Here is a 139,913-nt window from a genome sequence, read left to right as displayed (position 1 = left end):
AGGAAACAAAGATCTGATTTTCCTCTCTCTCCCTCTCTCTCCGCAGCCAGGCACCACCCCTTTCTTCACCTCTTCCTTTTCTTCCATATCTCATCTCCTCCGTAACGCCTCCCCCTTCCCCTTTCCTCTGTCTCCTATCCCCCGCCGCTCTGTTTTCATCCTTGTTCTGGACAGCACTCCTGAACCATATCTTCCTCCCTGTCAACGTGCGAGTTATCTTCTCATTGTTGTGCCGTGACTTCAAACACAGAAAGAGGAATACGCGGACTTGACGAGGTACCTTCAATTAGCATAGCCTTCCGTCTTCTCCGCCACCCACTCTGTGATGGTGGAAAACAAGGTTCGTGTGTGACACCGCAACCGAATCTAAACTGGGAAGAGTGCAAGTCACCAGGACTGCAAATTAGTGAGGCCGCACAACTGTCAGGTACAGGCCGACGCTGACAGTTGTAGCCCATTACGGGAACATTGATGTTTTCGCAGTGTGACAAAAAGGATTCCTTTTTTCTCCCTCCTTACAGAGGACCTGTCTGTCAGCCAGCTCTCAAGTCATAACAAATCACTGGCACTCAGCTGAGGCTGAGCATTGGGAGCGTCAGGGGGAAGATAAATGACCTGCAGGCCTTTGAAGTGCTTTGGCAGTTCAGATGGCTCGGCGGCGCTGACAGAGAAATATACACAACAGCATAACCAATAATGAGAACATTAAACATTCCTGCCTCCTGACAGGCTGACAGGAAAGCCCAGCCTGGCATCAATCATCTTCCCAGGCATAACCTTGACAATTAGTCTCTTCTCTGCCTCCAGCTCTCACCCCTTTCTCTCCAGACTCCAATACCCAGGCTGCACTGGCTGCCAGGCTGAAGGCAGGGCGAGGGTGACAGCAGGGGAACACGGGCGGCAATCAGTGGACCGTGGACGGTTCCGTGTCCCCATCGGTAGGTGACGGGATTGGGGAACGCCAACATGTCGGGGGCATCGTGTCAGATTTGTAGAGTCCTCCCAGGCCGGGACAGCGTGAATATTCTGTACTCATTTTCCCTCCCACCTTGACTGTCGTAGAACAATTATAATTTAGCAGATCATTTGGAGCTCTCCGCCACAGCTCCATCAAATTCATCGTAGATTATGAAAATAATCTGCATGGCATTGCTGAGCCGCGAGACGCACGGATACCACCACTGAGAGCAGGAACAGGGCCGCGCCTTTGCTGAGGACAGCACACACTTGTGTTTCCTCCATTAGCCGCGTGCATTTAAATCAGCACAGACAAGCTGACCCCCACCGAAATGTTTATGCTCTCAAGTTTCCAGCGCTGGCACACCGCTCTGCCCGGACATTCTGTTGCCACACCGGTAGGGATGATTTATGGGGCTGAAGATATTTCCCCTTTGACTAGCACATTTGCAAAAAGCTATGTCAAGGATGCAAGCTAGCAGATACAGGCAACCTTTCCCGAAAGTATTTTTTAGCCGGCTTATTGGAAGAGCAATAAATATCTGGGTGACGGGGCCTTCTCATGGTTACAAAGCTTACCTGCAACTAAGCTGGATAATTAGCGGGCCTTGAAGATGATGTATGACTTTCATTACCCTTCGGGACGAGGCAAACTAAATGAGGACACAGTTAATTGCCGCGCGGAGCAGCCTGGCATGATGGGGGGGGGGGAATGCAAACCCTGGCTACTTCTTTCAGTTTTCTGTCTTTTCTCTGCTGGGGGAAAAAAAATTGTGGCGTTGCCGTTGTGAGGCTACGATCCCCCCCCCACTCCTCACGACCTCACTGCCCGCAGGAGTTCACCGACTGTCCATAAATCAAGGGCTGCTTACAGCTGAAACTACCCTGAGTCATCAGCATGCAATAAGCAGACTGACAGATTCCGCCCTGGCTACATTCTACTCTGGGTACAAGTAACCTCGTTCCCAGCTCTGCTTTCTTTCCTCCCTCACCTTAACTGCGTCTCTCTGGCACACATCTTGAACTTTTTAGAAATCCCCCAAAACCCATCCAGGGCACGCTGAGGATGAAAAGAAGAGCGGGTAAAACAGCCCTATCTACCAAGTATCTGAGGGGCGGGGAGGGAGAGGCTTTTGGGAAGGGTGGGGAGAGTGTTTCCAGAGTCAGCCCTCTCAGGAGTTCCAGTGGGTGAAGCCAATAGCTAAAATGATGAGGTTAAGCCCATATTAAGCGTGTTGGCATCTTACAAGCTTCGCTCTCTCAGCGGTGAGCAAGTCTTTCATTCATAATGGAACAGTGAGGGGTTGGGGGGGCATGGATGTGTTTTTACACGGGCAGGGTAGCACTTCCTGTTAGTAATTTAAAGCCTACTTGTGGAACCGGCGATGCTCAGTGTTGTACCGCAGAGAGGTATTAGTTTAAAGTCACCCCAGAAGTATAAGCCCAACTTAAAGACGGGCTGTTGCCGTGAGTTTTTATCCCACACGCCTCATACACTGATGATTCAAGTTGGCGGCCCAACATAATCCACTCTGAGAGGGGAGCCAGTGGGAGGCTGGAACAGGCTCCTTCGCCACAATGACCCCAACATTTGGTTTTCTGCTACCTGTGAAGGCGACACAGTTGTCCCAGTATGACCGTAGATCCTCAAAGTTTACCCCACACGCTTTAATAGATGGGAACACCTTAATTATCTGACCTTGAATCCATCCCTTTATCCATCTTCTACTGCTCACAGCTCATTGCCCCAGTTGATAATAATTACAGTTCTAGCTTCTGCCGGAACCGGTCCGCAGTCGTTATTGTCCTTTTCATCAACAACAGCGAACACACCACCACATGATTCGGTCAAACATCTTTCATATCACTCCAGCCCGTTCTCGCTCTCGTGGAAGCGATTTCTCCTCTTTGTGACGAGCTCCTCTTGCCTCAGACAGACACGAAAAAGCTTTCCAGCTGTCTGGTGGAGTTTTTCTTTGTTTCCATCAATGGCGTTGATGTGGGACTTGAAAGCTCCAAGACCGTTTGTATTGGGATGAAACGGAATCCTGGGGAATCGTTTGGAGCCTGCTCACTGCTCAGCCATCGGGGGTGTCCTACATTTGATTTGATTTTGATATAGCTCAAGCGTAATGTTAATTCCTTCCATTTGGTGAGTTTTTTCATGTTCTTTTGGTCCAAATATCCCTTTTATTTGTCCTGATTCTCAATTTCTCTCCTCTTCAATGCCTGCAGACGTCAAATCCCCCAGTGGGGGACATCAGAACTTCCTGGTTCGGTTTTGTTATTCAAACTGACAATGGGTGAGCCCCACTGTTGATTGAATCCCTCCTCGTCATGGGTGGAACTGCTCGCCGAGCACAGCAGGTACTGAGAGAGGCACTTCTTGTTTATCTCAAGGTGAAAATTGTGTTCGCTCTCGCAATTCGCACAACACATCCACCATCCCGGCCTCTCTGGATGTACCTCTGAGGGGCACATATGAAGTGGAGGTGATTGATTCAGATGATTCTCAGCCGTCTTCTGTTATTCTACGAGCGCTTCTTTCTCTCGAGGTCTTTTAGGGTCTTGCCTGACAGTTCGGATTCAACAGTTTGGCTCAGCGCTTGTCCTGGTTTCCATCTAAACCTTTGAGCTTTTTTATATAAGACAACAGCACAAAACAACACGGACCAACTCTATCAGAAGTTGTAAACTTCCAGGATGCCTCCAGTGAGGGTTTCGATTCGGAGCACAACGGGAGCCCGGATCTTTTTTTAGGGAAGCTGTGTTGATATGCAACAACAGTCAGAGGTCTCATAAATTAAGCAGAATTCTTAGAGTTCAACCCTCCCTTTTAAGGCCGTTAGGACTCGTTAAACTGTATCTGAATTTTGGAGTCATGAGCTTATTCACATGATCATGGAAACAGCATACTGGGATATCTGTGAAAGCTAAAAGCAGGGAAAAACCCACATTTACTGCAATATTAGCCGTTAATCTGATGCTCTCCTTATTTTTCATCTGGAAACATCAGCAGAATAGAACATAACAACATAAGACAACATAAAGGAAGCAGTGTGGCCTGTCGCGCCTCTATAGGCCTCATGTTGGCACAGCTAATGCTAAGACTTTAGGCAACAGCCATCACTGCATATGTACAGAAACCCAATAACTGACGTGAACCCTGGCTTGATCATGATCCATGATCCGACTCCTCCGGGTTATCGGACACTGAACGTCATAAACGGACCCGTTGAATTTCTGAAACGGGCTCAAAACCATTCAGACCTTTTTGACTTCCTTCTGCCCAGTCCCATCAACAAGACCCTGACGAATGGGCCAAGGAAAGGTACGGATGCAGTTTCGCCACGGCAACATGGATGCTAAAAGACATTTTCAAAGTATTCCTTCCAAACTGGAGCTAATGTTGCCAACCTTTCTGTTCTCTGACAGACAGAGACGTCTGACTCGGCGATGTGTCCTGGAGGACCCAAACAGACCCACCGGATTCCCCCGAGTTCACCGTACATGTGTTCCTGATAAATATTTAATAACGTGTTGCTCTCAGCCTGCGATGATGTATAAACACTGTGATTTTGATGGTTTCCCTTCAGCTTTTCCATTTCTTGACTGATGTGGAGTTGAGAACACTTCATTTTATTGCTGCTGGCAACAGGGAAATAGCAGCAACAAATGAATTATAGCGAGGCGCTATGGAGGGGGGAAGGGGGCACAAATGAAAGTATGTCTGTATATGGCCCGACTTTGTTTACATTTTTCATAAATTCTGGGTCTGCTCCTGATGTGAAACTGGTGGATTTTTGAATGAAACCTGACAAGTGCCGATAAATCACCCAAAATCATAAATCGATAACAAATGCACTCTAAATTATGAGTAATGGCCCGGCTCTCGTACGCTAACGCAACCGCAGCTCAGCAGCTCGTTCATTTCATGGCAGCGCAGAATAAACAGACACATTTCTTTCATGGCACTAATAAATTTCCCTGAAACTCAAAGAGCAGTCCATCTGCTTCCAATAATTTTTAATTTCCTTTTCTGTCCGGTCCCCGTTAGGTATTCCACAGAGATATTTGCTAAATTCTTTCATTTACCTCCTCCCATATGCATCCAATTATGCCCCCCTATGCACGGCCCAGTGCCTGCTCTCTCCTGAGGATGGTGCAAAACACCCCCACCTGTACCTTAAGCAAACTTTAGGTGGTTTTATTATCTGCGAGAGGCCGTGCGTCATTGGGGCTGCGCTCTGGTGGATTTGGCGCAGCTCTTTTGGTTTGATGTCTTCTGGCTCTGGTCGGGAACACCTGCAGCTCTCTGCTCCTCCCCAGGCTGATCCATTAGCTGGCTAATGACCCAGCAGATGTTCGCGGCCCGGCCGGGGAGACGGTTCCCCGTTCTCATGGCCGCCGCGCCGAGAGTGTGTGCGCACGGACGGGAAGACAAGGACACGCTGGAGTTCAATTATCACTAAATCATATTCAGGCAAACAGTTCCAGAGGGCGCCATCAGTTTTAACTGCGTTTATAACGACCTCTCCTTCTCCCAGTTATGTGATCGCTCTTTAAATATTTGATCTGGTTTCCGTCGTCGCTGCCACAAGATCACAATGAGGATCTATGAGGCGATAATTTCGTCATTTAATGTTAAAATTTACATACAAAATATTGGGGGTCATAGCTCAGGGACCTTCCACAGGATGTATATTTCATTATGTTTCATTTTAAACGTGTAGACGCTGATTACGAAACACGAGGGAGAGGGTGTATTCCTGATGTAAATATTAGACACAATGTTGAAATACAGCAAATCTATATTTCCAGAATGGTTAAATATCGACGAGCTTTCAGATTCTGAAAAGCTCCGTTTCACAATAATCCGAAGGTGCGCTTTGCATCGCTCAGTCGACAAGATTAGCTAAACACAACCTGACATCTTCATGTTTAGCTGTGGGTGGTCCCTGATATCGTCTCTCTGATGGGCTGCGAGGTCATAAATACAGCGAAACACGCGTGCGTCTTTTCACAGAGTCCTTAGCGGACATTACACATTCCAATAAAACCCGTCCAGAAGTGGATTCACCGAGAGGAAGTTTTCCAGGCAAAGTGATCGGCACTGGAGTTGATTGATAAGCCGATTTGGCGGCTGCTAAGCGCCCTTTCCTTTGATGGAACATGTGGTTTGATTTACGGGGCAGTTCAAGAGGACAAGCCTGACAAGAGGAGGTTGAGATTGAATGACATTTTGGGTGGGAGACCAATAATTTATGTATTCCCCTGCCAACTATTAATACCCAGCTGGCCTCAGCACAGCACCACTTATGTGGGCCTTAAAGGCCAAGGAGGGCGCGTTGTCATTGCTGATTTCGCCCGCAGGAACGCGGCTCCAAACAGCCGAGTGGAAACAGAAACGCTGAGTGATGTGACTACGTTTGTGTGTGCGTGCCGTCAACATGGCTTTCTCGCAGTGAGGGGAGGAATATGCAATTCGGTGTCCACTCAATCTTCCCCTCCACAATTACACGCACTTTTGAATGGAACGCCGCTCCGGTGGGCTTAATTAATTTGTCCGTGAGATTTACAAGAAAAGCTAATGTGTAAAGAGAAAAGAAGGCGGGCTGCGATGGCTGTCAGTGAAGTCGTAAAAGATCACAGTAAAAAACTCTCTGCTCTTTTGGGAATTTACTAGCGCAGCAAGGGATGAAGAGATGGTAAAGGGTACGCATGCCTGTTCCTGGACCTGACAATTTAGTGGTGCTGTGAAACTGAAGAAAGGCCGAGCTGGTTTGTTTTCCAGCTCCGGCATGTTGGTGCTGTTAAATCACCACCATCTGCGATTGCTCATTTCACAACTTGTAAATCTAACGTAAAAGTCTGGGGCCATGTTTGTGCAACATAGCATCTGTTGGACACGCAAGCTAAAGCTTAACCTCAAGCAGAAATAAGCAAAGAAGCATCAGCTAGCTAAATATAAATGATACAAAACCATTCAAAGCTATGTTCACTCACCACCTACTGGACAGAGGCGGATTTACAGTTTACCCTGTTTAATCTGTCAACCTGACCAGCAGCCATCGGAGTTTTTGTTTACTGCTTCAGAACATTCCGTCAACGGCGGAAAACATTCGGCTAACGCGACCTCTGTTCTAATGTATCTTGTGCTTGACGGAGCAGAGAATATCTAATCTGGTGCTAATCTGCAGTCTCGGGATTCCTCTTCCACAGCACAATCATCAGCTCGCACCAGAGATGCTTTCGCGTCAGAGACACATCAAGGCACTGGATCAAAAAAACCAGACCATGCAGTCCTGCAGTGTTAGCTTACAGTGGGAACATGCTACGTCTGCTTATGTCCCTCACTGGGCTGGTTGTCAGGCAAAATCTGTAGCTCTGTGGAGGAAACACACAGATTATCCCTCAACGCCTCCATTTTTGTGGTGATGTCGTGGCGCCAACTAAAGCCCCTAACAGGAACACTTTGTGCCACAGGATGGTTCTCCTCGTTAATCGGCTGCACATGGAAATATTTGCACTTGCTAGCTAAAACAATATGAAAACCCTTCTGTATTCATTGGGTGCGACTGTTTATTGGGGTTTAATTACAGCTCTTGGTAACACCCGGCACTGTTATCTAGAGTATCAGTCAAAATAGCACTTGGTAAGCACCAGTTGACGTGGGACTTCAGAGACTCCGGAGACGCAGCCCCGTCTCTCAGGGTTCCGGTTTCAGCGCCGCATGATTGAGGTTGCCAACATGACAGGCTCACCTGCCCGGCGGCTGCAGCCAGCTGGCCCGGACGATGATTAACGGCTAGTGTAAACTTACTCAGCAGGGTCTCGGACACATTTGCGCATTCACTCACACGTAGGAGTGTTACATGACGCTAAAGGCTACCGCAGAGCAGGGGCCTAAATCAAGGCCGGACTGACGTACATAAATGTTTGGCGGGGCTGCGTTACACAGTCATCAGTTTTTCAGTTGAAGCCGAGACAATGAAAACCTGAGGAAGGAGTCAAAACCGCTCAAAATAACGGATAAGGCTAGGTTAGGCTAGCGTGGACGCAAAATGGGGCTAACCCAGAAGTTCTGAACTTAATTTGAGTCACCGATTCAACCTTTATTCCTCCAATTTGAACGAGGAATGTGTAAAGAACCCTGGATTGGGCTCGTGGTTATACCGGAGCCTTCCACCAGGGGGTGGCTCAATTTAGTGTAGGCCACTGTACGACAACACCAAACGAATCGCTTGATAACTGAGAAAGTTCAGGATGGAATGATTCCGGAAATTAAATGTTTACACTTAATCTGTTGGATTGGAACTGTAATGAGTTCTTCGGAAGAAAAACAGTCTCTCCTCCCAAAGCTGAGCGGGCCGGAAGGCCGGGGCGCTGTAAATTTTGCTGTGGAATTAAGTGATTGCCCCACATTATTCTGGCAGCTTCATTATAGGCAGACAAAATAGCGCGTAAGAATATATGGTTGTGGGGAGCTCTCAGTGCCACCGACATAAACCAGAGGAAGCAGATGAATCTACGCCCGCGGCGAGCGTTATCTCCCAGATTTACGGGGGATATCGCACCACGGCCAACGTTGCGCACGCTGGATAAGAAACGCGGAACACGCAAACATCTTTTAATTTCAGATTACAAACCTTGAGAGTGGGAGGTCGTTTTCTTATTTTATCTTATTTTATCGTTTGTCGGTTATGTAGATTATCTATAAGTAAACTCGTGCGGAGGAGGATTAATATTCTGGGCGGGTCGGTGGAAGTAATGGGCTGCTTTTTATGCCCCCTGTGAAACACTGCAGGCCGCACCATCGCTCCAACTCCAATTAATTTCTACACCCCATTCATATCACTCTTGTACGTAAGTGCAACGCTTTTAATTGCATTTATCACCAAAACCCTCTCTTAAGTTCCCCCAGTATATTTATTATCCCGCTAACTGGGCCTAAATTATTAAACTTTAATGATGTGGCTCGGAAAATATGTTGTTCTTTATTTTCCCAACAGAGAATCAATGTTATACATTAGCAGTATAAATTAAGTAATACTTTACCGCGGCGTGTTGCCGCCTTCGATATTCCTTCTCGTTGAAATGTGTTCCCGCCGTCCTGAGGCACGCGGGTGCGCGTGATGGGGGGGGGGGGGGGCGGCTGATGTAGCTCATTCTAATGAAAGAGCTAGGTGCTGCTAATGGTTTAAATGATGCATTTGTGCGAGAGCGGCGAAGAAAATACATACGGGGAAAAGTCTGGAGAAAACAAGATAATTCACCCTCCCGCGGGGGTATGATGTCATCGCCGCCGATGCACGCCGAGGCTTCTGGGAGGCCCGGAATGCAGCGAGCGGCTGCATATTCCGGGGTGATATATGTGGGTCAGTAATAGGAATGGGCAATATACGAGAAAGTCCATCACACTTAAAGGTTAATTACAATAGCTACAGTAGTCCCAGCACTTTATGACTAAATTGGTATCTATTAATCAACTTTAGAGTAGCTTGTAACATTATAAGGTGTGGAAAGGCATAATGGAGTGACACAGTGTAATCGCTGTCTTTTTAGGATCCTTAAATAAGCTTTTTATTTCAGAATTACTGCGGGTAAAGTGCCAATTAACAAATGCAAGCGCGATTTCAAATACGGCGCAGTAAAAAGATCAGTTTTTGGCCTCCATTCGTGCTAGCTGGAACAATTAAAACAAATTGAATTAACTGGTTGTCTTTTGTCTGTTATTATCTTTTTAACAAATCTAAATGGATTCCTCGGCCCCATCCCCATTTCAAGGTGGGGTGTAGCCTCCAGATAATCGGAGATTAGCCGGCATTGTCTCATTGCCGGAGCGCCATCCATAACGGCTTCCCTTAGAGCGACTCAAATTGCATTAGCAAGTTAAATGCTAGGGCGGCTCAGGTAAAAACGCAGCGTTGCTGGTGGAGCGGCGAAGCCCCTGACTGATGGCGCCCGGGTGAGAAAATGCAGGAGAGAAGAGCACGTCTGCGAGAGGAAGCCCTGATATTCGCCAGACAGAAGAGGACGAAGCTTTTCCTGCTCCCAGGATAAATTCCCACTGATCGCTAATTGTGCGATTCCTCTTTTCTACATCAACTTCAGCCCGACAGGTTATTTCAGCTTGTTATCGGGAAAACATTCATCCACTTGGAATTATTACTGTGCCAGGGCCTCTGGTGAAACACAAACAGTAGTGAATCTTGGAGAGTTATGAGGGGGCCTCTGCTCATTAGATGGCCAATCGACTGGTGGAGCGCAGGGCCCAATCCCGGCCCTTTACAGAGTGTTAAGGAGACACAGAGTGACATTTACATCTCTTGCTTCTTCATGACTGGCTAGAGAGAAAATGGCTGCCATAGATCCTGGCTCTGAGGAGCGGCGCTGTAAGGTCAGGCAGTGCGACGCATCTTCACCTGAGTGATGCTTCATAGGCGAGAGAGCGCAGCCGCTGCTCGAGGAAAATGGGATGTGGGCAGAAAATAGAATACAGTGCTTCCTCGGAACCTAATGTGTCATTTTGATGAGTCCTCAACTTGCTTTCTTGGAACAATCGCGGCCCTCTAAAGGCACCGACGCTAACAAAGACCTAAAAGATGTAAACAAGACAAGTCGCCCAATCTCGCCGTGTCCGCCCTGACTTATAGAGACGTTCACCGGAGGAACGATGAAGAGCTGGGATACCTGCAAGTAACCGCGCCGGCACTCCGCTCCTGAGGTTTTCCTTTCATTCAGTGGCAATTACAGTGCGCACCTGGCAACAGAGAAGACATCTCCACGCCTAACAATGTCGCAGAGGAACTCTCGTCCAAACTACCCTCCCAAATTGGCTCTGCAGCTCCCTCCCAATTAGGGCTGAAATATGGTAACGGCGTCAGCCATTACGGGGCCACGGAGACGGTGCCGGGAGAACTCCTGAAGGTTAGGATGGGGGGCTGATGTGTTGTGGAGGGTTGTGCTTACACAGCAGAAAGAACCACCAAGAGGACGGGACGGCGGGTGGCACGAGGTCGAGGACAGAGTGGTCGGACGGGACGCAGACGCGTCCAATCTGCCTCCTCGCCTCATTTTCAACTGGAATCTGATATTTTGACACGAGCCGCTCAGTGATTAGAGACATTTCTGCCAAGGCCAGGTAAATATTCTTTATCGCTGTTAGCATTTAAGCTAACACGCTCCCCTTTCCCGTGCATGCTCGGGGCTCGTGTGTGCCCCCGACACCCGGGTAACTAATGTCCTCCGTTCCAGTAAAGGATTCTGATTTGATATAAGCATTCAAAGCTGTCTGCTGTGAGATATGGCGTCTGTCACCCTCCGCTACGATTGATTCCCTCTTTACCTTAAATGCAGCGCTTGCAATGCAAGCCAAGGACACTGGCCCGCCTGGTCAGGTAATGACAATCATCTTTAAGGAATAATGGCCCCGACGCCGCGTTTGAAAAGTTACCGGGCGGCGCGCAATAATGAACTCCCGGTCGATGACACATTGATAGATTCCTATTCTTCAAATGGGACAGTGTGGCGGCGCTTTAATTGACAAGAAATGAATCCGGGAGGTCGGGCGGGAACGGCGGCGATGAGAAGCCGGGAGGGAGGAAGGAAGAGGGGGACTAAATTCTGTGTGATCAGCAAGGTTTCAAACAATCATTGGCCAAGCGAAGGCGCCGCCATATCTATAAGTCATCATGTTTTATAGACCATTAGGATCTCTGGAGAAGGGCCGCGTGGAGACCGTGGCTTTTTGTTGGAATTAAAATGTCAGAGAGGAAGAAATAGAACAAAACAAGGAATCTGCAATTAATTACCTGCCCATAAAAATTCAATAATCGGGAGGCGAGGCTGTTTTCTGTACAGCGGCGCTCCCGATCGAGGCCGGCGGGAATAGAACGCATTCATCTGCGCAGATTACATTTCTAATCTCAAAGGGAGGAGAGGGAAATGCCTTCGGAGAGAGCGGAACGCTGTCCTCGGGTCACCGTCCGGGTTTAAGTAGTTTTAGTAGAATACTGGGTTTCTGCCAGTGAATGGAACGTTCCTGCTGTTAATTTGACCTTCTACCTGCATTTTGTGTAATTATATTTCTATTCTATTAAATTAAAAGGGAAATTTGTTATGAACAGGGCAAAAGCTGCTGTAGTGTTTGTTCCAGACCCTGAATTTAAACACAGCACACAATATATTTCACCAACTTAAAGAAATGGCCAGAGGAATATTCACAGAGGTGGTCATATTTATAATTAATATTTCCTTTCTTTGCTGCTCTGTGATGTTACTGACAGGTGATCAAATGAAACAACCAAAATTACACATCTTTCTCGGGTTTTAAACACATCTGGAAACATTGGGGACTGAAGCAGGTGGAACAAGGACGAAAATCAAGCAGCTATTTTCTCGCCCTTTGATGTAGGAAGCAGGAACAGCGTCCCTCTCGTCTCCAACGTCCCCGAGACTTTTGCCTTTGAGCGTAAAGTGATGAACAACGCGTGACACGGTCCCCACAACGTGTCACACCGTGTTTTTGTGTTTTTCTTTTAAATCCAAAAACACGTGCTTCGACAGGGATTTGTTCTTTTGTTCTTGTCTGTTTTACTTCTTTTGAAATAAGGTTCCGGGTCCTGAGTGACACCACTGATAAAATGCACCATCCTGCACATCCAAATGATCTCAAATAGAAACATTTGGTACAAAGTGACCCCAATAATACACAAAGATTGTTAGATCACGTGTCCACAGCTGCATTCCTGCCACGTGGATGCCCGAGTTGAGTAGCAGCTCCTGTTAGCTAGTTAGCTTCACGTGATGTACTGGGGAGGGAGGGGGGGGGCACTGGGTGACGTCTTCAGGCCTCAGAAAGGGTGGTCTGAAGGAGAGGAGGAGTGGTTTTAATTTAAGGAATGTCCCGGCGCCATATTTCACCCTCTGCTGTTGTCTCGCATTATCTTGGTAAACATCGCTGGTTCTAATATGATATATTCTCAAGCAGGCGGCGTTCCATCCTGCTCCCTGCGTGATTGATGAATGACGGAGGGATGAAACAGGGACGGAGATTTATGGCGCTCTGGCACATAGAATATGTATGATTATCAGCTGTGTGGTGAAAGCGGCTGGATGTGAGTGATGGGCACGCGGAGGGGAATCTACTAAATGACTCCATTCCCCCTGAGAAGTTGCAGGAGGAGGGTTTTATCTTCGTCTATCTGATTCAGGCCCCGGCGCAGACGTTTGTGGGCCGAAGATGAATGGAAAGGCTGTGACACGAATCTACAAAGCCCCCCAAAACAAAATTAAAGTTAGGCGAGCGGCATTACGCAACAGGGGCGCGTCGTTGCGCGTCTGACGCGCGTGTTTGATGTCTGGTGACACGGGCGGGAGAGGGGCTTCTCGTCGGCTTGGCTGAGAGCGTCGCAGCAGAGTCTCCTCTCCTGCGCCGCCGTGAAGGCGCTACAGTGATCGGCGAACTGGAACGCTGTAGTTCATCTTCGGCTATACGATAATTCTGTCTAAGCTCTGATTTAGTTATAATACCCATCGGCACCGCTGAGTGCCTGCTACAGTCAGCGGCTAATTGATCGATAGGACGTGGCCATAAATCCAAAATCTCATGCACTTTATTGATCCTTCCGGAGCGCTCGGTGTGGCTCTGCTTACCGCAGCCCACACATTTGCTACAGTATCAGTTGTATTTTATCCTCTGGAAGCATTATGGTGTATAGGCCCGTATATGTTATGCACCCTGACGGGCCCGACATGGAGGAATTTATTTCCTCTTCATCTTAATTTATGTTCACACAATGGTCATAAACACTAGCGCTAATGCACCACTGTGGTTCAGTAAAGAACTATTGATGTTTGAGGTTTCAGATATTCAAATATGGACTCTCTCGAACACAAAACTCTACTCAGGCTTCAAAAGTGTGTTAGATTCAACCGTCAATTGCCAGAGATCATATCTATCTGTAAATTTCCCTGTGTGGGACAATAAAGGATCTGAATCTGAATCAAATATGATATGCAGACGTGCCTCCACGGTGTTTAATGACATTAGCATGCTAGCTGCTGTGTTTTCACCCACTCTAGTACTGTTGCCGTCCACCTCCACTGGTGCTGGAGGTCCCTACAGTTGCCCAGAACAACTGTTGACCTCAACACAGACCAGATTAAACAAAAGACTGACAGTTCTTGTAGATCCAGGGGTCAAAATCTAACTGTACAGACGAATCAACACACAGACGGACACCCGCTCCTTGTATAGGGAGGGTTTACAATGAGGACATCAGGCTCATCAGGAAGACGAGGAGGACAATAAGACAAGGGGAGGAGAGACAGACAGATGTTCTAATTTGATATTTAATTCTAAATAAATCAACAACAACAATCCTCCAGGCTGGAATTACCATCATTCTTCTCCGTCTGTTTGAAGTATAACGAGCATTCCTGCAATTCACATTCTCGACAGTAGATGGCACCAAATCCAACATGACTTGGCCTTTAAGGAATATTCATCACATGCTGGACATCATTAAATTAGTTGTTCTACACACGTCCAAACACAGTCGGTGAGGTGCAAAAAGAGGATTTGTTAGCCAGGGCTGAGCGGCACTCGCCACCACGACCGAGGGACGTTTCCTGTGCTTCACTTTCCACTCTTTCAGTATTTCGCTGAATAAAAAATAAAACCCCTTCGAGACTCGTGTTCAATAAACACAACTCTCCCAGCCTCAACCCTGGTGATTGTAGCAAATGATCAAATCCTTTGCGTGTTTTTCAGGCAGTGACAGTTTGAGGCAAATCATTTTCCAAATGGAGTCTTGGAATTGAACAATGTCCTCCCTGGACCCTGAACCCCCCCCCCCCCCCCCGCTCTGGCAGCCTCTCTCTTTGCTATGACTGATGTGTGACAGAGAAAGCTCCGGCGGAACCGCACGTCCACGCCAAGATACATTTAACAACCGCCGCTCTAATCAGTCTGCAGCCAGGGGATCATAAATTTGCGTCTGGAAGCTGTGGAACAAAAAAAAAAGTCACGGTGACTGGCGAGGGTTATATATATATACAACCAGCTGAGCTCCCTGGCCAGAACCGACCCGTACTGCAGCCAATAGAGGGAGGAACAGCCCACAACATTTATATCACAGCGAATGACAGGCAACAATAATCTAGGTGGCTGTTTAATCAGCTGAGTGCATGTAGGCAAATGTTCGCATCTTGTTGCATGTTTCATGTCAGACGGACGCCCGTGAGCTCGTGTCCAGCGTGGTTCTGAGACGTGGTAAAAGCTGACACCGCATGTGCTCGTGTGATACGATGCCGTCGGTTTTAATCTCAGCTGTGACCTTCAGTGCCCCCTGCTGGCTGGGAATGCAGTTTGTCAGGCGGTGACGTATGCAAGACGGATCAGCGGTTCTGCTCTGGATCCTGTTTTAAACCAACTGGGATCCTTCTGACAGGGAGGTGGGTCAAATACATCTTTGGAATGTCTGTGCACAAAGGCACCTGCCGCCTCCCTCCGCTGCGTGTTTTAGCACCAATAAATCCGTGAAATGTTGGGTTCCTGCTAGCGTGGACGCTCGGAAATCTGCGCTTGCTTTCAGTGTTGCCTTATAAAATCGTGAGACTGTGAGTGATACAGCCAAGGCCAACATGTGTCTGCTGGCTTCAGGCCACCAGCGACTGCGAGGAAAAGATGAGCGCATGGAAGAAGAATGTTTTACCGTAGACACTAGCTACACTACAGTACACATCTGACAGCAGTTGTTGCACATCTGACGTGTGTGTAAAGAATTCTAAAGAATTAATATGGGAAAAACCCAGAAAACAGACGGGCTTGCATGAGTTTTGATGGTTCCCATCGACGCTGTGCCTTTTATTTGGACTTCTAACTCAGGTGGAAAGCAAGCAGAGTTCTAATGCTGCTCACCTTTACCATAAATCCCCTGCAGGAGAGCGAACATGCAGCCTGAGAGTGCAGCCTGGGCCCGTGGACCACAAGACGGCAACTTTTGCTTCAGCAGTCAGTGACGAGACTTCAGGTTTGGCAGCGCTCCGTCTTATTTACAGGACGTTTGTTGCGCTTGACATTTATCGTGGCTCCGGGGGGCCGTGAACTTCATGCAAACGCCATCGAAGCATTCAATGCCAAGGGCCCGGGGCCCCCCTGTCTCGGCGTCATCACAAGTCCATTCACGCTAAGATAAATCACTTCCATTGGACCCCGAGCATGAAGGAGCGAGGGGAGTGAAGGTTGGGGGGTGGGAGACAGTGGCACGAGGAGAGGAGAAGGGAGAAGGGCAGGCTGGGGAGGGGGGTTGGAGGAGATGAGTGTCAACTTCCTCGGAGCGCCAGCCCCATTTCTCCCTCATTAATTGTTGGGTGCGTTCACACAAATATCACTAACCATTATGAAAGCAGCATACGGTCCCCTAGATGCTCTTTAGGTCTCAGGAGGATGGAAATGCCGCCGTCATGTGACCATCGGGGCGCGCTCACCGCCATCGGACCCGGAGGAATCAGTGGCGTGGAGATAAAGCCGCCTTTTAGGGCTAAAACTAAACATAAATGAGCATTTGTTCATCTGTCTTCATTGACAGACGTGGAAGAGCGGCTGATGAACGTGGGGGGAGGTTGTGTTCCTGTTATAGGTGGATCAGAACAAGACCTAATAGCGGTACACACATGAAAATGATGAATGCGCCCACGGAACCCACCGAATCCCCCCAGCAGTTCTCAGAGCCGTATATCCTCGCGCCATCAGCCTCAAATTATAAATCAAAGTTCTCACAAGTCCACATGATTCATTACAATTTATCGACAATAATTTACCAAAGTGGTTTTCAGATGCTTTTAACTTTGAGGCGGCCGTAATTTACAAGCCAAGAGGGGCGGAGAAATAATGAAAACAACACTGCTATGTTTGAATATATGCACTTTTTCTGTTTGCCTGGCAGGGCAGCAGTGAGGCGACGTAGAGAAGTAAAAAATGAGATATCTGGTGAAGGCTCATTCCTTCAAATGCTTGATGTTCTTCGAAAGGGAAAAACTGATGACAGTGAAGAATTCGCTCCAGGCTGCCTTCCGAGCGGCGCTGCCGAGCGACTCTGATGCAGATCTGATGCAGGAATGTAATAATGATTTGAGTAAAAACACACCCAGGGCAACGAGCTTACAGAACGCACAAAGAACAAACAGGATTAAAAAATTACTAATCTGCCTGATTCTCTGCTGACAGATGGTTTTCAGGATGCACAGATCTGCTGCTGGTCTCCATAGAGGTTCACTCAGGTACCTGGAGATGCTGATGTTTCCACCGCATGTCTCAGACGGACAGAAGGACAGTCTCTGCTCCGGGTCCTGGACCTGACCAGGCCCAACAACAGCTCTGGTCAACCGGGGAGGTCGTTTCTCCGACATGAAGGTATGACGAGGGTCAATGAAGAGATGCTTTTTTTCCTCCCACGTCTCTGTGTTCTCACTTAATGCAATTCTTACACACACGTTGGGTGAATTAATTAATTTCAAAGCTGGCTGAGAATCAAAGGTAAATAATTTAATTACATTTCCAGAGTCTTTGTTAAGAAGCCAACTGTCAGGCAGTGGTAAGTAGGGCTGTGGCCCTGTGTGTGTGTGTGTGTGTGTGTGTGTGTGTGTGTGGTCTCTTTGTGTGGTTTGGGTGTGTAATTAATTTTTGGATTAGCCACAGCATTGGCAGTTAGCATAGCTAGCTTCGTAGCAGCCTTAAAGCTGACTGAAACGCGTCCATGTCAGCCGTGTGTCTTCTGGCTCATCTCAAATGGACGCTGCCACCACTTCACTGCTGGAAACCACACCAGGAAGCAGCCAGAGCCTACGGGGACTAGTTTGTGGGGAATGAGCACCTCAGTTATTGACATCCGTGACACATCCAGTTCCAGCGAGTAGAGCAGCTGCTGTTGGAATTGATTTGAAGCTGTCAGCGGTTTAAAATGAACTGGACAGGTGATGCAACTCGACGTAAATTCCAAGGCAGCAGAAGGTGGAGGTCGTACCGGAGTGGAAGGTCACACACGGGAATTTCATCCGGATAAATGTAGTTCCCAGCCTGTCGTTTTATGATCCCATCCATGCTACCCAACGCATGAACCTCAGCCCCTCCAGGACACCCAGAGGTGGCGATCCCGACCAACATCGCCGTCGTGTTTCACTCCACAACGTTACTGAAAAAATAAGTAGCGCAACTTCTACGGCCTCTTTGTCAAAAAGCTGCCACGAGCATTAACAATTTACGCAGCGGCAATTCCAGAAAAGCCTGTAAAATCCTGGCGGGACTGATTAATTTAGTTTTTATCCTCTGTAAATTTCTTTGAATGGTTCTGCTGTTGCCATGGAAGCCCTCCGAGGTCCCCGAAACCTGTTGATTTTCCAGGAATGCTAATGCTGTATATCCTGAAAAAGCCCTGCAGCTGACAACAAGGAGACTACAAATCAAATCACCAACCAGCTCCACTCCACAGACACCCGACAGGGTTCATATTTAGGAACAAAAACAGAGCCCCTAAAGTCTGCCCTTGGTGATTACGACACATGTAAAGATCTTCCTACATTCATGCGGATCACAGCGAACACACGTGAGGGGCCGGCCTTCAAACGATGACTAAAATGACTAAAAAAGGAAAGCCGGCGTTCCAACACTGCGTCCGAGCGCGGGGCCAAACGACAGACGCCGCGGCCTGTTTGGAAGATGAATCGAGCTGCTAGTGAGGTTTTGTCAGCGGCACAAAGGAGCTGTTTATAGCAGAGAGGCCTCAGAAAAACCATTTTCCGACCAAACGAGGTAAATTAAGCATAATTGGAAGCCCATTACCAAATTGAAAAGCGGGTGCCTTTTGTTTTAACCACGTTAGAATCGAACCGAGGGCGCCTCCCCTGCTCCGTAAACCTGCATCAAACTGCAGGGCTCAATAATTATAATGTTCAGGATCCTTCTGAGGGGCAAAGAAAATCAATGGACTAAGGACAAAGAACCTATACACATCACTTAATTCTCTTATCACTGTGATTTAGGGGAAGAGGAGGATGTTAAATAACTGTAAATCTCCAGCTATGACTTTGAGGGTGCTTTATGGCGGTTCTTACAGCGGCTCCCAGACAGAATGTCCATACCTTCCGCAGACCACAGGATTTATAGCTTTATTACCCTTTGTCTTAAAGAGCAGGGAGACATAGCAGGGAGGATGGAGATAACAACCAAGCAAGGATGGGGGGGTGGAGGGGGAGGGGTGGAGAAGAAGTGGAACACCATCATCGACAGAGACGTATCTCCGTGGCAGGTTTACGACTCAGGAGCGGGGACCGGGGGCGGATGACTAAAACGCAGAGGATGTCCTGCTCCGCTCCTCCAGACCCCCCCCCATCCTCAACGCCCACCTGTGCATCATGCCCCCCCACCCACCCCCCACCACACACACACAAACTGCAGTGACAAAATTTAATTTGTGACTTATCTCCCGGGGATCAGATTCGCCGGCGTTCGGCTGCCGTCACGCCCTCCTGGAGGTCACGGGGAGGACTGACGGGGGAGTGGGGGGGTTGCTGGAGGGAAAAGGAGGGTGGGGGGGTGCTAGTTTCACCACCGAGTCATGAGTTCCTCTCGACCGGACAGATGCTTCCTCATATTTTGCCTCTGAACTGACAAGTGGCGTATTGTTTCCCTTGATAAGGGAACAGTGTTCCCACTAATGGGAATTAGAGGGAGGCGTAATTCACTGAAATATGGGCCGAGCGAGTCGATGGCAGAGTCCTCCTGGACGCAACAGCCGGGTTTTTTCTAAGCGGTGAAAAGCTTCTTACTTGGCTCCAGGCTTCGCTTGTGTAGCGTGAAGTCTGGGAACTAGAGTTAGACTCCGTCCTGACCCTTAAACAAGTGTTGGGAACGACAGCGAGTCCTGATCTGTGACTCGGCTCATGACTGACCTTATTATCCATGTGTGAAGTGTGTTAGCATACAGGAGGGATCAGGGAATATTTGTTGATACTTGACAGCCCAGCCTGGAGACGACGCCACCAACAACGACAGCACACACAAGAACCCCCCCCTTCCCCAACGGGCCTCCGGTCCTGCAGAGAATCTGAACAGAACTATTTGCAGGACTCATTTGACTATTTCAGGGTTAGCCTCTAAAACGCTACAATAGGAAACTATGCGACCCTAACGCCATGACCCTGACCCTTAAGGGCTCACAAAGCCAGGAACGGGACCGTCATCTGCAGCTCTGGGAGCCCCAGTTTGACCCGATGAAGGCCGGTACCTCTTTAAAATGTTAGCACTTAGCGCCACAATGTGCTCACAACACACGGTTTATCTCGGGTTATTGTTAAAGTCACGGTACCTCCCTGAGGATCGTATTGGACCGACGACATCATAGCCCATAACTACAGTCAGCAGCGAGGCTTTAGGGGTGTCTTCCAGTCCAGTCATAGACAAGCAGTGGAGCCACCTGTGACTCACTACCTGGGTGTGTTAGCTCAACTCAGTTCAGCGCACGTTGATGTGCGCTCTAAAAGTGCAGTTTCAGTCAGAATAACGCAATAATTTGAATTTTAGCTGTCATGTAATCCTGATGTGTTCCAACCACTATCCAGTTTAATAGCTCCACACGTCCATGTGGACACGGTCGTGTGAGGCAGGATTAAACCCGATAATGGCTAGCATGGCCCGCACACAAGAACCTGCTGCCTTCTGCCCCGTCTGCCCCCAACATCCACCTTCTCCTGCAAACAATGGTGACATCAAAGAGAGAAGCAGCATTCTCCTGCTTGATAAGTTATTACACTACTCGATGTCATCGGCAGACAGGAAGCCGACTAAACAATGAGCGTCTGATAGCTAGCACTTCAAAACCAGCGGCGGGTTTAAAATGACTTCCCCCTCTGAAACAATCAGCTGGAGAAACACTAGTGTATAAAAATACACCAAAAACATGGAAGGGGGGGTTAAAACACACCAAACTGACTTTTGCCGCATGTGTAGAACCTCGACTCATGAACCATCCAACACACTCAGCCAGCAGAGCGGCAGAGAGGGTGTCCTTCTCCTGACAGCTCCCCCTAGGGCTTCGGAATATATTAACCACTGTGGCCCACGCGGGGGTAGAGAATAATTACTCGCTGCTGCCATGTGACACCCCCGATAAATTAAACTCCTCTTTAAGTTTTAAAGGCAAATGCATATTGTGGCCATCACTTAGAGGCCGGCCTGTCCGTGATCGCGCATAATTTACTGCAGCACTGTGTTAGCGCGGCTCGCTAACTCGACCCAGCAGCTGACTACAGATCAGTGAGCAATGAGGAGGGGGGGGGGCAGCGTGGAGGGGGAAACTGCATCAAAGTCTTTGTGTCTTCATAATTAATAAATTCCAGCCCGTCGAGCTGTAATCTAATTATAAAATATTCCTTCATCTGCCATGAATCATTTTCGGACTTTGTTCCAGCGCAGATACACGAATCTGATTTGAATCGGTATTCTCCTCGTCGTGGAGACGAAAACGACTGTTAATTCCCCCCCCCAACAGGGAAAAAGATTTAATAATTGACAAATTGAGCCCAGGTTGCTCACATTTTTTTTGCCAAAATCAGCTTGTCTAACAGCTGTGTGGCTAAAGGAGTAATTACAGTCTCCAGGACAGAGACAGAGCAAACACGCCCAGCAGACGGCTACGGATTAGGGCTAAAATGGAGATGTCATCCTGTCCTCGTGGCACATCTGGATGACAACTGGGAAACACGGCCGCCGATTGGCTCTTTCGATGAAAGTCGGATGGATTTATAGGGAAAAAAGATGTTAATGATCAGAAGACTGGAGGGTAGAGGGTCCTTGGAAATGAAGAAATGATCAACTGCAACCCTGGAATTACCTGGAATCCTGGAAAAAATTGGTGACAGAAAACACGGGATGATGAGTTCAGCTCTTCTGGTCTCATTAGTCTCCTCTGAGACAGAGATCATGCCTGAGGGAACAGCAGACCTCCCCTCTGCCTACGGTCTTTTCAGCAGGCGCCGATGATCTCGACGAGCGGCCCACGGGTTGGGTCGCGACGAGGAGAACGGGCGAGGAGGGAGCAGACGCCGGGCCCGGATGTCAGGTGCGAGGTGCGTAACGCGATTAGCTGGGTCTCTAACGAAGGCCTTCAGTCAAAGGCAGCGAAAGCAAAGATCACAAGACGCATTAAGAGCCTCTCCGTCTCCTCCTGAAAGAACATCTGAGTTCTCAGCTGCCGCCGTTCATTTTCATAATGACAGCGAATGCGGCTGAAAGCGCCGGGATCCCCGAACGGCATTAAGCTTTCAACTCTGATTAAGTGAGTTGCAGCAGATGAAGAGAAATCATTTAGGGGAGGATGAGCGTGTCACCACGCTCAGCCGTTGGCTCTACAGGTTGAGCGCCTTGGAGAAACCGCCGGCTGACGAAACGCGGCGACAAAGCTCGAAAAACCCAGGTGCCGCGGCGCCGATCCGCGCGACTTGTTTACGTTTGCGCCCGGCTCGCCTGTCAAAGATCTTCGCTTCGTTCCCGTTTGAAGTCGGGCTCCTCGGCCCCGGCGATGGCGTGTCACGTGGCGGCGCATCATGGAGGGAAAATAAAGCTGGTTGAGCGTCTCTGTTGGTGGAGGATTCGGCCAGGACTTAATGACTGCTTGTTCAGAGGAAAACTGTCAGCTTTTGAGGTTACGAGTCAAATCAGGGCCGGCGTGAAGCTGCCGGAGCGACCGAGTTCTCCACCTGAATCTTCAAAATGTCTTCTAAAACTTTTTTTTTGTTGTTTTTTAAACCGATGTTCTCTGTGTCCTGACCAAAACAATAAAAAAAACCCGTGACAGGTGCCAGTTTACGACATTCTCCTCTTTATCTCCGCCGCTCCTCCATCTCCCCTGACAGGGGGAGGGGGGGGGAGGCAGCAGGGGACCTGAAGTGTGTTTAGGAGGAAGATGGCTGTCAGTCGCTGTCAATCGCGAGGCTTTTTGATGCCGTCGTCTCGGCGCGGGCCTGTCTGTCTGGCGGCGAGGCAGCTATCAAAGACCGACTGCGAGCGCAGACAGGCGGCGGGCTGGAAGCGCAAGCTAATCCAGACAATCATTTACGCCTGGCACCTAAACTCTGAGAAATCTGGGTCTGTGAATTATGAAGGAGCCTGTTCGTTCTCACCTGAAGAACAAAACAAAACAAAAGGAACACCTGACAGTCCCGATAGCGCCCGTGATTCCAGAAAAGCGTTCTGTGCTATGAAACGCACCTTTCAGGCAGCACGATATTATGCTAAGGCTTTAAAATGGACAAGGCCCCAGGAGAGGCCTCACACTTGCTAATCATAAAGTGTAGCGAGTCTAAAACAACCCAGATAGTTTGTTCCGACTACCTAAATGATGGTGGTAGTCGTCAGGAACACTCTTTTAGCAGCGCGGCTAATAAGTCAAACACAAAGTGGCTGCTCACAGCGATGAACATGATGCTGTTTGTCATCGCTGCCTCTGGAATCATGCGAAACATTTAACACCTCTCATGCTGCGTCATGGCGTGACCCAGTGTGCAGGTCACTATAATCTATAACCCTTAGCCTAAGGCCGACACCCTACACATGCACTGACCAATGGAATTGATATTTAGGGAAGAAAATGTCATTATAACATCAATTATAAAATGAAAGACTGAGGAATGCTACTTTTCTTGATAAGTTCCATGTTTAATTACAAATGAGTCTAAATAACGTCGAGCATGAGCTGGTTTCTGTGACAGCTTCTCCTTCCTTCTCCTTAGCCAACTGTCAAACAGCACTCAAACTAGATTAAACGCTAGAAATCAGCTTGCTTTTTTCACACCTGACACGAGTTTATTGCATGTTAATCATTCATCGTAACTGCAGCTATAAATGTAAGTAAATATTGGTAAAGGCCACTTCCACTCCAGCACGTTTGGTAGGTCGATGCTACCGAGAAATATCTTTAATTACTTCTAAAGAACTGCAGTTACGAGGTCAAACGCTGATGCGTTCCAGAATAAATCGCAGCTACATTGATGTCACAGAAGAAAACCTGGCAGCAGTTATCGAGAAATTAATGGAAAGAAAAAAAGAATACCTACTGCGAAAACATCTGGATTGTTCCCACTCTAAACAACGGTTTAAAGGTCCGCTTTGTTTGCTCTCTTTTGTTCAATTCCAGCAGCTCCGAGTAACAAATCATTCCACAGTCCACGCCTGGCTGCCTGGTCATGCATCCAGGAGAATGTTTCTGCTGGGGCCGACATGTTTGGACTTTTGGAACGATCAGTATTATGACTGAGTGCATCACAGCTGTGCCCCACTCGGACCTCCACCGGCACTTCCTGCAGCGCCACCTGCTGCTGCTACTTTTCTTTTTGATGGCACCGATATTTTCGGTCCGTCCTTGGTCGACCGTCTGCTTTTCATCCAGTTGGGAACCGGATGACTGTGTCCAGATGACCAGATCGTAACTGGACACAGAAGCAGCCGTTGGCTCTTCATGACGGTTTTTTTTGGTTCCATGTTTGGCAGGTATGTACACAGAGCAATGAAGTATGACAGGATCCGTACTCGAGTGTGTAGCTGCCTTTGGGAAGTCCTGTCAGTGCTTACCATTTGGCCTTGAACCTGCACTAAACTATTGAATTCATCATGCATAAAACATTAAAGACGTACATCCACAAGGCTGTGGGTGCCTGTTTATTGGCACTCACAGCTCTATAAACCATTTTCATCCCTCGCAGGATGAGACGCACATGCTCCGCAGTCCCATTGATGGCATTTAACACGGAATATAAACCATAAAACTCAATAATAAACATAAGCGGAGCAAATAAATCAGATTCATAATAACCTCGAGGTGGGATTTATGTAAGCAAAGATAGAGTCTTTGTGCAAATTGATGGTACGATCTCTGTGGAGGCACCAGCGAGGCACTAATATAGTCTTATAAACACACCGGCAACACTATAAAGTAGCATCATCGCTCCTTTTTGGATGGCCCAAGTGCTTAAGTAATGTATTGCTTTCATAAGTGTTCAACTTTGCAGCACTTTCTCTGCTGGAAATACGTTTCTGTGCTTCCAGTAGTGTGATTAAGAATAAAACACAAAGAGGATTACTGCGAAATAAATTCAGAAAGTGACACAAAGGAGGAAAGTGTTCGCTGCAGCAGCAGAGAGGCCTCCGACAACACAAGCTCGCACGAGAACCCCCCCTCCCCTCACACCCCGGCTAATGCATCACCTCTGGATTGGAGTAATAACGAACTGATGGATGTTTTCGGAGCGGAGAGGGGCCGCGCGGACCCCGAGACCGGAGCCAGAGTGGCTGGGAGCGGCGCTCACACAGGAGATTGCACCTCTGCGCCTGGAGGTCTGTTGCACTTCCATCCTCCTGCTCCCCAGAGCCCCCAATCCTGGATCCCACCACTCCTCCCTTTCCATTCATCCCGCATTTGTTCCCATGGCTCCTCCGGTTGCGTGCGTGTGTGTGTGTGTATGCACATGTATGCACGCCTGCTCACACGTGTTAGTCACAGGTGTCCGCCACGCCGCCGACTGCCATCCCGGGGCGATGCCTGGGCTCCTCCAGTCAACTCCGCTGCCTTCATTTGTCCTGATGAATGGCGGGCCGCCTTATCAGTCCCTCTGCCTGCAATCTCAAGTGGTTCCCTGGAGCCCCACAGGTTTGCTCGCCCTCTCCCTCACTCTCTCTCCAGCCTGCTTCCTGTCCACACACACACCGTGTACCCCCCACCAAATGACACCGGACTAGCATACAGCAGCTACAAACACACACTCAAATCGCCGCGTTAACCAGCAAATCCATCATCTTTATTTCCTGGATTTTTCTTGGTGGCTGCACCGAGGCTCTCGGATAATATTTATTCGTGCTCCTTTTGGTCCTTTCTCCGGGAAACACAAAAGAAATCACGCCTCTCTTCCTCCCTGGCTCATGCCAAAATAATCAATGCTTCCCAGAGAGGGACTCGTGGTGCGACACGCGAGGAGAGGAGGCAGGCGGATGCAGACGTGGCTCCGGGGCTCCGGTTGGAGATAATAAGTGGGGAGCAGTCCTTGGGTCTGTTTTACAGCTATCAAGACTCATCATATTTGACATGCATTCTGGTGTTTACACACTCTCCTCCGTGAAATCCTCCGCAGCTATAGGAGGGAGTGGGGCGAAGGGAGCACGCACACATCCCGCACACATCCAGCCTTCGGAAGGCAGCAGCCGGCTGTTGCCTTGCCTTTTCCCTCCTCCTCCCCACCTCTTTTCTCCGCGTCCCCTCTCTTATCCGCGGCACAATTGGCGGCGTTAACACCTGTCAGCTGACTGACTTCTTGTTCCCGGCGGCTTATGAAAAAATCATGGCTGCCGGGCTTCAGAGGCTGCTTCCCCATCAATATGAATTCACCACGGTCTTCATGCAACATTAGGCCAAGCCCTGTTTTCATACAGCCAGCCGCACGCTCGTTCCTCTGCCATACACAAGGGGAAATGAAAAGAGTAAATAGTCCTTTTAAAATGTTGTATTCAGCCATGGGTGGAACCGAGCCGCCTGTGAATGGGACCGGTATACTTGGCTTTTAAAAGCACATTTGCTTCCATCCCCATGTACAGTGTTACAGCGCTGTGGTCTCTGTTACTGTCTCCTATTTAAAAAAAAGAGTAAATAACCACACTTTATTGTCACTCAAAGACCTCGGCGGTTAGATGCATTTATACATTGCAGAGCGTAAAGAAAGTGTTTTTGCGGCAAAGAAAAACACCGTTAAAGCAGTTTACAGCCTTCGAAACTCGCCCGTCTGCGCAGGTTCTTTTTATTATTATTATTTTGGGATTTCATAAACGGGGACAAAGTCATGGGTTGAATTCCCAAATTTGTTTGCATTAGAGAGGCGCCGCCATTCCCAAACAAGTGATTTGAGCACCTAAAAGAAGTGGAACAGATAGAAAGCCCCCCCCCCCTCCACCCTGCAGTGTGTGTGTGTGTGTGTGTGTGTGTGTGTGTGTGTGTCGGTGAGGGGGGGATATGTGCTGTTGTGCTTGGGCACGACACACTCGTGACACTGATGCAGATTTGGCAGATTGTTGCTGATTGTTTTTGTTCCGGGTGACACTTGAGCTAATTGCCTCTTGTTGCAGTCTGGGTCCCCTGCATGTGTGTGTGTGTGTGTGTGTGTGTGTGTGTGTGTGTGTGTGTGATCCCCCCCCCCCCCTAAAAAGCAGCAGAAATAAAACCGAGCTGAATTCAATATCAGGCTACGATCAAATATCGTTCGTGTTTGATAAGAAGATGAAGTTTATCAAAGTTTAATGACAATAACTGGCATTGAGGCGTGACAGATGAAGGAAGGAGGACCAAAGCTGCGGATGTTTGGGGGGAAACGGCAGCAGAATTGATCTGCGGCGGCCGTCTGCTGCTGCAAAATGTGCTGAAAGTCAATTAAGTCCACTTCTCCCTGATCGCCCTCATCACGCTAATACAAACTGCTCTTGACCTTATGTTTGTGTGTCTTCTCTTGATTGGATTAACTTCAGACGTGGTCTGTGTCTCGCTCTATTACAGAGGGGGTGTTGTGAGCACACACTCACACACACACACACCCCTCCAGCCTTCCTTTTTTTTTCACTGTGCCACCCATGTCTTCCTTTGGACCCCTGGAGGTCTGCCCCCCCCCCCCCCCAATGGTTCATCTCCAGTGCGCTGCAGATCATGAATTCTCTCTGTTTCTTACACACACATGCGTGCACACACACACACACACACACACACACACACACACACACCTCGGCTCCAGTCATATTTAATGTAAATCCCACACAGTGACAGAATGCCTGGAGAAACGTGCCCACACCCTCCTCCTCCTCCGTGTGTTCCCTTCCTTCTCCAGTCCAGAGGGGTCATCTCAGACAGAGGGCTCATAATCAACTCAATTAAGCGCGTCTGATTGCTGCAGCTAATTGGTCTGGGTTTAGAACTCCATCATTAGCGCCTCCAGTGCAGTCGGGATGGAACGCAATGGTCAGATGAGAGCGTGACTAATAGAGGGGGGAGGCACTGTGGACAGGAAGTGAAGCTGAGTGTTTATCTCTGGGTCGTGTAAATGTGATGTTTTGAAATGGTCCTCCTCACACACACACACACACACACACACACACACACACACACACACACACACACAGATCTCTATTCTAGCCATCTTAATTAACCCCCAACCCTATTCTAAACCCAATCCTAACGTCAGCCTTGCAAGTCTAAAATGGGCCAAAATCTGTCCTGCCTTTGCTAGTAAAATGAGTATTTTGGTTCTCTGTATGTAGCAAAACAAGGACACACACGCACGCACACGCACGCACACACAAACGCATTGTTATTGCAGTGACTGGCATCCTCTGTGTGTTGCTGTGCTGCGTATGGAAGCAGCCTGGAGACTTCCTGCCTTAAAAACCAGTGGTTCAGCCAGTAATTGTTTTTGAGGATATGACATTTGCCTCTTTCTGTGGCTTGCTCAAGGTGTCAACACCTTTCATAAAGCCAAGGCTTCTTCCCCGTGCCCCGGAGCTGCCTGTTTGATCTTTCTGAAGACTGTCAACTTATTGCGTGACTCCATGGAAATTGAATCCTGCATTTATTTACACGCCAGGTTAATAGTATAGATGCCTGGCTGATTTGAAAGTCAAACAACGGCGCTTGCCATTCATCCCTGGCTCCCTTTCCGAAGCCGATCCTGGGTTTTGTTCTGGCGCACAAAGAGGAGATGAGGAGGAGATGGATGGCTTATCCCCGACATTCACCTGCAAAAATACTACTTTAATGCAGCCACGGTAAATCCAGATTTCCATGATTGAAGAGCACTTTGGGGTGGGATTTTCTCCCCCCTCCCCGCTTTCTTATATCCTCATCTACATTCTGCAACTCCACACTTGGCCTACATAAACTGATGCTGCGTGGCTCGGGTCCTGCCGTGTGTGCGCGTCGCTGCATGCGCTGCCGTTCCTGCCTCCGCCGCAAGCTTCAAAACTGACTTGTCGCGTCGGGAGACGCTGCTGTCAAACACTAGACAAATCTGAGAATGTCAATAGAATGCGGAGAAACGTCTGTCAGCGGCTCTGACGTCGACCCCTCCATTGTGATTATCATCACTTAATATTCATGCGCGCTTATCTGCCTGAGACGCGCCGAGCTGACTGCCGCTATTACGGCGCCGTGAAGCAGTCTGACGGTGATGGAAGCACAAATGATGTAACCGCTGTGTGGTATTACAAGCGTGTCAATATGTGTACTCCATGATGGGGCCAGGGGTCAATTCAACAAGAGGAAAGCGATATTGGTTGCCAGATGCGAGCTTGGAGGCCCGGCTGTCTTTCTGTCGTCGTGGATTATCTAGACAACACTGACACCCCGCGGTCATATGTGGGTACTACAAGTTTGAATGGCATAAGAATGCAGAGCTCACAGCAGCGCTGTTCCTCTCTAAACTTCTCAAAAGAGGAACCATCAAAACAGGATCCTCTTGAATTATTTTGTGTCTTATTAGCAGTCGCGGGCGTGAGATTTGTTTTCTTGTTTCTCAGTGTGCCGCAGCCGGGAGGGCGGGGGAGCAGTGGTGCAGATGGCAGCACATCTTTTTGTTTTGCGTTTTTTTTTTAAACTCTGGTTTCTTAAACAGACACAAAAAGCAGCCAAGGGACCAGGGCCTGTCTGCAGAACGTGCTGGGGAAGAGTAGGTACTTGGCATGAGTAGCAAAAACAATTAGCGTCACACAAGCTGAGGCCTGGAGCAGCAGCGGAGAGGGTTTGTGGAGAGACATCTCATTTTCACTGAGAAGACCTCAGCAGAGATGCACACTCACACACACTCACACGCACCGAGACGTCCCCTTCCTGTCCTCATCACAACTCAAACATGTCCACAGACAGCTCCCGTCAGGGCTCATTTCATTGACGCGTTCTCGTCGGCGACGTGTTCCGTGTTTGTATCTGTGCATCCTTAATTAGGGAGCAGACAGAGGAAGCTCTGTGTCCTTGGAGAGACCTCACATCCCCCTAAAAAAAAAACCCCATTCCTTTTCAACCATTCCTGGCTACCGTCGAAGCTGTTCCTGTTTTTGAAGTAGCAGGATGAGGAGATCTAAGGTGGAGAAGACTCCAGCAGTCTCCAACGACAAAATACCGCTCATTAAACATCACAGAAGAGCTCAAAGGTAAAGGATGACGTTAAAAAGGGAGACTCATAAAGCCTGTGCAGCAGTTCAAAGGACAATTGTGTAAGAGTTTGAATCACTATCAAAAATTAAGAAATATATGAAAGACCTACATCATGTCTGCCAAAACAAACAGAAGCCACCTCAGGGAACAAGACGTTCCAGAAAAGGGAGACGGCTGGATTCATTCTCCTCACCTGCAGCGTGGCCTCAAAGATGTTTAACATGGAGCCTACATGAGAAATGCGACTATAAATCAGGAAAGAATCGCGTGAAATAATTGTGCTGCTCCGCTCACTGAGGGAAATGATCTGGTTTTGTAGCTGAGCCTCAGTAAGAGCAACAGAGCTGTTCTGGGGAGACAAGGGAAGAATAAAACAAGTGATTTTACACCAGGGAGAGATGTTGCCTGAGAATGCTGCAAATTTGGAAATCGTTCCAAGCTGAAATGGTTCGTCATTCAGCTTTCCTGACATCAGTGTGTTCTTAAAACAGCTTTTATGAACACGTACCAGGAGACGTTCGAACCGGGGGAATGTAATGTTGATATAAGCTGAATCACACTGATACACAGCATCATGTCTGAACACACGTTCGGGAAGACTGAGAGGACGGCAAACACAGATAAAAGTGTTCAAAGTGCTTGTTTGGATTGCAAAATAAAAGAAATAACCGTCTGGTGTCGGCGAGAGAGACAGAGACAAAATGTCATAAAGCTCTAAAAGTTCTGTTTTTTCCTGGAAACTTTACAGCCAGGAAAATTTCCTCTCGAAAAGTCAATTCTCTATTCGTGTTTGAAGCCTTCATGGAAACAAATCCACATTCATTGTTAATATCAACTGGTATAAACTTTGAAATCAAGGTTTCCAGTGGACTCAAAGGTCGATCAAAGCAAACACCGCCTGCACTGTATAAAAGCACGGTCATCCCGATTCAAGATTTCAGTCCAGAACACCATGGAGCCGGACAAGAGAGTGATCATTCTCCTCGGAGTCATGTTTATAGCAGGTAAGTCTGCTGGACGGTGGATTCCTGCTTACGACAGACGCCTGTAAAACAACGGCTGCTCTGGTTTCTCGCCTTTCAGGTTTGGGACAAGCCGCCTTTTTTTCATACCCCCACGGCGGCGATAAGAACGATCCTGTGCTGCAGTATGTTCTTAACAACTCGCTGAGAGAGCACCCAGTCCTGACCAAGCTCAAACTGGTGAGAAACCTGCTTTAACTGGAAGAACGATCCGATTCCAATCGGAGCCCAGTAGCTTCAGAAATTGCGCAATACACAATTCGACCACTGGAGGGCGCCGTCGCCCAAGAAACCTGCGCCCGACGCTCGAAGAGCCACAAAAAGCAGCATTAAATGTAAATTTGAACAATTCTTCAAATTTGTTCATTCTAGAGAACCCTCGAGGACCGTTGGAGCAGAATGATGGTTGCCAGTGAACAGGCCCAGTTCATGGCACTTCTCATTAAGCTGATAAATGCAACCAAAGCTATTGAGATCGGTATGTCCTGCTTTGCATTCCATAAAGCCACTCAAACTACTTTGCTATTATATTTCAATAAAGCGGGACCAGCAGAATGGTGCCCTGGGACACGGCTGACCTTCCATGTCTGTCTGCCCCCGCAGGGATGTACACTGGCTACAATGCCCTGAGCATGGCCCTGGCGATGCCCCCTAACGGTCGGGTGGTGGCCTGCGAGATAGAGGAGGAGTACATCAACATCTCCAAACCGTTTTTCAAAGAGGTGAGAGGACTTTCTTCACAAGCAGAAGGTTCGGGACGTCTACCCGAACCATAAATACTACCTTCAAAATAGAAACCATTAAGAAAAGTTGTTTTTTTTCTGCCCTCCACAGGCTGGAGTTGAGAATAAGATCGAGATCAGGCAGCAGTCGGCGGTGCAGACGCTGGGTAAGCGCGTTTATTTCTCGCGTTAAAGGGGGCTTGTTGGTCGAATTTGTCTCTGTGGCCCCTCAGATGACATGATAGAGGCGGGCGAGGCCGGAACCTATGACTTTGTGTTCATCGACGCCGATAAATCCAACTATGATTACTACTACGAGGCGTCCCTGCGGCTGGTGAGAAGAGGCGGCATCATCGCCATCGATAACGTGAGTGGACCCCGCAGAGGCAGATGTGCGCAGATGTTCAAAGGGAGTTTAAAGACCTTCTCTTTCTCCTTTCAAAAAGGTGCTTTGGGGTGGAAAAGTAGTCAAACCCGCACTGGGTGACGTCACTTCCTGGGTCCTATACTCCCTCAATAAGAAGGTGCACGCGGACGAGCGGGTGGACCTGAGCATGCTCACCATGGGGGACGGGCTGACCCTCGCCGTCAGGCGCTGAAAACGAGCCCGCTTACATCCACAGGGGGGTCAGTTCGTATGTTCTGGAGGAAATTCTGTTCTGCAACCTTGAAAAATAAATTGAGCGGCGCAGTCAGATTCTTTACGAGTGTGGTGCAGATTTTTCTAAATAAAAGTCATGATTAACCGTGTTTTGAGACAAAATACATAAGCAGCTAAAATGCAAATCCTCAAACAAGTGACAACAGTTAACCCCCCCCCATATTACTGTATAGTGCATTTCATTTTAAATGCAATATAAAGTACCAAAAAGGTGAAATAAAGTGTTAAATAAAGCATCACTAGATTCACGTTAGACATTTGGTCAAGTTCAAAGACTTTATTGAAAATTCATACATACATGAGGACCTTCCACCTTTCACACTGGTTCTGTTCTGCCCTGAACAGAAGGAACTGTCAGAGTTTACGGGGACGCCTTCTGAGAGGGATGGGGAGGGTTCGACGTGGGTGAATTGGTTGTGCAAACAAAATAAAAATTTAGTTCTGTTTGGTCGGCCGAGTTCAGAGAAAATTTCAATAAGCAACCCAAAAACTGCCCAGTTCAAAGGAAGCTTCAACAGGTCGTCTCTGATCTCGACAGCCAACGCAAAACGGCAGCGCTAATCTGTGCGTCAACGTTAAATATTAGCCGGAAAACGTAGTGTGAGTGGATGCAAATAAGTGCTGTAAGACAGAATGAAAGAAGAAAATCCTCAAAGGTGTCCATGATTACAATAAAGCCACACACGATGACAGCAGAGGGATTATACCGGAGTTTAATTATGGCATTTTACCAAACAATGACCATTTATAAATAATGTGCCCTCAACGTAATCTTGAGTAGACTCTACTACAAAGTAAAAAGCAATGTAGTTAAAATATACCATGACCTTGGTGAGAGGCTCAAAGTCAGCGGTGGTCTTTGAGCCCATCTCTTCAGTGACTATCCCCTCGCTGGTTGGAGTTGGTTCTACATTTAAGGCCAGATTCCTGATTTTCCCCAAGTCCCTTTCCATCATGGAGTTTAGGCTTCCAGTTCCAGGCCAAGGCCCAGCTTGTGGCCGCCGGCGTTGATGTTCTTGCCATCGACGAGGCCGGACAGGGTGAGTTTCACACCTTGATGAGAGACAAGCGTGAGCGACTGAAAATGGCTGCTGCCAAAATGATGACCGACGGGAATCCTCACCTGGTCTAAGTGTCTGGGTGTAACCAACACCAACAAGGCTGTTGTTATTAACTTTAGCCTGGGGGGGAGGGGGACAAACAAACATCTAGTCAGTTAAAACAGCTCTCAGCGTCCCTGAGCAGCTCTGCTGCTACTCACGCTGACGGAGGCGTCCTTGTCCAGCTGGTACTTGGCGGCGATGCCGAAGCGTGTGCTGTTGCTGCCGGCGGTCCAGGCCAGGTTGACGGCCGTCTCCAGCTTGTCACTCACCTTCTGGTAGATGGAGCCTCCGAATTCAGCACCATCGTTGCTTAAAACGGAGAAGAAATCTAACGTCACAGGCATCAAAATAGAAACCACCCACATATGCTGGAGCTCATGTGGTCAGCTCAGATTTAGGATTAGCAGATACAGCATAAATAATAGCGCAGATCATAACTACATGATCATAATTGTAACAGGCGTTCAACTTACACATTGGTGTGCAACTGAAAGTCTCCCGTTTTGTAGCCAATAGCGAAGTTACTCTGGGACATCTTGGATTTGGCGGTGTCGAAGGTCATCTGGTAACCGGCGAGCCAACCCTCGTAGCCAACAACAGCAGCTCCGTGAATGGTGGGACCGGCAAAGTCAAAGTCAACATCGCAGCCCAGGTTGACGTACTCGCGCTTGTAGGCGGTTTTGACCTTGCCGCTCTTTTTCCTGTTGAGGTGAAACAATCGGTTAGCCGACAACATTTCTGGGAGGGCGACGCTTCCACCTGGGATCCCACTTTCCTTGGTGAAGGCGCTTTTCTACCTGGTAGGACAGAAAACCCGGCTGGATTGCGGGCCTTGAGGACTGGGTCCGGAGACCCCTGGATTAGGCATTTCAAAGACTGCTTTGTTTCCTGCAGCATTAAGGGGTTTCAAATCTATTACAATGCATTAAGATTTTACCCGATTCAAATTCATACCAGCAACTTCATTAAAAAAAAAAAATCTATCCATCTATCTGTATAAATGAATTAAAAAAAGCACACTTTGATGCATTAGGAATGTCACTCCAGTGAATACAATTAAAACTACTGAGTAACTCATGGCAACCAATCATACCCATGGTTAAACACACTGGTTCCATATTGGGACTGGGGTCACTTCGCCCATAAATCACTTGTCACAAGCAAGTGCAGCGCAGATCAGGTTTCAAAAGGGGGCACAGACATTTGCAGCACTGAAGCAGTGCAACCAATCGATGTGTCAGTTTTCGGTAATTGCTCCTTTAATTATGATCTTACCCGGTGTTTGGTGAAAAGGTTGTGTCAAAAGTCAGCTTAAGTCCCTTGGCAATCTGGAAAAAAAAAAAACAACCCAGATGACATTATGAAAAATAAACCGTTATTTTACCAAATGGCGGACTGGTTTACTAACCTGATCTTCAACGGTGATTTCAGTTCCCAGGGTGTTGTCAGTGTTCCATTTCTCAGTGAAGGTCAGGCCATACTCTGGTCTTTTGTATTTAGTTTCCAGGCTGCCTGCAACTTTGCTGGTATCAGTGTTGGAGGAACCTGATGTTTTGAATTCCTGCAAAGGGTCAATTTTAGAAAAAAAGCAACTCATTAACAGCTAAAATACAATAAGGTTAAGAGTCAAAGTTCAGGCTTTGTTTATTAAATCTTTAAAGTATGGCGAGGCCTTACCACTCCACTGGCTGACTTTGTCTTGACATCCAGCTTCACTGTGCCAAATCCTGAAAATAATGATTAAAGTCATGAAACTCATTTAGGCTCGAAGAGAATGGATGTCAGAGTACTACAACATTGAAATGTAAGCATCCATACCATAGCCTTTGTTGAAGATGTCCTTGGCAGACTTGCCCAGGTCAGCGTAGCAGGGAGGCACAGCCATCGTTACTGGAAGAAAACAGCAACGCATGAGCCGCACCGCGTTTTACATATATACTGCATAAGCTAGAGACAGCAAATGCATAGATCATTTTCCATTTCACCAACTTATAAAGTGGCACATAAATGAAGCAGGAAGAGATGCATCACTGGAACTCAACCTGCAAACCACCAGCAAAGTAGGCATCCATAAAAGAATATTCAAGTGACCTTACATCACACCAAAATCCTAGAAATTACTAGAAATTGATTTAATTGGCATACATAAGAGCACTATGTATTTATCATTCTCCTCACGACGTAAAATAGACATTTTCTTTCATACTGTCAAAAAGCTTTAAGACAATTGAACACATGTTACATATTAGCCGGTAGCGAAGCATCTCAGCACACAAGGTTATGAGAGTGAGAGTGAGCCCACTTTACCGGATTGGAGCAGCAACATAAGGTCGGGGTTTTATTGAAACTACCACCCTGCGGGAAGTGGCAAACCCTGGCAGGCGAGCCTGGCCTCATGCCACCGCCTATTAGCGCAACGCGTTAACTAAGTACTTCCATTCCCATCCGGCCAGTTCACCTCGAAGCTGCGAGCAGGCCACCGTCATTTTAAGAAACCGGCAGCACATGTTTTCAACAGTGGCTCTTATTATTCTTGTGGAGAGCGGGTTCAGCCGCCTTCGCAAAGCCGTGAGACGTTTAACCAAAGCTCAGATGACAGTTGCTGCATGGTCAGTAGGTCTAGCTCGGCTAACTTTGCTAATCTGTGGAGCACCAGTGTTGGCAGAGGTTACAAGGAATTGCCGAACCTTTGGATAACATTTGCAATTTCGACTTAAATAAGCGTCTCTCTTACCAGTAGGATTTAACAAAAGCAGGTGACTACGGCGACTTTATTCGGATATTCCTCACACCGCACGGTCGAGGCAGGCGTCACCGGTTGGAGGGCGAGCTGAAGGAGACTGCACTGTAATGAATCCAGACCTATCACACCACGGCTCAGGACCTGGGAGGACCGACTGTGTGCCTGATTAAAAATGTTTTCATCCGAATTAAAAATTATTATATTCCAATGTACTGCAGACAGTTGGCTATGAACAAAACAGTAGTGTTTTGGCTTTCGAAATTATTTAGCAGTAAAAAAACAGACTCTACACACACTAATATTGTACAGTAGGTGGTGCTAAAGAGACGTCTTCTAGGTCGCGCTATAGAAAAAGAAGAAATAAAGCAGCAGAAGCGGAAGAATCAGGAGGAAGAAGATGATGAGGAAGAGGAAGAGGAGGAAGTGAAGTGAAGTCAATTTTTCTTTTAAAATATCCTTTTTTAACAAAAAGAAAGAATAAAGTTGGAACCCAAAGAAGAAAATAAAGCTACCAATTGAGATTTAATCTCCAGCTGTCACTGACATTTCACTGACTGTAGTGATGCTGGTTCATGATCTAAAAGTTTTGGAAAGGTGCAGCCAACCAACATTTCATAATTTCAGGTTTTTAGTTTGGGTTTGTACTAATATTCTTTCTTTTTTCTTTTTCTTTTGGAATCCCCTACACACATAAAAGCTACTTTGAGCAAAACAAAACTGGATGATTCTGCTTTTTAGGTTCCTCATGTTATGGTTCCCATCCGACGTGTATGATTATTAAATTATTAATATACTACAAATGTGTCCATTACATAAGAATCCATGCGTGGAAAGTCACTGTTCTTACATTAGTATGTTTATTTTATATGTGATACATATGATGACAAACATCTGCATTTCGCAGCCTAACCTGCAACTTGTCCACATGCAATGAAACCGTCTGCAGGACTTAGACAATAAGTTAAAAACACACAAAACAACATTTTATATTTTCAGTGAATGTTTTAGGGTTTGGTTAGAAGGTTTCAATTTTAAGTCTTAGCAAATCATTTCAAATGTCGTTGTGAGGTACAGGTGTTGCAGGTTTATGTGATTTCCTTTAGAAAGTGAGGAGTTATGCAGGAAACCACCAATTCAAGCTTTGAGGAACTGACGAGTAAAAGAAAAGGATGTTGCGTAATTTTAAAATGTTTCAAAATTTAAAATTCTTTTATTGCTATCTGTATTGCTTAGTAGTTTGTTAATGTTCATCAGCATCATTATTATTGTCACTAATGTGTTATTACCTCACCCTGTCATTGCAAAAAACACCATTCTGGACTTGTTAACTCACTAATTTGACAAGTTTTAGACTGTCAAAGGCAACACAGTGAAAAAAGTTTGCTTCAAACCATTGTGACATTGCATCCTGAAATAACCAACGACAACCTCTACAGTTTGCGGCTATTAGCCAATTTGCTGTATATGTCAGTAGTCTCCTGTTAAAAGACACACACACAAGCACACACATGCACACAAAATCATTTTTGGCACTTAAGTATTCAAGAAAGTGAAAAGAAATCAGTAATAAGTGGAAGTGTTGGTGTTTACCTTGGGTCTCCTTTCTCGTCCTGGAATCTTCACAGAACTATAGGTGACTTCATTCTCAGAACACATTGGCTGAAGATGGAAGCAGGAAGAGTCGTGAGCCGTGTCACTGTTGCAATATTTCATTGATGCTACTTGATTTTCAGAATATTAAAACCAGACGTTTAAACCCGTTAGGTTATTATCAGAAGAAGATTGACCTGGATATTAACTGTATAATAACCCACAGCCCTGTCTCCTTTACACTGCCCTCTCTCTAACCGCCCGACATGAGGAGATGAGATTTTAGATCTTTTTTGCTATTTGAAGCAGAGGAATGATTGCAGATCTGCCCCATGCTCAGAATTGTTTGGTGTATGTTGAAGGGGGCTAAGACAGATTCTGTCCTCTCTCATTCTTTTCATGTTTTGTTGACTTGATGAGTGGAAGTGGTGGTGTTTACCTTGGGTCTCTGCTCTGGAATTCTCACGGAACTATAGGTGACTTCATTTTCAGAACACAATGGCTGAGAGAGAAAGCAGAAAAAAAAATCTTGATTTTTATAATTACAATAAAATTATGCATTTTTATAAATGCAGCAGATGCAGTTACCCGATGCGAAGATTCTGGTTTTGTCTTCATCTTACTGTAAATCACTTCATCTTCAGGACAAGCCATGTCCTGTTTTACATTTGAAAAATGAAATCTTTTATCTTATCACTTTAATTTTCAAAACAAGTCAACATTTACACATGTTCCATCTGTAAACTCTGTCCTGGGTCTAACTGCTGCACACTAGTTTAATCTTACCAACATCTCAGCTGATGGTTCCTCCTGGATCTGCTCTACAAGTCAGATTAGAAAGTCTGGTTATTTTGAATGAACATTTATTTAATAAAATTTGTGATGACTTTGATTAATAAAGACTTACTTTGTCTTTTTATGCAGAACCAGATCAATGAGGACAAAATTACAAAGAAGATCAACAAGGATAATGAGATGATGACATTCATGAAGGAACCTGAAAGACTGCAGCAGAAATACACATGAAACATAGACATTAACAGGACAATCTAAAATTCTTTTATATCTCTTGGTTCTATTCAGCAGCAGCTGCAGGACCTGTTGTTGGACCTAAAGGTGACAGTTTCTAGTATAAATGTAGGCTGCAGTCTAATGCAGAGCTGCTGACCTGTTGGGAGCATCTTCATCTGTGGTCGACGGAGAGACAAGTTCAGGACTAGTAAAAGTCTCTGGCTGAGCAGCTACATTTAGGACAAAACAGTAAGACAGAGTAAAAGAGACAATATGTTGAATATCTGTTGGATTTAGGATGACATCATTCATCAAATTGTGGTAATAACTGACAGACAGAACTTACTGGTGGACGGTTTCTCTCTGACAATTATCTGCACCGGCATCTGTAGATCTCCTCTGCTGCACCAGTACCAACCACTGTCCTCCATCTTCAGTCCGCTCATAGTCACTGTGAAGACTCTGGGAAGTGTCTCATTAATGAATACTGTGGTTCCATCTATTGATCGCTGTGACTGTGTCACACAGGGGCCACCCACCCGGCACCATTTAGCTTGTCCAGAGTTCTGATAGTAACATTGGATGGTTGTTTGTCCTCCAATAAATCCAGTTACCTCCTGATGATCCACATAGAGACTGGAAACATCTTAGAGAGAAGCAATTTCACCAGTAAACAGTATCCAACCTAAAGCTGGTTGACTAAGATGATAATGACGTTTGGTTCTTACCTCTTGTGACTGACATTTGGAAATATGTTCCATCATCTTTTCCTCCATTAATCTCCACAATACACCAGAAATCTTTGTCTCCCTCTCTCACATCTTTTATGGTCACAGTAAAGACTTTTTTCTCTCTGTCATCAGAGATCAAAAACCTTCCTGAACTCTGCTGGTTTGTCTTAACTGCACATGAGCAGGAGATGAAAGAATATCCTTGACACAAGTATTTCACATGGCTGGTGTATTTTGGGTGGTACAGACATGGAATTGAGACGGAATCTCCAGCTTTCACTGACACTTTAGTGACTGTAGTGATGCTGTAAACTCCTGCAACGAGACCAAATGCATGAGTTGGACATCTTGTAGTAAAGATTCAAACAAGTGTAAATAGAAAGCCACCCAGTGACTGACCTGTGAGTCCAGTGAGGAGGAGAGAAATGCTGAGGTGAAGAGCCATGTCGCTGCAGCAACCAGAATAAGACCAACAGAAGACACGGCCGTCTATTTAATGAGTTTCCACTTCCTGATTTTGTGAAAATACATGTGTTAAAGAAATAGCAGCACCATTGTTTGGAGAATTGTTTTGTAAAAACCCATGAATATATTATCTGACTTGTACAACAATTTTGTGTTGTTTTTTTGTATCTTGCAGATGAAATGTTATTTGCAAAGGTTTAATTTAATGTAAAGATGTTTTACATCAAAATCAATTTTCAGGCCATTAGTTCTTTAATGTGCATATTTCTATTAATATCAGTCTCACCTCTGTGACAAAACTCCATCCTTTATTCAGGGTAAATATCAACCAAGGGACGAACCTCCAGGCTCAAATAAATCCATCTTCTGCCGCCCTGCTTCAACAACAAGCTGCAACATGACAATATGTCCTCACCTGTGACGTGGCTGCAGTCACAGATGAGGATCTGCAACCTGAGAAGGAAAAGGCAAACCAAACTTACCAAGTGAGCCTGCTAAAATATTGAAAGTGATGTCATGTACCTCTCTTGTTGCTGCCAGACGACCCTCATGTCAGCTTCCCAGTTTCTGGGAACTTTTTTTTGCAGGGTTTCTCCTGCGGGGGGCGTGGTGGAGCCATGGCTTCAGGTGGTGCCGGGGACTGGTGCACCTGCAGACTATCAGTAATCAAGCCACCTATTTATGGACTGTTCTCAGGGTTGGCCAGCGTTGGCGTGTTTTGTCTGATTCGGAATACCCCGGCTATACCCTCCTGGACTATGGTGAAACTTTTTCCTTCGTGGATTCCTTTTGAACCCGTTTATCGGATTATCGTTTGTCTTTTTCCTTCGCGGACTGCTTTTGACTAGTGATGTCCAAATGAGGCTTTGAACCCTTTTGGACCATTGTGTTGAAAATTGGTTCATTACTCGAAGCTTCAATCATTCCGAACGCGGGGGTCATCTGCTGGCGCATTGGTTGTACTGCAGCCATGCAAAGTGCACGCTTGCTGGGTATTATTATTATTATTATTATTATTATTATATTTTAGGAACAGGTGGGGGGTATGGGCCTATGGTGCTTGGGTGAACTGGTGTGCTTATGCATTTTTATTTAAAAACAACAGTTTCTCCACAGTCGAGGGTTTGAGGCGGTTTCTCTTTTTTGAAACTATTTCCCCAGCTTTAGAAAACACCCTCTCGCAGGGCACAGAGGATGCTGGTGTTGCGAGGTACTGGTTTGCCAGGTGGTACAGGTTTAGGTATAGGGCTTTGTTTGTCGTCCAGTACACCAGAGGGTCCTGTGATCGTTCAAGTGGAGGGGCTGACAGATGGAACGCTGCACCTCCACTATGGCATCAGCGGTGGCATTCCTGGACGCTCTTGCTTCTTCAGCATCCCTGTCCAACAGCTTCTACAGATCAATGACTTAAAATAAAACATTAAAGTTTAGTCCGTACATGAATCAATGCAAATAAATCTATTGATCCAAATTCTATAATTTTTGTACCTTGGGAAGAAGCAGCTGGTTCTGGCTGTGCTGTTGAAGTGGACGGCGGGTCCTCTTCGGTGGGTGCGTTCCGCAACAATGCCGCACACTCCGATTTTAACCGGTGCATAGCTGACTCGGCATTTGAAGGGCTTTGGAATCCGAGTATTTAAAATCTTGGGTCAAGTAATGATGATAAAGAGAAGATGCTTGTGGTTTCTATTCCACTGAGTTTATCATTCATAATTCTATTGAGGTTTATGCCAAGGTCTTTTGCCATTTTGTTTGAGTTCTGTGCCATCAGCTCACTCAAAGCATGCTTCAGCATTTTTATCAGGGGTGTTATTTTTGATCCCAACACCCTCTTTTCATGTGAGAGCTCTACGGTGGCAGCATGAAAAGGTGACAGTATCTTCCTACACTCAGATGCACACTCAAAGTCATTTGCAGTCAATAGGTCCAAATCTGTGGGCAGAGTGGTCAGAGCAGCGGCAGCTGCATCCCTCTGCTCATAAAGACGCTGCAGCATCTCATAGGTGCTATTCCATCTTGTGTCTACTTCAATTATTAGTTTTGTGACAGGACGGCCCATTTGCACCTGGATCTGCTGCAGCTTCTCTTTAGTGGTGTTGCTTGATTTAAAATAGGTGATCATCTGCCTCGTTTTTGATCTTATATTATCTAGCCCAGCAGTAGCATCCATGGCCTTTTTGACAATTACATTTAGTGCGTGAGCCAGGCAGACAGTATGCCGCACCCGCAGAATAGTTGCGGCAGCATCATATTTGCTGCTGCGTCAGCCACCAAGCACCTCACCTTCTCTTCAAGAGCCCATTCCCTTAAAATCTCTCGAGCAGTTCCAGCAATGTTCTCTGCTGTGTGACTGATAGGAAAAGGCCGAACTCCCAACAGGGTGGTGGAGAGTTCACCTGCATGAATAGCATGATAGGTGACAGCGAGATACGCATCCATGTTGATGGAGGTCCACATATCTGCGGTCAAGCTGACACTGTCAACATTCTGCAGGGCTGCCTTGGCCTTCTCCTTTTCTTCCACATACCTCCTCTCCACCATGGCTTTAACTGTCTGCCTTGATGGAAGGGTGTATGTGGGATCCAGTTTAGCCACCAGAGCACGGAAGACAGGATCAGACACCACAGTGAAAGGCTGGGAATCTTTCACTATGAAATCCACTAGAGCTTCATCAAACTCCTGCTTCCTGCTACATAAAATATGGACGTTAGCAGAACAAGATTAATTTAGTTAATTAACTAATTATATACACCCTGCGCAGTAAAGTTTAAAAGTTACTCTTAATATTGCCTGGAACAGCACCCACTCACCTGGTGGAAACGTCATCACAGCAGCACCACCAGCTTCATTCTCATGTTTGGCTCGGTAATGCCTCATCATTGATGACGTGTTATTATTATACGCCAGATGTCGGGAACAAAGCAAACACTTCACCTGCAAATTAAAAATGTGATGTGTGTGTGGTTTATTATTTGTTACTGTGTGAATAAGAGTTGAAAAATACGTTTGTAACACCTACCTTGTTCGGCGGCACCATTTCAAAGTGGTCCCAGACTTGAGATCTCTTCCTGGTTGGTTCCATTGCAAAGCAATAAGAAAGCAAACCGAAAGCAATACGAACGCTAATCAAATCAATCCAAAAAGGTATTGACCAGATCGGCAACGTATTGCGCTGTTTCATCCATTTTTAAACACAACTGAGACCCGCCCATTGAACCGAACCAGTCAGCTGATTCAGGCCGAATGAAGCAGTGAAGAGGTTCAAACGTCATCAGTCACGTGATTTGAAGCGCGCTCCCGAGCAGTGCTTCAGAAAAAACTCTACCGAGTTTTGGGGCGTGGTTCGAAGCCCCGTGTCAGAGGGAACATTACTACTTTTGACCCCGCTCGGGATTTTTTGTCGTAAGTTTTCATTTCCTGTTTGGGTTAAGAACTGAGTCGTGGTCTCCACGCCTTTTGAGTTGCATAACTTTCTGTGAACTTAAATAAAGCTTCTCGGAAGACGAAACGCCACTGTGTCCTGCCTGCTTTCGGGTCCTGATACAACCGCTCGTAACACCTCATGCCCGAAGAAATTGAGAGAAAAAGCAAAACTGCTTTTAAAACTTGGATTTCTGTGATGAAAACTGTCAGGTGGAACTAGAAGAATTTTGTTGGGCCAAACATGTGGGACCTTTCTCATTTACAGTGATACCAATTGTCCTCTAGACGGCGCCAGACACCTTCCAGAAGCGGACGGCCACAGTTCTCCAGACAGGCGACGCCTTCAATAATGTGCTGATCGTAATGAAAACGTGGGAAGAACATTTTCAGGATCAAATATTCCTATATGGGAAAACATGGTCTGATCATCAAATAGGAGATTCTATGGCAAGTGTTTGTTATACTGTGAGACTGAGGTAGAAACAGCCAAGAGCCCTGATCTGGAACGAAGATGAATCAGGTTCATGTCTCATGTATATGTTAATATGAAATGAATGGCTGCAGGTAAATAAATCAATAAAAACATACATTTTGTGTATTGTGACACCTGATGGAAGGGGTGAAATGGTTTAGACTTCTCACACCCCGTTTCACACCTTTACTTACACAGTCATCCGGAAGGGGAAAGGTTGCGAAGTTATTGTTTTCTGTTCGTCGTTTCCATGACGGTAGCTGTATATATATTTTTTAAAGCTTTCAGGTTTTCTTCCGCTTCCATGATGTTGACTCCACCACCCTGCATCCTCTGATTGAGAGCTGCGAATATATCAGCCATGTATGCTAAAATGAGAATGAACTCAGAATTATTGAAGCAATCTGCATGACAATATTGGTGTTCTTGCAAAAACAGGGCTAATTCCACACGCATGGCTACAACACGATTCAGCACCTGTCCCTGAGATAACCACCGAACATTAGAACGGTGCAGAAGTACCTCAGATTCACAGCCCATTTCTTTACACAGCTCACTGAAGATGCGGCGCCACAATTTCGCACGTAGTTCACACATTCAACGACAATTTTGAACACTTCTGTCAGTTTTGGAGGCGAGGTTTTTGTGGCCAACGCATGCCTGTGCAGAATACAATGCGTGACAATGATGTGTGGTGCATCGACTTTTACTCACACACCAAAACCACACTTTCATTCCCAGCATGACTGGAGCTCTGTCAGTATAACCTGCAGAAACCATATCCCATAAAAGATTGTGATCTCTGAAGAAGTTATCTACAAGCTTCTTCACATTGGCTGCCTTAGTTATTGTTGTAAGAGGATTACAACATAAAAAATCTTCTTTTATCATGTCGTCTTTCACATAGCGCACAAAAACAGCAAGCTAGCTTAGAATAGAAACGTCTGTGGTCTCATCAAGTTGAAGCCTGAATTTTGCCGGGTTTGAAATCAGATCTGCGACTACTTCGAGCCAAGATGTCTTTACTCGTGCCCTCTATTCTCTCGCTGATGGTGTCATTTGAAAGAGGAATTTGGGATAATTTACCTTCGGCCGCTGTTCCGAGTATCAGATTCGGCATCTTTAAGGCAGCTGGTTTCATGAGTGTTTCACCGGTGGTGTGTGGCTTGCCCTGCTTTGTGATCAGGTAAGCACCTTCGTACGATGCTGTGAGGATCGGTTTGTCAATGGGTACAAATCCAAAAGAAGACAGAGTGGCCTTTTTATCAAATCTGGCTCTCTTCACCTTGAATTCAGCAAGTGTTGTGTTCCTGTCTTCCCCATCTGCATGCAGCTTCAAGAAATGCTCCTTTAGTTTTGCCGGTGCAAGACTAGAGTTCGATCAAACCCAGGTTAAGAACCACTGGTTTAGAGCTTCAGGAGGCCCATGAAGTTGTGACTCAGTCACAGAGGTTAATCCAGCACCTGTGGAAACCATCTTCGTATTATCATCATTATTGTAACAGCTGTTACGTAGTTGGAGTGCACGGGTGACGAGTTCTGCACGTTGGAAGGGAAGGAGGACGTGAAGGAAGCAGGTGTGTGAGGAGCTGGAGGGGGATGATTGGGGAGAAGTGAGAATAAAGCATGTTCAGGCTGCTGAATAATCACCTGCCCCTCCATCCATCCATCCATCCATCCATCCATCCATCCATCCATCCATCCATCCATCCATCCATCCGCTTATCTGGAGTCAGGCCATGGGGGCCGTAGCCTATGCAGAGGCCCCCATGTTCTGTTCCATGGGCTACCTCACACATCTTCAGTGGTAGGATCTCTCGCTCCTCCCAGGCCAGCTGGGAGTGACCCTCCAGCTTTTCTGGTTCTTCCCTGAGTCTCGAGCTAGTGGGACGTAGCAGGAAAACCTCACCAGGGAGGGGCCCAGGAGGCATCCTAACCAGATGCCAGAGTCACCTCATCTGGGTCCTCTTGATCTGATGGGCAGTGGCTCTATAGCGACCTCTCCCTGATGACCGAGCTCTCACCCTGTGAAAGGATCTCACCCCGCCCCAGACGAGACACTCCAGCCTTATGGCTGAGGGCCATGGTCTCAGATTTAGAGGTGCTGATTCTCATTCCTGCTGCTTCACACTTGGCCATGAAACCGCTCCACTGAGAGCTGAAATCCACAGCCTGGTGACGCCAGCAGAACCACATCATCTGCAAAATACAGAGACCCCATCCTGAGGCCACCAAAGTGGACCCCCTTAACACCCTCAGGACCACCAAAGCTGTCTGGCCTGTCACCCAGAAGGGCCACGTCACCAAGAGAGCAACAATAAATGAAAAAGAGATTCATAAAAATGGAACTTTGCGGTCTAGCCTATTCCTGTATTCTCAAGTCCATCAATTTCATCAACGTCAGGATCCCAACTTTCAATTCATAACATTACCTTCTGGCTTAGATGATCTTGTAAAATCACTATTTAACTCTAAATCGCTTATCTCGAGAATTAGCAATCATATAACCTCTTTTAAACAAATCATTATCAAAAATCAGAGCAGACTGGGTGGATGAACTAGGGGAAAATTTGGAGGAGGATCTGTGGGAGAGGGCACTCCTTGCAGCGGTGGGCATCGAGTTCCGGATCCAAGCCAGACTTTCTGTCCTACAGGTAAACACTTTCACCTGGGGTTTCATTTACTTGGTGAAAGCATTTCCTGCCTGGTAGGATGCAAATCCCAGCTTGAATTCAACCCTCGAGGAATGGATTTGACCTCCTCTGATGGGCAAGTCCAATCCATGAAGGCTGGAATCCAGAAACCGCTTTCACCAAGGTAAATGGAACCCCAGGTGAAAGTATTTTCCTGTAGGACAGAAAGTCTGGCTTGAATCCGGCCCTCGAGGACTGGATTTGCCGACCCCGCCTGAGAGTAAATGATAGCACCTCCTGTGCCAAACTAAGCATTATACAATTCAAGAGTCTTCATCACATCCACTATTCTAAAGCAAGATTGGCTAGAATATTTCAGATGCAAACTGCAGCACGTGTAGAAACACTCTTGCTGATTTAACACATATGTTTTGGCTTTGGCAACCTATTGGTCGAGCATTTTTAATATTTTATCAGAAGCATTGAGTATTGATCTTCAGCCCAGTCCAACTGTGGCCATATTTGGTATTGTAGACAAAAGACATGAGACATTAAGGAAAAGTTCTAAGACCATTATAGCTTTTATGATGCTGCTTGCACGTAGAAGATTGTTATTGCATTGGAAATAAAAAATCCACCCAAAGTGTCTATGTGGTTCAGCAACCTTGCACAATTCATACAATTAGAGAAAATAGGATGTACTCGCAGGGACTGCAGGGACAAATTGTTTTCTGTCTGGGATCCAGTGTTGACATACTTAGGAACCCTTGAAACTTTGCTCACTTAGGTATCATTTGGGAGTCATCTTACATATGTCTTTGTGATGGTTATTAAATCTATGTGAACGATGTCTTCTTTAGTGAACAGATTCATTCTGGTGTGCCATTGGGTATATCGTCTGCTATTAAAATTTTATAAAAAAATTATATGTTAAGTTCTGAAAAAACTCAAGTGGGACCCAAGAAGACAGACAAAAAGGCCACTTTGGTGATCTACAGGTTATTTAGAAAATATTTACACAGTGTGCTCTATAAATGGTGACTGCAGTGAAGGAAGTGTTGAGCCAAACCCAAGGAAGTGCTCATTGGAACAGTAGTGACCTAAAACAAAAGGAATGACACAGTAAAATGCAAAAAACCCCAATAGTCCATCAAAGAAACACTCAGTTTAATACCAGTACAGACGAAATGATCTGACGCCGGGCAGCTGTGCTGGTTGCTGAAAAGGCCAAATGACCAGATTAGCTGCAGGTGTGGAGGCAGCCAGCACAACAGATGGGTCACTTACTGCCCCCCCCCCCCCCCCCCCCCCCCCAGTGGACAAACAGAGCACAAAAACCCCAAACCACAGACCAAACACAGGATCATAACTTGTCTACCTGAATTAATCTTCCCCCTCTTTCTTATCTTTGAGTTTGCCCTTTAATTATTATGTGGGGGGCTTAAATACAAAAATGTGCATAGTGACCTTTCGGTATATGTTCCATGTTGTTGATGCTCAATAAAAAAATAAAATAAAAAAAAGAAACTCTGCTTCTTCTTCTACTTCTCTTGGGCTTTTTTTTAGACTTCCACATTTCTTAGAGCTTCTTCAAAGCTTGTGACTAAAGATAAAAGATGATGTTGAATTTTATCTTCACCTCCAACATGTGTAACGTTATTTAATATGGCAGAAACATGTCAACAATATATGAGTCCACTCCTGGAAAATCAGTGTTCTCCATGAAAAATGGGTTTATTTGAGTTGATATTTCTGTGGTAATAAACATATAAAATAACATGGAAATAGAAATATAACCAGGAACTCTGCAGAAGTTATAATTATAATTCTCCTGAAATAAGCAAGAACCCAGCAGAGGTGACAAATTCTAGGATGTGTGATGATGAGAAATATTGGTGTATAAGTTAGTGGGATCCCGTGAAAACAAAACACACATGACGGCAGATTTAGGATGAAAGGTTAAATAACAGTGTTATTACCTCACCCTGTCATTGCAAAAAACACCATTCTGGACTTGTTAACTCACTAATTTGACAAGTTTTAGACTGTCAAAGGCAACACAGTGAAAAAAGTTTGCTTCAAACCATTGTGACATTGCATCCTGAAATAACCAACGACAACCTCTACAGTTTGCGGCTATTAGCCAATTTGCTGTATATGTCAGTAGTCTCCTGTTAAAAGACACACACACAAGCACACACACGCACACAAAATCATTTTTGGCACTTAAGTATTCAAGAAAGTGAAAGAAAATCAGTAATAAGTGGAAGTGTTGGTGTTTACCTTGGTCTTTACCTTGGGTCTCCTTTCTCGTCCTGGAATCTTCACAGAACTATAGGTGACTTCATTCTCAGAACACATTGGCTGAAGATGGAAGCAGGAAGAGTCGTGAGCCGTGTCACTGTTGCAATATTTCATTGATGTTACTTGATTTTCAGAATATTAAAACCAGACGTTTAAACCCGTTAGGTTATTATCAGAAGAAGATTGACCTGGATATTAACTGTATAATAACCCACAGCCCTGTCTCCTTTACACTGCCCTCTCTCTAACCGCCCGACATGAGGAGATGAGATTTTAGATCTTTTTTGCTATTTGAAGCAGAGGAATGATTGCAGATCTGCCCCATGCTCAGAATTGTTTGGTGTATGTTGAAGGGGGCTAAGACAGATTCTGTCCTCTCTCATTCTTTTCATGTTTTGTTGACTTGATGAGTGGAAGTGGTGGTGTTTACCTTGGGTCTCTGCTCTGGAATTCTCACGGAACTATAGGTGACTTCATTTTCAGAACACAATGGCTGAGAGAGAAAGCAGAAAAAAAAATCTTGATTTTTATAATTACAATAAAATTATGCATTTTTATAAATGCAGCAGATGCAGTTACCCGATGCGAAGATTCTGGTTTTGTCTTCATCTTACTGTAAATCACTTCATCTTCAGGACAAGCCATGTCCTGTTTTACATTTGAAAAATGAAATCTTTTATCTTATCACTTTAATTTTCAAAACAAGTCAACATTTACACATGTTCCATCTGTAAACTCTGTCCTGGGTCTAACTGCTGCACACTAGTTTAATCTTACCAACATCTCAGCTGATGGTTCCTCCTGGATCTGCTCTACAAGTCAGATTAGAAAGTCTGGTTATTTTGAATGAACATTTATTTAATAAAATTTGTGATGACTTTGATTAATAAAGACTTACTTTGTCTTTTTATGCAGAACCAGATCAATGAGGACAAAATTACAAAGAAGATCAACAAGGATAATGAGATGATGACATTCATGAAGGAACCTGAAAGACTGCAGCAGAAATACACATGAAACATAGACATTAACAGGACAATCTAAAATTCTTTTATATCTCTTGGTTATATTCAGCAGCAGCTGCAGGACCTGTTGTTGGACCTAAAGGTGACAGTTTCTAGTATAAATGTAGGCTGCAGTCTAATACAGAGCTGCTGACCTGTTGGGAGCATCTTCATCTGTGGTCGACGGAGAGACAAGTTCAGGACTAGTAAAAGTCTCTGGCTGAGCAGCTACATTTAGGACAAAACAGTAAGACAGAGTAAAAGAGACAATATGTTGAATATCTGTTGGATTTAGGATGACATCATTCATCAAATTGTGGTAATAACTGACAGACAGAACTTACTGGTGGACGGTTTCTCTCTGACAATTATCTGCACCGGCATCTGTAGATCTCCTCTGCTGCACCAGTACCAACCACTGTCCTCCATCTTCAGTCCGCTCATAGTCACTGTGAAGACTCTGGGAGGTGTCTCATTAATGAATACTGTGGTTCCATCTATTGATCCCTGTGACGGTGTCACACAGGGGCCACCCACCCGGCACCATTTAGCTTGTCCAGAGTTCTGACAGTAACATTTGATGGTTGTTTGTCCTCCAATAAATCCAGTTACCTCCTGATGATCCACATAGAGACTGGAAACATCTTAGAGAGAAGCAAATTCACCAGTAAACAGTATCCAACCTAAAGCTGGTTGACTAAGATGATAATGACGTTTGGTTCTTACCTCTTGTGACTGACACTTGGAAATATGTTCCAACATCTCTTCCTCTATTAATCTCCACAATACACCAGAAATCTGTGTCTCCCTCTCTCACATCTTTTATGGTCACAGTAAAGACTTTTTTCTCTCTGTCATCAGAGATCAAAAACCTTCCTGAACTCTGCTGGTTTGTCTTAACTGCACATGAGCAGGAGATGAAAGAATATCCTTGACACAAGTATTTCACATGGCTGGTGTATTTTGGGTGGTACAGACATGGAATTGAGACGGAATCTCCAGCTTTCACTGACACTCTAGTGACTGTAGTGATGCTGTAAACTCCTGCAACGAGACCAAATGCATGAGTTGGACATCTTGTAGTAAAGATTCAAACAAGTGTAAATAGAAAGCCACCCAGTGACTGACCTGTGAGTCCAGTGAGGAGGAGAGAAATGCTGAGGTGAAGAGCCATGTCGCTGCAGCAACCAGAATAAGACCAACAGAAGGCACGGCCGTCTATTTAATGAGTTTCCACTTCCTGATTTTGTGAAAATACATGTGTTAAAGAAATAGCAGCACCATTGTTTGGAGAATTGTTTTGTAAAAACCCATGAATATATTATCTGACTTGTACAACAATTTTGTGTTGTTTTTTTGTATCTTGCAGATGAAATGTTATTTGCAAAGGTTTAATTTAATGTAAAGATGTTTTACATCAAAATCAATTTTCAGGCCATTAGTTCTTTAATGTGCATATTTCTATTAATATCAGTCTCACCTCTGTGACAAAACTCCATCCTTTATTCAGGGTAAATATCAACCAAGGTACGAACCTCCAGGCTGATACAGATGCTCTGAATGTAACTGAGCATTATCGCATCTATATTAAGACCCCTCCACACCATCCATGGAGGCCCAGAAAAGCCAGAAGAACTGTTGCAAACAGCCACGTCAAATAAATCCATCTTCTGCCGCCCTGCTTCAACAACAAGCTGCAACATGACAATATGTCCTCACCTGTGATGTGGCTGCAGTCACAGATGAGGATCTGCAACCTGAGAAGGAAAAGGCAAACCAAACTTACCAAGTGAGCCTGCTAAAATATTGAAAGTGATGTCATGTACCTCTCTTGTTGCTGCCAGACGACCCTCATGCCCGAAGAAATTGAGAGAAAAAGCAAAACTGCTTTTAAAACTTGGATTTCTGTGATGAAAACTGTCAGGTGGAACTAGAAGAATTTTGTTGGGCCAAACATGTGGGACCTTTCTCCTTCACAGCGATACCAATTGTCCTCTAGAAGGCGCCAGACACCTTCCAGAAGCGGACGGCCACAGTTCTCCAGACAGGCGACGCCTTCAATAATGTGCTGATCGTAATGAAAACGTGGGAAGAACATTTTCAGGATCAAATATTCCTAAATGGGAAAACATGGTCTGATCATCAAATAGGAGATTCTATGGCAAGTGTTTGTTATACTGTGAGACTGAGGTAGAAACAGAGCCAAGAGCCCTGATCTGGAACAAGAAGATGAATCAGGTTCATGTCTAATGTATATGTTAACATGAAATGAACGGCTGCAGGTAAATAAATCAATAAAAACATACATTTTGTGTATTGTGACACCTGATGGAAGGGGTGAAATGGTTTAGACTTCTCACACCTCATTTCACACCTTTACTTACAGTCATCCGGAAGGGGAAATGTTGCGAAGTTATAGTTTTCTGTTCGTCGTTTCCATGACGGAAGTTATATATATATATTTTTTTAAAGCTTTCAGGTTTTCTTCCGCTTCAATGATGTTGACTCCACCACCCTGCATCCTCTGATTGAGAGCTGCGAATATATCAGCCATGTATGCTAAAATAAGAATGAACTCAGAATTATTGAAGCAATCTGCATGACAATGTTGGTGTTCTTGCAAAAACAGGGCTAATTCCACACGCATGGCAACAACACGATTCAGCACCTGTCCCTGAGATAACCACCGAACATTAGAACGGTGCAGAAGTACCTCAGATTCACAGCCCATTTCTTTACACAGCTCACTGAAGATGCGGCGCCACTATTTCGCACATAGTTCACACATTGCACCACAGTTTTGAACACATCTGTCAGTTTTGGAGGCGAGGTTTTTGTGGCCAACGCATGCCTGTGCAGAATACAATGCGTGACAATGATGTGTGGTGCATCGACTTTTACTCGCGCACCAAAACCAGACTTTCTTCCCAGCATGACTGGAGCTCTGTCCGTACAACCTGCAGAAACCATATCCCATGAAAGATTGTCATCTCTGAAGTTATCTACAAGCTTCTTCACATTGGCTGCCTTAGTTGTTGTTGTAAGAGGCTTACAAAATAAAAAATCTTCTTTTATCATGTTGTCTTTCACATAGCGCACAAAAACAGCAACCTTAGAATAGAAACGTCTGTGGTCTCATCAAGTTGAAGCCTGAATTTTGCCGGGTTTGAAATCAGATCTGCGACTACTTGAGCCAAGATGTCTTTACTCGTGCCCTCTATTCTCTCGCTGATGGTGTCATTTGAAAGAGGAATTTGGGATAATTTACCTTCGGCCGCTGTTCCGAGTATCAGATTCGGCATCTTTAAGGCAGCTGGTTTCATGAGTGTTTCACCGGTGGTGTGTGGCTTGCCCTGCTTTGTGATCAGGTAAGCACCTTCGTACGATGCTGTGAGGATCGGTTTGTCAATGGGTACAAATCCAAAAGAAGGCAGAGTGGCCTTATCATCGAATCTGGCTCTCTTCACCTTGAATTCAGCAAGTGTTGTGTTCCTGTCTTCCCCATCTGCATGCAGCTTCAAGAAATGCTCCTTTAGTTTTGCCGGTGCAAGACTGGAGTTTGATCAAACCCAGGTTAAGAACCACTGGTTTAGAGCTTCAGGAGGCCCATGAAGTTGTGACTCAGTCACAGAGGTTAAACCAGCACCTGTGGAAACCATCTTCGTATTATCATCATTATTGTAACAGCTGTTACGTAGTTGGAGTGCACGGGTGACGAGTTCTGCACTTTGGAAGGGAAGGAGGACGTGAAGGAAGCAAGTGTGTGAGGAGCTGGAGGGGGATGATTGGGGAGAAGTGAGAATAAAGCATGTTCAGGCTGCTGAATAATCACCTTCCCCTCCATCCATCCATCCATCCATCCATCCATCCATCCGCTTATCCGGAGTCAGGCCATGGGGGCTGTAGCCTATGCAGAGGCCCCATGTTCTGCTCCATGGGCTACCTCACACATCTTCAGTGGTAGGATCTCTCGCTCCTCCCAGGCCAGCTGGGATTGACCCTCCAGCTTTTCTGGTTCATCCCTGAGTCTCGAGCTAGTGGGACGTAGCAGGAAAACCTCACCAGGGAGGGGCCCAGGAGGCATCCTAACCAGATGCCAGAGTCACCTCATCTGGGTCCTCTTGATCTGATGGGCAGTGGCTCTATAGCGACCCCCCTCCCTGATGACCGAGCTCTCACCCTGTGAAAGGATCTCACCCCGCCCCAGACGAGACACTCCAGCCTTATGGCTGAGGGCCATGGTCTCAGATTTAGAGGTGCTGATTCTCATTCCTGCTGCTTCACACTTTGCCTTGAAACCGCTCCACTGAGAGCTGAAATCCACAGGCTGGTGGCGCCAGCAGAACCACATCATCTGCAAAATACAGAGACCCCATCCTGAGGCCACCAAAGTGGACCCCCTTAACACCCTCAGGACCACCAAAGCTGTCTGGCCTGTCACCCAGAAGGGCCACGTCACCAAGAGAGCAACAATAAATGAAAAAGAGATTCATAAAAATGGAACTTTGCATTCTAGCCTATTCCTGTATTCTCAAGTCCATCAATTTCATCAACGTCAGGATCCCAACTTTCAATTCATAACATTACCTTCTGGATTAGATGATCTTGTAAAATCACTATTTAACTCTAAATCTCTTATCGCAAGAATTAGCAATCATATAACCTCTTTTAAAAACACATCATTATCAAAAATCAGAGCAGATTGGGTGGATGAACTAGGGGAAAATTTGGAGGAGGATATGTGGGAGAGGGCACTCCTTGCAGCGGTGGGCATCGAGTTCCGGATCCAAGCCAGACTTTCAGTCCTACAGGTAAACACTTTCACCTGGGGTTTCATTTACTTGGTGAAAGCATTTCCTGCCTGGTAGGATGCAAATCCCAGCTTGAATTCAACCCTCGAGGAATGGATTTGACCTCCTCTGATGGGCAAGTCCAATCCATGAAGGCTGGAATCCAGAAACCGCTTTCACCAAGGTAAATGGAACCCAAGGTGAAAGTATTTTCCTGTAGGACAGAAAGTCTGGCTTGAATCTGGCCCTCGAGGACTGGATTTGCCGACTCCTGCCTTAGAGTAAATGATAGCACCTCCTGTGCCAAACTAAGCATTATACAATTCAAGAGTCTTCATCACATCCACTATTTTAAAGCAAGATTGGCTAGAATATTTCAGATGCAAACTGCAATACGTGTAGAAACAGTCTTGCTGATTTAACACATATGTTTTGGCTTTGGCAACCTATTGGTCGAGCATTTTTAATATTTTATCAGAAGCATTGAGTATTGATCTTCAGCCCAGTCCAACTGTGGCCATATTTGGTATTGCAGACAAAAGACATTAAGGAAAAGTTCTAAGACCACGTAGAAGATTGTTATTGCATTGGAAATCAAAAAATCCACCCCAAGTGTCTATGTGGTTCAGCAACCTTGCACAATTCATACAATTAGAGAAAATAGGATGTACTCTCAGGGACTGCAGGGACAAATTGTTTTCTGTCTGGGATCCAGTGTTGACATACTTAGGAACCCTTCAAACTTTGCTCACTTAGGTATCATTTGGGAGTCATCTTACATTTGTCTTTGTGATGGTTATTAAATCAATGTGAACGATGTCTTCTTTAGTGAACAGATTCAATCTGTTGTGCCATTGGGTATATGGTCTGCTATTAAAATTATATAAAAAAATATATGTTAAGTTCTGAAAAAACTCAAGGTGGGACCCAAGAAGACAGACAAAAAGGACACTTTGGTGATCTACAGGTTATTTAGAAAATATTTACACAGTGTGCTCTATAAATGGTGACCGCAGTGAAGGAAGTGTTGAGCCAAACCCAAGGAAGTGCTCATTGGAACAGTAGTGACCTAAAACAAAAGGAATGACACAGTCAAATGCAAAAAAAACCAATAGTCAATCAAAGAAACATTCAGTTTAATACCAGTACAGACGAAATGATCTGACGCCGGGCAGCTGTGCTGGTTGCTGAAAAGGCCAAATGACCAGATTAGCTGCAGGTGTGGAGGCAGCCAGCACAACAGATGGGTCACTTACTTCCTTTAGTGGACAAACAGAGCACAAAAACCCCAAACCACAGACCAGACACAGGATCATAACTTGTCTACCTGAATTAATCTTCCCCCTCTTTCTTCTCTTTGAGTTTTCCCTTTAATTATTATGTGACGGGTGGGGGAAGGGGGGCTTAAATACAAAAATGTGCATAGTGACCTTTCGGTATATGTTCCATGTTGTTGATGCTCAATAAAAAAATGTAAAAAAAAAAAGAAATTCTGCTTTTTCTCCGACTTCTCTTGGGCTTTTTTTAGACTTCCACATTTCTGAAAGGTTCTTCAAAGCTTGTGACTAAAGATAAAAGATGATGTTGAATTTTATCTTCCACTGCAAACAAAGCTTCACCTCCAACATGTGTAACGTTATTTAATATGGCAGAAACATGTCAACAATATATGAGTCCACTCCTGGAAAATCAGTGTTCTCCATGAAAAATGGGTTTATTTGAGTTGATATTTCTGTGGTAATAAACATATAAAATAACATGGAAATAGAAATATAACCAGGAACTCTGCAGAAGTTATAATTATAATTCTCCTGAAATAAGCAAGAACCCAGCAGAGGTGACAAATTCTAGGATGTGTGATGATGAGAAATATTGGTGTATAAGTTAGTGGGATCCCGTGAAAACAAAACACACATGACGGCAGATTTAGGATGAAAGGTTAAATAACAGTGTTATTACCTCACCCTGTCATTGCAAAAAACACCATTCTGGACTTGTTAACTCACTAATTTGACAAGTTTTAGACTGTCAAAGGCAACACAGTGAAAAAAGTTTCCTTCAAACCATTGTGACATTGCATCCTGAAATAACCAGCGACAACCTCTACAGTTTGCGGCTATTAGCCAATTTGCTGTATATGTCAGTAGTCTCCTGTTAAAAGACACACACACAAGCACACACACGCACACAAAATCATTTTTGGCACTTAAGTATTCAAGAAAGTGAAAAAAAATCAGTAATAAGTGGAAGTGTTGGTGTTTACCTTGGGTCTCCTTTCTGGTCCTGGAATCTTCACAGAACTATAGGTGACTTCATTCTCAGAACACATTGGCTGAAGATGGAAGCAGGAAGAGTCGTGAGCCGTGTCACTGTTGCAATATTTCATTGATGTTACTTGATTTTCAGAATATTAAAACCAGACGTTTAAACCCGTTAGGTTATTATCAGAAGAAGATTGACCTGGATATTAACTGTATAATAACCCACAGCCCTGTCTCCTTTACACTGCCCTCTCTCTAACCGCCCGACATGAGGAGATGAGATTTTAGATCTTTTTTGCTATTTGAAGCAGAGGAATGATTGCAGATCTGCCCCATGCTCAGAATTATTTGGTGTATGTTGCATGAGGCTAAGACAGATTCTGTCCTCTCTCATTCTTTTCATGTTTTGTTGACTTGATGAGTGGAAGTGGTGGTGTTTACCTTGGGTCTCTGCTCTGGAATTCTCACGGAACTATAGGTGACTTCATTTTCAGAACACAATGGCTGAGAGAGAAAGCAGAAAAAAAAATCTTGATTTTTATAATTACAATAAAATTATGCATTTTTATAAATGCAGCAGATGCAGTTACCCGATGCGAAGATTCTGGTTTTGTCTTCATCTTACTGTAAATCACTTCATCTTCAGGACAAGCCATGTCCTGTTTTACATTTGAAAAATGAAATCTTTTATCTTATCACTTTAATTTTCAAAACAAGTCAACATTTCCACATGTTCCATCTGTAAACTCTGTCCTGGGCCTAACTGCTGCACACTAGTTTAATCTTACCAACATCTCAGCTGTTGGTTCCTCCTGGATCTGCTCTACAAGTCAGATTAGAAAGTCTGGTGATTCTGAATGAACATTTATTTTATAAAATTTGCTTTGACTGTGATTAACCAAGACTCACTTTGTCTTTTTATGCAGAACCAGATCAATGAGGACAAACATACCATGACGATGAACAAGTACAACGAGATGATGACAGTCATGACGACACCTGAAAGACTGCAGCAGAAATACACATGAAACATAGACATTAACAGGACAATCTAAAATTCTTTTATATCTGTTGGTTCTATTCAGCAGCAGCTGCAGGATCTGTTGTTGGACCTAAAGGTGACAGTTTCTAGTATAAATTTAGGCTGCAGTCTAATGCAGAGCTGCTGACCTGTTGGAAGCATCTTCATCTGTGGTCGACGGTTTCTCTGTTTCATCTGTGGTCGACGGTTTCTCTGCTTCATTTGTGGTCGACGGAGAGACAAGTTCAAGACTAGTCAAAGTCTCAGGCTGAGCAGCTCCATTTAGGACAAAACAGTAAGACAGAGTAAAAGAGACAATATGTTGAATATCTGTTGGATTTAAGATGACATCATTCATCAAATTGTGGTAATAACTGACAGACAGAACTTACTGGTGGACGGTTTCTCTCTGACAATTATCTGCACCGGCATCTGTAGATCTCCTCTGCTGCACCAGTACCAACCACTGTCCTCCATCTTCAGTCCGCTCATAGTCACTGTGAAGACTCTGGGAGGTGTCTCATTAATGAATACTGTGGTTCCATCTATTGATCCCTGTGACGGTGTCACACAGGGGCCACCCACCCGGCACCATTTAGCTTGTCCAGAGTTCTGATAGTAACATTTGATGGTTGTTTGTTCTCCAATAAATCCAGTTACCTCCTGATGATCCACATAGAGACTGGAAACATCTTAGAGAGAAGCAAATTCACCAGTAAACAGTATCCAACCTAAAGCTGGTTGACTAAGATGATAATGACGTTCGGTTCTTACCTCTTGTGACTGACATTTGGAAATATGTTCTATCATCTAATTCTCGATTAATCTCCACAATACACCAGAAATCTGTGTCTCCCTCTCTCACATCTTTTATGGTCACAGTAAAGACTTTTTTCTCTCTGTCATCAGAGATCAAAAACCTTCCTGAACTCTGCCAGTTTGTCTTAACTGCATATGAGCAGAACTCGTAATAATATCCTTGACACAAGTATTTCACATGGCTGGTGTATTTTGGGTGGTACAGACATGGAATTGAGACGGAATCTCCAGCTTTCACTGACACTCTAGTGACTGTAGTGACGCTGTAAACTCCTGCAACGAGACCAAATGCATGAGTTGGACATCTTGTAGTAAAGATTCAAACAAGTGTAAATAGAAAGCCACCCAGTGACTGACCTGTGAGTCCAGTGAGGAGGAGAGAAATGCTGAGGTGAAGAGCCATGTCGCTGCAGCAACCAGAATAAGACCAACAGAAGGCACGGCCGTCTATTTAATGAGTTTCCACTTCCTGATTTTATGAAAATACATGTGTTAAAGAAATAGCAGCACCATTGTTTCGAGAATTGTTTTGTAACCCATGGATATATTATCTGACTTGTACAACAATTTTGTGTTGTTTTTTTGTATCTTGCAGATGAAAAGTTATTTGCAAAGGTTTAATTTAATGTAAAGATGCTTTACATCAAAATCAATTTTCAGGCCATTAGTTCTTTAATGTACATTAAAATAATAAATGCAAAATGAGGAACTAAGTTACCGGTAGTCATTTTAATATTTCTTTTAATATCTTTCTCACAAAACTCCATCCTTTATTCAGGGTAAATATCAACCAAGGGACGAACCTCCAGGCTCAAATAAATCCATCTTCTGCCGCCCTGCTTCAACAACAAGCTGCAACATGACAATATGTCCTCACCTGTGACGTGGCTGCAGTCACAGATGAGGATCTGCAACCTGAGAAGGAAAAGGCAAACCAAACTTACCAAGTGAGCCCGCTAAAATATTGAAAGTGATGTCATGTACCTCTCTTGTTGCTGCCAGACGACCCTCATGCCAGGTTCCCAGTTTCTGGGAACTTTTCTTTGCAGGGTTTCTCCTGCGGGGGGCGTGGTGGAGCCATGGCTTCAGGTGGTGCCGGGGACTGGTGCACCTGCAGACTATCAGTAATCAAGCCACCTATTTATGGACTGTTCTCAGGGTTGGCCAGCGTTGGCGTGTTTTGTCTGATTCGGAATACCCCGGCTATACCCTCCTGGACTATCGTGAAACTTTTTCCTTCGTGGATTCCTTTTGAACCCGTTTATCGGATTATCGTTTGTCTTTTTCCTTCGCGGACTGCTTTTGACTAGTGATGTCCAAATGAGGCTTTGAACCCTTTTGGACCATTGTGTTGAAAATTGGTTCATTACTCGAAGCTTCAATCATTCCGAACGCGGGGGTCATCTGCTGGCGCATTGGTTGTACTGCAGCCATGCAAAGTGCACGCTGACCCAGCAAGCGTGCACTTTTGATGTTGTATTATTATTATAATATTTTAGGAACAGGTGGGGGGTATGGGCCTAAGGTGCTTGGGTGAACTGGTGTGCTTATGCATTTTTATTTAAAAACAACAGTTTCTCCACAGTCGAGGGTTTGAGGCGGTTTCTCTTTTTTGAAACTATTTCCCCAGCTTTAGAAAACACCCTCTCGCAGGGCACAGAGGATGCTGGTGTTGCGAGGTACTGGTTTGCCAGGTGGTACAGGTTTGGGTATAGGGCTTTGTTTGTCATCCAGTACACCAGAGGGTCCTGTGATCGTTCAAGTGGAAGGGCTGACAGATGGAACGCTGCACCTCCACTATGGCATCAGCGGTGGCATTCCTGGACGCTCTTGCTTCTTCAGCATCCCTGTCCAACAGCTTCTACAGATCAATGACTTAAAATAAAACATTACATAAAGTTTAGTCCGTACAGGAATCAATGCAAATAAATCTATTGATCCAAATTCTAGAATTTTTGTACCTTGGGAAGAAGCAGCTGGTTCTGGCTGTGCTGTTGAAGTGGACGGCGGGTCCTCTTCGGTGGGTGCGTTCCACAACAATGCCGCACACTCCGATTTTAACCGGTGCACAGCTGACTCGGCATTTGAAGGGCTTTGGAATCCGAGTGTTTAAAATCTTGGGTCAAGTAATGATGATAAAGAGAAGATGCTTGTGGTTTCTATTCCACTGAGTTTATCATTCATAATTCTATTGAGGTTTATGTTTGAGTTCTGTGCCATCAGCTCACTCAAAGCATGCTTCAGCATTTTTATCAGGGGTGTTATTTTTGATCCCAACACCCTCTTTTCATGTGAGAGCTCTACGGTGGCAGCATGAAAAGGTGACAGTATCTTCCTACACTCAGATGCACACTCAAAGTCATTTGCAGTCAATAGGTCCAAATCTGTGGGCAGAGTGGTCAGAGCAGCGGCAGCTGCATCCCTCTGCTCATAAAGACGCTGCAGCATCTCATAGGTGCTATTCCATCTTGTGTCTACTTCAATTATTAGTTTTGTGACAGGACGGCCCATTTGCACCTGGATCTGCTGCAGCTTCTCTTTAGTGGTGTTGCTTGATTTAAAATAGGTGATCATCTGCCTCGTTTTTGATCTTATATTATCTAGCCCAGGAGTAGCATCCATGGCCTTTTTGACAATTACATTTAGTGCGTGAGCCAGGCAGACAGTATGCCGCACCCGCAGAATATTTGCTGCAGCATCATATTTGCTGCTGCGTCAGCCACCAAGCACCTCACCTTCTCTTCAAGAGCCCATTCCCTTAAAATCTCTCGAGCAGTTCCAGCGATGTTCTCTGCTGTGTGACTGATAGGAAAAGGCCGAACTCCCAACAGGGTGGTGGAGAGTTCACCTGCATGAATAGCGTGATAGGTGACAGCGAGATACGCATCCATGTTGATGGAGGTCCACATATCTGCGGTCAAGCTGACACTGTCAACATTCTGCAGGGCTGCCTTGGCCTTCTCCTTTTCTTCCACATACCTCCTCTCCACCATGGCTTTAACTGCTGCCTTGATGGAAGGGTGTATGTGGGATCCAGTTTAGCCACCAGAGCACGGAAGCCAGGATCAGACACCACAGTGAAAGGCTGGGAATCTTTCACTATGAAATCCACTAGAGCTTCATCAAACTCCTGCTTCCTGCTACATAAAATATGGAAGTTAGCAGAACAAGATTAATTTAGTTAATTAACTAATTATATACACCCTGCGCAGTAAAGTTTAAAAGTTATTCTTAATATTGCCTGGAACAGCACCCACTCACCTGGTGGAAACGTCATCACAGCAGCACCACCAGCTTCATTCTCATGTTTGGCTCGGTAATGCCTCATCATTGATGACGTGTTATTATTATACGCCAGATGTCGGGAACAAAGCAAACACTTCACCTGCAAATTAAAAAAGTGATGTCATGTACCTCTCTTGTTGCTGCCAGATGACCCTCATGCCTGAAGAAATTGAGAGAAAAAGCAAAACTGCTTTTAAAACTTGGATTTCTGTGATGAAAACTGTCAGGTGGAACTAGAAGAATTTTGTTGGGCCAAACATGTGGGACCTTTCTCCTTTACAGCGATACCAATTGTCCTCTAGAAGGCGCCAGACACCTTCCAGAAGCAGAGGGCCACAGTTCTCCAGACAGGCGACGTCTTCAATAATGTGCTGATCGTAATGAAAACGTGGGAAGAACATTTTCAGGATCAAATATTCCTATATGGGAAAACATGGTCTGATCATCAAATAGGAGATTCTATGGCAAGTGTTTGTTATACTGTGAGACTGCGGTAGAAACAGAGCCAAGAGCCCTGATCTGGAACAAGAAGATGAATCAGGTTCATGTCTAATGTATATGTTCATATGAAATGAATGGCTGCAGGTAAATTGAGACTGATTGGCTGATTGAGATGATTGAGAACTGTGAATATATCAGCCATGTATGCTAAAATGAGAATGAACTCAGAATTATTGAAGCAATCTGCATGACAATGCTGGTGTTCTTGCAAAAACAGGGCTAATTCCACACGCATGGCAACAACACGATTCAGCACCTGTCCCTGAGATAACCACCGAACATTAGAACGGTGCAGAAGTACCTCAGATTCACAGCCCATTTCTTTACACAGCTCACTGAAGATGCGGCGCCACTATTTCGCACGTAGTTCACACATTCAACGACAATTTTGAACACGTCTGTCAGTTTTGGAGGCGAGGTTTTTGTTGCCAACGCATGCCTGTGCAGAATACAATGTGTGACAATGATGTGTGGTGCATCGACTTTTACTCGCACACCAAAGCCAGACTTTCTTCCCAGCATGACTGGAGCTCTGTCCGTACAACCTGCAGAAACCATATCCCATGAAAGATTGTCATCTCTGAAGTTATCTACAAGCTTCTTCACATTGGCTGCCTTAGTTGTTGTTGTAAGAGGCTTACAAAATAAAAAATCTTCTTTTATCATGTTGTCTTTCACATAGCGCACAAAAACAGCAACCTTAGAATAGAAACGTCTGTGGTCTCATCAAGTTGAAGCCTGAATTTTGCCGGGTTTGAAATCAGATCTGCGACTACTTGAGCCAAGATGTCTTTACTCGTGCCCTCTATTCTCTCGCTGATGGTGTCATTTGAAAGAGGAATTTGGGATAATTTACCTTCGGCCGCTGTTCCGAGTATCAGATTCGGCATCTTTAAGGCAGCTGGTTTCATGAGTGTTTCACCGGTGGTGTGTGGCTTGCCCTGCTTTGTGATCAGGTAAGCACCTTCGTACGATGCTGTGAGGATCGGTTTGTCAATGGGTACAAATCCAAAAGAAGGCAGAGTGGCCTTTTCATCGAATCTGGCTCTCTTCACCTTGAATTCAGCAAGTGTTGTGTTCCTGTCTTCCCCATCTGCATGCAGCTTCAAGAAATGCTCCTTTAGTTTTGCCGGTGCAAGACTAGAGTTCGATCAAACCCAGGTTAAGAACCACTGGTTTAGAGCTTCAGGAGGCCCATGAAGTTGTGACTCAGTCACAGAGGTTAAACCAGCACCTGTGGAAACCATCTTCGTATTATCATCATTATTGTAACAGCTGTTACGTAGTTGGAGTGCACGGGTGACGAGTTCTGCACGTTGGAAGGGAAGGAGAACGTGAAGGAAGCAAGTGTGTGAGGAGCTGGAGGGGGATGATTGGGGAGAAGTGAGAATAAAGCATGTTCAGGCTGCTGAATAATCACCTGCCCCTCCCTCCATCCATACATACATCCATCCATCCATCCATCCATCCATCCATCCATCCATCCATCCGCTTATCTGGAGTCAGGCCATGGGGGCCGTAGCCTATGCAGAGGCCCCCATGTTCTGTTCCATGGGCTACCTCACACATCTTCAGTGTTAGGATCTCTCGCTCCTCCCAGGCCAGCTGGGATTGACCCTCCAGCTTTTCTGGTTCATCCCTGAGTCTCGAGGTAGTGGGACGTAGCAGGAAAACCTCACCAGGGAGGGGCCCAGGAGGCATCCTAACCAGATGCCAGAGTCACCTCATCTGGGTCCTCTTGATCTGATGGGCAGTGGCTCTATAGCGACCCCTCCCTGATGACCGAGCTCTCACCCTGTGAAAGGATCTCACCCCGCCCCAGACGAGACACTCCAGCCTTATGGCTGAGGGCCATGGTCTCAGATTTAGAGGTGCTGATTCTCATTCCTGCTGCTTCACACTTGGCCATGAAACCGCTCCACTGAGAGCTGAAATCCACAGCCTGGTGACGCCAGCAGAACCACATCATCTGCAAAATACAGAGACCCCATCCTGAGGCCACCAAAGTGGACCCCCTTAACACCCTCAGGACCACCAAAGCTGACTGGCCTGTCACCCAGAAGGGCCACGTCACCAAGAGAGCAACAATAAATGAAAAAGAGATTCATAAAAATGTAACTTTGCAGTCTAGCCTATTCCTGTATTCTCAAGTCCATCAATTTCATCAACGTCAGGATCCCAACTTTCAATTCATAACATTACCTTCTGGTTTAGATGATCTTGTAAAATCACTATTTAACTCTAAATTGCTTATCTCGAGAATTAGCAATCATATAACCTCTTTTAAACAAATCATTATCAAAAATCAGAGCAGATTGGGTGGATGAACTAGGGGAAAATTTGGAGGAGGATATGTGGGAGAGGGCACTCCTTGCAGCGGTGGGCATCGAGTTCCGGATCCAAGCCAGACTTTCTGTCCTACAGGTAAACACTTTCACCTGGGGTTTCATTTACTTGGTGAAAGCATTTCCTGCCTGGTAGGATGCAAATCCTAGCTTGAATTCAACCCTCGAGGAATGGATTTGACCTCCTCTGATGGGCAAGTCCAATCCATGAAGGCTGGAATCCAGAAACCGCTTTCACCAAGGTAAATGGAACCCCAGGTGAAAGTATTTTCCTGTAGGACAGAAAGTCTGGCTTGAATCTGGCCCTCGAGGACTGGATTTGCCGACCCCTGCCTTAGAGTAAATGATAGCACCTCCTGTGCCAAACTAAGCATTATACAATTCAAGAGTCTTCATCACATCCACTATTCTAAAGCAAGATTGGCTAGAATATTTCAGATGCAAACTGCAGCACGTGTAGAAACACTCTTGCTGATTTAACACATATGTTTTGGCTTTGGCAACCTATTGGTCTAGCATTTTTAAAATTTTATCAGAAGCATTGAATATTGATCTTCAGCCCAGTCCAACTGTGGCCATATTTGGTATTGTAGACAAAAGACATGAGACATTAAGGAAAAGTTCTAAGACCACGTAGAAGATTGTTATTGCATTGGAAATAAAAAATCCACCCAAAGTGTCTATGTGGTTCAGCAACCTTGCACAATTCATACAATTAGAGAAAATAGGATGTACTCTCAGGGACTGCAGGGACAAATTGTTTTCTATCTGGGATCCAGTGTTAACATACTTAGGAACCCTTCAAACTTTGCTCACTTAGGTATCATTTGGGAGTCATCTTACATATGTCTTTGTGATGGTTATTAAATCTATGTGAACGATGTCTTCTTTAGTGAACAGATTCAATCTGGTGTGCCACTGGGTATATGGTCTGCTATTAAAATTATATAAGAAATTATATGTTAAGTTCTGAAAAAACTCAAGTGGGACCCAAGAAGACAGACAAAAAGGCCACTTTGGTGATCTACAGGTTATTTAGAAAATATTTACACAGTGTGCTCTATAAATGGTGACCGCAGTGAAGGAAGTGTTGAGCCAAACCCAAGGAAGTGCTCATTGGAACAGTAGTGACCTAAAACAAAAGGAATGACACAGTAAAATGCAAAAAAACCCAATAGTCAATCAAAGAAACACTCAGTTTAATACCAGTACAGACGAAATGATCTGACACCGGGCAGCTGTGCTGGATGCTGAAAAGGCCAAATGACCAGATTAGCTGCAGGTGTGGAGGCAGCCAGCACAACAGATGGGTCACTTACTGCCCCCTAGTGGACAAACAGAGCACAAAAACCCCAAACCACAGACCAGACACAGGATCATAACTTGTCTACCTGAATTAATCTTCCCCCTCTTTCTTCTCTTTGAGTTTTCCCTTTAATTATTATGTGGGGCATCAATACAAAAATGTGCATCCTGACCTTTCGGTATATGTTCCATGTTGTTGATGCTCAATAAAAAAATAAAATAAAAAAATGAAATTCTGCTTTTTCTCCTACTTCTCTTGGGCTTTTTTTAGACTTCCACATTTCTGAGAGCTTCTTCAAAGCTTGTGACTAAAGATAAAAGATGATGTTGAATTTTATCTTCCACTGCAAACAAAGTTTCACCTCCAACATGCGTAACGTTATTTAATATGGCAGAAACATGTCAACAATATATGAGTCCACTCCTGGAAAATGGGTTTATTTGAGTTGATATTTCTGTGGTAATAAACATATAAAATAACATGAAAATAGAAATATAACCAGGAACTCTGCAGAAGCTATAATTATAATTCTCCTGAAATAAGCAAGAACCCAGCAGAGGTGACAAATTACAGGATGTGTGATGATGAGAAATATTGGTGTATAAGTTAGTGGGATCCTGTGAAAACAAAACACACATGAGGGCAGATTTAGGATGGAAGGTTAAATAACAGTGTTATTACCTCACCCTGTCATTGCAAAAAACACCATTCTGGACTTGTTAACTCACTAATTTGACAAGTTTTAGACTGTCAAAGGCAACACAGTGAAAAAAGTTTGCTTCAAACCATTGTGACATTGCATCCTGAAATAACCAACGACAACCTCTACAGTTTGCGGCTATTAGCCAATTTGCTGTATATGTCAGTAGTTTCCTGTTAAAAGACACACACACAAGCACACACACGCACACAAAATCATTTTTAGCACTTAAGTATTCAAGAAAGTGAAAAAAAAATCAGTAATAAGTGGAAGTGTTGGTGTTTACCTTGGGTCTCCTTTCTGGTCCTGGAATCTTCACAGAACTATAGGTGACTTCATTCTCAGAACACATTGGCTGAAGATGGAAGCAGGAAGAGTCGTGAGCCGTGTCACTGTTGCAATATTTCATTGATGTTACTTGATTTTCAGAATATTAAAATCAGACGTTTAAACCCGTTAGGTTATTATCAGAAGAAGATTGACCTGGATATTAACTGTATAATAACCCACAGCCCTGTCTCCTTTACACTGCCCTCTCTCTAACCGCCCGACATGAGGAGATGAGATTTTAGATCTTTTTTGCTATTTGAAGCAGAGGAATGATTGCAGATCTGCCCCATGCTCAGAATTGTTTGGTGTATGTTGAAGGGGGCTAAGACAGATTCTGTCCTCTCTCATTCTTTTCATGTTTTGTTGACTTGATGAGTGGAAGTGGTGGTGTTTACCTTGGGTCTCTGCTCTGGAATTCTCACGGAACTATAGGTGACTTCATTTTCAGAACACAATGGCTGAGAGAGAAAGCAGAAAAAAGAATCTTGATTTTTTTTCCTTATGTATAATTACAATAAAATTATGCATTTTTATAAATGCAGCAGATGAAGTTACCTGATGCGAAGATTCTGGTTTTGTCTTCATCTTACTGTAAATCACTTCATCTTCAGGACAAGCCATGTCCTGTTTTACATTTGAAAAATGAAATCTTTTATCTTATCACTTTAATTTTCAAAACAAGTCAACATTTCCACATGTTCCATCTGTAAACTCTGTCCTGGGTCTAACTGCTGCACACTAGTTTAATCTTACCAACATCTCAGCTGATGGTTCCTCCTGGATCTGCTCTACAAGTCAGATTAGAAAGTCTGGTTATTCTGAATGAACATTTATTTAATAAAATTTGCTTTGACTGTGATTAACCAAGACTTACTTTGTCTTTTTATGCAGAACCAGATCAATGAGGACAAAAATACCATGACAATGAACAAGTACAACGAGATGATGACAATCATGACGACACCTGAAAGACTGCAGCAGAAATACACATAAAACATAGACATTAACAGGACAATCTAAAATTCTTTTATATCTGTTGGTTCTATTCAGCAGCAGCTGCAGGATCTGTTGTTGGACCTAAAGGTGACAGTTTCTAGTATAAATGTAGGCTGCACTCTAATGCAGAGCTGCTGACCTGTTGGGAGCATCTTCATCTGTGGTCGACGGAGAGACAAGTTCAGGACTAGTACAAGTCTCTGGCTGAGCAGCTACATTTAGGACAAAACAGTAAGACAGAGTAAAAGAGACAATATGTTGAATATCTGTTGGATTTAAGATGACATCATTCACCAAATTGTGGTAATAACTGACAGACAGAACTTACTGGTGGACGGTTTCTCTCTGACAATTATCTGCACCGGCATCTGTAGATCTTCTCTGCTGCACCAGTACCAACCACTGTCCTCCATCTTCAGTCCGCTCATAGTCACTGTGAAGACTCTGGGAGGTGTCTCATTAATGAATACTGTGGTTCCATCTATTGATCCCTGTGACTGTGTCACACAGGGGCCACCCACCCGGCACCATTTAGCTTGTCCAGAGTTCTGATAGTAACATTGGATGGTTGTTTGTTCTCCAATAAATCCAGTTACCTCCTGATGATCCACATAGAGACTGGAAACATCTTAGAGAGAAGCAAATTCACCAGTAAACAGTATCCAACCTAAAGCTGGTTGACTAAGATGATAATGACGTTCGGTTCTTACCTCTTGTGACTGACATTTGGAAATATGTTCCAACATCTCTTCCTCTATTAATGTCCACAATACACCAGAAATCTGTGTCTCCCTCTCTCACATCTTTTATGGTCACAGTAAAGACTTTTTTCTCTCTGTCATCAGAGATCAAAAACCTTCCTGAACTCTGCCAGTTTGTCTTAACTGCATATGAGCAGAACTCATAATAATATCCTTGACACAAGCATTTCACATGGCTGGTGTATTTTGGGTGGTACAGACATGGAATTGAGACGGAATCTCCAGCTTTCACTGACACTTTAGTGACTGTAGTGACGCTGTAAACTCCTGCAACGAGACCAAATGCATGAGTTGGACATCTTGTAGTAAAGATTCAAACAAGTGTAAATAGAAAGCCACCCAGTGACTGACCTGTGAGTCCAGTGAGGAGGAGAGAAATGCTGAGGTGAAGAGCCATGTCGCTGCAGCAACCAGAATAAGACCAACAGAAGACACGGCCGACTATTTAATGAGTTTCCACTTCCTGATTTTATGAAAATACATGTGTTAAAGAAATAGCAGCACCATTGTTTGGAAAATTGTTTTGTAAAAACCCATGAATATATTATCTGACTTGTACAACAATTTTGTGTTGTTTTATGTATCTTGCAGATGAAATGTTATTTGCAAAGGTTTAATTTAATGTAAAGATGCTTTACATCAAAATCAATTTTCAGGCCATTAGTTCTTTAATGTGCATATTTCTATTAATATCAGTCTCACAAAACTCCATCCTTTATTCAGGGTAAATATCAACCAAGGTACGAACCTCCAGGCTCAAATAAATCCATCTTCTGCCGCCCTGCTTCAACAGCAAGCTGCAACATGACAATATGTCCTCACCTGTGACGCGGCTGCAGTCACAGATGAGGATCTGCAACCTGAGAAGGAAAAGGCAAACCAAACTTACCAAGTGAGCCTGCTAAAATATTGAAAGTGATGTCATGTACCTCTCTTGTTGCTGCCAGACGACCCTCATGTCAGCTTCCCAGTTTCTGGGAACTTTTTTTTGCAGGGTTTCTCCTGCGGGGGGCGTGGTGGAGCCATGGCTTCAGGTGGTGCCGGGGACTGGTGCACCTGCAGACTATCAGTAATCAAGCCACCTATTTATGGACTGTTCTCACGGTTGGCCAGCGTTGGCGTGTTTTGTCTGATTCGGAATACCCCGGCTATACCTTCCTGGACTATCGTGAAACTTTTTCCTTCGTGGATTCCTTTTGAACCCGTTCATCGGATTATCGTTTGTGTTTTTCCTTCGCGGACTGCTTTTGACTAGTGATGTCCAAATGAGGCTTTGAACCCTTTTGGACCATTGTGTTGAAAATTGGTTCATTACTCGAAGCTTCAATCATTCCGAACGCGGGGGTCATCTGCTGGCGCATTGGTTGTACTGCAGCCATGCAAAGTGCACGCTTGCTGGGTATTATTATTATAATATTTTAGGAACAGGTGGGGGGTATGGGCCTAAGGTGCTTGGGTGAACTGGTGTGCTTATGCATTTTTATTTAAAAACAACAGTTTCTCCACAGTCGAGGGTTTGAGGCGGTTTCTCTTTTTTGAAACTATTTCCCCAGCTTTAGAAAACACCCTCTCGCAGGGCACAGAGGATGCTGGTGTTGCGAGGTACTGGTTTGCCAGGTGGTACAGGTTTGGGTATAGGGCTTTGTTTGTCGTCCAGTACACCAGAGGGTCCTGTGATCGTTCAAGTGGAAGGGCTGACAGATGGAACGCTGCACCTCCACTATGGCATCAGCGGTGGCATTCCTGGACGCTCTTGCTTCTTCAGCATCCCTGTCCAACAGCTTCTACAGATCAATGACTTAAAATAAAACATTACATAAAGTTTAGTCCGTACAGGAATCAAAGCAAATAAATCTATTGATCCAAATTCTATAATTTTTGTACCTTGGGAAGAAGCAGCTGGTTCTGGCTGTGCTGTTGAAGTGGACGGCGGGTCCTCTTCGGTGGGTGCGTTCCACAACAATGCCGCACACTCCGATTTTAACCGGTGTACAGCTGACTCAGCATTTGAAGGGCTTTGGAATCCGAGTGTTTAAAATCTTGGGTCAAGTAATGATGATGATAAAGAGAAGATGCTTGTGGTTTCTATTCCACTGAGTTTATCATTCATAATTCTATTGAGGTTTATGTTTGAGTTCTGTGCCATCAGCTCACTCAAAGCATGCTTCAGCATTTTTATCAGGGGTGTTATTTTTGATCCCGACACCCTCTTTTCATGTGAGAGCTCTACGGTGGCAGCATGAAAAGGTGACAGTATCTTCCTACACTCAGATGCACACTCAAAGTCATTTGCAGTCAATAGGTCCAAATCTGTGGGCAGAGTGGTCAGAGCAGCGGCAGCTGCATCCCTCTGCTCATAAAGACGCTGCAGCATCTCATAGGTGCTATTCCATCTTGTGTCTACTTCAATTATTAGTTTTGTGACAGGACGGCCCATTTGCACCTGGATCTGCTGCAGCTTCTCTTTAGTGGTGTTGCTTGATTTAAAATAGGTGATCATCTGCCTCGTTTTTGATCTTATATTATCTAGCCCAGGAGTAGCATCCATGGCCTTTTTGACAATTACATTTAGTGCGTGAGCCAGGCAGACAGTATGCCGCACCCGCAGAATAGTTGCGGCAGCATCATATTTGCTGCTGCGTCAGCCACCAAGCACCTCACCTTCTCTTCAAGAGCCCATTCCCTTAAAATCTCTCGAGCAGTTCCAGCAATGTTCTCTGCTGTGTGACTGATAGGAAAAGGCCGAACTCCCAACAGGGTGGTGGAGAGTTCACCTGCATGAATAGCATGATAGGTGACAGCGAGATACGCATCCATGTTGATGGAGGTCCACATATCTGCGGTCAAGCTGACACTGTCAACATTCTGCAGGGCTGCCTTGGCCTTCTCCTTTTCTTCCACATACCTCCTCTCCACCATGGCTTTAACTCCCTGCCTTGATGGAAGGGTGTATGTGGGATCCAGTTTAGCCACCAGAGCACGGAAGACAGGATCAGACACCACAGTGAAAGGCTGGGAATCTTTCACTATGAAATCCACTAGAGCGTCATCAAACTCCTGCTTCCTGCTACATAAAATATGGACGTTAGCAGAACAAGATTAATTTAGTTAATTAACTAATTATATACACCCAAACCTGCGCAGTAAAGTTTAAAAGTTACTCTTAATATTGCCTGGAACAGCACCCACTCACCTGGTGGAAACGTCATCACAGCAGCACCACCAGCTTCATTCTCATGTTTGGCTCGGTAATGCCTCATCATTGATGACGTGTTATTATTATACGCCAGATGTCGGGAACAAAGCAAACACTTCACCTGCAAATTAAAAATGTGATGTGTGTGTGGTTTATTATTTGTAACTGTGTGAATAAGAGTTGAAAAATACGTTTGTAACACCTACCTTGTTCGGCGGCACCATTTCAAAGTGGTCCCAGACTTGAGATCTCTTCCTGGTTGGTTCCATTGCAAAGCAATAAGAAAGCAAACCGAAAGCAATACGAACGCTAATCAAATCAATCCAAAAAGGTATTGACCAGATCGGCAACGTATTGCGCTGTTTCATCCATTTTTAAACACAACTGAGACCCGCCCATTGAACCGAACCAGTCAGCTGATTCAGGCCGAATGAAGCAGTGAAGAGGTTCAAACGTCATCAGTCACGTGATTTGAAGCGAGCTCCCGAGCAGTGCTTCAGAAAAAAACTCTACCGAGTTTTGGGGCGTGGTTCGAAGCCCCGTGTCAGAGGGAACATTACTACTTTTGACCCCGCTCGGGATTTTTTGTCGTAAGTTTTCATTTCCTGTTTGGATTAAGAACTGAGTCGTGGTCTCCACGCCTTTTGAGTTGCATAACTTTCTGTGAACTTAAATAAAGCTTCTCGGAAGACGAAACGCCACTGTGTCCTGCCTGCTTTCGGGTCCTGATACAACCGCTCGTAACACCTCATGCCCGAAGAAATTGAGAGAAAAAGCAAAACTGCTTTTAAAACTTGGATTTCTGTGATGAAAACTGTCAGGTGGAACTAGAAGAATTTTGTTGGGCCAAACATGTGGGACCTTTCTCCTTTACAGCGATACCAATTGTCCTCTAGAAGGCGCCAGACACCTTCCAGAAGCAGAGGGCCACAGTTCTCCAGACAGGCGATGCCTTCAATAATGTGCTGATCGTAATGAAAATGTGGGAAGAACATTTTCAGGATCAAATATTCCTATATGGGAAAACATGGTCTGATCATCAAATAGGAGATTCTATGGCAAGTGTTTGTTATACTGTGAGACTGAGGTAGAAACAGCCAAGAGCCCTGATCTGGAACAAGAAGATGAATCAGGTTCATGTCTCATGTATATGTTAATATGAAATGAACGGCTGCAGGTAAATAAATCAATAAAACATACATTTTGTGTATTGTGACACCTGATGGAAGGGGTGAAATGGTTTAAACGTCTCACACCCCATTTCACACCTTTACTTACTGTTACGACCCTACCTTGTTTGTAACCCGAAAGGTAAAGGGACGCACATAAACCAAACAACAGAGCGGGTAGACTTTCAAGGGGAACTTTATGGAGTAGAGTCCCTCAACAATATAGTACACAAACAACCAAAAATCCCATCTGGCAGAGAACAAAACAGGGACAATAGAAAGGGCGGCCACCTCTACCAGCCCAAAGAGGGACCGTCGGATAGGGAGCCGACCTTCTAACCCTAACCCAAAACCACTAAACCCTAACACCAAACAAGGCCGAGGAAGCTCTGCCAGCAGGCAAGTGGGGAGCCACGGATAAACAGTCAGGCGGGTAAACACGGGAGCAGCTGTGGCAGGGAAGCGAGAGAACCCAAGCACGCCGCATCTGTGGCCTTAAGTAGGGCAATGGCCAATTAGCCTCACCTGGAACACCTGGTCACAGGGAGAAAAGAAAACAATTACTTGGGTCATCCCCTAGGGGGAGACAACGTAACACTTACAGTCATCCGGAAGGGGAAAGTTTGCGAAGTTATTGTTTTCTGTTCGTTTCCATGACGGTAGCTATATATATATATATATATTTTTTTTTTTTAAAGCTTTCAGGTTTTCTTCCGCTTCCATGATGTTGACTCCACCACCCTGCATCCTCTGATTGAGATGATTGAGGGCTGCGAATATATCAGCCATGTATGCTAAAGTGAGAATGAACTCAGAATGATTGAAGCAATCTGCATGACAATGTTGGTGTTCTTGCAAAAACAGGGCTAATTCCACACGCATGGCAACAACACGCTTCAGCACCTGTCCCTGAGATAACCACCGAACATTAGAACGGTGCAGAAGTACCTCAGATTCACAGCCCATTTCTTTATACAGCTCACTGAAGATGCGGCGCCTCAGAGCACTATTTCGCACATAGTTCACACATTGCACCACAGTTTTGAACACATCTGGCAGTTTTGAAGAAGTTATCTACAAGCTTCTTCACATCGGCTGCCTTAGTTGTTGTTGTAAGAGGCTTACAAAATAAAAAATCTTTTATCATGTCGTCTTTCACATAGCGCACAAAAACAGCAAGCTGGCTTAGATTAGGAACGTCTGTGGTCTCACCGAGTTGAAGCCTGAATTTTGCCGGGTTTGACACAGGATCATAACTTGTCTACCTGAATTAATCTTTTCTTTCCCCCCTCTTTCTACTCTTTGAGTTTTCCCTTTAATTATTATGTGGGGGATGGGGGGGCTTAAATATAAAAAATGTGCATAGTGACCTGTTCCATGTTGTTGATGCGCAATAAAAAAAAAAAAAAAAGAAACTCTGCTTCTTCTACTTCTCTTGGGCTTTTTTTAGACTTCCACATTTCTGAGAGCTTCTTCAAAGCTTGTGACTAAAGAAAAAAGATGATGTTGAATTTATCTTCACCTCAACATGTGTAACGTTATTTAATGTGGCAGGAACATGTCAACAATATATGAGTCCACTCCTGGAAAATCAGTGTTCTCCATGAAAAATGGGTTTATTTGAGTTGATATTTCTGTGGTAATAAACATATAAAATAACATGAAAATAGAAATATAACCAGGAACTCTGCAGAAGTTATAATTATAATTCTCCTGAAATAAGCAAGAACCCAGCAGAGGTGACAAATTCTAGGATGTGTGATGATGAGAAATATTGGTGTATAAGTTAGTGGGATCCTGTGAAAACAAAAGACACACGAGGGCAGATTTAGGATGGAAGGTTAAATAACAGCCACAAAGTGGTGATATGATGGTTGGAAGTTTTGATATTTACCGTTCGTCTGCATCCTCTTTTTGGAAAACTCACAGAATGTTTGGTGCCCTCAGGTTTCAATGGCTGCATGAGGGAAGAGAAAGAGTCATGACAAATTACTTTAAATTATTATTATTATTATTTTTGTTGTTGTTGTTATTGTTGTTGATGTTATTTTACCTTCACTGGAGGTTTTCGTTTTCCTCTCATATTGGTGTAAATCACTGTATCTTCAGCCTGTGTTAAAAGGACAAACCATGATCTGTTTTACATTTGAATAATAAAAGCTTTTATTTTTACCACAACAATCACAAAACTGCATCTGTTTAATGAGGCTAAGGCAGATTCTTCCCTCTTCACTATAGTTTTTTTTGAAAGAAGTCAACATTTCCACATGTTCCATCTGTAAACTCTGTCCTGGGTCTAACTGCTGCACACTAGTTTAATCTTACCAACATCTCAGCTGATGGTTCCTCCTGGATCTGCTCTACAAGTCAGATTAGAAAGTCTGGTTATTCTGAATGAACATTTATTTTATAAAATTTGCTTTGACTGTGATTAACCAAGACTTACTTTGTCTTTTTATGCAGAACCAGATCAATGAGGACAAAATTACAAAGAAGATCAACAAGGACAACGAGATGATGACAATCATGACGACACCTGAAAGACTGCAGCAGAAATACACATGAAACATAGACATTAACAGGACAATCTAAAATTCTTTTATATCTGTTGGTTCTATTCAGCAGCAGCTGCAGGATCTGTTGTTGGACCTAAAGGTGACAGTTTCTAGTATAAATGTAGGCTGCACTCTAATGCAGAGCTGCTGACCTGTTGGGAGCATCTTCATCTGTGGTCGACGGTTTCTCTGTTTCATCTGTGGTCGACGGTTTTCTCTGCTTCATTTGTGGTCGACGGAGAGACAAGTTCAGGACTAGTACAAGTCTCTGGCTGAGCAGCTACATTTAGGACAAAACAGTAAGACAGAGTAAAAGAGACAATATGTTGAATATCTGTTGGATTTAAGATGACGTCATTCATCAAATTGTGGTAATAACTGACAGACAGAACTTACTGGTGGATGGTTTCTCTCTGACAATTATCTGCACCGGCAATCTGTAGATCTCCTCTGCTGCACAGTACCAACCACTGTCCTCCATCTTTAGTCCGCTCATAGTCACTGTGAAGACTCTGGGAAGTGTCTCATTAATGAATACTGTGGTTCCATCTATTGATCCCTGTGACTGTGTCACACAGGGCCACCCACCCGGCACCCATTTAGCTTGTCCAGAGTTCTGATAGTAACATTGGATGGTTGTTTGTTCTCCAATAAATCCAGTTACCTCCTGATGATCCACATAGAGATGGAAACATCTTAGAGAGAAGGCAAATTCACCAGTAAACAGTATCCAACCTAAAGCTGGTTGACTAAGATGATAATGACGTTCGGTTCTTACCTCTTGTGACTGACATTTGGAAATATGTTCCAACATCTCTTCCTCTATTAATCTCCACAATACACCAGAAATCTGTGTCTCCCTCTCTCACATCTTTTATGGTCACAGTAAAGACTTTTTTCTCTCTGTCATCAGAGATCAAAAACCTTCCTGAACTCTGCCAGTTTGTCTTAACTGCATATGAGCAGAACTCATAATAATATCCTTGACACAAGCATTTCACATGGCTGGTGTATTTTGGGTGGTACAGACATGGAATTGAGACGGAATCTCCAGCTTTCACTGACACTTTAGTGACTGTAGTGACGCTGTAAAACTCTGCAACGAGACCAATGCATGAGTTGGACATCTTGTAGTAAGATTCAAACAAGTGTAAATAGAAAGCCACCCAGTGACTGACCTGTGAGTCCAGTGAGGAGGAGAGAAAATGCTGAGGTGAAGAGCCATGTCGCTGCAGCAACCAGAATAAGACCAACAGAAGACACGGCCCCGACTATTTAATGAGTTTCCACTTCCTGATTTTATGAAAATACATGTGTTAAAGAAATAGCAGCACCATTGTTTGGAAAATTGTTTTGTAAAAACCCATGAATATATTATCTGACTTGTACAACAATTTTGTGTTGTTTTATGTATCTTGCAGATGAAATGTTATTTGCAAAGGTTTAATTTAATGTAAGATGCTTTACATCAAAATCAATTTTCAGGCCATTAGTTCTTTAATGTGCATATTCTATTAATATCAGTCTCACAAAACTCCATCCTTTATTCAGGGTAAATATCAACCAAGGTACGAACCTCCAGGCTCAAATAAATCCATCTTCTGCCGCCCTGCTTCAACAGCAAGCTGCAAACATGACAATATGTCCTCACCTGTGACGCGGCTGCAGTCACAGATGAGGATCTGCAACCTGAGAAGGAAAAGGGCAAACCAAACTTACCCAAGTGAGCCTGCTAAAATATTGAAAGTGATGTCATGTACCTCTCTTGTTGCTGCCAGACGACCCTCATGTCAGCTTCCCAGTTTCTGGGAACTTTTTTTTGCAGGGTTTCTCCTGCGGGGGGCGTGGTGGAGCCATGGCTTCAGGTGGTGCGGGGACTGGTGCACCTGCAGACTATCAGTAATCAAGCCACCTATTTATGGACTGTTCTCAGGGTTGGCCAGCGTTGGCGTGGTTTTGTCTGATTCGGAAATACCCCGGCTATACCCTCCTGGACTATCGTGGAACTTTTCCTTCGTGGATTCCTTTTGAACCCGTTTATCGGATTATCGTTTGTGTTTTTCCTTCGCGGAATGCTTTTGACTAGTGATGTCCAAATGAGGCTTTGAACCCTTTTGGGACCATTGTGTTGAAATTGGTTCATTTACTCGAAGCTTCAATCATTCCGAACGCGGGGGTCATCTGCTGGCGCATTGGTTGTACTGCAGCCATGCAAAGTGCACGCTTGCTGGTATTATTATTATATATTTAGGAACAGGTGGGGGGTATGGGCCTAAGGTGCTTGGGTGAACTGGTGTGCTTATGCATTTTTTATTTAAAAACAACAGTTTCTCCACAGTCGAGGGTTTGAGGCGGTTTCTCTTTTTTGAAACTATTTCCCCAGCTTTAGAAAACACCCTCTCGCAGGGCACAGAGGATGCTGGTGTTGCGAGGTACTGGTTTGCCAGGTGGTACAGGTTTGGGTATAGGGCTTTGTTTGTCGTCCAGTACACCAGAGGGTCCTGTGATCGTTCAAGTGGAAGGGCTGACAGATGGAACGCTGCACCTCCACTATGGCAATCAGCGGTGGCATTCCTGGACGCTCTTGCTTCTTCAGCATCCCTGTCCAACAGCTTCTACAGATCAATGACTTAAAATAAAACATTAAAGTTTAGTCCGTACATGAATCAATGCAAATAAATCTATTGATCCAAATTCTATAATTTTTGTACCTTGGGAAGAAGCAGCTGGTTCTGGGCTGTGCTGTTGAAGTGGACGGCGGGTCCTCTTCGGTGGGTGCGTTCCGCAACAATGCCGCACGCTCCGATTTTAAACCGGTGCACAGCTGACTCGGCATTTGAAGGGCTTTGGAATCCGAGTGTTTAAAATCTTGGGTCAAGTAATGATGATAAAGAGAAGATGCTTGTGGTTTCTATTCCACTGAGTTTATCATTCATAATTCTATTAGGTTTATGTTTGAGTTCTGTGCCATCAGCTCACTCAAGCATGCTTCAGCATTTTATCAGGGGTATTATTTTTGATCCCAACACCCTCTTTTCATGTGAGAGCTCTACGGTGGCAGCATGAAAAGGTGACAGTATCTTCCTACACTCAGATGCACACTCAAAGTCATTTGCAGTCAATAGGTCCAAATCTGTGGGGCAGAGTGGTCAGAGCAGCGGCAGCTGCATCCCTCTGCTCATAAAGACGCTGCAGCATCTCATAGGTGCTATTCCATCTTGTGTCTACTCAATTATTAGTTTTGTGACAGGACGGCCCATTTGCACCTGGATCTGCTGCAGCTTCTCTTTAGTGGTGTTGCTTGATTTAAATAGGTGATCATCTGCCTCGTTTTTGATCTTATAATTATCTAGCCCAGGAGTAGCATCCATGGCCTTTTTGACAATTACATTTAGTGCGTGAGCCAGGCAGACAGTATGCCGCACCCGCAGAATAGTTGCTGCAGCATCATATTTGCTGCTGCGTCAGCCACCAAGCACCTCACCTTCTCTTCAAGAGCCCATTTCCCTTAAAATCTCTCGAGCAGTTCCAGCGATGTTCTCTGCTGTGTGACTGATAGGAAAAAGGCCGAACTCCCAACAGGGTGGTGGAGAGTTCACCTGCATGAATAGCAGTGATAGGTGACAGCGAGATACGCATCCATGTTGATGGAAGGTCCACATATCTGCGGTCAAGCTGACACTGTCAACATTCTGCAGGGCTGCCTTGGCCTTCTCCTTTTCTTCCACATACCTCCTCTCCACCATGGCTTTAACTGTCTGCCTTGATGGAAGGGTGTATGTGGGATCCAGTTAGCCACCAGAGCACGGAAGACAGGATCAGACACCACAGGAAAGGCTGGGAATCTTTCACTATGAAATCCACTAGAGCTTCATCAAACTCCTGCTTCCTGCTACATAAAATATGGACGTTAGCAGCAGAACAAAGATTAATTTAGTTAATTAACTAATTATATACACCCAAACCTGCGCAGTAAAGTTTAAAAGTTACTCTTAATATTGCCTGGAACAGCACCCACTCAACCTGGTGAAACGTCATCACAGCAGCACCACCAGCTTCATTCTCATGTTTGGCTCGGTAATGCCTCATCATTGATGACGTGTTATTATTATACGGCCAGATGTCGGGAACCAAAGCAAACACTTCACCTGCAAATTAAAAATGTGATGTGTGTGTGGTTTATTATTTGTTTACTGTGTGAATAAGAGTTGAAAAAATACGTTTGTAAACACCTACCTTGTTCGGCTGGCACCATTCAAAGTTGGTACCCAGACTTGAGGGATTCTCTTCCTGGTTGGTTCCATTGCAAAGGCAATAAGAAAGCAACCGAAAGCAATACGAACGCTTAATCAAATCAATCCAAAAAGGTATTGACCAGATCGGCACGTATTGCGCTGTTTCATCCATTTTTAAACACAACTGAGACCCGCCCATTGAACCGAACCAGTCAGCTGATTCAGGCCGAATGAAGCAGTGAAGAGGTTCAAAACGTCATCAGTCACGTGATTTGAAGCGCGCCTCCCGAGCAGTGCTTCAGAAAAAACTCTACCGAGTTTTGGGGCGTGGTTCGAAGCCCCGTGTCAGAGGGAACCATTACTACTTTGACCCCGCTCGGGATTTTTGTCGTAAGTTTTCATTTCCTGTTTGGGTTAAGAACTGAGTCGTGGTCTCCACGCCTTTTGAGTTGCATAACTTTCTGTGAACTTAAATAAAGCTTCTCGGAAGACGAAACGCCACTGTGTCCTGCCTGCTTTCGGGTCCTGATACAACCGCTCGTACACCTCATGCCCGAAGAAATTGAGAGAAAAGCAAAACTGCTTTTAAAACTTGGATTTCTGTGATGAAAACTGTCAGGTGGAACTAGAAGAATTTTGTTGGGCCAAACATGTGGGACCTTTCTCATTTACAGTGATACCAATTGTCCTCTAGACGGCGCCAGACACCTTCCAGAAGCGGACGGCCACAGTTCTCCAGACAGGCGACGCCTTCAATAATGTGCTGATCGTAATGAAAACGTGGGAAGAACATTTTCAGGATCAAATATTCCTATATGGGAAAACATGGTCTGATCATCAAATAGGAGATTCTATGGCAAGTGTTTGTTATACTGTGAGACTGAGGTAGAAACAGCCAAGAGCCCTGATCTGGAACAGAAGATGAATCAGGTTCATGTCTCATGTATATGTTAATATGAAATGAATGGCTGCAGGTAAATAAATCAATAAAAACATACATTTTGTGTATTGTGACACCTGATGGAAGGGGTGAAATGGTTTAGACTTCTCACACCCCGTTTCACACCTTTACTTACACAGTCATCCGGAAGGGAAAGGTTGCGAAGTTATTGTTTTCTGTTCGTCGTTTCCATGACGGTAGCTGTATATATATTTTTTAAAGCTTTCAGGTTTTCTTCCGCTTCCATGATGTTGACTCCACCACCCTGCATCCTCTGATTGAGAGCTGCGAATATATCAGCCATGTATGCTAAAATGAGAATGAACTCAGAATTATTGAAGCAATCTGCATGACAATATTGGTGTTCTTGCAAAAACAGGGCTAATTCCACACGCATGGCAACAACACGATTCAGCACCTGTCCCTGAGATAACCACCGAACATTAGAACGGTGCAGAAGTACCTCAGATTCACAGCCCATTTCTTTACACAGCTCACTGAAGATGCGGCGCCACAATTTCGCACGTAGTTCACACATTCAACGACAATTTGAACACTTCTGTCAGTTTTGGAGGCGAGGTTTTTGTGGCCAACGCATGCCTGTGCAGAATACAATGCGTGACAATGATGTGTGGTGCATCGACTTTTACTCACACACCAAAACCACACTTTCATTCCCAGCATGACTGGAGCTCTGTCAGTATAACCTGCAGAAACCATATCCCATAAAAGATTGTGATCTCTGAAGAAGTTATCTACAAGCTTCTTCACATTGGCTGCCTTAGTTATTGTTGTAAGAGGATTACAACATAAAAAATCTTCTTTTATCATGTCGTCTTTCACATAGCGCACAAAAACAGCAAGCTAGCTTAGAATAGAAACGTCTGTGGTCTCATCAAGTTGAAGCCTGAATTTTGCCGGGTTTGAAATCAGATCTGCGACTACTTCGAGCCAAGATGTCTTTACTCGTGCCCTCTATTCTCTCGCTGATGGTGTCATTTGAAAGAGGAATTTGGGATAATTTACCTTCGGCCGCTGTTCCGAGTATCAGATTCGGCATCTTTAAGGCAGCTGGTTTCATGAGTGTTTCACCGGTGGTGTGTGGCTTGCCCTGCTTTGTGATCAGGTAAGCACCTTCGTACGATGCTGTGAGGATCGGTTTGTCAATGGGTACAAATCCAAAAGAAGACAGAGTGGCCTTTTTATCAAATCTGGCTCTCTTCACCTTGAATTCAGCAAGTGTTGTGTTCCTGTCTTCCCCATCTGCATGCAGCTTCAAGAAATGCTCCTTTAGTTTTGCCGGTGCAAGACTAGAGTTCGATCAAACCCAGGTTAAGAACCACTGGTTTAGAGCTTCAGGAGGCCCATGAAGTTGTGACTCAGTCACAGAGGTTAATCCAGCACCTGTGGAAACCATCTTCGTATTATCATCATTATTGTAACAGCTGTTACGTAGTTGGAGTGCACGGGTGACGAGTTCTGCACGTTGGAAGGGAAGGAGGACGTGAAGGAAGCAGGTGTGTGAGGAGCTGGAGGGGGATGATTGGGGAGAAGTGAGAATAAAGCATGTTCAGGCTGCTGAATAATCACCTGCCCCTCCATCCATCCATCCATCCATCCATCCATCCATCCATCCATCCATCCATCCATCCATCCGCTTATCTGGAGTCAGGCCATGGGGGCCGTAGCCTATGCAGAGGCCCCCATGTTCTGTTCCATGGGCTACCTCACACATCTTCAGTGGTAGGATCTCTCGCTCCTCCCAGGCCAGCTGGGAGTGACCCTCCAGCTTTTCTGGTTCTTCCCTGAGTCTCGAGCTAGTGGGACGTAGCAGGAAAACCTCACCAGGGAGGGGGCCCAGGAGGCATCCTAACCAGATGCCAGAGTCACCTCATCTGGGTCCTCTTGATCTGATGGGCAGTGGCTCTATAGCGACCTCTCCCTGATGACCGAGCTCTCACCCTGTGAAAGGATCTCACCCCGCCCCAGACGAGACACTCCAGCCTTATGGCTGAGGGCCATGGTCTCAGATTTAGAGGTGCTGATTCTCATTCCTGCTGCTTCACACTTGGCCATGAAACCGCTCCACTGAGAGCTGAAATCCACAGCCTGGTGACGCCAGCAGAACCACATCATCTGCAAAATACAGAGACCCCATCCTGAGGCCACCAAAGTGGACCCCCTTAACACCCTCAGGACCACCAAAGCTGTCTGGCCTGTCACCCAGAAGGGCCACGTCACCAAGAGAGCAACAATAAATGAAAAAGAGATTCATAAAAATGGAACTTTGCGGTCTAGCCTATTCCTGTATTCTCAAGTCCATCAATTTCATCAACGTCAGGATCCCAACTTTCAATTCATAACATTACCTTCTGGCTTAGATGATCTTGTAAAATCACTATTTAACTCTAAATCGCTTATCTCGAGAATTAGCAATCATATAACCTCTTTTAAACAAATCATTATCAAAAATCAGAGCAGACTGGGTGGATGAACTAGGGGAAAATTTGGAGGAGGATCTGTGGGAGAGGGCACTCCTTGCAGCGGTGGGCATCGAGTTCCGGATCCAAGCCAGACTTTCTGTCCTACAGGTAAACACTTTCACCTGGGGTTTCATTTACTTGGTGAAAGCATTTCCTGCCTGGTAGGATGCAAATCCCAGCTTGAATTCAACCCTCGAGGAATGGATTTGACCTCCTCTGATGGGCAAGTCCAATCCATGAAGGCTGGAATCCAGAAACCGCTTTCACCAAGGTAAATGGAACCCCAGGTGAAAGTATTTTCCTGTAGGACAGAAAGTCTGGCTTGAATCCGGCCCTCGAGGACTGGATTTGCCGACCCCGCCTGAGAGTAAATGATAGCACCTCCTGTGCCAAACTAAGCATTATACAATTCAAGAGTCTTCATCACATCCACTATTCTAAAGCAAGATTGGCTAGAATATTTCAGATGCAAACTGCAGCACGTGTAGAAACACTCTTGCTGATTTAACACATATGTTTTGGCTTTGGCAACCTATTGGTCGAGCATTTTTAATATTTTATCAGAAGCATTGAGTATTGATCTTCAGCCCAGTCCAACTGTGGCCATATTTGGTATTGTAGACAAAAGACATGAGACATTAAGGAAAAGTTCTAAGACCATTATAGCTTTTATGATGCTGCTTGCACGTAGAAGATTGTTATTGCATTGGAAATAAAAAATCCACCCAAAGTGTCTATGTGGTTCAGCAACCTTGCACAATTCATACAATTAGAGAAAATAGGATGTACTCGCAGGGACTGCAGGGACAAATTGTTTTCTGTCTGGGATCCAGTGTTGACATACTTAGGAACCCTTGAAACTTTGCTCACTTAGGTATCATTTGGGAGTCATCTTACATATGTCTTTGTGATGGTTATTAAATCTATGTGAACGATGTCTTCTTTAGTGAACAGATTCATTCTGGTGTGCCATTGGGTATATCGTCTGCTATTAAAATTTTATAAAAAAATTATATGTTAAGTTGTCTGTGTAAATTCTCAGTCATCCAGGTCATTGTATCCAAGGTAGTTTTCTCTGTCAACTGGACTGGGTTTCTTCTCTTGAAGACGTTTCGCCTTCTATCCAGAAGGCTTCTTCAGTTCTGAAATCGCTGGGGAGAGAGCTTGAGAATATATAGCCCCTGGACCATTTGCATGCTAATGATCTGGGTGGTCACCTGAGAGTCGTTAGCAGGGTCGTTGGTCGGGTCGTTGACCTAGTTTCTGTTGAGATGTCTCCCCTTTGTCTGCTGGGTCACATGGTGATGAGTCACTGGGTCTCTTGGAATGGTGTGAATGTTTGTTTTGCTGTTGGAAGGAGTGGAGGACTGCATTGTATGTGGGTGATAGGAAGTGCCTCAGGCCACCACCCCTGTTTAAGGATGGTTTCTCCAATTTAACATGGATAGCTTCCTTGACCCCCCTTTCGAACCAGCGGTCTTCTCTGGCCAGTATCCGTACTTGGCTGTCCTCGAAGGAGTGCCCACTCTCCTTTAAGTGTAAGTGGACTGCTGAATCCTGACCCGAAGAGGTGGCACGTCTGTGTTGTGCCATTCTTCTGTGTAGAGGTTGTTTGGTTTCCCCAATGTACAGTTCCTTGCATTTCTCCTGGCACTGTACAGCATAAACAACATTACTTTGTTTGGGTCTTGGTGTCTTGTCCTTTGGGTGTACTAACCTCTGTCTGAGGGTGTTGCTGGGTTTGAAATGAACCGGTATGTCGTGTTTCTGGAGGATCCTCCTAAACTTCTCCGAGACTCCAGACAGGTAGGGGATGGAAACGCTGCGGCGTTTGTTTCTCTCCTCCTCTCCTTTGCTGAGGTCTTGCTTTCTTGAGGTTTTGGTGAAGGCCCAGTCTGGGTAGCCACATGTTTTGAGAGCTGTCTTAATGTGGTTCTGTTCCTTCTTTCTGCCTTGGGATGTGGTGGGTATTTCCCTGGCCCGGTGTTGGAGAGTTCTGATCACTCCCAACTTGTGTTCCAGTGGGTGGTGAGAGTCAAACTGGAGGTACTGGTCGGTATGTGTAGGTTTTCTGTAGACTTCGATGGTGAGATTTCTGTCCTCAGTGATCTTGACTGCGCAGTCCAGAAAGGCCAGACTGTTTCCTTTTACCTCTTCCCGGGTGAATTTTACATGCTCGTCTGTTTTGTTGAGGTGATCGGAGAACGCTTCCAATTCTTGTATTTGAATTTTGACCCAGGTGTCATCCACATACCTGAACCAGTGGCTTGGCGCAGTTCCTGTGAAGGATGTCAGGGCCTGGGATTCCACCTTCTCCATGTATAGATTGGCAACTATAGGGGATACTGGTGAGCCCATGGCACAGCCATGTTTCTGCCTGTAGAAGCCTTCTCTGTACTGGAAATAGGTGGTGTTCAAACACAGGTCCAGCATGGTGCAGATTTGGGCCGGTGTTACCCAGACTGGGCCTTCACCAAAACCTCAAGAAAGCAAGACCTCAGCAAAGGAGAGGAGGAGAGAAACAAACGCCGCAGCGTTTCCATCCCCTACCTGTCTGGAGTCTCGGAGAAGTTTAGGAGGATCCTCCAGAAACACGACATACCGGTTCATTTCAAACCCAGCAACACCCTCAGACAGAGGTTAGTACACCCAAAGGACAAGACACCAAGACCCAAACAAAGTAATGTTGTTTATGCTGTACAGTGCCAGGAGAAATGCAAGGAACTGTACATTGGGGAAACCAAACAACCTCTACACAGAAGAATGGCACAACACAGACGTGCCACCTCTTCGGGTCAGGATTCAGCAGTCCACTTACACTTAAAGGAGAGTGGGCACTCCTTCGAGGACAGCCAAGTACGGATACTGGCCAGAGAAGACCGCTGGTTCGAAAGGGGGGTCAAGGAAGCTATCCATGTTAAATTGGAGAAACCATCCTTAAACAGGGGTGGTGGCCTGAGGCACTTCCTATCACCCACATACAATGCAGTCCTCCACTCCTTCCAACAGCAAAACAAACATTCACACCATTCCAAGAGACCCAGTGACTCATCACCATGTGACCCAGCAGACAAAGGGGAGACATCTCAACAGAAACTAGGTCAACGACCCGACCAACGACCCTGCTAACGACTCTCAGGTGACCACCCAGATCATTAGCATGCAAATGGTCCAGGGGCTATATATTCTCAAGCTCTCTCCCCAGCGATTTCAGAACTGAAGAAGCCTTCTGGATAGAAGGCGAAACGTCTTCAAGAGAAGAAACCCAGTCCAGTTGACAGAGAAAACTACCTTGGATATATGTTAAGTTCTGAAAAAACTCAAGTGGGACCCAAGAAGACAGACAAAAAGGCCACTTTGGTGATCTACAGGTTATTTAGAAAATATTTACACAGTGTGCTCTATAAATGGTGACTGCAGTGAAGGAAGTGTTGAGCCAAACCCAAGGAAGTGCTCATTGGAACAGTAGTGACCTAAAACAAAAGGAATGACACAGTAAAATGCAAAAAACCCCAATAGTCCATCAAAGAAACACTCAGTTTAATACCAGTACAGACGAAATGATCTGACGCCGGGCAGCTGTGCTGGTTGCTGAAAAGGCCAAATGACCAGATTAGCTGCAGGTGTGGAGGCAGCCAGCACAACAGATGGGTCACTTACTGCCCCCCCCCCCCCCCCCAGTGGACAAACAGAGCACAAAAACCCCAAACCACAGACCAAACACAGGATCATAACTTGTCTACCTGAATTAATCTTCCCCCTCTTTCTTATCTTTGAGTTTGCCCTTTAATTATTATGTGGGGGGCTTAAATACAAAAATGTGCATAGTGACCTTTCGGTATATGTTCCATGTTGTTGATGCTCAATAAAAAAAATAAAATAAAAAAAAGAAACTCTGCTTCTTCTTCTACTTCTCTTAGGCTTTTTTTTAGACTTCCACATTTCTTAGAGCTTCTTCAAAGCTTGTGACTAAAGATAAAAGATGATGTTGAATTTTATCTTCACCTCCAACATGTGTAACGTTATTTAATATGGCAGAAACATGTCAACAATATATGAGTCCACTCCTGGAAAATCAGTGTTCTCCATGAAAAATGGGTTTATTTGAGTTGATATTTCTGTGGTAATAAACATATAAAATAACATGGAAATAGAAATATAACCAGGAACTCTGCAGAAGTTATAATTATAATTCTCCTGAAATAAGCAAGAACCCAGCAGAGGTGACAAATTCTAGGATGTGTGATGATGAGAAATATTGGTGTATAAGTTAGTGGGATCCCGTGAAAACAAAACACACATGACGGCAGATTTAGGATGAAAGGTTAAATAACAGTGTTATTACCTCACCCTGTCATTGCAAAAAACACCATTCTGGACTTGTTAACTCACTAATTTGACAAGTTTTAGACTGTCAAAGGCAACACAGTGAAAAAAGTTTGCTTCAAACCATTGTGACATTGCATCCTGAAATAACCAACGACAACCTCTACAGTTTGCGGCTATTAGCCAATTTGCTGTATATGTCAGTAGTCTCCTGTTAAAAGACACACACACAAGCACACACACGCACACAAAATCATTTTTGGCACTTAAGTATTCAAGAAAGTGAAAGAAAATCAGTAATAAGTGGAAGTGTTGGTGTTTACCTTGGTCTTTACCTTGGGTCTCCTTTCTCGTCCTGGAATCTTCACAGAACTATAGGTGACTTCATTCTCAGAACACATTGGCTGAAGATGGAAGCAGGAAGAGTCGTGAGCCGTGTCACTGTTGCAATATTTCATTGATGTTACTTGATTTTCAGAATATTAAAACCAGACGTTTAAACCCGTTAGGTTATTATCAGAAGAAGATTGACCTGGATATTAACTGTATAATAACCCACAGCCCTGTCTCCTTTACACTGCCCTCTCTCTAACCGCCCGACATGAGGAGATGAGATTTTAGATCTTTTTTGCTATTTGAAGCAGAGGAATGATTGCAGATCTGCCCCATGCTCAGAATTGTTTGGTGTATGTTGAAGGGGGCTAAGACAGATTCTGTCCTCTCTCATTCTTTTCATGTTTTGTTGACTTGATGAGTGGAAGTGGTGGTGTTTACCTTGGGTCTCTGCTCTGGAATTCTCACGGAACTATAGGTGACTTCATTTTCAGAACACAATGGCTGAGAGAGAAAGCAGAAAAAAAAATCTTGATTTTTATAATTACAATAAAATTATGCATTTTTATAAATGCAGCAGATGCAGTTACCCGATGCGAAGATTCTGGTTTTGTCTTCATCTTACTGTAAATCACTTCATCTTCAGGACAAGCCATGTCCTGTTTTACATTTGAAAAATGAAATCTTTTATCTTATCACTTTAATTTTCAAAACAAGTCAACATTTACACATGTTCCATCTGTAAACTCTGTCCTGGGTCTAACTGCTGCACACTAGTTTAATCTTACCAACATCTCAGCTGATGGTTCCTCCTGGATCTGCTCTACAAGTCAGATTAGAAAGTCTGGTTATTTTGAATGAACATTTATTTAATAAAATTTGTGATGACTTTGATTAATAAAGACTTACTTTGTCTTTTTATGCAGAACCAGATCAATGAGGACAAAATTACAAAGAAGATCAACAAGGATAATGAGATGATGACATTCATGAAGGAACCTGAAAGACTGCAGCAGAAATACACATGAAACATAGACATTAACAGGACAATCTAAAATTCTTTTATATCTGTTGGTTCTATTCAGCAGGAGCTGCAGGATCTGTTGTTGGACCTAAAGGTGACAGTTTCTAGTATAAATTTAGGCTGCAGTCTAATGCAGAGCTGCTGACCTGTTGGGAGCATCTTCATCTGTGGTCGACGGTTTCTCTGTTTCATCTGTGGTCGACGGTTTCTCTGCTTCATTTGTGGTCGATGGAGAGACAGGTTCAGGACTAGTAAAAGTCTCTGGCTGAGCAGCTACATTTAGGACAAAACAGTAAGACAGAGTAAAAGAGACAATATGTTGAATATTTGTTGGATTTAAGATGACATCATTCATCAAATTGTGGTAATAACTGACAGACAGAACTTACTGGTGGACGGTTTCTCTCTGACAATTATCTGCACCGGCATCTGTAGATCTCCTCTGCTGCACCAGTACCAACCACTGTCCTCCATCTTCAGTCCGCTCATAGTCACTGTGAAGACTCTGGGAGGTGTCTCATTAATGAATACTGTGGTTCCATCTATTGATCCCTGTGACTGTGTCACACAGGGGCCACCCACCCGGCACCATTTAGCTTGTCCAGAGTTCTGATAGTAACATTTGATGGTTGTTTGTTCTCCAATAAATCCAGTTACCTCCTGATGATCCACATAGAGACTGGAAACATCTTAGAGAGAAGCAAATTCACCAGTAAACAGTATCCAACCTAAAGCTGGTTGACTAAGATGATTATGACGTTCGGTTCTTACCTCTTGTGACTGACACTTGGAAATATGTTCTATCATCTAATTCTCGATTAATCTCCACAACACACCAGAAATCTGTGTCTCCCTCTCTCACATCTTTTATGGTCACAGTAAAGACTTTTTTCTCTCTGTCATCAGAGATCAAAAACCTTCCTGAACTCTGCTGGTTTGTCTTAACTGCATATGAGCAGGAGTTGTAATAATATCCTTGACACAAGTATTTCACATGGCTGGTGTATTTTGGGTGATACAGACATGGAATTGAGACGGAATCTCCAGCTTTCACTGACACTCTAGTGACTGTAGTGACGCTGTAAACTCCTGCAACGAGACCAAATGCATGAGTTGGACATCTTGTAGTAAAGATTCAAACAAGTGTAAATAGAAAGCCACCCAGTGACTGACCTGTGAGTCCAGTGAGGAGGAGAGAAATGCTGAGGTGAAGAGCCATGTCGCTGCAGCAACCACAATAAGACCAACAGATGGCACGGCCGTCTATTTAATGAGTTTCCACTTCCTGATTTTATGAAAATACATGTGTTAAAGAAATAGCAGCACCATTGTTTGGAGAATTGTTTTGTAAAAACCCATGAATATATTATCTGACTTGTACAACAATTTTGTGTTGTTTTATGTATCTTGCAGATGAAATGTTATTTGCAAAGGTTTAATTTAATGTAAAGATGCTTTACATCAAAATCAATTTTCAGGCCATTAGTTCTTTAATGTGCATATTTCTATTAATATCAGTCTCACAAAACTCCATCCTTTATTCAGGGTAAATATCAACCAAGGGACGAACCTCCAGGCTCAAATAAATCCATCTTCTGCCGCCCTGCTTCAACAACAAGCTGCAACATGACAATATGTCCTCACCTGTGACGTGGCTGCAGTCACAGATGAGGATCTGCAACCTGAGAAGGAAAAGGCAAACCAAACTTACCAAGTGAGCCTGCTAAAATATTGAAAGTGATGTCATGTACCTCTCTTGTTGCTGCCAGACGACCCTCATGTCAGCTTCCCAGTTTCTGGGAACTTTTTTTTGCAGGGTTTCTCCTGCGGGGGGCGTGGTGGAGCCATGGCTTCAGGTGGTGCCGGGGACTGGTGCACCTGCAGACTATCAGTAATCAAGCCACCTATTTATGGACTGTTCTCACGGTTGGCCAGCGTTGGCGTGTTTTGTCTGATTCGGAATACCCCGGCTATACCTTCCTGGACTATCGTGAAACTTTTTCCTTCGTGGATTCCTTTTAAACCCGTTCATCGGATTATCGTTTGTGTTTTTCCTTCGCGGACTGCTTTTGACTAGTGATGTCCAAATGAGGCTTTGAACCCTTTTGGACCATTGTGTTGAAAATTGGTTCATTACTCGAAGCTTCAATCATTCCGAACGCGGGGGTCATCTGCTGGCGCATTGGTTGTACTGCAGCCATGCAAAGTGCACGCTTGCTGGGTATTATTATTATAATATTTTAGGAACAGGTGGGGGGTATGGGCCTAAGGTGCTTGGGTGAACTGGTGTGCTTATGCATTTTTATTTAAAAACAACAGTTTCTCCACAGTCGAGGGTTTGAGGCGGTTTCTCTTTTTTGAAACTATTTCCCCAGCTTTAGAAAACACCCTCTCGCAGGGCACAGAGGATGCTGGTGTTGCGAGGTACTGGTTTGCCAGGTGGTACAGGTTTGGGTATAGGGCTTTGTTTGTCGTCCAGTACACCAGAGGGTCCTGTGATCGTTCAAGTGGAGGGGCTGACAGATGGAACGCTGCACCTCCACTATGGCATCAGCGGTGGCATTCCTGGACGCTCTTGCTTCTTCAGCATCCCTGTCCAACAGCTTCTACAGATCAATGACTTAAAATAAAACATTAAAGTTTAGTCCGTACATGAATCAATGCAAATAAATCTATTGATCCAAATTCTATAATTTTTGTACCTTGGGAAGAAGCAGCTGGTTCTGGCTGTGCTGTTGAAGTGGACGGCGGGTCCTCTTCGGTGGGTGCGTTCCACAACAATGCCGCACACTCCGATTTTAACCGGTGCACAGCTGACTCGGCATTTGAAGGGCTTTGGAATCCGAGTGTTTAAAATCTTGGGTCAAGTAATGATGATAAAGAGAAGATGCTTGTGGTTTCTATTCCACTGAGTTTATCATTCATAATTCTATTGAGGTTTATGTTTGAGTTCTGTGCCATCAGCTCACTCAAAGCATGCTTCAGCATTTTTATCAGGGGTGTTATTTTTGATCCCGACACCCTCTTTTCATGTGAGAGCTCTACGGTGGCAGCATGAAAAGGTGACAGTATCTTCCTACACTCAGATGCACACTCAAAGTCATTTGCAGTCAATAGGTCCAAATCTGTGGGCAGAGTGGTCAGAGCAGCGGCAGCTGCATCCCTCTGCTCATAAAGACGCTGCAGCATCTCATAGGTGCTATTCCATCTTGTGTCTACTTCAATTATTAGTTTTGTGACAGGACGGCCCATTTGCACCTGGATCTGCTGCAGCTTCTCTTTAGTGGTGTTGCTTGATTTAAAATAGGTGATCATCTGCCTCGTTTTTGATCTTATATTATCTAGCCCAGGAGTAGCATCCATGGCCTTTTTGACAATTACATTTAGTGCGTGAGCCAGGCAGACAGTATGCCGCACCCGCAGAATAGTTGCGGCAGCATCATATTTGCTGCTGCGTCAGCCACCAAGCACCTCACCTTCTCTTCAAGAGCCCATTCCCTTAAAATCTCTCGAGCAGTTCCAGCAATGTTCTCTGCTGTGTGACTGATAGGAAAAGGCCGAACTCCCAACAGGGTGGTGGAGAGTTCACCTGCATGAATAGCATGATAGGTGACAGCGAGATACGCATCCATGTTGATGGAAGTCCACATATCTGCGGTCAAGCTGACACTGTCAACATTCTGCAGGGCTGCCTTGGCCTTCTCCTTTTCTTCCACATACCTCCTCTCCACCATGGCTTTAACTCCCTGCCTTGATGGAAGGGTGTATGTGGGATCCAGTTTAGCCACCAGAGCACGGAAGACAGGATCAGACACCACAGTGAAAGGCTGGGAATCTTTCACTATGAAATCCACTAGAGCGTCATCAAACTCCTGCTTCCTGCTACATAAAATATGGACGTTAGCAGAACAAGATTAATTTAGTTAATTAACTAATTATATACACCCAAACCTGCGCAGTAAAGTTTAAAAGTTACTCTTAATATTGCCTGGAACAGCACCCACTCACCTGGTGGAAACGTCATCACAGCAGCACCACCAGCTTCATTCTCATGTTTGGCTCGGTAATGCCTCATCATTGATGACGTGTTATTATTATACGCCAGATGTCGGGAACAAAGCAAACACTTCACCTGCAAATTAAAAATGTGATGTGTGTGTGGTTTATTATTTGTAACTGTGTGAATAAGAGTTGAAAAATACGTTTGTAACACCTACCTTGTTCGGCGGCACCATTTCAAAGTGGTCCCAGACTTGAGATCTCTTCCTGGTTGGTTCCATTGCAAAGCAATAAGAAAGCAAACCGAAAGCAATACGAACGCTAATCAAATCAATCCAAAAAGGTATTGACCAGATCGGCAACGTATTGCGCTGTTTCATCCATTTTTAAACACAACTGAGACCCGCCCATTGAACCGAACCAGTCAGCTGATTCAGGCCGAATGAAGCAGTGAAGTGGTTCAAACGTCATCAGTCACGTGATTTGAAGCGAGCTCCCGAGCAGTGCTTCAGAAAAAAACTCTACCGAGTTTTGGGGCGTGGTTCGAAGCCCCGTGTCAGAGGGAACATTACTACTTTTGACCCCGCTCGGGATTTTTTGTCGTAAGTTTTCATTTCCTGTTTGGATTAAGAACTGAGTCGTGGTCTCCACGCCTTTTGAGTTGCATAACTTTCTGTGAACTTAAATAAAGCTTCTCGGAAGACGAAACGCCACTGTGTCCTGCCTGCTTTCGGGTCCTGATACAACCGCTCGTAACACCTCATGCCCGAAGAAATTGAGAGAAAAAGCAAAACTGCTTTTAAAACTTGGATTTCTGTGATGAAAACTGTCAGGTGGAACTAGAAGAATTTTGTTGGGCCAAACATGTGGGACCTTTCTCCTTCACAGCGATACCAATTGTCCTCTAGAAGGCGCCAGACACCTTCCAGAAGCGGACGGCCACAGTTCTCCAGACAGGCGATGCCTTCAATAATGTGCTGATCGTAATGAAAATGTGGGAAGAACATTTTCAGGATCAAATATTCCTATATGGGAAAACATGGTCTGATCATCAAATAGGAGATTCTATGGCAAGTGTTTGTTATACTGTGAGACTGAGGTAGAAACAGCCAAGAGCCCTGATCTGGAACAAGAAGATGAATCAGGTTCATGTCTAATGTATATGTTAATATGAAATGAACGGCTGCAGGTAAATAAATCAATAAAAACATACATTTTGTGTATTGTGACACCTGATGGAAGGGGTGAAATGGTTTAAACGTCTCACACCCCATTTCACACCTTTACTTACTGTTACGACCCTACCTTGTTTGTAACCCGAAAGGTAAAGGGACGCACATAAACCAAACAACAGAGCGGGTAGACTTTCAAGGGGAACTTTATGGAGTAGAGTCCCTCAACAATATAGTACACAAACAACCAAAAATCCCATCTGGCAGAGAACAAAACAGGGACAATAGAAAGGGCGGCCACCTCTACCAGCCCAAAGAGGGACCGTCGGATAGGGAGCCGACCTTCTAACCCTAACCCAAAACCACTAAACCCTAACACCAAACAAGGCCGAGGAAGCTCTGCCAGCAGGCAAGTGGGGAGCCACGGATCAGCAGTCAGGCGGGTAAACACGGGAGCAGCTGTGGCAGGGAAGCGAGAGAACCCAAGCACGCCGCATCTGTGGCCTTAAGTAGGGCAATGGCCAATTAGCCTCACCTGGAACACCTGGTCACAGGGAGAAAAGAAAACAATTACTTGGGTCATCCCCTAGGGGGAGACAACGTAACACTTACAGTCATCCGGAAGGGGAAAGTTTGCGAAGTTATTGTTTTCTGTTCGTTTCCATGACGGTAGCTATATATATATATATATATATATATATTTTTTTTTAAAGCTTTCAGGTTTTCTTCCGCTTCCATGATGTTGACTCCACCACCCTGCATCCTCTGATTGAGATGATTGAGGGCTGCGAATATATCAGCCATGTATGCTAAAGTGAGAATGAACTCAGAATGATTGAAGCAATCTGCATGACAATGTTGGTGTTCTTGCAAAAACAGGGCTAATTCCACACGCATGGCAACAACACGCTTCAGCACCTGTCCCTGAGATAACCACCGAACATTAGAACGGTGCAGAAGTACCTCAGATTCACAGCCCATTTCTTTATACAGCTCACTGAAGATGCGGCGCCTCAGAGCACTATTTCGCACATAGTTCACACATTGCACCACAGTTTTGAACACATCTGGCAGTTTTGAAGAAGTTATCTACAAGCTTCTTCACATCGGCTGCCTTAGTTGTTGTTGTAAGAGGCTTACAAAATAAAAAATCTTTTATCATGTCGTCTTTCACATAGCGCACAAAAACAGCAAGCTGGCTTAGATTAGGAACGTCTGTGGTCTCACCGAGTTGAAGCCTGAATTTTGCCGGGTTTGACACAGGATCATAACTTGTCTACCTGAATTAATCTTTTCTTTCCCCCCTCTTTCTACTCTTTGAGTTTTCCCTTTAATTATTATGTGGGGGATGGGGGGCTTAAATATAAAAAATGTGCATAGTGACCTGTTCCATGTTGTTGATGCGCAATTAAAAAAAAAAAAGAAAAAAAAAAGAAACTCTGCTTCTTCTACTTCTCTTGGGCTTTTTTTAGACTTCCACATTTCTGAGAGCTTCTTCAAAGCTTGTGACTAAAGAAAAAAGATGATGTTGAATTTTATCTTCACCTCCAACATGTGTAACGTTATTTAATGTGGCAGGAACATGTCAACAATATATGAGTCCACTCCTGGAAAATCAGTGTTCTCCATGAAAAATGGGTTTATTTGAGTTGATATTTCTGTGGTAATAAACATATAAAATAACATGAAAATAGAAATATAACCAGGAACTCTGCAGAAGTAAAAATTATAATTCTCCTGAAATAAGCAAGAACCCAGCAGAGGTGACAAATTCTAGGATGTGTGATGATGAGAAATATTGGTGTATAAGTTAGTGGGATCCTGTGAAAACAAAAGACACACGAGGGCAGATTTAGGATGGAAGGTTAAATAACAGCCACAAAGTGGTGATATGATGGTTGGAAGTTTTGATATTTACCGTTCGTCTGCATCCTCTTTTTGGAAAACTCACAGAATGTTTGGTGCCCTCAGGTTTCAATGGCTGCATGAGGGAAGAGAAAGAGTCATGACAAATTACTTTAAATTATTATTATTATTATTTTTGTTGTTGTTGTTATTGTTGTTGATGTTATTTTACCTTCACTGGAGGTTTTCGTTTTCCTCTCATATTGGTGTAAATCACTGTATCTTCAGCCTGTGTTAAAAGGACAAACCATGATCTGTTTTACATTTGAATAATAAAAGCTTTTATTTTTACCACAACAATCACAAAACTGCATCTGTTTAATGAGGCTAAGGCAGATTCTTCCCTCTTCACTATAGTTTTTTTTGAAAGAAGTCAACATTTCCACATGTTCCATCTGTAAACTCTGTCCTGGGTCTAACTGCTGCACACTAGTTTAATCTTACCAACATCTCAGCTGATGGTTCCTCCTGGATCTGCTCTACAAGTCAGATTAGAAAGTCTGGTTATTCTGAATGAACATTTATTTTATAAAATTTGCTTTGACTGTGATTAACCAAGACTTACTTTGTCTTTTTATGCAGAACCAGATCAATGAGGACAAAATTACAAAGAAGATCAACAAGGACAACGAGATGATGACAATCATGACGACACCTGAAAGACTGCAGCAGAAATACACATAAAACATAGACATTAACAGGACAATCTAAAATTCTTTTATATCTGTTGGTTCTATTCAGCAGCAGCTGCAGGATCTGTTGTTGGACCTAAAGGTGACAGTTTCTAGTATAAATGTAGGCTGCACTCTAATGCAGAGCTGCTGACCTGTTGGGAGCATCTTCATCTGTGGTCGACGGTTTCTCTGTTTCATCTGTGGTCGACGGTTTCTCTGCTTCATTTGTGGTCGACGGAGAGACAAGTTCAGGACTAGTACAAGTCTCTGGCTGAGCAGCTACATTTAGGACAAAACAGTAAGACAGAGTAAAAGAGACAATATGTTGAATATCTGTTGGATTTAAGATGACATCATTCATCAAATTGTGGTAATAACTGACAGACAGAACTTACTGGTGGATGGTTTCTCTCTGACAATTATCTGCACCGGCATCTGTAGATCTCCTCTGCTGCACCAGTACCAACCACTGTCCTCCATCTTCAGTCCGCTCATAGTCACTGTGAAGACGCTGGGAGGTGTCTCATTAATGAATACTGTGGTTCCATCTATTGATCCCTGTGACTGTGTCACACAGGGGCCACCCACCCGGCACCATTTAGCTTGTCCAGAGTTCTGATAGTAACATTGGATGGTTGTTTGTTCTCCAATAAATCCAGTTACCTCCTGATGATCCACATAGAGACTGGAAACATCTTAGAGAGAAGCAAATTCACCAGTAAACAGTATCCAACCTAAAGCTGGTTGACTAAGATGATAATGACGTTCGGTTCTTACCTCTTGTGACTGACATTTGGAAATATGTTCCAACATCTCTTCCTCTATTAATGTCCACAATACACCAGAAATCTGTGTCTCCCTCTCTCACATCTTTTATGGTCACAGTAAAGACTTTTTTCTCTCTGTCATCAGAGATCAAAAACCTTCCTGAACTCTGCCAGTTTGTCTTAACTGCATATGAGCAGAACTCATAATAATATCCTTGACACAAGCATTTCACATGGCTGGTGTATTTTGGGTGGTACAGACATGGAATTGAGACGGAATCTCCAGCTTTCACTGACACTTTAGTGACTGTAGTGACGCTGTAAACTCCTGCAACGAGACCAAATGCATGAGTTGGACATCTTGTAGTAAAGATTCAAACAAGTGTAAATAGAAAGCCACCCAGTGACTGACCTGTGAGTCCAGTGAGGAGGAGAGAAATGCTGAGGTGAAGAGCCATGTCGCTGCAGCAACCAGAATAAGACCAACAGAAGACACGGCCGACTATTTAATGAGTTTCCACTTCCTGATTTTATGAAAATACATGTGTTAAAGAAATAGCAGCACCATTGTTTGGAAAATTGTTTTGTAAAAACCCATGAATATATTATCTGACTTGTACAACAATTTTGTGTTGTTTTATGTATCTTGCAGATGAAATGTTATTTGCAAAGGTTTAATTTAATGTAAAGATGCTTTACATCAAAATCAATTTTCAGGCCATTAGTTCTTTAATGTGCATATTTCTATTAATATCAGTCTCACAAAACTCCATCCTTTATTCAGGGTAAATATCAACCAAGGTACGAACCTCCAGGCTCAAATAAATCCATCTTCTGCCGCCCTGCTTCAACAGCAAGCTGCAACATGACAATATGTCCTCACCTGTGACGCGGCTGCAGTCACAGATGAGGATCTGCAACCTGAGAAGGAAAAGGCAAACCCAACTTACCAAGTGAGCCTGCTAAAATATTGAAAGTGATGTCATGTACCTCTCTTGTTGCTGCCAGACGACCCTCATGTCAGCTTCCCAGTTTCTGGGAACTTTTTTTTGCAGGGTTTCTCCTGCGGGGGGGCGTGGTGGAGCCATGGCTTCAGGTGGTGCCGGGGACTGGTGCACCTGCAGACTATCAGTAATCAAGCCACCTATTTATGGACTGTTCTCACGGTTGGCCAGCGTTGGCGTGTTTTGTCTGATTCGGAATACCCCGGCTATACCTTCCTGGACTATCGTGAAACTTTTTCCTTCGTGGATTCCTTTTGAACCCGTTCATCGGATTATCGTTTGTGTTTTTCCTTCGCGGACTGCTTTTGACTAGTGATGTCCAAATGAGGCTTTGAACCCTTTTGGACCATTGTGTTGAAAATTGGTTCATTACTCGAAGCTTCAATCATTCCGAACGCGGGGGTCATCTGCTGGCGCATTGGTTGTACTGCAGCCATGCAAAGTGCACGCTTGCTGGGTATTATTATTATAATATTTTAGGAACAGGTGGGGGGTATGGGCCTAAGGTGCTTGGGTGAACTGGTGTGCTTATGCATTTTTATTTAAAAACAACAGTTTCTCCACAGTCGAGGGTTTGAGGCGGTTTCTCTTTTTTGAAACTATTTCCCCAGCTTTAGAAAACACCCTCTCGCAGGGCACAGAGGATGCTGGTGTTGCGAGGTACTGGTTTGCCAGGTGGTACAGGTTTGGGTATAGGGCTTTGTTTGTCGTCCAGTACACCAGAGGGTCCTGTGATCGTTCAAGTGGAAGGGCTGACAGATGGAACGCTGCACCTCCACTATGGCATCAGCGGTGGCATTCCTGGACGCTCTTGCTTCTTCAGCATCCCTGTCCAACAGCTTCTACAGATCAATGACTTAAAATAAAACATTAAAGTTTAGTCCGTACAGGAATCAAAGCAAATAAATCTATTGATCCAAATTCTATAATTTTTGTACCTTGGGAAGAAGCAGCTGGTTCTGGCTGTGCTGTTGAAGTGGACGGCGGGTCCTCTTCGGTGGGTGCGTTCCACAACAATGCCGCACACTCCGATTTTAACCGGTGCACAGCTGACTCGGCATTTGAAGGGCTTTGGAATCCGAGTGTTTAAAATCTTGGGTCAAGTAATGATGATAAAGAGAAGATGCTTGTGGTTTCTATTCCACTGAGTTTATCATTCATAATTCTATTGAGGTTTATGTTTGAGTTCTGTGCCATCAGCTCACTCAAAGCATGCTTCAGCATTTTTATCAGGGGTGTTATTTTTGATCCCGACACCCTCTTTTCATGTGAGAGCTCTACGGTGGCAGCATGAAAAGGTGACAGTATCTTCCTACACTCAGATGCACACTCAAAGTCATTTGCAGTCAATAGGTCCAAATCTGTGGGCAGAGTGGTCAGAGCAGCGGCAGCTGCATCCCTCTGCTCATAAAGACGCTGCAGCATCTCATAGGTGCTATTCCATCTTGTGTCTACTTCAATTATTAGTTTTGTGACAGGACGGCCCATTTGCACCTGGATCTGCTGCAGCTTCTCTTTAGTGGTGTTGCTTGATTTAAAATAGGTGATCATCTGCCTCGTTTTTGATCTTATATTATCTAGCCCAGGAGTAGCATCCATGGCCTTTTTGACAATTACATTTAGTGCGTGAGCCAGGCAGACAGTATGCCGCACCCGCAGAATAGTTGCTGCAGCATCATATTTGCTGCTGCGTCAGCCACCAAGCACCTCACCTTCTCTTCAAGAGCCCATTCCCTTAAAATCTCTCGAGCAGTTCCAGCGATGTTCTCTGCTGTGTGACTGATAGGAAAAGGCCGAACTCCCAACAGGGTGGTGGAGAGTTCACCTGCATGAATAGCATGATAGGTGACAGCGAGATACGCATCCATGTTGATGGAAGTCCACATATCTGCGGTCAAGCTGACACTGTCAACATTCTGCAGGGCTGCCTTGGCCTTCTCCTTTTCTTCCACATACCTCCTCTCCACCATGGCTTTAACTCCCTGCCTTGATGGAAGGGTGTATGTGGGATCCAGTTTAGCCACCAGAGCACGGAAGACAGGATCAGACACCACAGTGAAAGGCTGGGAATCTTTCACTATGAAATCCACTAGAGCGTCATCAAACTCCTGCTTCCTGCTACATAAAATATGGACGTTAGCAGAACAAGATTAATTTAGTTAATTAACTAATTATATACACCCAAACCTGCGCAGTAAAGTTTAAAAGTTACTCTTAATATTGCCTGGAACAGCACCCACTCACCTGGTGGAAACGTCATCACAGCAGCACCACCAGCTTCATTCTCATGTTTGGCTCGGTAATGCCTCATCATTGATGACGTGTTATTATTATACGCCAGATGTCGGGAACAAAGCAAACACTTCACCTGCAAATTAAAAATGTGATGTGTGTGTGGTTTATTATTTGTAACTGTGTGAATAAGAGTTGAAAAATACGTTTGTAACACCTACCTTGTTCGGCGGCACCATTTCAAAGTGGTCCCAGACTTGAGATCTCTTCCTGGTTGGTTCCATTGCAAAGCAATAAGAAAGCAAACCGAAAGCAATACGAACGCTAATCAAATCAATCCAAAAAGGTATTGACCAGATCGGCAACGTATTGCGCTGTTTCATCCATTTTTAAACACAACTGAGACCCGCCCATTGAACCGAACCAGTCAGCTGATTCAGGCCGAATGAAGCAGTGAAGTGGTTCAAACGTCATCAGTCACGTGATTTGAAGCGAGCTCCCGAGCAGTGCTTCAGAAAAAACTCTACCGAGTTTTGGGGCGTGGTTCGAAGCCCCGTGTCAGAGGGAACATTACTACTTTTGACCCCGCTCGGGATTTTTTGTCGTAAGTTTTCATTTCCTGTTTGGATTAAGAACTGAGTCGTGGTCTCCACGCCTTTTGAGTTGCATAACTTTCTGTGAACTTAAATAAAGCTTCTCGGAAGACGAAACGCCACTGTGTCCTGCCTGCTTTCGGGTCCTGATACAACCGCTCGTAACACCTCATGCCCGAAGAAATTGAGAGAAAAAGCAAAACTGCTTTTAAAACTTGGATTTCTGTGATGAAAACTGTCAGGTGGAACTAGAAGAATTTTGTTGGGCCAAACATGTGGGACCTTTCTCCTTCACAGCGATACCAATTGTCCTCTAGAAGGCGCCAGACACCTTCCAGAAGCGGACGGCCACAGTTCTCCAGACAGGCGATGCCTTCAATAATGGGCTGATCGTAATAAAAATGTGGGAAGAACATTTTCAGGATCAAATATTCCTATATGGGAAAACATGGTCTGATCATCAAATAGGAGATTCTATGGCAAGTGTTTGTTATACTGTGAGACTGAGGTAGAAACAGAGCCAAGAGCCCTGATCTGGAACAAGAAGATGAATCAGGTTCATGTCTAATGTATATGTTCATATGAAATGAACGGCTGCAGGTAAATAAATCAATAAAAACATACATTTTGTGTATTGTGACACCTGATGGAAGGGGTGAAATGGTTTAGACTTCTCACACCCCATTTCACACCTTTACTTACACAGTCATCCGGAAGGGGAAAGTTTGCAAAGTTATACAGTAGTTTTCTGATCGTGGTTTCCATGACGGAAGCTATATATATATTTATTTTTAAAGCTTTCAGGTTTTCTTCCGCTTCCATGATGTTGACTCCACCACCCTGCATCCTCTGATTGAGAGCTGCGAATATATCAGCCATGTATGCTAAAATGAGAATGAACTCAGAATGATTGAAGCAATCTGCATGACAATGTTGGTGTTCTTGCAAAAACAGGGCTAATTCCACACGCATGGCAACAACACGATTCAGCACCTGTCCCTGAGATAACCACCGAACATTAGAACGGTGCAGAAGTACCTCAGATTCACAGCCCATTTCTTTACACAGCTCACTGAAGATGTGGTGCCACTATTTCGCACATAGTTCACACATTGCACCACAGTTTTGAACACATCTGTCAGTTTTGGAGGCGAGGTTTTTGTTGCCAACGCATGCCTGTGCAGAATACAATGTGTGACAATGATGTGTGGTGCATCGACTTTTACTCGCGCACCAAAACCAGACTTTCTTCCCAGCATGACTGGAGCTCTGTCAGTATAACCTGCAGAAACCATATCCCATGAAAGATTGTCATCTCTGAAGTTATCGACAAGCTTCTTCACATCGGCTGCCTTAGTTGTTGTTGTAAGAGGCTTACAAAATAAAAAATCTTATTTTATCATGTCGTCTTTCACATAGCGCACAAAAACAGCAACCTTAGAATAGAAACGTCTGTGGTCTCATCGAGTTGAAGCCTGAATTTTGCCGGGTTTGAAATCAGATCTGCGACTACTTGAGCCAAGATGTCTTTACTCGTGCCCTCTATTCTCTCGCTGATGGTGTCATTTGAAAGAGGAATTTGGGATAATTACCTTCGGCCGCTGTTCCGAGTATCAGATTCGGCATCTTTAAGGCAGCTGGTTTCATGAGTGTTTCACCCGCGCTGTTCGTTCACCAGACTCAGATCAACCACGCAAACAACAAGAGTTCCTTGCAAGGGAGAGCTGACGAGCAGTTCAAGCTTCCTCTCTCAACTCCGTTCGTCTGCTGCTCGATCACCTCTTTTATTTGGTGCACACAAGATCATGTCAACCTGACCTCACGATTCCTTCTCTTCCTATCTTTACAACTTCCTTTTGTCCTTGAACACGGTACCTCTCAGTGCTGGGTACCTAACAGCTTCAATACTTGGTTCAAACACTTATACATTCCTTTTCTTAAACATTCCTTAAACACTCTAAATCTACTCACTATAGCATTTAAACGATAACAACAATAATTCTTCTCACATTTCCCTCCTGTTTATCGTTAAATACGTCTAGATTCTCATCGTCAGTATTACATCTTTTCATTTCATGAAATTTCAATGTATTACATCATTTTCCTAGAAACACATTTCTTACATTCAGAGTAGTAGTATGGCTAATACTAGCAGCACTATCCCTATCATTCCTATCTTGAACAACAGTTCCCTCCCCCTTGACAGCATTTCTGTAAGCCAGTCTGGTGGAGGACTACCATCGTCAATCATAGCTTTCTGTAGCTTAGTTAAATTTTTCAATGCGCTATCTATCAAATGACCGTCCGCATCATTCTCTGGGATGAACGTACAACAGTAATCTCCTACCATTGCACAAACTCCTCCCTGGGGCGCAACTGTGGTGCGGATCTAGCATTAGCAGCATAAATTATGACTGTGTGATCATTGAGATGTACTGGAGCACACACTCCTGACCAGTTTGCTGGTAGGTCTGCATACGCATTGTGTCCACATAACCACCATCCCTTATCCACTAATTGCGTGCCTTTGTCTCCTGGCGCGAAAGCGGGATAGTTACATGTACAGTTATAACCTTCTGGACACGTCTGTGTTGATTCATCTAAGGTAAATAAACCACATAAGTGCTGGGGGTCATCAATACACTCCTGTTCACACTGTTCGGAACTTTTATTTTGCTGTAGACACGTTTTCCGATAAGGCCGATTAGTTGAAGTGTTAAACTTCACATCACCACTGACTCCCAGTGTGCATGACGTATAAACAGATGAATCAGGTTCATGTCTAATGTATATGTTCATATGAAATGAACGGCTGCAGGTAAATAAATCAATAAAAACATACATTTTGTGTATTGTGACACCTGATGGAAGGGGTGAAATGGTTTAGACTTCTCACACCCCATTTCACACCTTTACTTACACAGTCATCCGGAAGGGGAAAGTTTGCAAAGTTATACAGTAGTTTTCTGATCGTGGTTTCCATGACGGAAGCTATATATATATATTTATTTTTAAAGCTTTCAGGTTTTCTTCCGCTTCCATGATGTTGACTCCACCACCCTGCATCCTCTGATTGAGAGCTGCGAATATATCAGCCATGTATGCTAAAATGAGAATGAACTCAGAATGATTGAAGCAATCTGCATGACAATGTTGGTGTTCTTGCAAAAACAGGGCTAATTCCACACGCATGGCAACAACACGATTCAGCACCTGTCCCTGAGATAACCACCGAACATTAGAACGGTGCAGAAGTACCTCAGATTCACAGCCCATTTCTTTACACAGCTCACTGAAGATGTGGTGCCACTATTTCGCACATAGTTCACACATTGCACCACAGTTTTGAACACATCTGTCAGTTTTGGAGGCGAGGTTTTTGTGGCCAACGCATGCCTGTGCAGAATACAATGTGTGACAATGATGTGTGGTGCATCGACTTTTACTCGCGCACCAAAACCAGACTTTCTTCCCAGCATGACTGGAGCTCTGTCAGTATAACCTGCAGAAACCATATCCCATGAAAGATTGTCATCTCTGAAGTTATCGACAAGCTTCTTCACATCGGCTGCCTTAGTTGTTGTTGTAAGAGGCTTACAAAATAAAAATCTTATTTTATCATGTCGTCTTTCACATAGCGCACAAAAACAGCAACCTTAGAATAGAAACGTCTGTGGTCTCATCGAGTTGAAGCCTGAATTTTGCCGGGTTTGAAATCAGATCTGCGACTACTTGAGCCAAGATGTCTTTACTCGTGCCGTCTATTCTCTCGCTGATGGTGTCATTTGAAAGAGGAATTTGGGATAATTACCTTCGGCCGCTGTTCCGAGTATCAGATTCGGCATCTTTAAGGCAGCTGGTTTCATGAGTGTTTCACCCGCGCTGTTCGTTCACCAGACTCAGATCAACCACGCAAACAACAAGAGTTCCTTGCAAGGGAGAGCTGACGAGCAGTTCAAGCTTCCTCTCTCAACTCCGTTCGTCTGCTGCTCGATCACCTCTTTTATTTGGTGCACACAAGATCATGTCAACCTGACCTCACGATTCCTTCTCTTCCTATCTTTACAACTTCCTTTTGCCCTTGAACACGGTACCTCTCAGTGCTGGGTACCTAACAGCTTCAATACTTGGTTCAAACACTTATACATTCCTTTTCTTAAACATTCCTTAAACACTCTAAATCTACTCACTATAGCATTTAAACGATAACAACAATAATTCTTCTCACATTTCCCTCCTGTTTATCGTTAAATACGTCTAGATTCTCATCGTCAGTATTACATCTTTTCATTTCATGAAATTTCAATGTATTACATCATTTTCCTAGAAACACATTTCTTACATTCAGAGTAGTAGTATGGCTAATACTAGCAGCACTATCCCTATCATTCCTATCTTGAACAACAGTTCCCTCCCCCTTGACAGCATTTCTGTAAGCCAGTCTGGTGGAGGACTACCATCGTCAATCATAGCTTTCTGTAGCTTAGTTAAATTTTTCAATGCGCTATCTATCAAATGACCGTCCGCATCATTCTCTGGGATGAACGTACAACAGTAATCTCCTACCATTGCACAAACTCCTCCCTGGGGCGCAACTGTGGTGCGGATCTAGCATTAGCAGCATAAATTATGACTGTGTGATCATTGAGATGTACTGGAGCACACACTCCTGACCAGTTTGCTGGTAGGTCTGCATACGCATTGTGTCCACATAACCACCATCCCTTATCCACTAATTGCGTGCCTTTGTCTCCTGGCGCGAAAGCGGGATAGTTACATGTACAGTTATAACCTTCTGGACACGTCTGTGTTGATTCATCTAAGGTAAATAAACCACATAAGTGCTGGGGGTCATCAATACACTCCTGTTCACACTGTTCGGAACTTTTATTTTGCTGTAGACACGTTTTCCGATAAGGCCGATTAGTTGAAGTGTTAAACTTCACATCACCACTGACTCCCAGTGTGCATGACGTATAAACAACCTTACAGACATCCTTGTGTAATGACCCCAAATCTCTACCACCACTCCGTGCATAACAGTATGTGTGATTCATCGCACCTAGCACAGGGAATCTGGATCTATTGGCTTTCCCTGTCATTGTCCGTAGTGGCTCTTGGGTGCAGTTGCTGCGAGCGAACCACGTTCCTACCAACAGCTTCAGTGGGAAGTTCGTGTCACGGCTTAGCCCTATGTGGACAAAGCACTGTCCTTCACTCCCTGTCATCGGTTCAGCAGTTATTCGCGGTGTATGCACAGAAACTGGTAGCATAGAACAAACGTAACAACTAGAACGATTCCGTGTCCGAGCTGTGAAATTAGCATAGCACCACCATGTATTCAAACTGTAAGTGTGTGAGGACTCTGGATTTTGTTCTAACCATGAATGTCCTAAGTGGCTAACTACGGTGCGTTTAGCGCGTGCGTAGCTCTCATCCTGTCTCAGAGCATCTTTCTGTCCCTGATTACCTCCCTCCTGTCGGAAGTTCCAAAGGCCAAAACTCACGAGTCCTGCCGTCACAGCACTCACCACAATTAGGAAGAACAACTTCATTTCCTTTTAGCTCTCCTTCTCAGGTTCCGACGGGGTTCAGCCGTTGCTGGACCTATACAGGCCGTCAGCCTTACCTTCACATGGTGTTAGAATATCATTATCTGCAGGTTCTAGGCTAAATGATTCCTCATTATCAAGAAGTGTTTTGTTATTTGCTGCAGCCTTTGCGGCTTTGTCAGCAAAGGCATTGCCTTGTGAGACTGCGTTTGTGTTATTAGTATGTGCAGTGCATTTACATACAGCTATTTTTCGTCACATCCCAAATCTTGCCATCTTTTCTTAAGCGGTTTAGCAATAGAAACATGTGGTACAGAACCTGACACTTTGAATAGCGCTGCTGCTATTCCTTACTATTTATACATAAATATATATATATATGTCTCATTTTATTTATCTTATTCTAGTGTTGTCTTCTCTATGTTGAATGTTGCAGCGTCACACCGAGACAAATTCCTAGCTTGTGTAATACTGTGTACTACATGAACAATGGCAATAAATAAATCTGATTCTGATTCTGATTCTGCTTTGACGGAAAGGCCTCCTGCCGAGCAGACAGCCGTCTGACCACACACATATAGATGCATAATTACAATCATTTGTGGATCTTTAAGTTTAGCAAACTGCTCTGCATAGCTTGATGTGCCGTGTGGGTCTGATTTACAGATTTCACCTATGCCCTCCACATGCATGGTTACATGCAGGTCAGCTTGATTGTGGAGCTGGGCTTCAGGCTGTAAGTATGACAGAGCTTTACCATATATCATAGTAATTGGGTCAGAGAATGGAGGGGGCTGCTTTTCAGGAATGTCGAGTGACCAAAATTTACTGCACGTCCCTCCTTCCCTTACCCACAAATCAACCATTCTATCTACAGACCACATCCCTTCGGCTATGGTGCGAATCATCAACTGAAGCTGAGAGATAAGATCTCTTTCCTAATAGATTTACGGGACATGTGGTGGAGATCACGAAAGGAGCTTTAAGTGTGATTCCACTTACAGGGTCACAAACAGGAACTGACATTCTTTCTTTGGTTACGAGACCATTTGCTGATCTCACAAAAATCTGTGTAGAAGTTGGCTTTAGAGCTATTGGATCTCTAATTACTGATTTACCTGCACCCGTATCTACTAAAAATGTTAAAGAATTACCTAACACGGTCAGTTGTATTTCTGGTTTGCCTTCAGCAAACATGAAGATGGTTTCTAAGTCTAAAACATCTTCTAAGTCATCTTTTTCAAATTGGTCAAATTTTGTGCCCTGATTTGTTTTAATTTTTGTGACATCTTTTTCCGGTTCTAGTCATTGCTGGGGTGGATTAGAACCTTGCTGCTGTCCTCTATTGTATCTCTGGTCACGTTGTTTCTTTTTGCAATCACGTTCCCAGTGCCTGATCATTTTCACGGGAATTGCCTCCTCCTCCCCTTCCGCCTCGGCCTCGCCCACGTCCACGGCCTCGGCTTGGGAGAGGGTTGGCATTGAAAAACATGCCTGTTAATTGGTTCTTACTTTTTTAGCATTGTCTTTCAGCATGCATAGCATGTTGTTCATAGCGGCTTAGGGAACAGGTTCAAATCAACTAATTGTCTCTCTACCCAGGTTTTTATCTCTGATTTTGATCCCCCATGTATAGCTTGCTTTAACTGCTGTTGTTAGGGGCCTTCTGGTTCTTCCGCATACAGAATTCCACTATTTTTCCGGAACACATCTTTCATTCTCATACTATAGTCTTCAAAACTTTCGTCAGTCTTTTGTCTCGTGGCCGTAATGGCGCTGTAGTCAGCTCGTCTAGTAAAAGTAGTTCGCATGCGCTCATACAGTCTGTCAAGTCTGTCATTTAGTTCTTGGCTGTCAGGCTGCCATGGTTGTTGAGTGGCTGGATCCACTGGGACCCAATCTCCTCTGACAATGCCCCATTTCTTGCCATTAACGCACATGAGGACTTGCTGTGTTTCAGTACCGTCAGTATGGTAACTTCTTAGTAACTGTCTTATGTCTTGGATGCATGACTCTACGTCCATTTGGGGCGAGGTTATGCCATCACAAGCTTTTTCACAGTCTTCCGGAGTCCAGGTTCTTGTTTTTCTCTTTTTCGTTTCTCTTTTTTTCTCGATTTTGTTTTTCTCTTCTATATTTTGATTCAGTGAGCCAGAGATGACTTTGTGTCAACCCCAGATTTACTTTTGGATGTTTCTTTCCATATTCTATTAAATCTTCTTTTAATTTTGTAATATTGCCTGGCCTGTCTAAGTTACCATCCCAATCGAACTTAGTCATCCACAGCTGAACATATGAGCATGAACCTGGATATTTGTCTTCCATGTGTTTACTTGATGCTGGGATTTCGAATTCAGCACCTTTTGTGGAATGTTGGTTGCCCATGTTTGCACTTTATTTCATCAGTTTTTATGTACTTGAGTGGAGATGCCTGATCTCCCGACTGAACAACCCTCAATCCATACAGGATATCTAGTTCAGTCCCTCTGCCGTGGCCTTATAACCCCTCTTTTTTAATCAGGAGAGTATACACCAGGCTTCTACCTCCGAGGAGGCGGGTACATCTTGCCTCTGCTTCTCTCCTGATGACCAGGCAGGTAATACCGCGGTATTTTCTGTGTAGCGCTTTTCGTGTCTTATACTCACTCCGTTGTTTCTATGGTTGTTTTGGTGCCTTCTTCCCGTCACTGGAGATGGTCGCCCTGGGAGGGCCGAAGACCGGCCTTCCGTCCACTCGTGATGAAAGGTCTTTCACTTCGGACGTCATTTTGACTCCGGCTGTGCACAGACTTCGGCGTTCGGTCGTCCCACGGCGCTCCTCTCCAGGTCTTGGGATCCGGCTCGAAGGACCAATTTTTGTGAGGGTGATGTTTGGTCACCCGCGCTGTTCGTTCACTAGACTCAGATCAACCACGCAAACAACAGGAGGCCTTGCAAGGGAGAGCTGACGAGCAGTTCAAGCTTCCTCTCTCAACTCCGTCCGTCTGCTGCTCGCTCTCCTCTTTTATTTGGTGCACACAAGATTTATGTCAATCTGACCTCATGATTCCTTCTCTTCCTATCTCTACGACTTCCTCGTGTCCTTGAACATGGTACCTCTCAGTGCTGGGTACCTAACAGCTTCAATACTTGATTCAAACACTCATACATTCCTTTTCTTAAACATTCTAAATCTACTTACTATACTTACTATAGCATTGAAACGATAATAATAATAACAACAATAATTCTTCTCACAATAAGCAAGAACCCAGCATAGGTGACAAATTCTAGGATGTGTGATGATGAGAAATATTGATGTATAAGTTAGTGGGATCCCGTGAAAACAAAACACACATGAGGGCAGATTTAGGATGGAAGGCCACAAAGTGGTGATATGATGATTCTCATAAGTTTTGATATTTACCGTTCGACTGCATCCTCTTTTTTGGAAAACTCACAGAATGTTTGGTGCCCTCAGGTTTCAATGGCTGCATGAGGGAAGAGAAAGAGTCATGACAAATGACTTTATTAAATGACTTTAAATGATTATTATTATTATTGTTGTTGTTGTTGTTGTTATTTTACCTTCACTGGAGGTTTTCGTTTTCCTCTCATATTGGTGTAAATCACTGTATCTTCAGCCTGTGTTAAAAGGACAAACCATGATCTGTTTTACATTTGAATAATAAAATCTTCTATTTTTACCACAACAATCACAAAACTGCATCTGTTTAATGAGGCTAAGGCAGATTCTTCCCTCTTCACTGTAGTTTTTTTTGGAAAGAAGTCAACATTTCCACATGTTCCATCTGTAAACTCTGTCCTGGGTCTAACTGCTGCACACTAGTTTAATCTTACCAACATCTCAGCTGATGGTTCCTCCTGGATCTGCTCTACAAGTCAGATTAGAAAGTCTGGTTATTTTGAATGAACATTTATTTTATAAAATTTGCTTTGACTGTGATTAACCAAGACTTACTTTGTCTTTTTATGCAGAACCAGATCAATGAGGACAAAATTACAAAGAAGATCAACAAGGATAATGAGATGATGACATTCATGATGACACCTGAAAGGCTGCAGCAGAAATACACATAAAACATAGACATTAACAGGACAATCTAAAATTCTTTTATATCTGTTGGTTCTATTCAGCAGCATGTAACTGAGCATTATCTCATCCATATTAAGACCCCTCCACACCAACCATGGAGGCCCAGAAAAGCCAGAAGAACTGGTGCAAACAGCCCCGTCAAGTAAATCCATCTTCTGCCGCCCTGCTTCAACAGCAAGCTGCAACATGACAATATGTCCTCACCTGTGACGTGGCTGCAGTCACAGATGAGGATCTGCAACCTGAGAAGGAAAAGGCAAACCAAACTTACCAAGTGAGCCTGCTAAAATATTGAAAGTGATGTCATGTACCTCTCTTGTTGCTGCCAGACGACCCTCATGCCCGAAGAAATTGAGAGAAAAAGCAAAACTGCTTTTAAAACTTGGATTTCTGTGATGAAAACTGTCAGGTGGAACTAGAAGAATTTTGTTGGGCCAAACATGTGGGACCTTTCTCCTTTACAGTGATACCAATTGTCCTCTAGAAGGCGCCAGACACCTTCCAGAAGCGGACGGCCACAGTTCTCCAGACAGGCGACGCCTTCAATAATGTGCTGATCGTAATGAAAACGTGGGAAGAACATTTTCAGGATCAAATATTCCTATATGGGAAAACATGGTCTGATCATCAAATAGGAGATTCTATGGCAAATGTTTGTTATACTGTGAGACTGAGGTAGAAACAGAGCCAAGGAAGCAGGTGTGTGAGGAGCTGGAGGGGGATGATTGGGGAGAATGAGAATAAAGCATGTTCAGGCTGCTGAATAATCACCTGCCCCTCCATCCATCCATCCATCCATCCATCCATCCATCCATCCATCCATCCATCCATCCGCTTATCTGGAGTCAGGCCATGGGGGCTGTAGCCTATGCAGAGGCCCCATGTTCTGTTCCATGGGCTACCTCACACATCTTCAGTGGTAGGATCTCTCGCTCCTCCCAGGCCAGCTGGGATTGACCCTCCGGCTTTTCTGGTTCATCCCTGAGTCTCGAGCTAGTGGGACGTAGAAGGAAAACCTCACCAGGGAGGGGCCCAGGAGGCATCCTCACCAGATGCCAGAGTCACCTCATCTGGGTCCTCTTGATCTGATGGGCAGTGGCTCTATAGCGACCCCTCCCTGATGACCGAGCTCTCACCCTGTGAAAGGATCTCACACGAGGGCAGATTTAGGATGGAAGGTTAAATAACAGCCACAAAGTGGTGATATGATGGTTGGAAGTTTTGATATTTACCGTTCGTCTGCATCCTCTTTTTGGAAAACTCACAGAATGTTTGGTGCCCTCAGGTTTCAATGGCTGCATGAGGGAAGAGAAAGAGTCATGACAAATTACTTTAAATTATTATTATTTTTGTTGTTGTTGTTGTTATTGTTGTTGATGTTGATGTTATTTTACCTTCACTGGAGGTTTTCGTTTTCCTCTCATATTGGTGTAAATCACTGTATCTTCACCCTGTGTTAAAAGGACAAACCATGATCTGTTTTACATTTGAATAATAAAAGCTTTTATTTTTACCAGAACAATCACAAAACTGCATCTGTGTAATGAGGCTAAGGCAGATTCTTCTGTCTTCACTATAGTTTTTTTGAAAGAAGTCAACATTTCCACATGTTCCATCTGTAAACTTTGTCCTGGGCCTAACTGCTGCACACTAGTTTAATCTTACCAACATCTCAGCTGATGGTTCCTCCTGGATCTGCTCTACAAGTCAGATTAGAAAGTCTGGTTATTCTGAATGAACATTTATTTAATAAAATTTGCTTGACTGTGATTAACCAAGACTTACTTTGTCTTTTTATGCAGAACCAGATCAATGAGGACAAACATACCATGAGGATGAACAAGGACAACGAGATGATGACAGTCATGACGACACCTGAAAGGCTGCAGCAGAAATACACATAAAACAAAGACATTAACAGGACAATCTAAAATTCTTTTATATCTGTTGGTTCTATTCAGCAGGAGCTGCAGGATCTGTTGTTGGACCTAAAGGTGACAGTTTCTAGTATAAATGTAGGCTGCACTCTAATGCAGAGCTGCTGACCTGTGTGAGAAGAATTATTGTTATTGTTGTTATTAGTATTATCTTTAAATACTATTGTATGTAGATTTTGATTGTTTGAGGAATGTTGATAAGAAAAGAAGAACATGAGGGTGTTTCGTAAAGGTGCTGAAGTTGCTGACAACCAAGCCCAGCACCCACATGTATCCTGTTGGTCAAGATTAAAGAAGTTTGTGAAGATGTCAGAAGACAATGAGTTACGAGATCCTGTTTAGACACCCATTCTGTTTGCACCAATAAAAGAGGTGAGCGAGCAGCAGATGAACGGAGTTGACAGAGGAAGCTTGAACTGCTGCTCGACTCTCCCTTGCAAGGCACTCCTGTTGTTTGCGTGGTTGATCTGAGTCTGGTGAACGAACAGCGCGGGTGATCAAAACTTCACCCTCACACCTGTTGGGAGCATCTTCATCTGTGGTCGACGGTTTCTCTGCTTCATTTGTGGTCGACGGAGAGACAAGTTCAGGACTAGTACAAGTCTCTGGCTGAGCAGCTACATTTAGGACAAAACAGTAAGACAGAGTAAAAGAGACAATATGTTGAATATCTGTTGGATTTAAGATGACATCATTCACCAAATTGTGGTAATAACTGACAGACAGAACTTACTGGTGGACGGTTTCTCTCTGACAATTATCTGCACCGGCATCTGTAGATCTCCTCTGCTGCACCAGTACCAACCACTGTCCTCCATCTTCAGTCCGCTCATAGTCACTGTGAAGACTCTGGGAAGTGTCTCATTAATGAATACTGTGGTTCCATTGATTGATCCCTGTGACGGTGTCACACAGGGGCCACCCACCCGGCACCATTTAGCTTGTCCAGAGTTCTGATAGTAACATTTGATGGTTGTTTGTCCTCCAATAAATCCAGTTACCTCCTGATGATCCACATAGAGACTGGAAACATCTTAGAGAGAAGCAAATTCACCAGTAAACAGTATCCAACCTAAAGCTGGTTGACTAAGATGATAAAAACGTTTGTTTCTTACCTCTTGTGACTGACACTTGGAAATATGTTCCATCATCACTTCCTTCATTAATCTCCACAACACACCAGAAATCTGTGTCTCCCTCTCTCACATCTTTTATGGTCACAGTAAAGACTTTTTCTCTCTGTCATCAGAGATCAAAAACCTTCCTGAACTCTGCTGGTTTGTCTTAACTGCACATGAGCAGGAGATGAAAGAATATCCTTGACACAAGTATTTCACATGGCTGGTGTATTTTGGGTGGTACAGACATGGAATTGAGACGGAATCTCCAGCTTTCACTGACACTCTAGTGACTGTAGTGACGCTGTAAACTCCTGCAACGAGACCAAATGCATGAGTTGGACATCTTGTAGTAAAGATTCAAACAAGTGTAAATAGAAAGCCACCCAGTGACTGACCTGTGAGTCCAGTGAGGAGGAGAGAAATGCTGAGGTGAAGAGCCATGTCGCTGCAGCAACCACAATAAGGCCAACGGAAGGCATGGCCGACTATTTAATGAGTTTCCACTTCCTGCTTTTATGAAAATACATGTGTTAAAGAAATAGCAGCACCATTGTTTGGAGAATTGTTTTGTAAAAACCCATGAATATATTATCTGACTTGTACAACAATTTTGTGTTGTTTTTTTGTATCTTGCAGATGAAATGTTATTTGCAAAGGTTTAATTTAATGTAAAGATGCTTTACATCAAAATCAATTTTCAGGCCATTAGTTCTTTAATGTGCATATTTCTATTAATATCAGTCTCACCTCTGTGACAAAACTCCATCCTTTATTCAGGGTAAATATCAACCAAGGTACGGACCTCCAGGCTGATGCAGATGCTCTGAATGTAACTGAGCATTATCTCATCCATATTAAGACCCCTCCACACCATCCATGGAGGCCCAGAAAAGCCAGAAGAACTGTTGCAAACAGCCACGTCAAATAAATCCATCTTCTGCCGCCCTGCTTCAACAGCAAGCTGCAACATGACAATATGTCCTCACCTGTGACGTGGCTGCAGTCACAGATGAGGATCTGCAACCTGAGAAGGAAAAGGCAAACCAAACTTACCAAGTGAGCCTGCTAAAATATTGAAAGTGATGTCATGTACCTCTCTTGTTGCTGCCAGACGACCCTCATGCCCGAAGAAATTGAGAGAAAAAGCAAAACTGCTTTTAAAACTTGGATTTCTGTGATGAAAACTGTCAGGTGGAACTAGAAGAATTTTGTTGGGCCAAACATGTGGGACCTTTCTCCTTTACAGCGATACCAATTGTTCTCTAGAAGGCGCCAGACACCTTCCAGAAGCGGACGGCCACAGTTCTCCAGACAGGCGACGCCTTCAATAATGTGCTGATCGTAATGAAAACGTGGGAAGAACATTTTCAGGATCAAATATTCCTATATGGGAAAACATGGTCTGATCATCAAATAGGAGATTCTATGACAAGTGTTTGTTATACTGTGAGACTGAGGTAGAAACAGAGCCAAGAGCCCTGATCTGGAACAAGAAGATGAATCAGGTTCATGTCTAATGTATATGTTAACATGAAATGAACGGCTGCAGGTAAATAAATCAATAAAAACATACATTTTGTGTATTGTGACACCTGATGGAAGGGGTGAAATGGTTTAGACTTCTCACACCTCATTTCACACCTTTACTTACAGTCATCCGGAAGGGGAAATGTTGCGAAGTTATAGTTTTCTGTTCGTGGTTTCCATGACGGAAGTTATATATATATATTTTTTTAAAGCTTTCAGGTTTTCTTCCGCTTCAATGATGTTGACTCCACCACCCTGCATCCTCTGATTGAGAGCTGCGAATATATCAGCCATGTATGCTAAAATAAGAATGAACTCAGAATTATTGAAGCAATCTGCATGACAATGTTGGTGTTCTTGCAAAAACAGGGCTAATTCCACACGCATGGCAACAACACGATTCAGCACCTGTCCCTGAGATAACCACCGAACATTAGAACGGTGCAGAAGTACCTCAGATTCACAGCCCATTTCTTTACACAGCTCACTGAAGATGCGGCGCCACTATTTCGCACATAGTTCACACATTGCACCACAGTTTTGAACACTTCTGTCAGTTTTGGAGGCGAGGTTTTTGTGGCCAACGCATGCCTGTGCAGAATACAATGCGTGACAATGATGTGTGGTGCATCGACTTTTACTCGCGCACCAAAACCAGACTTTCTTCCCAGCATGACTGGAGCTCTGTCCGTACAACCTGCAGAAACCATATCCCATGAAAGATTGTCATCTCTGAAGAAGTTATCTACAAGCTTCTTCACATCGGCTGCCTTAGTTGTTGTTGTAAGAGGCTTACAAAATAAAAAAATCTTCTTTTATCATGTTGTCTTTCACATAGCGCACAAAAACAGCAAGCTGGCTTAGATTAGGAACGTCTGTGGTCTCATCAAGTTGAAGCCTGAATTTTGCCGGGTTTGAAATCAGATCTGCGACTACTTGAGCCAAGATGTCTTTACTCGTGCCCTCTATTCTCTCGCTGATGGTGTCATTTGAAAGAGGAATTTGGGATAATTTACCTTCGGCCGCTGTTCCGAGTATCAGATTCGGCATCTTTAAGGCAGCTGGTTTCATGAGTGTTTCACCGGTGGTGTGTGGCTTGCCCTGCTTTGTGATCAGGTAAGCACCTTCGTACGATGCTGTGAGGATCGGTTTGTCAATGGGTACAAATCCAAAAGAAGGCAGAGTGGCCTTTTCATCGAATCTGGCTCTCTTCACCTTGAATTCAGCAAGTGTTGTGTTCCTGTCTTCCCCATCTGCATGCAGCTTCAAGAAATGCTCCTTTAGTTTTGCCGGTGCAAGACCAGAGTTCGATCAAACCCAGGTTAAGAACCACTGGTTTAGAGCTTCAGGAGGCCCATGAAGTTGTGACTCAGTCACAGAGGTTAAACCAGCACCTGTGGAAACCATCTTCGTATTATCATCATTATTGTAACAGCTGTTACGTAGTTGGAGTGCACGGGTGACGAGTTCTGCACGTTGGAAGGGAAGGAGGACGTGAAGGAAGCAAGTGTGTGAGGAGCTGGAGGGGGATGATTGGGGAGAAGTGAGAATAAAGCATGTTCAGGCTGCTGAATAATCACCTGCCCCTCCATCCATCCATCCATCCATCCATCCATCCATCCATCCATCCATCCATCCGCTTATCCGGAGTCAGGCCATGGGGGCTGTAGCCTATGCAGAGGCCCCATGTTCTGCTCCATGGGCTACCTCACACATCTTCAGTGGTAGGATCTCTCGCTCCTCCCAGGCCAGCTGGGATTGACCCTCCAGCTTTTCTGGTTCATCCCTGAGTCTCGAGCTAGTGGGACGTAGCAGGAAAACCTCACCAGGGAGGGGCCCAGGAGGCATCCTAACCAGATGCCAGAGTCACCTCATCTGGGTCCTCTTGATCTGATGGGCAGTGGCTCTATAGCGACCCCCCACCCTGATGACCGAGCTCTCACCCTGTGAAAGGATCTCACCCCGCCCCAGACGAGACACTCCAGCCTTATGGCTGAGGGCCATGGTCTCAGATTTAGAGGTGCTGATTCTCATTCCTGCTGCTTCACACTTTGCCTTGAAACCGCTCCACTGAGAGCTGAAATCCACAGGCTGGTGGCGCCAGCAGAACCACATCATCTGCAAAATACAGAGACCCCATCCTGAGGCCACCAAAGTGGACCCCCTTAACACCCTCAGGACCACCAAAGCTGTCTGGCCTGTCACCCAGAAGGGCCACGTCACCAAGAGAGCAACAATAAATGAAAAAGAGATTCATAAAAATGGAACTTTGCGGTCGAGCCTATTCCTGTATTCTCAAGTCCATCAATTTCATCAACGTCAGGATCCCAACTTTCAATTCATAACATTACCTTCTGGATTAGATGATCTTGTAAAATCACTATTTAACTCTAAATCTCTTATCTCAAGAATTAGCAATCATATAACCTCTTTTAAAAACACATCATTATCAAAAATCAGAGCAGATTGGGTGGATGAACTAGGGGAAAATTTGGAGGAGGATCTGTGGGAGAGGGCACTCCTTGCAGCGGTGGGCATCGAGTTCCGGATCCAAGCCAGACTTTCAGTCCTACAGGTAAACACTTTCACCTGGGGTTTCATTTACTTGGTGAAAGCATTTCCTGCCTGGTAGGATGCAAATCCCAGCTTGAATTCAACCCTCGAGGAATGGATTTGACCTCCTCTGATGGGCAAGTCCAATCCATGAAGGCTGAAAAGTGTGAATCCATGAAAGTATTTTCCTGTAGGACAGAAAGTCTGGCTTGAACCTGGCCCTCGAGGACTGGATTTGCCGACCCCTGCCTTAGAGTAAATGATAGCACCTCCTGTGCCAAACTAAGCATTATACAATTCAAGAGTCTTCATCACATCCACTATTCTAAAGCAAGATTGGCTAGAATATTTCAGATGCAAACTGCAACACGTGTAGAAACACTCTTGCTGATTTAACACATATGTTTTGGCTTTGGCAACCTATTGGTCTAGCATTTTTAAAATTTTATCAGAAGCATTGAATATTGATCTTCAGCCCAGTCCAACTGTGGCCATATTTGGTATTGTAGACAAAAGACATGAGACATTAAGGAAAAGTTCTAAGACCATTATAGCTTTTATGATGCTGCTTGCACGTAGAAGATTGTTATTGCATTGGAAATAAAAAATCCACCCAAAGTGTCTATGTGGTTCAGCAACCTTGCACAATTCATACAATTAGAGAAAATAGGATGTACTCTCAGGGACTGCAGGGACAAATTGTTTTCTGTCTGGGATCCAGTGTTGACATCCTTAGGAACCCTTCAAGCTTTGCTCACTTAGGTATCATTTGGGAGTCATCTTACATATGTCTTTGTGATGGTTATTAAATCTATGTGAACGATGTCTTCTTTAGTGAACAGATTCAATCTGGTGTGCCACTGGGTATATGGTCTGCTATTAAAATTATATAAGAAATTATATGTTAAGTTCTGAAAAAACTCAAGTGGGACCCAAGAAGACAGACAAAAAGGCCACTTTGGTGATCTACAGGTTATTTAGAAAATATTTACACAGTGCGCTCTATAAATGGTGACCGCAGTGAAGGAAGTGTTGAGCCAAACCCAAGGAAGTGCTCATTGGAACAGTAGTGACCTAAAACAAAAGGAATGACACAGTCAAATGCAAAAAACCCCAATAGTCCATCAAAGAAACACTCAGTTTAATACCAGTACAGACAAAATGATCTGACACCGGGCAGCTGTGCTGGATGCTGAAAAGGCCAAATGACCAGATTAGCTGCAGGTGTGGAGGCAGCCAGCACAACAGATGGGTCACTTACTTCCCCCCTAGTGGAAACATAGAGCACAAAAAACCCAAACCACAGACCAGACACAGGATCATAACCTGAATTAATATTTTCTTTTACCCCCTCTTTCTTCTCTTTGAGTTTTCCCTTTAATTATTATGTGGGGGGCTTAAATACAAAAATGTGCATAGTGACCTTTCGGTACATGTTCCATGTTGTTGATGCTCAATAAAAAAAATAAAAAAAATAAATAATGAAACCCTGCTTTTGATATATGAGTCCACTCCTGGAAAATCAGTGTTCTCCATGAAAAATGGGTTTATTTGAGTCGATATTTCTGTGGTTCCATGTTGTTGATGCTCAATAAAAAGAAATAAAATAAAAAAATGAAATTCTGCTTTTTGTCCTACTTCTCTTGGGCTTTTTTAAGACTTCCACATTTCTGAGAGCTTCTTCAAAGCTTGTGACTAAAGAAAAAAGATGATGTTGAATTTTATCTTCCACTGCAAACAAAGCTTCACCTCCAACATGTGTAACGTTATTTAATATGGCAGAAACATGTCAACAATATATGAGTCCACTCCTGGAAAATCAGTGTTCTCCATGAAAAATGGGTTTATTTGAGTTGATATTTCTGTGGTAATAAACATATAAAATAACATGAAAATAGAAATATAACCAGGAACTCTGCAGAAGTAAAAATTATAATTCTCCTGAAATAAGCAAGAACCCAGCAGAGGTGACAAATTCTAGGATGTGTGATGATGAGAAATATTGGTGTATAAGTTAGTGGGATCCTGTGAAAACAAAACACACACGAGGGCAGATTTAGGATGGAAGGTTAAATAACAGCCACAAAGTGGTGATATGATGGTTGGAAGTTTTGATATTTACCGTTCGTCTGCATCCTCTTTTTGGAAAACTCACAGAATGTTTGGTGCCCTCAGGTTTCAATGGCTGCATGAGGGAAGAGAAAGAGTCATGACAAATTACTTTAAATTATTATTATTTTTGTTGTTGTTGTTGTTATTGTTGTTGATGTTGATGTTATTTTACCTTCACTGGAGGTTTTCGTTTTCCTCTCATATTGGTGTAAATCACTGTATCTTCACCCTGTGTTAAAAGGACAAACCATGATCTGTTTTACATTTGAATAATAAAAGCTTTTATTTTTACCAGAACAATCACAAAACTGCATCTGTGTAATGAGGCTAAGGCAGATTCTTCTGTCTTCACTATAGTTTTTTTGAAAGAAGTCAACATTTCCACATGTTCCATCTGTAAACTTTGTCCTGGGCCTAACTGCTGCACACTAGTTTAATCTTACCAACATCTCAGCTGATGGTTCCTCCTGGATCTGCTCTACAAGTCAGATTAGAAAGTCTGGTTATTCTGAATGAACATTTATTTAATAAAATTTGCTTTGACTGTGATTAACCAAGACTTACTTTGTCTTTTTATGCAGAACCAGATCAATGAGGACAAACATACCATGACGATGAACAAGGACAACGAGATGATGACAGTCATGACGACACCTGAAAGGCTGCAGCAGAAATACACATAAAACAAAGACATTAACAGGACAATCTAAAATTCTTTTATATCTGTTGGTTCTATTCAGCAGGAGCTGCAGGATCTGTTGTTGGACCTAAAGGTGACAGTTTCTAGTATAAATGTAGGCTGCACTCTAATGCAGAGCTGCTGACCTGTGTGAGAAGAATTATTGTTATTGTTGTTATTAGTATTATCTTTAAATACTATTGTATGTAGATTTTGATTGTTTGAGGAATGTTGATAAGAAAAGAAGAACATGAGGGTGTTTCGTAAAGGTGCTGAAGTTGCTGACAACCAAGCCCAGCACCCACATGTATCCTGTTGGTCAAGATTAAAGAAGTTTGCGAAGATGTCAGAAGACAATGAGTTACGAGATCCTGTTTAGACACCCATTCTGTTTGCACCAATAAAAGAGGTGAGCGAGCAGCAGATGAACGGAGTTGACAGAGGAAGCTTGAACTGCTGCTCGACTCTCCCTTGCAAGGCACTCCTGTTGTTTGCGTGGTTGATCTGAGTCTGGTGAACGAACAGCGCGGGTGATCAAAACTTCACCCTCACACCTGTTGGGAGCATCTTCATCTGTGGTCGACGGTTTCTCTGCTTCATTTGTGGTCGACGGAGAGACAAGTTCAGGACTAGTACAAGTCTCTGGCTGAGCAGCTACATTTAGGACAAAACAGTAAGACAGAGTAAAAGAGACAATATGTTGAATATCTGTTGGATTTAAGATGACATCATTCATCAAATTGTGGTAATAACTGACAGACAGAACTTACTGGTGGATGGTTTCTCTCTGACAATTATCTGCACCGGCATCTGTAGATCTCCTCTGCTGCACCAGTACCAACCACTGTCCTCCATCTTCAGTCCGCTCATAGTCACTGTGAAGACTCTGGGAAGTGTCTCATTAATGAATACTGTGGTTCCATTGATTGATCCCTGTGACGGTGTCACACAGGGGCCACCCACCCGGCACCATTTAGCTTGTCCAGAGTTCTGATAGTAACATTTGATGGTTGTTTGTCCTCCAATAAATCCAGTTACCTCCTGATGATCCACATAGAGACTGGAAACATCTTAGAGAGAAGCAAATTCACCAGTAAACAGTATCCAACCTAAAGCTGGTTGACTAAGATGATAAAAACGTTTGTTTCTTACCTCTTGTGACTGACACTTGGAAATATGTTCCATCATCACTTCCTTCATTAATCTCCACAACACACCAGAAATCTGTGTCTCCCTCTCTCACATCTTTTATGGTCACAGTAAAGACTTTTTTCTCTCTGTCATCAGAGATCAAAAACCTTCCTGAACTCTGCTGGTTTGTCTTAACTGCACATGAGCAGGAGATGAAAGAATATCCTTGACACAAGTATTTCACATGGCTGGTGTATTTTGGGTGGTACAGACATGGAATTGAGACGGAATCTCCAGCTTTCACTGACACTCTAGTGACTGTAGTGACGCTGTAAACTCCTGCAACGAGACCAAATGCATGAGTTGGACATCTTGTAGTAAAGATTCAAACAAGTGTAAATAGAAAGCCACCCAGTGACTGACCTGTGAGTCCAGTGAGGAGGAGAGAAATGCTGAGGTGAAGAGCCATGTCGCTGCAGCAACCACAATAAGGCCAACGGAAGGCATGGCCGACTATTTAATGAGTTTCCACTTCCTGCTTTTATGAAAATACATGTGTTAAAGAAATAGCAGCACCATTGTTTGGAGAATTGTTTTGTAAAAACCCATGAATATATTATCTGACTTGTACAACAATTTTGTGTTGTTTTTTTGTATCTTGCAGATGAAATGTTATTTGCAAAGGTTTAATTTAATGTAAAGATGCTTTACATCAAAATCAATTTTCAGGCCATTAGTTCTTTAATGTGCATATTTCTATTAATATCAGTCTCACCTCTGTGACAAAACTCCATCCTTTATTCAGGGTAAATATCAACCAAGGTACGGACCTCCAGGCTGATGCAGATGCTCTGAATGTAACTGAGCATTATCTCATCCATATTAAGACCCCTCCACACCATCCATGGAGGCCCAGAAAAGCCAGAAGAACTGTTGCAAACAGCCACGTCAAATAAATCCATCTTCTGCCGCCCTGCTTCAACAGCAAGCTGCAACATGACAATATGTCCTCACCTGTGACGTGGCTGCAGTCACAGATGAGGATCTGCAACCTGAGAAGGAAAAGGCAAACCAAACTTACCAAGTGAGCCTGCTAAAATATTGAAAGTGATGTCATGTACCTCTCTTGTTGCTGCCAGACGACCCTCATGCCCGAAGAAATTGAGAGAAAAAGCAAAACTGCTTTTAAAACTTGGATTTCTGTGATGAAAACTGTCAGGTGGAACTAGAAGAATTTTGTTGGGCCAAACATGTGGGACCTTTCTCCTTTACAGCGATACCAATTGTTCTCTAGAAGGCGCCAGACACCTTCCAGAAGCGGACGGCCACAGTTCTCCAGACAGGCGACGCCTTCAATAATGTGCTGATCGTAATGAAAACGTGGGAAGAACATTTTCAGGATCAAATATTCCTATATGGGAAAACATGGTCTGATCATCAAATAGGAGATTCTATGACAAGTGTTTGTTATACTGTGAGACTGAGGTAGAAACAGAGCCAAGAGCCCTGATCTGGAACAAGAAGATGAATCAGGTTCATGTCTAATGTATATGTTAACATGAAATGAACGGCTGCAGGTAAATAAATCAATAAAAACATACATTTTGTGTATTGTGACACCTGATGGAAGGGGTGAAATGGTTTAGACTTCTCACACCTCATTTCACACCTTTACTTACAGTCATCCGGAAGGGGAAATGTTGCGAAGTTATAGTTTTCTGTTCGTGGTTTCCATGACGGAAGTTATATATATATATTTTTTAAAGCTTTCAGGTTTTCTTCCGCTTCAATGATGTTGACTCCACCACCCTGCATCCTCTGATTGAGAGCTGCGAATATATCAGCCATGTATGCTAAAATAAGAATGAACTCAGAATTATTGAAGCAATCTGCATGACAATGTTGGTGTTCTTGCAAAAACAGGGCTAATTCCACACGCATGGCAACAACACGATTCAGCACCTGTCCCTGAGATAACCACCGAACATTAGAACGGTGCAGAAGTACCTCAGATTCACAGCCCATTTCTTTACACAGCTCACTGAAGATGCGGCGCCACTATTTCGCACATAGTTCACACATTGCACCACAGTTTTGAACACTTCTGTCAGTTTTGGAGGCGAGGTTTTTGTGGCCAACGCATGCCTGTGCAGAATACAATGCGTGACAATGATGTGTGGTGCATCGACTTTTACTCGCGCACCAAAACCAGACTTTCTTCCCAGCATGACTGGAGCTCTGTCCGTACAACCTGCAGAAACCATATCCCATGAAAGATTGTCATCTCTGAAGAAGTTATCTACAAGCTTCTTCACATCGGCTGCCTTAGTTGTTGTTGTAAGAGGCTTACAAAATAAAAAAATCTTCTTTTATCATGTTGTCTTTCACATAGCGCACAAAAACAGCAAGCTGGCTTAGATTAGGAACGTCTGTGGTCTCATCAAGTTGAAGCCTGAATTTTGCCGGGTTTGAAATCAGATCTGCGACTACTTGAGCCAAGATGTCTTTACTCGTGCCCTCTATTCTCTCGCTGATGGTGTCATTTGAAAGAGGAATTTGGGATAATTTACCTTCGGCCGCTGTTCCGAGTATCAGATTCGGCATCTTTAAGGCAGCTGGTTTCATGAGTGTTTCACCGGTGGTGTGTGGCTTGCCCTGCTTTGTGATCAGGTAAGCACCTTCGTACGATGCTGTGAGGATCGGTTTGTCAATGGGTACAAATCCAAAAGAAGGCAGAGTGGCCTTTTCATCGAATCTGGCTCTCTTCACCTTGAATTCAGCAAGTGTTGTGTTCCTGTCTTCCCCATCTGCATGCAGCTTCAAGAAATGCTCCTTTAGTTTTGCCGGTGCAAGACCAGAGTTCGATCAAACCCAGGTTAAGAACCACTGGTTTAGAGCTTCAGGAGGCCCATGAAGTTGTGACTCAGTCACAGAGGTTAAACCAGCACCTGTGGAAACCATCTTCGTATTATCATCATTATTGTAACAGCTGTTACGTAGTTGGAGTGCACGGGTGACGAGTTCTGCACGTTGGAAGGGAAGGAGGACGTGAAGGAAGCAAGTGTGTGAGGAGCTGGAGGGGGATGATTGGGGAGAAGTGAGAATAAAGCATGTTCAGGCTGCTGAATAATCACCTGCCCCTCCATCCATCCATCCATCCATCCATCCATCCATCCATCCATCCATCCATCCATCCGCTTATCCGGAGTCAGGCCATGGGGGCTGTAGCCTATGCAGAGGCCCCATGTTCTGCTCCATGGGCTACCTCACACATCTTCAGTGGTAGGATCTCTCGCTCCTCCCAGGCCAGCTGGGATTGACCCTCCAGCTTTTCTGGTTCATCCCTGAGTCTCGAGCTAGTGGGACGTAGCAGGAAAACCTCACCAGGGAGGGGCCCAGGAGGCATCCTAACCAGATGCCAGAGTCACCTCATCTGGGTCCTCTTGATCTGATGGGCAGTGGCTCTATAGCGACCCCCCCACCCTGATGACCGAGCTCTCACCCTGTGAAAGGATCTCACCCCGCCCCAGACGAGACACTCCAGCCTTATGGCTGAGGGCCATGGTCTCAGATTTAGAGGTGCTGATTCTCATTCCTGCTGCTTCACACTTTGCCTTGAAACCGCTCCACTGAGAGCTGAAATCCACAGGCTGGTGGCGCCAGCAGAACCACATCATCTGCAAAATACAGAGACCCCATCCTGAGGCCACCAAAGTGGACCCCCTTAACACCCTCAGGACCACCAAAGCTGTCTGGCCTGTCACCCAGAAGGGCCACGTCACCAAGAGAGCAACAATAAATGAAAAAGAGATTCATAAAAATGGAACTTTGCGGTCGAGCCTATTCCTGTATTCTCAAGTCCATCAATTTCATCAACGTCAGGATCCCAACTTTCAATTCATAACATTACCTTCTGGATTAGATGATCTTGTAAAATCACTATTTAACTCTAAATCTCTTATCTCAAGAATTAGCAATCATATAACCTCTTTTAAAAACACATCATTATCAAAAATCAGAGCAGATTGGGTGGATGAACTAGGGGAAAATTTGGAGGAGGATCTGTGGGAGAGGGCACTCCTTGCAGCGGTGGGCATCGAGTTCCGGATCCAAGCCAGACTTTCAGTCCTACAGGTAAACACTTTCACCTGGGGTTTCATTTACTTGGTGAAAGCATTTCCTGCCTGGTAGGATGCAAATCCCAGCTTGAATTCAACCCTCGAGGAATGGATTTGACCTCCTCTGATGGGCAAGTCCAATCCATGAAGGCTGAAAAGTGTGAATCCATGAAAGTATTTTCCTGTAGGACAGAAAGTCTGGCTTGAACCTGGCCCTCGAGGACTGGATTTGCCGACCCCTGCCTTAGAGTAAATGATAGCACCTCCTGTGCCAAACTAAGCATTATACAATTCAAGAGTCTTCATCACATCCACTATTCTAAAGCAAGATTGGCTAGAATATTTCAGATGCAAACTGCAACACGTGTAGAAACACTCTTGCTGATTTAACACATATGTTTTGGCTTTGGCAACCTATTGGTCTAGCATTTTTAAAATTTTATCAGAAGCATTGAATATTGATCTTCAGCCCAGTCCAACTGTGGCCATATTTGGTATTGTAGACAAAAGACATGAGACATTAAGGAAAAGTTCTAAGACCATTATAGCTTTTATGATGCTGCTTGCACGTAGAAGATTGTTATTGCATTGGAAATAAAAAATCCACCCAAAGTGTCTATGTGGTTCAGCAACCTTGCACAATTCATACAATTAGAGAAAATAGGATGTACTCTCAGGGACTGCAGGGACAAATTGTTTTCTGTCTGGGATCCAGTGTTGACATCCTTAGGAACCCTTCAAGCTTTGCTCACTTAGGTATCATTTGGGAGTCATCTTACATATGTCTTTGTGATGGTTATTAAATCTATGTGAACGATGTCTTCTTTAGTGAACAGATTCAATCTGGTGTGCCACTGGGGTATATGGTCTGCTATTAAAATTATATAAGAAATTATATGTTAAGTTCTGAAAAAACTCAAGTGGGACCCAAGAAGACAGACAAAAAGGCCACTTTGGTGATCTACAGGTTATTTAGAAAATATTTACACAGTGCGCTCTATAAATGGTGACCGCAGTGAAGGAAGTGTTGAGCCAAACCCAAGGAAGTGCTCATTGGAACAGTAGTGACCTAAAACAAAAGGAATGACACAGTCAAATGCAAAAAACCCCAATAGTCCATCAAAGAAACACTCAGTTTAATACCAGTACAGACAAAATGATCTGACACCGGGCAGCTGTGCTGGATGCTGAAAAGGCCAAATGACCAGATTAGCTGCAGGTGTGGAGGCAGCCAGCACAACAGATGGGTCACTTACTTCCCCCCTAGTGGAAACATAGAGCACAAAAAACCCAAACCACAGACCAGACACAGGATCATAACCTGAATTAATATTTTCTTTTACCCCCTCTTTCTTCTCTTTGAGTTTTCCCTTTAATTATTATGTGGGGGGCTTAAATACAAAAAATGTGCATAGTGACCTTTCGGTACATGTTCCATGTTGTTGATGCTCAATAAAAAAAATAAAAAAAATAAATAATGAAACCCTGCTTTTGATATATGAGTCCACTCCTGGAAAATCAGTGTTCTCCATGAAAAATGGGTTTATTTGAGTCGATATTTCTGTGGTTCCATGTTGTTGATGCTCAATAAAAAAGAAATAAAATAAAAAAATGAAATTCTGCTTTTTGTCCTACTTCTCTTGGGCTTTTTTAAGACTTCCACATTTCTGAGAGCTTCTTCAAAGCTTGTGACTAAAGAAAAAAGATGATGTTGAATTTTATCTTCCACTGCAAACAAAGCTTCACCTCCAACATGTGTAACGTTATTTAATATGGCAGAAACATGTCAACAATATATGAGTCCACTCCTGGAAAATCAGTGTTCTCCATGAAAAATGGGTTTATTTGAGTTGATATTTCTGTGGTAATAAACATATAAAATAACATGAAAATAGAAATATAACCAGGAACTCTGCAGAAGTAAAAATTATAATTCTCCTGAATAAGCAAGAACCCAGCAGAGGTGACAAATTCTAGGATGTGTGATGATGAGAAATATTGGTGTATAAGTTAGTGGGATCCTGTGAAAACAAAACACACACGAGGGCAGATTTAGGATGGAAGGTTAAATAACAGCCACAAAGTGGTGATATGATGGTTGGAAGTTTTGATATTTACCGTTCGTCTGCATCCTCTTTTTGGAAAACTCACAGAATGTTTGGTGCCCTCAGGTTTCAATGGCTGCATGAGGGAAGAGAAAGAGTCATGACAAATTACTTTAAATTATTATTATTTTTGTTGTTGTTGTTGTTATTGTTGTTGATGTTGATGTTATTTTACCTTCACTGGAGGTTTTCGTTTTCCTCTCATATTGGTGTAAATCACTGTATCTTCACCCTGTGTTAAAAGGACAAACCATGATCTGTTTTACATTTGAATAATAAAAGCTTTTATTTTTACCAGAACAATCACAAAACTGCATCTGTGTAATGAGGCTAAGGCAGATTCTTCTGTCTTCACTATAGTTTTTTTGAAAGAAGTCAACATTTCCACATGTTCCATCTGTAAACTTTGTCCTGGGCCTAACTGCTGCACACTAGTTTAATCTTACCAACATCTCAGCTGATGGTTCCTCCTGGATCTGCTCTACAAGTCAGATTAGAAAGTCTGGTTATTCTGAATGAACATTTATTTAATAAAATTTGCTTTGACTGTGATTAACCAAGACTTACTTTGTCTTTTTATGCAGAACCAGATCAATGAGGACAAACATACCATGACGATGAACAAGGACAACGAGATGATGACAGTCATGACGACACCTGAAAGGCTGCAGCAGAAATACACATAAAACAAAGACATTAACAGGACAATCTAAAATTCTTTTATATCTGTTGGTTCTATTCAGCAGGAGCTGCAGGATCTGTTGTTGGACCTAAAGGTGACAGTTTCTAGTATAAATGTAGGCTGCACTCTAATGCAGAGCTGCTGACCTGTGTGAGAAGAATTATTGTTATTGTTGTTATTAGTATTATCTTTAAATACTATTGTATGTAGATTTTGATTGTTTGAGGAATGTTGATAAGAAAAGAAGAACATGAGGGTGTTTCGTAAAGGTGCTGAAGTTGCTGACAACCAAGCCCAGCACCCACATGTATCCTGTTGGTCAAGATTAAAGAAGTTTGCGAAGATGTCAGAAGACAATGAGTTACGAGATCCTGTTTAGACACCCATTCTGTTTGCACCAATAAAAGAGGTGAGCGAGCAGCAGATGAACGGAGTTGACAGAGGAAGCTTGAACTGCTGCTCGACTCTCCCTTGCAAGGCACTCCTGTTGTTTGCGTGGTTGATCTGAGTCTGGTGAACGAACAGCGCGGGTGATCAAAACTTCACCCTCACACCTGTTGGGAGCATCTTCATCTGTGGTCGACGGTTTCTCTGCTTCATTTGTGGTCGACGGAGAGACAAGTTCAGGACTAGTACAAGTCTCTGGCTGAGCAGCTACATTTAGGACAAAACAGTAAGACAGAGTAAAAGAGACAATATGTTGAATATCTGTTGGATTTAAGATGACATCATTCACCAAATTGTGGTAATAACTGACAGACAGAACTTACTGGTGGACGGTTTCTCTCTGACAATTATCTGCACCGGCATCTGTAGATCTCCTCTGCTACACCAGTACCAACCACTGTCCTCCATCTTCAGTCCGCTCATAGTCACTGTGAAGACGCTGGGAGGTGTCTCATTAATGAATACTGTGGTTCCATCTATTGATCCCTGTGACTGTGTCACACAGGGGCCACCCACCCGGCACCATTTAGCTTGTCCAGAGTTCTGATAGTAACATTTGATGGTTGTTTGTCCTCCAATAAATCCAGTTACCTCCTGATGATCCACATAGAGACTGGAAACATCTTAGAGAGAAGCAAATTCACCAGTAAACAGTATCCAACCTAAAGCTGGTTGACTAAGATGATAAAAACGTTCGTTTCTTACCTCTTGTGACTGACACTTGGAAATATGTTCCATCATCACTTCCTTCATTAATCTCCACAACACACCAGAAATCTGTGTCTCCCTCTCTCACATCTTTTATGGTCACAGTAAAGACTTTTTTCTCTCTGTCATCAGAGATCAAAAACCTTCCTGAACTCTGCTGGTTTGTCTTAACTGCACATGAGCAGGAGATGAAAGAATATCCTTGACACAAGTATTTCACATGGCTGGTGTATTTTGGGTGGTACAGACATGGAATTGAGACGGAATCTCCAGCTTTCACTGACACTCTAGTGACTGTAGTGACGCTGTAAACTCCTGCAACGAGACCAAATGCATGAGTTGGACATCTTGTAGTAAAGATTCAAACAAGTGTAAATAGAAAGCCACCCAGTGACTGACCTGTGAGTCCAGTGAGGAGGAGAGAAATGCTGAGGTGAAGAGCCATGTCGCTGCAGCAACCACAATAAGGCCAACGGAAGGCATGGCCGACTATTTAATGAGTTTCCACTTCCTGCTTTTATGAAAATACATGTGTTAAAGAAATAGCAGCACCATTGTTTGGAGAATTGTTTTGTAAAAACCCATGAATATATTATCTGACTTGTACAACAATTTTGTGTTGTTTTTTTGTATCTTGCAGATGAAATGTTATTTGCAAAGGTTTAATTTAATGTAAAGATGCTTTACATCAAAATCAATTTTCAGGCCATTAGTTCTTTAATGTGCATATTTCTATTAATATCAGTCTCACCTCTGTGACAAAACTCCATCCTTTATTCAGGGTAAATATCAACCAAGGTACGAACCTCCAGGCTGATGCAGATGCTCTGAATGTAACTGAGCATTATCTCATCCATATTAAGACCCCTCCACACCATCCATGGAGGCCCAGAAAAGCCAGAAGAACTGTTGCAAACAGCCACGTCAAATAAATCCATCTTCTGCCGCCCTGCTTCAACAACAAGCTGCAACATGACAATATGTCCTCACTTGTGACGTGGCTGCAGTCACAGATGAGGATCTGCAACCTGAGAAGGAAAAGGCAAACCAAACTTACCAAGTGAGCCTGCTAAAATATTGAAAGTGATGTCATGTACCTCTCTTGTTGCTGCCAGACGACCCTCATGCCAGGTTCCCAGTTTCTGGGAACTTTTCTTTGCAGGGTTTCTCCTGCGGGGGGCGTGGTGGAGCCATGGCTTCAGGTGGTGCCGGGGACTGGTGCACCTGCAGACTATCAGTAATCAAGCCACCTATTTATGGACTGTTCTCAGGGTTGGCCAGCGTTGGCGTGTTTTGTCTGATTCGGAATACCCCGGCTATACCCTCCTGGACTATCGTGAAATGTTTTCCTTCGTGGATTCCTTTTGAACCCGTTCATCGGATTATCGTTTGTGTTTTTCCTTCGCGGACTGCTTTTGACTAGTGATGTCCAAATGAGGCTTTGAACCCTTTTGGACCATTGTGTTGAAAATTGGTTCATTACTCGAAGCTTCAATCATTCCGAACGCGGGGGTCATCTGCTGGCGCATTGGTTGTACTGCAGCCATGCAAAGTGCACGCTTGCTGGGTATTATTATTATAATATTTTAGGAACAGGTGGGGGGTATGGGCCTAAGGTGCTTGGGTGAACTGGTGTGCTTATGCATTTTATTTAAAAACAACAGTTTCTCCACAGTCGAGGGTTTGAGGCGGTTTCTCTTTTTTGAAACTATTTCCCCAGCTTTAGAAAACACCCTCTCGCAGGGCACAGAGGATGCTGGTGTTGCGAGGTACTGGTTTGCCAGGTGGTACAGGTTTGGGTATAGGGCTTTGTTTGTCGTCCAGTACACCAGAGGGTCCTGTGATCGTTCAAGTGGAAGGGCTGACAGATGGAACGCTGCACCTCCACTATGGCATCAGCGGTGGCATTCCTGGACGCTCTTGCTTCTTCAGCATCCCTGTCCAACAGCTTCTACAGATCAATGACTTAAAATAAAACATTAAAGTTTAGTCCGTACATGAATCAATGCAAATAAATCTATTGATCCAAATTCTATAATTTTTGTACCTTGGGAAGAAGCAGCTGGTTCTGGCTGTGCTGTTGAAGTGGACGGCGGGTCCTCTTCGGTGGGTGCGTTCCGCAACAATGCCGCACACTCCGATTTTAACCGGTGTACAGCTGACTCGGCATTTGAAGGGCTTTGGAATCCGAGTGTTTAAAATCTTGGGTCAAGTAATGATGATAAAGAGAAGATGCTTGTGGTTTCTATTCCACTGAGTTTATCATTCATAATTCTATTGAGGTTTATGTTTGAGTTCTGTGCCATCAGCTCACTCAAAGCATGCTTCAGCATTTTTATCAGGGGTGTTATTTTTGATCCCGACACCCTCTTTTCATGTGAGAGCTCTACGGTGGCAGCATGAAAAGGTGACAGTATCTTCCTACACTCAGATGCACACTCAAAGTCATTTGCAGTCAATAGGTCCAAATCTGTGGGCAGAGTGGTCAGAGCAGCGGCAGCTGCATCCCTCTGCTCATAAAGACGCTGCAGCATCTCATAGGTGCTATTCCATCTTGTGTCTACTTCAATTATTAGTTTTGTGACAGGACGGGCCCATTTGCACCTGGATCTGCTGCAGCTTCTCTTTAGTGGTGTTGCTTGATTTAAAATAGGTGATCATCTGCCTCGTTTTTGATCTTATATTATCTAGCCCAGGAGTAGCATCCATGGCCTTTTTGACAATTACATTTAGTGCGTGAGCCAGGCAGACAGTATGCCGCACCCGCAGAATAGTTGCTGCAGCATCATATTTGCTGCTGCGTCAGCCACCAAGCACCTCACCTTCTCTTCAAGAGCCCATTCCCTTAAAATCTCTCGAGCAGTTCCAGCGATGTTCTCTGCTGTGTGACTGATAGGAAAAGGCCGAACTCCCAACAGGGTGGTGGAGAGTTCACCTGCATGAATAGCATGATAGGTGACAGCGAGATACGCATCCATGTTGATGGAAGTCCACATATCTGCGGTCAAGCTGACACTGTCAACATTCTGCAGGGCTGCCTTGGCCTTCTCCTTTTCTTCCACATACCTCCTCTCCACCATGGCTTTAACTCCCTGCCTTGATGGAAGGGTGTATGTGGGATCCAGTTTAGCCACCAGAGCACGGAAGACAGGATCAGACACCACAGTGAAAGGCTGGGAATCTTTCACTATGAAATCCACTAGAGCGTCATCAAACTCCTGCTTCCTGCTACATAAAATATGGACGTTAGCAGAACAAGATTAATTTAGTTAATTAACTAATTATATACACCCAAACCTGCGCAGTAAAGTTTAAAAGTTACTCTTAATATTGCCTGGAACAGCACCCACTCACCTGGTGGAAAACGTCATCACAGCAGCACCACCAGCTTCATTCTCATGTTTGGCTCGGTAATGCCTCATCATTGATGACGTGTTATTATTATACGCCAGATGTCGGGAACAAAGCAAACACTTCACCTGCAAATTAAAATGTGATGTGTGTGTGGTTTATTATTTGTAACTGTGTGAATAAGAGTTGAAAAATACGTTTGTAACACCTACCTTGTTCGGCGGCACCATTTCAAAGTGGTCCCAGACTTGAGATCTCTTCCTGGTTGGTTCCATTGCAAAGCAATAAGAAAGCAAACCGAAAGCAATACGAACGCTAATCAAATCAATCCAAAAAAGGTATTGACCGGATCGGCAACGTATTGCGCTGTTTCATCCATTTTTAAACACAACTGAGACCCGCCCATTGAACCGAACCAGTCAGCTGATTCAGGCCGAATGAAGCAGTGAAGTGGTTCAAACGTCATCAGTCACGTGATTTGAAGCGAGCTCCCGAGCAGTGCTTCAGAAAAAAACTCTACCGAGTTTTGGGGCGTGGTTCGAAGCCCCGTGTCAGAGGGAACATTACTACTTTTGACCCCGCTCGGGATTTTTTGTCGTAAGTTTTCATTTCCTGTTTGGATTAAGAACTGAGTCGTGGTCTCCACGCCTTTTGAGTTGCATAACTTTCTGTGAACTTAAATAAAGCTTCTCGGAAGACGAAACGCCACTGTGTCCTGCCTGCTTTCGGGTCCTGATACAACCGCTCGTAACACCTCATGCCCGAAGAAATTGAGAGAAAAAGCAAAACTTGCTTTTAAAACTTGGATTTCTGTGATGAAAACTGTCAGGTGGAACTAGAAGAATTTTGTTGGGCCAAACATGTGGGACCTTTCTCCTTCACAGCGATACCAATTGTCCTCTAGAAGGCGCCAGACACCTTCCAGAAGCGGACGGCCACAGTTCTCCAGACAGGCGATGCCTTCAATAATGGGCTGATCGTAATAAAAATGTGGGAAGAACATTTTCAGGATCAAATATTCCTATATGGGAAAACATGGTCTGATCATCAAATAGGAGATTCTATGGCAAGTGTTTGTTTATACTGTGAGACTGAGGTAGAAACAGAGCCAAGAGCCCTGATCTGGAACAGAAGATGAATCAGGTTCATGTCTAATGTATATGTTCATATGAAATGAACGGCTGCAGGTAAATAAATCAATAAAACATACATTTTGTGTATTGTGACACCTGATGGAAGGGGTGAAATGGTTTTAGACTTCTCACACCCCATTTCACACCTTTACTTACACAGTCATCCGGAAGGGGAAAGTTTGCAAAGTTATACAGTAGTTTTCTGATCGTGGTTTCCATGACGGAAGCTATATATATATTTATTTTTAAAGCTTTCAGGTTTTCTTCCGCTTCCATGATGTTGACTCCACCACCCTGCATCCTCTGATTGAGAGCTGCGAATATATCAGCCATGTATGCTAAAATGAGAATGAACTCAGAATGATTGAAGCAATCTGCATGACAATGTTGGTGTTCTTGCAAAAAACAGGCTAATTCCACACGCATGGCAACAACACGATTCAGCACCTGTCCCTGAGATAACCACCGAACATTAGAACGGTGCAGGAAGTACCTCAGATTCACAGCCCATTTCTTTACACAGCTCACTGAAGATGTGGTGCCACTATTTCGCACATAGTTCACACATTGCACCACAGTTTTGAACACATCTGTCAGTTTTGGAGGCGAGGTTTTTGTGGCCAACGCATGCCTGTGCAGAATACAATGTGTGACAATGATGTGTGGTGCATCGACTTTTACTCGCGCACCAAAACCAGACTTTCTTCCCAGCATGACTGGAGCTCTGTCAGTATAACCTGCAGAAACCATATCCCATGAAAGATTGTCATCTCTGAAGTTATCGACAAGCTTCTTCACATCGGCTGCCTTAGTTGTTGTTGTAAGAGGCTTACAAAATAAAAAATCTTATTTTATCATGTCGTCTTTCACATAGCGCACAAAAACAGCAACCTTAGAATAGAAACGTCTGTGGTCTCATCGAGTTGAAGCCTGAATTTTGCCGGGTTTGAAATCAGATCTGCGACTACTTGAGCCAAGATGTCTTTACTCGTGCCGTCTATTCTCTCGCTGATGGTGTCATTTGAAAGAGGAATTTGGGATAATTACCTTCGGCCCGCTGTTCCGAGTATCAGATTCGGCATCTTTAAGGCAGCTGGTTTCATGAGTGTTTCACCCGCGCTGTTCGTTCACCAGACTCAGATCAACCACGCAAACAACAAGAGTTCCTTGCAAGGGAGAGCTGACGAGCAGTTCAAGCTTCCTCTCTCAACTCCGTTCGTCTGCTGCTCGATCACCTCTTTTATTTGGTGCACACAAGATCATGTCAACCTGACCTCACGATTCCTTCTCTTCCTATCTTTACAACTTCCTTTTGCCCTTGAACACGGTACCCTCTCAGTGCTGGGTACCTAACAGCTTCAATACTTGGTTCAAACACTTATACATTCCTTTTCTTAAACATTCCTTAAACACTCTAAATCTACTCACTATAGCATTTAAACGATAACAACAATAATTCTTCTCACATTTCCCTCCTGTTTATCGTTAAATACGTCTAGATTCTCATCGTCAGTATTACATCTTTTCATTTCATGAAATTTCAATGTATTACATCATTTTCCTAGAAACACATTTCTTACATTCAGAGTAGTAGTATGGCTAATACTAGCAGCACTATCCCTATCATTCCTATCTTGAACAACAGTTCCCTCCCCCTTGACAGCATTTCTGTAAGCCAGTCTGGTGGAGGACTACCATCGTCAATCATAGCTTTCTGTAGCTTAGTTAAAATTTTTCAATGCGCTATCTATCAAATGACCGTCCGCATCATTCTCTGGGATGAACGTACAACAGTAATCTCCTACCATTGCACAAACTCCTCCCTGGGGGCGCAACTGTGGTGCGGATCTAGCATTAGCAGCATAAATTATGACTGTGTGATCATTGAGATGTACTGGAGCACACACTCCTGACCAGTTTGCTGGTAGGTCTGCATACGCATTGTGTCCACATAACCACCATCCCTTATCCACTAATTGCGTGCCTTTGTCTCCTGGCGCGGTGTTATTACCTCACCCTGTCATTGCAAAAAACACCATTCTGGACTTGTTAACTCACTAATTTGACAAGTTTTAGACTGTCAAAGGCAACACAGTGAAAAAAGTTTCCTTCAAACCATTGTGACATTGCATCCTGAAATAACCAGCGACAACCTCTACAGTTTGCGGCTATTAGCCAATTTGCTGTATATGTCAGTAGTCTCCTGTTAAAAGACACACACACAAGCACACACACCACACAAAATCATTTTTGGCACTTAAGTATTCAAGAAAGTGAAAAAAAATCAGTAATAAGTGGAAGTGTTGGTGTTTACCTTGGGTCTCCTTTCTGTCCTGGAATCTTCACAGAACTATAGGTGACTTCATTCTCAGAACACATTGGCTGAAGATGGAAGCAGGAAGAGTCGTGAGCCGTGTCACTGTTGCAATATTTCATTGATGTTACTTGATTTTCAGAATATTAAAACCAGACGTTTAAACCCGTTAGGTTATTATCAGAAGAAGATTGACCTGGATATTAACTGTATAATAACCCACAGCCCTGTCTCCTTTACACTGCCCTCTCTCTAACCGCCCGACATGAGGAGATGAGATTTTAGATCTTTTTTGCTATTTGAAGCAGAGGAATGATTGCAGATCTGCCCCATGCTCAGAATTATTTGGTGTATGTTGCATGAGGCTAAGACAGATTCTGTCCTCTCTCATTCTTTTCATGTTTTGTTGACTTGATGAGTGGAAGTGGTGGTGTTTACCTTGGGTCTCTGCTCTGGAATTCTCACGGAACTATAGGTGACTTCATTTTCAGAACACAATGGCTGAGAGAGAAAGCAGAAAAAAAAATCTTGATTTTTATAATTACAATAAAATTATGCATTTTTATAAATGCAGCAGATGCAGTTACCCGATGCGAAGATTCTGGTTTTGTCTTCATCTTACTGTAAATCACTTCATCTTCAGGACAAGCCATGTCCTGTTTTACATTTGAAAAATGAAATCTTTTATCTTATCACTTTAATTTTCAAAACAAGTCAACATTTCCACATGTTCCATCTGTAAACTCTGTCCTGGGCCTAACTGCTGCACACTAGTTTAATCTTACCAACATCTCAGCTGTGGTTCCTCCTGGATCTGCTCTACAAGTCAGATTAGAAAGTCTGGTGATTCTGAATGAACATTTATTTTATAAAATTTGCTTTGACTGTGATTAACCAAGACTCACTTTGTCTTTTTATGCAGAACCAGATCAATGAGGACAAACATACCATGACGATGAACAAGTACAACGAGATGATGACAGTCATGACGACACCTGAAAGACTGCAGCAGAAATACACATGAAACATAGACATTAACAGGACAATCTAAAATTCTTTTATATCTGTTGGTTCTATTCAGCAGCAGCTGCAGGATCTGTTGTTGGACCTAAAGGTGACAGTTTCTAGTATAAATTTAGGCTGCAGTCTAATGCAGAGCTGCTGACCTGTTGGAAGCATCTTCATCTGTGGTCGACGGTTTCTCTGTTTCATCTGTGGTCGACGGTTTCTCTGCTTCATTTGTGGTCGACGGAGAGACAAGTTCAAGACTAGTCAAAGTCTCAGGCTGAGCAGCTACATTAGGGACAAAACAGTAAGACAGAGTAAAAGAGACAATATGTTGAATACTGTTGGATTTAATATGACATCATTCACCAATTGTGGTATAACTGACAGACAGAACTTACTGGTTGGACGGTTTCTCTCTGACAATTATCTGCACCGGCACTCTGTAGATCTCCTCTGCTGCACCAGTACCCAACCACTGTCCTCCATCTTCAGTCCGCTCATAGTCACTGTGAAGACGCTGGGAGGTGTCTCATTAATGAATACTGTGGTTCCATCTATTGATCCCTGTGACTGTGTCACACAGGGGCCACCCACCCGGCACCATTTAGCTTGTCCAGAGTTCTGATAGTAACATTTGATGGTTGTTGTCCTCCAATAAATCCAGTTACCTCTCTGATGATCCACATAGAGACTGGAAACATCTTAGAGAGAAGCAAATTCATCCAGTAAACAGTATCCAACCTAAAGCCTGGTTGACTAGATGATAAAACGTTCGTTTCTTACCTCTTGTGACTGACACTTGGAAATATGTTCCATCATCACTTCTCTTCATTAATCTCCACAACACACCAGAAATCTGTGTCTCCCTCTCTCACATCTTTTATGGTCACAGTATAAGACTTTTTTTCTCTCTGTCATCAGAGATCAAAAACCTTCCTGAACTCTGCGTGGTTTGCCAAATCTTACTGCATATGAGCAGGAGCTGAAAGAATATCCTTGACACAAGTATTTCACATGGCTGGTGTATTTTGGGTGGTACAGACATGGAATTGAGACGGAATCTCCAGCTTTCACTGACACTCTAGTGACTGTAGTGACGCTGGTAAACTCCTGCAACGAGAACCAAATGCATGAGTTGGACTCTTGTAGTAAAGATTCAAACAAGTGTAAATAGAAAGCCACCCATTGACTGACCTGTGGAGTCCAGTGAGAGGAGAGAAATGCTGAGGTGAAGAGCCAGTCGCTGCAGCATACCACAATAAGGCCAACGGAAGGCACGGCCGTCTATTTAATTAGTTTCCACTTCCTGCTTCTTTATGAAAATACTTGTTAAAGAAATAGCAGCAACCATTGTTTGGAGAATTGTTTGTAAAAACCCATGAATATATTATCTGACTTGTACAACAATTTGTGTTGTTTTTTTGTATCTTGCAGATGAAATGTTATTTGCAAAGGTTTAATTTAATGTAAAGATGCTTTACATCAAAATCAATTTTCAGGCCATTAGTTCTTTAATGTACATTAAAATAATAAATGCAAAAT

At 44.1% G+C, this 139,913-nt stretch overlaps 10 protein-coding genes, 1 long non-coding RNA gene and 1 pseudogene across 33 annotated transcripts; 1 reads left to right on the top strand and 11 right to left on the bottom strand.

Moving 5' to 3' along the window:
- Positions 1-31,059: 31,059 nt before the first annotated feature.
- LOC101069961 (catechol O-methyltransferase domain-containing protein 1-like) lies at positions 31,060-32,639 on the top strand. Its single transcript, XM_003963998.3, has 7 exons — positions 31,060-31,195; positions 31,275-31,393; positions 31,586-31,691; positions 31,817-31,935; positions 32,048-32,102; positions 32,169-32,302; positions 32,382-32,639. Exons 1-7 carry the CDS (start codon positions 31,144-31,146, stop codon positions 32,532-32,534), a joined length of 738 nt encoding a protein of 245 aa, XP_003964047.2. The 5' UTR covers positions 31,060-31,143; the 3' UTR covers positions 32,535-32,639.
- A 214-nt stretch (positions 32,640-32,853) lies between these two features.
- Positions 32,854-36,570, bottom strand: vdac2 (voltage-dependent anion channel 2). Its single transcript, XM_003963997.3, has 9 exons — positions 36,434-36,570; positions 35,518-35,589; positions 35,377-35,426; positions 35,108-35,260; positions 34,975-35,027; positions 34,173-34,400; positions 33,858-34,008; positions 33,720-33,777; positions 32,854-33,649 (listed from the first exon to the last, which is right to left on the bottom strand). The coding sequence occupies exons 2-9, from the start codon at positions 35,582-35,584 to the stop codon at positions 33,558-33,560; spliced, it is 852 nt and encodes a 283-aa protein (XP_003964046.1). The 5' UTR covers positions 35,585-35,589; positions 36,434-36,570; the 3' UTR covers positions 32,854-33,557.
- Positions 36,571-37,285: 715 nt separating this feature from the next.
- LOC105416361 (CMRF35-like molecule 1) lies at positions 37,286-40,897 on the bottom strand. The gene is made up of 12 exons (XM_029834750.1): positions 40,762-40,897; positions 40,526-40,692; positions 40,174-40,285; positions 39,772-40,089; positions 39,390-39,689; positions 39,201-39,273; positions 38,940-39,037; positions 38,819-38,853; positions 38,621-38,689; positions 38,472-38,534; positions 38,033-38,101; positions 37,286-37,920 (listed from the first exon to the last, which is right to left on the bottom strand). The coding sequence occupies exons 3-12, from the start codon at positions 40,217-40,219 to the stop codon at positions 37,873-37,875; spliced, it is 1,119 nt and encodes a 372-aa protein (XP_029690610.1). The 5' UTR covers positions 40,220-40,285; positions 40,526-40,692; positions 40,762-40,897; the 3' UTR covers positions 37,286-37,872.
- LOC115249488 (polymeric immunoglobulin receptor-like) lies at positions 37,286-51,685 on the bottom strand. 3 transcript variants are annotated; one of them, XM_029834749.1, is made up of 12 exons: positions 51,556-51,685; positions 51,204-51,315; positions 50,802-51,119; positions 50,420-50,719; positions 50,231-50,303; positions 49,970-49,974; positions 49,849-49,883; positions 49,651-49,719; positions 49,502-49,564; positions 49,051-49,131; positions 48,747-48,938; positions 37,286-37,728 (listed from the first exon to the last, which is right to left on the bottom strand). In XM_029834749.1, exons 2-11 carry the CDS (start codon positions 51,247-51,249, stop codon positions 48,891-48,893), a joined length of 1,038 nt encoding a protein of 345 aa, XP_029690609.1. In that variant the 5' UTR covers positions 51,250-51,315; positions 51,556-51,685; the 3' UTR covers positions 37,286-37,728; positions 48,747-48,890. The 3 variants fall into 3 exon arrangements, with proteins under 3 accessions (XP_029690609.1, XP_029690607.1, XP_029690608.1); XM_029834747.1 differs by having other exon boundaries at positions 49,970-50,067; positions 51,556-51,684; XM_029834748.1 differs by having other exon boundaries at positions 49,063-49,131; positions 49,970-50,067; positions 51,556-51,683.
- Positions 51,686-56,554: 4,869 nt separating this feature from the next.
- On the bottom strand, positions 56,555-115,761 carry LOC105419934 (polymeric immunoglobulin receptor-like). Of its 7 annotated transcripts, none has more exons than XM_029834742.1 (12): positions 115,597-115,761; positions 115,306-115,527; positions 59,324-59,435; positions 58,922-59,239; positions 58,540-58,839; positions 58,297-58,423; positions 58,036-58,133; positions 57,915-57,949; positions 57,717-57,785; positions 57,568-57,630; positions 57,129-57,197; positions 56,555-57,016 (listed from the first exon to the last, which is right to left on the bottom strand). In XM_029834742.1, exons 3-12 carry the CDS (start codon positions 59,367-59,369, stop codon positions 56,969-56,971), a joined length of 1,173 nt encoding a protein of 390 aa, XP_029690602.1. In that variant the 5' UTR covers positions 59,370-59,435; positions 115,306-115,527; positions 115,597-115,761; the 3' UTR covers positions 56,555-56,968. The 7 variants fall into 7 exon arrangements, with proteins under 7 accessions (XP_029690602.1, XP_029690600.1, XP_029690603.1 ...); XM_029834740.1 differs by lacking the exons at positions 115,306-115,527; positions 115,597-115,761 and adding exons at positions 59,770-59,881; positions 59,951-60,103; XM_029834743.1 differs by lacking the exons at positions 115,306-115,527; positions 115,597-115,761 and adding exons at positions 59,770-59,881; positions 59,951-60,103 and having other exon boundaries at positions 58,297-58,369.
- LOC105419265 (polymeric immunoglobulin receptor-like) lies at positions 64,478-94,411 on the bottom strand. Of its 10 annotated transcripts, XM_029834721.1 has the most exons (13): positions 94,210-94,411; positions 91,203-91,226; positions 91,022-91,133; positions 90,625-90,736; positions 90,223-90,540; positions 89,841-90,140; positions 89,598-89,724; positions 89,337-89,434; positions 89,216-89,250; positions 89,018-89,086; positions 88,869-88,931; positions 88,418-88,498; positions 87,844-88,305 (listed from the first exon to the last, which is right to left on the bottom strand). In XM_029834721.1, exons 4-13 carry the CDS (start codon positions 90,668-90,670, stop codon positions 88,258-88,260), a joined length of 1,185 nt encoding a protein of 394 aa, XP_029690581.1. In that variant the 5' UTR covers positions 90,671-90,736; positions 91,022-91,133; positions 91,203-91,226; positions 94,210-94,411; the 3' UTR covers positions 87,844-88,257. The 10 variants fall into 10 exon arrangements, with proteins under 10 accessions (XP_029690587.1, XP_029690585.1, XP_029690588.1 ...); XM_029834720.1 differs by having other exon boundaries at positions 91,022-91,226; XM_029834724.1 differs by lacking the exon at positions 94,210-94,411 and having other exon boundaries at positions 89,337-89,341; positions 91,203-91,454.
- Positions 66,602-73,295, bottom strand: LOC115249489 (polymeric immunoglobulin receptor-like). Of its 5 annotated transcripts, XM_029834753.1 has the most exons (13): positions 73,134-73,295; positions 70,120-70,143; positions 69,939-70,050; positions 69,542-69,653; positions 69,140-69,457; positions 68,758-69,057; positions 68,569-68,641; positions 68,308-68,405; positions 68,187-68,221; positions 67,989-68,057; positions 67,829-67,891; positions 67,390-67,458; positions 66,602-67,276 (listed from the first exon to the last, which is right to left on the bottom strand). In XM_029834753.1, exons 4-13 carry the CDS (start codon positions 69,585-69,587, stop codon positions 67,229-67,231), a joined length of 1,119 nt encoding a protein of 372 aa, XP_029690613.1. In that variant the 5' UTR covers positions 69,588-69,653; positions 69,939-70,050; positions 70,120-70,143; positions 73,134-73,295; the 3' UTR covers positions 66,602-67,228. The 5 variants fall into 5 exon arrangements, with proteins under 5 accessions (XP_029690613.1, XP_029690611.1, XP_029690612.1 ...); XM_029834751.1 differs by having other exon boundaries at positions 69,939-70,143; XM_029834752.1 differs by lacking the exon at positions 73,134-73,295 and having other exon boundaries at positions 70,120-70,675.
- Positions 96,066-103,793, bottom strand: LOC105416360 (polymeric immunoglobulin receptor-like). Its single transcript, XM_029834756.1, has 12 exons — positions 101,966-103,793; positions 98,959-98,982; positions 98,778-98,889; positions 98,381-98,492; positions 97,979-98,296; positions 97,597-97,896; positions 97,354-97,480; positions 97,093-97,190; positions 96,972-97,006; positions 96,700-96,756; positions 96,541-96,603; positions 96,066-96,443 (listed from the first exon to the last, which is right to left on the bottom strand). Exons 4-12 carry the CDS (start codon positions 98,424-98,426, stop codon positions 96,396-96,398), a joined length of 1,092 nt encoding a protein of 363 aa, XP_029690616.1. The 5' UTR covers positions 98,427-98,492; positions 98,778-98,889; positions 98,959-98,982; positions 101,966-103,793; the 3' UTR covers positions 96,066-96,395.
- Positions 110,465-115,010, bottom strand: LOC115249490 (polymeric immunoglobulin receptor-like; annotated as a pseudogene).
- A 4,421-nt stretch (positions 115,762-120,182) lies between the features above and the next one.
- On the bottom strand, positions 120,183-123,043 carry LOC105418571 (polymeric immunoglobulin receptor-like). 2 transcript variants are annotated; one of them, XM_029834757.1, is made up of 9 exons: positions 122,929-123,043; positions 122,527-122,844; positions 122,145-122,444; positions 121,929-122,028; positions 121,260-121,357; positions 121,139-121,173; positions 120,868-120,924; positions 120,706-120,768; positions 120,183-120,608 (listed from the first exon to the last, which is right to left on the bottom strand). In XM_029834757.1, exons 1-9 carry the CDS (start codon positions 122,972-122,974, stop codon positions 120,561-120,563), a joined length of 1,065 nt encoding a protein of 354 aa, XP_029690617.1. In that variant the 5' UTR covers positions 122,975-123,043; the 3' UTR covers positions 120,183-120,560. The 2 variants fall into 2 exon arrangements, with proteins under 2 accessions (XP_029690617.1, XP_029690618.1); XM_029834758.1 differs by lacking the exons at positions 122,527-122,844; positions 122,929-123,043 and having other exon boundaries at positions 122,145-122,260; positions 122,338-122,446.
- A 5,517-nt stretch (positions 123,044-128,560) lies between these two features.
- LOC115249492 (polymeric immunoglobulin receptor-like) lies at positions 128,561-131,079 on the bottom strand. The gene is made up of 9 exons (XM_029834759.1): positions 130,965-131,079; positions 130,563-130,880; positions 130,181-130,480; positions 129,965-130,064; positions 129,296-129,393; positions 129,175-129,209; positions 128,904-128,960; positions 128,742-128,804; positions 128,561-128,644 (listed from the first exon to the last, which is right to left on the bottom strand). Exons 1-9 carry the CDS (start codon positions 131,008-131,010, stop codon positions 128,597-128,599), a joined length of 1,065 nt encoding a protein of 354 aa, XP_029690619.1. The 5' UTR covers positions 131,011-131,079; the 3' UTR covers positions 128,561-128,596.
- Positions 131,080-137,414: 6,335 nt separating this feature from the next.
- On the bottom strand, positions 137,415-138,124 carry LOC115249493 (uncharacterized). The gene is made up of 3 exons (XR_003888165.1): positions 137,951-138,124; positions 137,802-137,864; positions 137,415-137,431 (listed from the first exon to the last, which is right to left on the bottom strand). It is a non-coding gene; the product is annotated as an uncharacterized lncRNA (long non-coding RNA).
- Between the last annotated feature and the right edge of the window lie 1,789 nt (positions 138,125-139,913).

Source organism: Takifugu rubripes, chromosome 4 (genome assembly GCF_901000725.2).
Source record: "Takifugu rubripes chromosome 4, fTakRub1.2, whole genome shotgun sequence".
NCBI lineage: Eukaryota > Metazoa > Chordata > Actinopteri > Tetraodontiformes > Tetraodontidae > Takifugu > Takifugu rubripes.
Note: the sequence above shows the minus strand (reverse complement) of the source record. Positions and strands in the feature narration are given on the sequence as shown.

Bases quoted from the DNA above. Each gene is read 5' to 3' on its own strand.
- LOC105419265 (XM_029834720.1), bottom strand. From the start codon at position 90,670: ATGGCTCTTCACCTCAGCATTTCTCTCCTCCTCACTGGACTCACAG. The intron at 89,251-89,336 runs GTAAGTCTTTAT...TCTGACTTGTAG, and splicing joins GTTCTGCATAAAAAGACAAA to AGCAGATCCAGGAGGAACCA. The intron at 89,087-89,215 runs GTAAGATTAAAC...AATGTAAAACAG, and splicing joins AACCATCAGCTGAGATGTTG to GACATGGCTTGTCCTGAAGA.
- LOC105416360 (XM_029834756.1), bottom strand. From the start codon at position 98,426: ATGGCTCTTCACCTCAGCATTTCTCTCCTCCTCACTGGACTCACAG. The intron at 97,007-97,092 runs GTAAGTCTTGGT...TCTGACTTGTAG, and splicing joins GTTCTGCATAAAAAGACAAA to AGCAGATCCAGGAGGAACCA. The intron at 96,604-96,699 runs GTAAAATAACAT...TCCCTCATGCAG, and splicing joins AACGAAAACCTCCAGTGAAG to CCATTGAAACCTGAGGGCAC.
- LOC105419934 (XM_029834742.1), bottom strand. From the start codon at position 59,369: ATGGCTCTTCACCTCAGCATTTCTCTCCTCCTCACTGGACTCACAG. The intron at 58,424-58,539 runs GTAAGTTCTGTC...TCCTAAATGGAG, and splicing joins CAGAGAGAAACCGTCCACCA to CTGCTCAGCCTGAGACTTTG. The intron at 57,017-57,128 runs GTAAACACCAAC...GTCTTTTAACAG, and splicing joins GACCAGAAAGGAGACCCAAG to GAGACTACTGACATATACAG.
- LOC115249489 (XM_029834751.1), bottom strand. From the start codon at position 69,587: ATGGCTCTTCACCTCAGCATTTCTCTCCTCCTCACTGGACTCACAG. The intron at 68,406-68,568 runs GTCAGCAGCTCT...TTTCTGCTGCAG, and splicing joins GATGAAGATGCTCCCAACAG to TCTTTCAGGTGTCGTCATGA. The intron at 67,277-67,389 runs GTAAACACCAAC...GTCTTTTAACAG, and splicing joins GACCAGAAAGGAGACCCAAG to GAAACTACTGACATATACAG.
- vdac2 (XM_003963997.3), bottom strand. From the start codon at position 35,584: ATGGCTGTGCCTCCCTGCTACGCTGACCTGGGCAAGTCTGCCAAGGAC. The intron at 35,427-35,517 runs GTATGGATGCTT...CATTATTTTCAG, and splicing joins CATCTTCAACAAAGGCTATG to GATTTGGCACAGTGAAGCTG. The intron at 33,778-33,857 runs GTGAGTAGCAGC...CCTCCCCCCCAG, and splicing joins ACAAGGACGCCTCCGTCAGC to GCTAAAGTTAATAACAACAG.
- LOC105418571 (XM_029834757.1), bottom strand. From the start codon at position 122,974: ATGGCTCTTCACCTCAGCATTTCTCTCCTCCTCACTGGACTCACAG. The intron at 121,174-121,259 runs GTAAGTCTTGGT...TCTGACTTGTAG, and splicing joins GTTCTGCATAAAAAGACAAA to AGCAGATCCAGGAGGAACCA. The intron at 120,769-120,867 runs GTAAAATAACAT...TCCCTCATGCAG, and splicing joins AACGAAAACCTCCAGTGAAG to CCATTGAAACCTGAGGGCAC.
- LOC115249488 (XM_029834747.1), bottom strand. From the start codon at position 51,249: ATGGCTCTTCACCTCAGCATTTCTCTCCTCCTCACTGGACTCACAG. The intron at 49,132-49,501 runs GTAAACACCACC...TTCCATCTTCAG, and splicing joins TTCCAGAGCAGAGACCCAAG to CCAATGTGTTCTGAGAATGA. The intron at 48,939-49,050 runs GTAAACACCAAC...GTCTTTTAACAG, and splicing joins GACCCAAGGTAAAGACCAAG to GAGACTACTGACATATACAG.
- LOC115249492 (XM_029834759.1), bottom strand. From the start codon at position 131,010: ATGGCTCTTCACCTCAGCATTTCTCTCCTCCTCACTGGACTCACAG. The intron at 128,805-128,903 runs GTAAAATAACAT...TCCCTCATGCAG, and splicing joins AACGAAAACCTCCAGTGAAG to CCATTGAAACCTGAGGGCAC. The intron at 128,645-128,741 runs GTAAATATCAAA...TTGTTTTCACAG, and splicing joins AAAGAGGATGCAGACGAACG to GATCCCACTAACTTATACAC.
- LOC105416361 (XM_029834750.1), bottom strand. From the start codon at position 40,219: ATGGCTCTTCACCTCAGCATTTCTCTCCTCCTCACTGGACTCACAG. The intron at 38,854-38,939 runs GTAAGTCTTTAT...TCTGACTTGTAG, and splicing joins GTTCTGCATAAAAAGACAAA to AGCAGATCCAGGAGGAACCA. The intron at 38,102-38,471 runs GTAAACACCACC...TTCCATCTTCAG, and splicing joins TTCCAGAGCAGAGACCCAAG to CCAATGTGTTCTGAGAATGA.
- LOC101069961 (XM_003963998.3), top strand. From the start codon at position 31,144: ATGGAGCCGGACAAGAGAGTGATCATTCTCCTCGGAGTCATGTTTATA. The intron at 31,936-32,047 runs GTGAGAGGACTT...TGCCCTCCACAG, and splicing joins CCAAACCGTTTTTCAAAGAG to GCTGGAGTTGAGAATAAGAT. The intron at 32,103-32,168 runs GTAAGCGCGTTT...GTGGCCCCTCAG, and splicing joins GTCGGCGGTGCAGACGCTGG to ATGACATGATAGAGGCGGGC.